The sequence below is a fragment of the Solanum lycopersicum genome, chromosome 8, assembly GCF_036512215.1.
Source record: "Solanum lycopersicum chromosome 8, SLM_r2.1".
Taxonomy (NCBI): domain Eukaryota; kingdom Viridiplantae; phylum Streptophyta; class Magnoliopsida; order Solanales; family Solanaceae; genus Solanum; species Solanum lycopersicum.
Window position 1 is genome coordinate 17,848,854 of NC_090807.1, and position 144,179 is coordinate 17,993,032.

The window sequence follows — 144,179 nt, forward strand, 5'->3', positions numbered from 1 at the left end:
ATTATTCTTGGAATAAAGGTGTTATAATATGCTTTCATGAGTATGATAACTCCTTTATTATTTAATATTTTACCATTAGGGCTAAGATAGTTTTATTAATCTATATTATATTCTATATATTATGGCTACTTTCCAGTAATATCATTAATATTCATATTTTAGTTTTATCTTTTAATGTTAAAGTATCAATTATGTTTGGATCCTTAATATTTATTGAATAATTAGGATAACAGTTAAAGTATACGGGGCCATTGTCAATACTTTCAACTACTGCTAATAAATAATCATCAAAATTTAATAACCAATTCTTTCTTAACAAAAAACTTATGGGTATATTCAATCTATATAATGAGTTTACTATTACGTGGACAAGTCAAATATGAAGAAATTTATATTTTGTCTTATAACTACTGAGTTTGTTAGGTGCTAGCAATTTAATAGCCTCAATGTTTTTATTAATAATAACAGTAGACTCAATAGTTTTAATATCATAATTTTCAATAAAATTACGGTATCTAGTAGGTGGTCTCATTTTAAGTTGATGGAGAATCTAGCCGAGCGAAGAACACTGTCCTTGGTCTTAAATGTCTACTTTAAACATTACTACCGGAATAATAATTTTTTTGTGTAGTAATTGTTCTTACATTTTTCACTAATTTTCTTTGATCTTATTCCTCTTGGTTTGGCAACGAAAACAACCTCCGAGTTCGGCTCTACGACACACGCAGTCTAAACTAATCCGTTGGAAAGTACGTGCTTTCCAACGTATAAATCGGGAACTGTCCGGATACCCCACTTAAAGGAATAAAACTAAGAACACAAGCGAAAGAAGTACAACAACTACCAAACTCCAAACTTACCACCCGACCACAACCTAAGTCCGTACGTTGTCCGCTTTGATTTTTACAGTCTTGCCCAGATATGTGACCCTTTCAACTTCATGAAAGTCAAAGGACCAACTAATAATATAAGATATCCTTTTGGAAGTAATGAACTTATACCGTTTAATGTTTTCTGGGAGTGTCGAGATATTTTGCTCTACCTGTAACTTTTCAAACTGAATCTTCAGAATATATTAATACAGTATCTACGTAAATTATAGATTTATGACTATACTGATTAAATATATTATTCATGATATTTTGAAACTCCGACAAAGCATTTAAGATTGCTGGACCCCGCTGGAATAAATCCAAAGCCACAAAGTGACAAAGTGGACCCCGCAGAAAACCTTTCTATACCACTAAGCCATTTATTTTAAAATGTTATTCTTTCTAATAAACAGTATATTTGTATATACCATTAATTTCCTTTTTAAAATATTCCATTAATTCGGCCTTCATTTGAATAGGTATTGCCTTAGTGGGTATGATCTTTTCATGGAATCCCTCTATATGAGGTAATTCAACAACATGTTTTTTCCTTTCGCGAAACGCATTAGGAAAATCTAAAAAAACTGGTCGTTCTGAATCTTGTAAGCTTTTAATTTTAGCTTCTACTTCTTGGTTTTTTTAAAAGAGGATTGAATTCGTTTTATCTTGATATCTTCTCGTCGATAATTAATTTATTGCGAGAGTAGATTTATTCTAAATACTTTTTTTATTTTTTATATGGTCACTTTCAGTTTTAGATATACTGTTTAGATATGGGAAAATATTTTTTTCCTACAATAGAGGTGTGAATTCAATCTAGGGTAGTCGTTTATGGTTTTAGTCGGGTTATAAAGGGAGTGCCTAATAATATTTCTTCATTTATGTCTTTAGTTATTACAAAATCATTTATGAAACAAATTCCATCGTCTAATATATGTCCCTTGTGGAGTTTATAATTTATTTTAATTCTTTTTCATGTTGTGGAGAATAAATGAGAAGTACTTTTTTCCAGATACTTAGTAGGGATAATCCCTTCAATGATGCAATTTTGATTTGCACCTGTGGATAGAGTAATTTTTATTTATAATTAAAGTTATCGGTATGTGATAACAATGCACTTTAACTACTTCAATTTTATAGAGTCTTGAATCTATTATTTGAGTTCTAACGGTTCTGATGAATTTTAATTTTGGGTGATGTTTCTTCAAAAGTGTTATGTTTTTGTTTGATTTTTAAAATTTCTTTCTGTACATGTATTAATTTTGTTTGAAAGATCTTGAAGTGTTTTTTCTATATTTTGTTCCTTATTTGTCATGCTAAAAGGTTTAATAATATGATTATTAATTTTAAGAATTATATCCTTTAAAGCCTTGAAATATTTTTTTCTTATAGTTTGGATCTTCGATATGTTCAATTATATCAAAGAAAACTTCTTTATTATTACTGCTAATAACATTGATGGAGTGTTTTGGTAGGTGCAAACTGCACCCCTACATCCATCATCAGCCGATTTATTATTTTCGGAACTATCTTTTAAATTAAATTGTCTGTAATAGACCTTCTTTTGGATCTAGTGTGATTTTTATCAAGAATTGGGTATAATTTATTTATAGCATTATCTTCTAGTTCTAACCTATTTATCTTATTCTTTTTATTAGGGGCCTGATTATCCTTTGCATGGTGTCTGGGTTTTCTACAGTTCCAACAGGAATTAGTGTCGTTATCATTTTTACTATGATGTTTTGCCTTTTTTAATTGATTTTTAAGTTTCATATTTATACTAGTTTGTAATCTAGTAATATTTATAAAACTTATCAGATCACGATATTTTAATTATATCTAATAAATATTTTATTTTATGTGTCGTAATGGCTATTCTATTTTATGAATTTTATTGATATTATCAATATCATTATCTTTAGATAAGTGATTAGTAATTTTGAGTTTTATGTTTTAAGAATTTAAAAGTTTTTTCTTTAATGCCTTCTTGTTCTTATTTTCTTTAATGATTTTGTTTAAGTGTTTCGCCTGTTCTTCCTCCTTCTATTACTATGCTCGATTTAGTTTAGGATTCCGTCCCAAATCTCCGTCAGTCCCCTCCATTGGTATCAGAGACATGTTTTTTGGGAAGGATATAAGTAGGAGCGACTAACTCCCTACGTTATCCTTGGGCGGGCGACTTCGAAACTTAGGTTGCGGTTGGGTGGTAAGTTCGGAGCTTGGTAGTTGTTGTTCGTCTTACACTTGTCCTCTTAGTTTTATTCCTTGAAGTGGGATAACTGAATAATTCCCGGTTTAGACGTTGGCAAGCCCGTACTTTCCATTGGATTAGCTTAGGATATGTGTGTTGTACGGCCGGACCCGGAGGGTGTTCCTATCGCTAAGCCTAGAGGAATAAGATCAAAGAAAATTAGTGAAAAAGATAACAATAATTACTACACAGAAAATTTGTTATTCCGGTAGTAATATTTAAAGTAGACATTTAAGCCCAAGAATAGTGTTCTTCTCCCCACTAGATTCTCCCTTGAATTAAAATGAATTTACATACACATCAAAATATTTTAAATAGTATTAACATCCCTGCCACCTCTAATAAAATTGCCAAAATTGAAAATTATCTACAAAATTAGAATATTCCTAAATATACTTTAAAAATGTTTATAAAACAAGACACTTTGATTTCATTAAAACTTATAATATTAAGACTTCTGAGTCTACCATTGCGTAATTAAAATATTAAAACTATTAGATTATTAGTAATCAATGATATTAATAGATATAAGAGGAATTATAAATTTCTTCACATAGAATTTGTCCAAGTAGTAGTCAAACCATTGTGTAGATTGGGTTAAGATGTACCCATATGTCATCTTTTATGAGAATATATTGTATTTTGCTAATTCATAATTTGCGGGACTACAAAGTTGTAACAACCTAAAAGTATACCCCAGAAGTTAAAGCATCCTTGTGTTCCACACAACAACTGAGACTTCAAGATGCCTCTTCTAAGCCATTAGTATCATTCATTGCATAATAAACATTCTAAAATGAATAAGAATTTAAAACTTTCTTCACACACAAAGAAATCTTTCATAAGCAATATGCAAGCAGAAGACTTTCATTTAAAATATTAAACCTTTACAGCAATATCATTGATCCATCTAAACTTTGGATTATACAACACTTGGGTCTAAGCCCATGCAAGACATAAAATAAAGACTAAGACATAAGGAACTTGTGGATATTGTCCTCGAATCAATAAGAACTCACCAATACTTCATCTTCAATCCTTAGAAACCTATCCTTCCTCCATGGCACATCAAGACTTCCATTCCCTACAGTTTAGTCAAAAAGGGAACAGAAGGGGTTAGCACAGTAGATGTTCTAAGTATGGAAGCCATAAAAAAACCATGAAAAAGGGACATTTATTATATCATGGTTTTCATGAATTTTGATTAAAACATCATACTATAAGCTCAAGAACAACATTTAACAACTTAGAAACATATAAGGAAACAATTAAGCAATCAGTCACATTTTAAGAAGACATTACAATGAGCTTACTTTACTGTACAATGAAGTTCTTCTTTGTTACAGTAAAGTTCCTTAGCTTCACTTTGCACAACTTTTAGCATATATTTCCCTCACTAAAAGCTATCCTAAGAATCACTTAAGTAAGACTAAGAGATACCTCCCATACACCTTCTCTAGGCACACCTAAATGATCCTTAAGACCACCCACAATGAGATAAACATACTTACAAATACATCAATCACATGAACATGAGATTCCCCTTACTAAAGGTGACTCTAAGGTTTACTTGAGTGAGTTGTGAAGCGAACGCCCATACAATCCCTTACACACACACTTAAGATATCCTATAGACTACCTAAGATAGAATAATTCTCACTCAATACATTAGCATACATAGAATATGATATTCTCCCCTACAGAGTTTATCAAAATACTTTCTCAAGTAAATGAAAAAGATAGCGTCCATAATTGACATCTTCAATATTACCTAAGTAATCCTTAAGAATACCAAAGTTTAAATCATATCTACATAATCAACCATGTTCCCTATCAAGAGTCATTCGTAAGACTTATCTAGGTAAGATGAGAAGTGACCATTCGTATGCCCCCTTAACACCTTAACTAGACAATCCTTAACCACTTCTGATAAGTACTCTTAACTTAAGTTATTACATTCATTAGTTAATTTAATAGACGTTTCATGACATAAAGGACATTCAGGTAATGGATTTGGAGAAGACCTAGGGACTCTAACTTACACCTTCAAAACCTATTGTGCAATGTCTAGATAGCGTCTCATACCACCACCTAAACCTCATAGAACTTCTCTAATGCAAGTAGGTATCCGACATGAATAGAATAGGCAACAACCGATATACACCATGGTAGCAAAGCATGGAATGCAGAGTTCTAACCTACTCTGATGAAGGTGTACTACTTGCCAATGGTAGAACTTTGACACATCCCATGTAGGGACATGGTTAGGAAATATGAAGAGCATGCTTTTTATTCTAGTCTCATCCTTTGAGTAGAACTACTTCCCTGACCATACTCACTCGGTGCTAGACTTTGTTCTCATAGAGTAATTTACACTTAAGCATCATACAATTGGGTTCCATATCTAGTTCATAACCCAATCACATTTACCCTACCAAAAAGGTGTCTAGGGCTACTTTACCATGGCAACAAGAAGCTCATGATGACTTTCCTAAGGTTTGATATGATGTCATTCTAGGCAATCAACCTTAAATCCATCATTCCATTACTTGAAGGATACCATTACAATTTTCGATTTCAACATTCATAACCTAACCACTAGGTTCAAGGTTTCACATAAATGACCTTCTTAGCATCATTCTAGGTCTCACATATAATTTATAAATTCAAGACTAAGATACTTTAGCATCCTATGTCAACACATCACATATTCACATTCATACATGCATCAAGTAAGGGACACAAGTCAACCAAGACAAGACACTACATATTCACCTTAAGGCATATTACATGTCATTCTAAAAGCACATAGGAATAACCATTATCATATTTAAGTCATCCTATACACTACCATATCATCATAAATATAATCATTATAGTCAATTAGAAACAATCATGTAACATGTTTAAGACTAGACACATAAAGACATAGTAATAGTCTAACATGATCACCTAGATAACATCAACAGAAGAACACATACTTTCACATTACTTCACATATAGGTAGATATTATCATACTTCACATAATCAACTACACAAATCATCATAATACTTCAAGTAGTGCCGGCAAGGCCATGATTATCATAATACATAAAGTAACGCCGACAAGGCCACATCATTTCACATAACGCCGCTACAATAAGTGGACTATACCAATCAACATTATAATACAAAAGGTATACACATTATTAAGAGGGTTAGGTCAGCCTACCACCCATTTACTCTCACCACTTCAATTCCAAGATAAATCATCCAATTCCATACCGTAAGGCCCTTACCATGGACATGAACATGAATTCAATACATAAATCATAATACTCAATGAAACTAGCTTAATTCAACATAGATTTATCAATCTAATACAACCTATACATCAATTGAATACAATTCTTACATCATTATATAACCCATACAAAACTACACAAAAATTCATAAGCATTAAGTCAATATCAATTCAATAAGCTTAACATTCAATAGATCTAAGAATATACATTTCTCAATTAATCAAATTGAAACAGTCTATAAGCCAATCAATCATAATTAATACATGAATCAAAAGCCCATAACAATCTACACATAAATTCGTTAATATCAAAGCATGATCACCTAACCCATATTTTTGTCAAATTGAGAGATTTGAGAAGGTCAAGGGTTCATGGAGAATTTCATTGGAAAACTTATCTTAATTTTTTAAAGCCCTTCATGCAAGAACCCAAGACTTAGAGTAGAAATTGGACTTGCTCTTCTTCTTAAAATCATTGAAAATCATGTTTGAAATTGAGTCTAAGGTGATAGCAAAACTTAGATGAAGAACTACCATACCTTATTAGAATAAACCAATGATAATTGAAGAAGAAACTTCATTGAAAAAACATCTTCGCCTTTAACTCTCATGGATGTTTTTTGAATAAACTTTGGGAGGGAATGGTTTTTATTTAGGTGTTAGGGTTTAAATGAGAGTTTAATGACTTATATACTCTTAAAATATCCATAAACACTTAAAACAACCGTCCAAAGTCTTATTTAGGTGTGGGGTGAATTTACCAATTCACCCCTTGAACTTATAGGGGCTTGCGCTTGGACAAACCCAAACGACGGATGGACCATCGATGGCCCGTTTCTTGACCAATGGGCCGATTGTTGATCCGTGATATGTGAAAGGGGCTTGTATTTGATCTATACTTTCCCATAAATAAGTCCCAAACGATGAGACACCATCAACGGGGCGTCGACTAACCCACTGGGTGTTGATTGCCATCCGTTGGTTGGGCTGTCTTGGACAGTATTGGGCACCAACTTGGGTCCTTCCTCAAGGACCCTTTGATGGTCTTTGAGGATGTTTTCCCTAGATGTTTCCGACCAAAACATGAAAGTATATTAGTTTAGGACCTCTCACATGAATTTCATAAAAAACGAACACGTAAAACTCGACGAAACATGCAAAGACACGCAAGGTCGTTTCAAGGCAAAGCTTTCCAACGTCATGGACATTCTTGAACATTTGACCTCCAAACATCACAAAACTTGAGACACTGCATATATACACCATAATAACTCATTTGAGGACCTTATAACCTCGTGAATCCACATAAAACATAAAACCACATATTAGGCACATAGGTGACTTAGTCGCCAAACGTCTTGGTCATCCCTTGACGTTTGGCTTCCAATGCACCTAAACTCTTAGAAACTACCTCTATACAAAATTATATATGATTTTAGTACCTTAGACCATCATTAAAACCATGTTAGGCTCTAGTTCACCAAAGTCATTTTCGGTGTCTTACAAAAGTAACCTCGCTAATGACCTGATATACTTTAATTTTTATCCTAATTATTCAATAGATATTAATGATAAAAATGTAATTTATACATTAACTTTAGATGTTAAAAATTAAAAATATGAATAGTAAAGCTAACACAAGAGAAATAATATATAGGGTATATTATAGATTAATGAAAACTACCTTAGCCCCTAAGGCTAAAATAATAAGTAATGAAAGTGTTATAATGCTCATGGAAGTAAATCATAACCATGATAACACCTTTCACAAACATTATAAAATTTCATAATGTATTAACAAAAGATGATTGACATTTTGACTCCATAACGGAGCAAAAATATAAAGAAGAGAATCCACATATTGACCAAGTAATTCAATTTCCAGATATATCCATCGATTTAAATTTGTAAGATCCCAATCTTATAATTAATCTTTTTTGCTTGATTGGTTTGTTTTTTCTCTTGTGGGTATTTTTTAATGTACAATTGGTCACATTTTTTTCCACATCATTACCAGTGTTACCTTTCTTTGCGTCTCCCTGACTTTAGCTTCCGTGTTCTATTTTCCCCAGTTTAATACATTATTAGCTGTGGCCATAGTTTCTATCTTTGTATATTTTTAGCATTTTTTGTTTGCCATCTCGTTGTTGTTTTTTCCTGCTAGTCTTGGCTCTAAGGTCAGGGTTTTGGTCAATATATTCCCTCTCATGCCCATCATGAGGTAGGTTCCCCCCTTTGGTCACCCCTTCCTGCAGATTAGTAGTGTTCTCCTGACATGCCCTATCCTTTCCTCATCCAGCTACACCAATCATAACTTCATTTAAATGCATTATATTTGAGTTGGGTTTTACAGGGATGATATCTGAATTATTGTTCCTGTCATCTTTTTGTTGAGTCATCTTTTGTTGGTTTGTCCTATTTCCTTGTTCCAACTTGTCTTGGCTTTCTTGAACTATGTTTTCCACCTGTATTGCTTCTTCCTAAATTGTAGTATCTTCTACGTGCGTAGTTAGCTTATTAAATATGTTGTTTTGATGATTATTACTCATACCTGCCTGTTAAATTTGTCCATGCTGGTTTTCTTTTGTTGCCTGATTGGTAGTAGCTATAGGCCTCCAAATTTTTTTTTGTCCCACCTCCTCTTGGAATTTTTTTTTTGCATTCATTGAATGTTCCATTCATCCTCCTTTTGCTGAATTGTTTTTTTTTTCTTAACTCCTTCTTTAGAGCTATGTCCAAGCTTGAATCCTCATGAGTATACCCTCAATGGTCATTTTCTGTTTTGTCCACACTGTTTTGTAATCCAGTTCATTTTGGAGGTCAATGAATATATGTCTAGCGTTATAGTGATCAATGTTGACCCCCATACTAAGCTGGGTTTATTGAATAAAACTTTTTCTGATCTACTAAACTTTAGGCATACATTCTAGAGTAAGAGTGTGCATAAAGTCATGCATATCAAATATCACCGCTGGTTGACCTTGTTTAGTGGTCTGTCTCGGTGTGGTTTTTAACACTTTATCTGGACTTTGAGCAGCATGGATTTTTCTCAATCTAGCAGACAATGTTTGGACCAATGTATACGGAGGTGGTTCCGAGAAGCTTTCCTGCATGTTTTGAGGAAGAACTTTAGGAGTGGTTGTTTCATTTGGTTTGGGAGTGGTAGCATTTTGGTTGTCTTTGTGGACTGTTAGGGTTCTTTTCTCAAAATTATTAAAGATCTTAGGGAATTCTCTATGATAGGTATTTTGGTCACCACTCTTTCCCATCTTTAATTGCTGCAATTTCCCCATTTTCCCAGCCACTCATGTTTGATTTTGTTTCCTTTGGATATAAATTTTTTTTTACACTATCCCCCTATATCTGTTCACTATTCATAACAGATAAATTTCCCATGGCATTATCATGCACATGGCCTACACTAGTATTATTAGTGATATGATTATGATTAGAATTAGGAGCAATGTTAGGATTCTTACCTGCTCGCTGTCCCTCACCAATTTAATCTGTCGACTTGTGTTGTTGATCCTGTCTTTTGTTCCTTACAACCTCCTCAATGTTATTTATCTGCATGCCTGTTTGAGATATTCCAACAATGTGCTGAAGTTTACCCATCACATTGACTCAAATGAGAACTGTGAAGACTTTCTAAATCTATTACTTCCAATGTAGCCTGTCCAATCTATTATCCAAACTTGCTTCCCTGGTTTCATCTTTCCCTATTCCTCCTTTTGAATCATTTTCATTGCATTTTGCTCACTATCTTTTGCTAAAATTTTTTATATAAATGGTTAGATACATTAGTAAGATGGATATCATAACCATTAAACTGAACTCCGTTAATCCATCCACTATCAGCTTTTCATTGACTTTCGTAGTGGTATCTGGAGTTCTTAGACTTGGTGATATGGCCTTCTATTCCACTTTATATTGTTGTAAGATGGACCTCATCACCTTGGGAGTAAACCCTAATGGTTAGTTCATCTTCATTCATCTACGAGGAGGTTCGATTTTGCAATTGACTATCTCGCAGCTCATCTACGACCGCCCTAATGTTCTCCTTCTTAGTTCTCTCAATTGCATGGGTGAAATTCTACGATTTTGAAGTATGCTTGATATGTTTTTCAGATAGAGTCAAAATCTATTCATCTATTCCAAACATATTACTATGGTTCCTTACTTCGACAGATACCTAATATCGAAATTTGATATTTTTAGATACTTTTCCAAACCTATTGCCAATACTGAGTAGCAGTCAAAAATTTGTAGCATAATCGTTTCCAGTAACTTGTTGTTCTTGATTAAACATAATTTAATCTAGGGAAATGATTTCATGATTTTCTTCAGCTTCACTCTATGATTTTGCACAGTTCATCGGTCCTTTAGATTGCAAATTCCAAGAGCTATACTTCATATTTAAGGGCGACTTATGGAAGAATGTGTTTTTCATGACCAGGCGCCCCTTTTGGGACTAGTTTGGCGGTCTAGAAGGTACCGGCGGCGGCACGAAGGAGCCTGTAGATTCTTTCAAGCTACAGGACCAGTCGAGAGCGATAGAGAATAAAAGGCTAGAAGTCGACTCAGATTTATTTCAATCACGCGCCTTGTCAACAAGGCTAAACTAGCAATTGGAGCGTGTTTCATTTGTTAGATTTAGGGAGCATTTATCTTAAAGAGATAAGTTAGAGAGAGAACTAATTGGTATTTTGGGCTTGGGGTTTATGGTTTAGGTTTAGTGTTAAGGTTAGGGTTAGAGTTATGGTTTATTTTTTGTTTTTGGGTTTAGGGTTTAGGATTTGAGGTTTAATATAAATGGTTTAGTGTTTAATATTTGGGTTTTGGTATTTTGGGCTTTGTCTTTTGAGTTTACGCAAGGGTTAAGGTTAGGTTTAAGATTAGGGTTAAGACTTACTTTTTTTTATTTTAGGGTTTGTGGTTTAGGATTTGAGTTGTAATATCTATGGTTTAGTGTTCAATGTTAGGGTTTTGGTATTTTGGGATTTCGGTTTAGGGTTAGGGTTAGGGATAAGGTTTGTGTTAGGGATAGTGTTAGGGTTAGGATTTAAGGATTATTTAGGTTTTCGATGTTGGGTTTTAGGAATTTTCGTTTAAAATCTATGGTCTAGTGTTTAATGTTAAGGTTTTTGTATTTTGAACTTGGGGAATGGGTTTATGGTTTAGGTCAGTGTTAGGGTTAAGGTTAAGATTAGGTTTAGGTTTAGGTCTAAGTTTTTTTTTGAGGTTTTTGGGTTTAGGATTTGAGGTTTAATGTGAAGGGTTTAGTGTTTAATGTTTGGGTTTGTGTATTTTGGTCTTGTGGTTTAGGGTTTATGGTAGGGATAGGGTTAGAGTTAATGTCAGTGTTAGGGTTAGGGTTTAGGTTGTTTTTAAGGTTTAGGGTTTTGGGTTAAGAATTTGAGTTGTAATATCTATGGTTAAGTGTTTAATTTTAGGGTTTTGGTATTTTTGGATCTGGGTTTAAGGTTTAGGGTTTGGGGTTAAGGTTACAGTTCGTGTTACGGATATGGTTACGGTTAGGGTTTAGATTTTTTTAGGTTTTAGGTTTTGGGTTTAGGACTTTTTGTTTAAAATCTATAGTTTAGTTTTTAATGTTTGTGTTTTTGTATTTGTTGCTTAAGGTTTCGAGTTAATGGTTAGGGTTAGGGTTAGGATTAAGGTTAGGATTAGCATTAGGTTTTGGGTTAGGGTTTAGTTTTTCTCAGTTTTATGTTTTGTAGTTTAGGATTTGAGGTTTAAAATCTACAATTTAGTGTTTAATGTCTAGATTTTTGTATTTTGTGCTTGGGGTTTAGGGTTTATAGTAGGTTAGACTTAGGGTTAGGATTAGTGTTAGGCTGTAGGTTTTTTTTGTTTTATGGTTCATGGTTTAGAATTTGAGGTTCAAAATCTATGGTTTAGTATTTCATCTTTGGGTTTTGGTATTTTGGGCTTACATTTTTGGGTTGATGGTTTAGGGTTAGGGTCAGGGTTAAGGTAGGGTTAGGGTTAGAGTTTTGGATTTTTTTAGTTTTTTGGGTTTATGATTTAGAATTTCAGGTTTAATATCAATGTTTTAGTGTGTTTAATGTTTGGGTTTTTTATTGTGGGCTTGGGTTTTAGGGTTTATGGTAGGGTTAGGGTTAGGGTTAATGTTTGGATTAGGTTAAGTTTAAGGTTGTTTTTAGGTTTTAGGGTTTGGGGTTAAGAATTCGAGTTGTAATATCTAAGGTTTAGTGTTTAATGTAGGGATTTGGTATTTTTGGCTTTGGGTTTAGGGTTTAGGATTTATGGTTAGGGTTAAGGATAAGGTTAGGGTTAGGGTTCGTGTTAGGGATATGGTTGGGGTTTAGGGGTTTTTTAGGTTTTAGATTTTGGGGTTTAAGATTTTTTCCATAAATATATGAATAATGTTTGAGTTATTGTATTTTAGGCTTGGGGTTTTGAGTTAGTGGTTTAGGGTTTGGGTTAGTGTTAGGGTTAGGGTAATGTTAGGATTAGGGTTAGGGTTGGGGTTAATGTTAAGATTAGGGTTAGGGTTAGGGTTAATGTTAGGATAAGGGTTAGGATTTAGGTTGTTTTAAACATTTTTGGGTTTGGGGTTGAGTTATAATATCTATGGTATAGTGTTTAATGTTAGGGTTTTGGTGTTTTGGGCTTCTGTTTCGGGCTTTACTGTTTAGGGTTAGGGCTAAGTATATGGTTAGAGCTAGGGTTCGTATTAGCGATAGAGTTAATGTTAGAGTTTATGGTTTTTTTTAGGTTTTAGGTTTTGGGGTTTAGGATTTTTGGTTAAAAGTCTATGCTTTAGTGATTAATGTTTGGATTTATGTATTTTGGCCTTAGGTTTTGGGTTAATAGTTTAGGGTTAGGGTTAAGATTAAGGTTACAGTTAGGGTTTCGGGTTTAGGGTTTTTTAGGATTCATTTTTTTTTATTTTATGTTTTAGGGTTTCTGATTAAGGATTTGAGGTTTAAAATATATGGTTTAGTGTTTAATGCCTAGGTGTTCGAATTTTGGACTTAGGGTTTAGTGTTTAGGTTTAGGGATAAAGTTATGATTAAGGTTAGGGTGTTAGTTTTTTTTAGGTTTTATGGTTCAGAGTTTAGCATTTGAGGTTTAAAATGTATGGATTAGTTTTTAATGTTTGGATATTGGTATTTTAGGATTACGGGTTTGGGTTTAGGAATCAAGTTTAAGGTTAGAGTTAAGGTTATTGTCAGGTTTAGGGTTAGTGTTTAGATTTTTTTATTAGATTTTAGGGTCTGTGCTTTAGGATTCAAGTTTAAGGTTAGACTTAGGGTTTCTTTTTGACATAGGGTTTAGGGTTAGGGTTAGGGATAAGGGATATGTTTTTTTAGGATTTATGGTTCAGGGTTTAGCATTTGACGTTTAAAATCTATGATTTAGTATTTAATGTTTGAGTGTTGGTATTTTGGGCATAGGGTTTGGGGTTAATGGTTTAGGGATTGGGTTAGGTTTAAGGTTAGGGTTAGAGTTAGGGTTAGGATTTTGGATTTTTCATGTTTTTGGGTTTAGGGTTTAGGATTTGAGGTTTAATATCAATGGTTTAGGCTTAAATGTTAGGGTTTGTGTATTTTTCTCTTAGAGTTTAGGGTTTATGGTGGGGTTAGGGTTAATGTTAGGGTTAGGGTTTAGGTTGTTTTTTATGTTTTCAGGTTTGGGGTAAAGTATTTGAGTTTTATTATCTATGATTTAGTGTTTAATGTTAGGGTTTTGGTAATTTGGTCTTTGGTTTTAGGATTTAATGTTATGCCTTGTATTTTTATACGTATTGCGCGTCATGAACGAGTAGATGTAAGTCCGGGGAATGAGATTTTATTTTGAGTTCCAAGTGATTAAAGAAATATTAGGCAAGGATGTTAATTCCAAATGTGTTAAGTATGATTTGGTTAATGTAAGTTCCATTAACTTTAAGTGAGGGATTAATTAGTGGCTGATTAGGATTAAATTAATCTAGTGGGCCCCACAACTCAAGGTAAATTAAAAAAGGATCAGATTAGGAGCTGGCCTTAGTGGGACACGTGTAGAGGGGGGCTGCCTCCACTTCATATTATAAATGAGGTGTGAAATGCATTGCAACATATCATCTTCTTCACCTCTTGTCTTAGGCAGCCATGGAAATGGAGAAAACCAACCATGCAACTCTTTGCTAGCAGCTGCAAAGAATTTGGTTAGTAATCTCTTTGCTTGGTGTGTTAATTCCTTAGAATGCCTTTGTTAATTAGCCATTAATGTTAAGAAGGGGGAATGAAGAGTAGCTTAGACAGTGTTTTTTAGTTATTGAATGTGCTAAGTATGAACGTAAACCATAATCGGATTATTAGTGGTGTCGTGTTGGTGCTTGGGCTGTTTTGATTAAAGCAAACTGTGGGAAAATTCTATTTTGACGTTATGTATATGTTAAATGTGATTATGGGTATATACTCCAAAGGATAAATATGATAAGCTAGATGTGTTGCGAATTATTAAACGAGTTACCGCTCGGTGTGTCGTTGCTTCGTTACAATGGTTGCCGAGACGGAACTGTTTTGGGCGAGGGGGCTGTTTAATATGATTCGTTGTGTTATATGTGTTATTGGTATTGTTGTGGATAATTTGGGTTGTTGTCGGATTTGGATGAAGTAAGGAAAATAGGGGAAGTGCTGCCGGATTTTCGTTAGATTATTAGCTAGCTTACAATAAGTAGTAAAGCGCGTCGTTTATCTAATTGTGGTACGATTGTTGCTTTTTATAGATTAATAGCTTGAGCAGTAAATATTGGACGAGTGGCTCGACTATACGGTATGTAACGCTACCCCTTCTTTCTTTGTTTGGCATGACTTTTAAAAATGTGCGAATAACGGACAGGTTTGATACTTACATCTAGAGCGTCTAGGTGACATATATTCATGCTTCCACAACTATTCCTCTATATATCGGCTATGTCTAAGTCGTAATGATTTCTCATATCTATGGTAGTACTTCTTAGAGTCATTGAGATTTTATGTTTCCATAGCGTATTAAAGGTTCATAATCTTGATAAAATGTTAATCTTTGCTAATACTCCTTGCTGGTTCACGTTGATTGTTCGATTGAGTTATAAAAAATGATTTTAATTGCATATGGTTGCTCATAATATTCTGCTCGTGCATAGAGTCATTTATCATTTCACCGAGTCCTGGGCCGAGTAATGTTCGTGCGGAGTTTCTTGCATATGTCACCGAGTTCCTCACTAGAGGGTCGGGTATGTATATTATATATATGATTGGTGATGAGGATGGTTATGATAATGATGATGACGGAGATGAAGTGATAATTATTTTGCCGAGCCCCTTACGAGGGAAGCTGGGCACCTTATATGTTAAAGTTATGCATGATTTTCAATTAAAAGGGTATATGTGTAGCGATATTTGTTTCGACTTGCCATATCGGTATCCTCCCGCCTAGGATATCTACTTATCTGATTGGGAGAGCTCCACTATTCCGGAGCCCATTCGTTTTGGTACATAACTTTTTGTGTAGTCTTTTACTTGTCTATGGGTATAGCGGGCCATGTCCCATCGAGTTTCACTACTATACTCTTAGAGGTCTGTAGTCATTATGTGGGTTGTATATATATATATATGTTTTTGATAATGGTCTTGACATGGTTTGTTTGGGATGTCCGCTTGTAGAGGGGCAGACTTGTCGGCTCGCGTATGTTGTTACGGTTGAATGGTTATGACTCCTTATGAGACAGGTCCTATATATATATATATATATATGGCGTTGGGGTTGTCTGTATTTTATTAAATTCCATATAGTCATAGTTTCAGTTGGTTATACTTAGCAGGTTTGTATGTGAGTGTCCAGAACGGGCACTAGTCGCGGCCCAACGGGTTAGGTCGCGACAAAGAGTGATATCGGAGTTGTTCTTCCTCAGAAGTGTTTATAGACCGTGTCTAGTAGAGTCTTGTTCATCGGTGTGTTGTGCACCACATCTATAAACAGGAAGCTACAGGACATTTAGGATGTCATCGTTTCTTCTTATTCTAGATCGTGCGATAGAGCTATATTAATAGGATAATCCCTCTCTAACAAATACCTGTGTTTTCAGCTATGCCTCCAAAGAAAGCGACAGCCTTCCAGAAGGGCAAATCGGTAGCAGAAGGTACTTGTCAGACCCAGAGGAGCTTAGAGCAGCAGCAGCTCCAGTTCGGGGGACACCACCAGCCCCCGAGGCCCCAACACCCGAACCTCCAGCTCCTCAGTCAGGGGCAGAGGATAGGGCCATGAGAGATGCAGTTCAGGGTCTGGCTAGATTAGTGGCAGGTCAGGCTCGCAAGCATGGACTAGGAGTTGATTATCCGGACAGATCTGATAGCTTAAGGTCTTGTTACTTCTTATGTTGTAATCCTCAAGAGTTCTTTGGGTCAATGCCCCAGGATGATCCGCAAGAGTTTATTCGTCAGATGCAGTGTACATTGAGGATAATCAAGGCTTCGGAGACCGAGTCTGTTGAGTTGGCTACATATCATTTGCGGGATGTAGCTATTAATTGGTATGAGACTTGGGAGTTATCTAGGGGTGAAGGTGCTCTTCCAGCTGTATGGGACGAATTTGTGGAGGCTTTCCACGGCCACTTCCTGCCTCCAGAGATGAAGTGTTCGAGGGCATAGTCTCGAGCTTGATTCATTGCCTGGGCATGCGCCTACTACTGTGGCTGATATGGCAGACAAGGTACATCATTATGTGATGGGATTGGATCGTTATCTTATTGACGGTTATTTTGTAGTGACTATTCAGCCAGGTATGGACATTTCTTGGGTTCAGGCATATGCACAGGGGGTAGAGGATCGGCACCGGGGACGTCAGCCAAATAGATATTATAATAGAGGCCAGCATAAGAGGGCTAGATCAGCAGGTTATCTTGACGAGATTTGAGGCAGGCAGTCTCAGCAACATGTTTGATTATCTTCCCAGCCAGCACAGAGTGCATCCCCACGGTGTATGGGTAGGTGGTTCAATCTTACGGGATATTCGGAAGCTGGTTAGAGCTCTATGGCGTCAGGGTCACAAATGGGCAGGGGATTGAGCCAGTCGAGGCCACCTTTGCCTCGGTGCTCTCGCTGTGGTAGCTCCAATTTTGGGGAATGTCGTTGGGCTATAGGTGCGTGTTTTTCTTGCGGACGTTAGGGTCATACTATGAGGGAGTGTCACCTTAGAGGTAGTGCAGGTGGTATGGCACAACCTACTTGGTCTATTGAAGGTTCATCTTCTTCTGTGGCTATGCACTCTACGGGACTGAGTATTCAGGCGCCTGCAGGCCGTGGTAGAGGACGTGGTGGATCTTCCAGTTCTAGCGGTCCCTCAAATCGTATATATGCTTTTACTAGTAGGCAGGATCTAGAGGCATCACCTAATGTGATCAGATGCATATTATCACTATTCTCCTGAAGTGTGTATGCATTGATAGACCTAGTTTCCACCTTATCATTTATATCTCCCTTTGTTGCTAGTAGGATCATAATAGAGTTGGAGTTGATAGAACCATTTGAGGTAGCTACTCCTGTAGGAGATTCTGTCATAGCTACGCGAGTATATAAGAATTGTTAAGTGGTTATATATAGTCGCCGTACCGTAGAAGATCTAATAGAGTTAAATATGATTGAGTTTGATATTATCATAGGCATGGATTGGTTGGCTGCTTGTTATGCTAATGTTGATTGGAAGAGGAAATATAGTTCGATTTAAATTTCTAGGGGAACCGATTATAGAGTGGAAGGGAAGTACAGTATCTCCGAAAGGTATGTTCATTTCATACCTTAAGGCTGGGAAGATGGTTAGAAAAGTCTATATTTATCATCTGGTTTGGGTGCATGGCATATAGGCAGAGGCACCGACTCTTCAATCAGTCCAAGTAGTTAATGAATTTTCGCGATGTATTCCCAGAGGAACTTCCAAGCCTTACTCCAGAACGAGGGATAGAGTTTACTATAGATTTACTACCAGATACCTAACCTATATATATACCTCCTTATAGAATGGAACCTGCTGAGTTGAAAGAATTGAAAGCGCAATTGAGGGTTTTGCTAGCAAAGGGCTTCATCAGGCCTAGTACGTCACCTTGATGAGCACCGGTACTGCTTGTGAGGAAGAAGGATGGGTCGCTGCGGATATGTATTGATTATAGGCTGCTGAACAAAGTAATAGTAAAGAACAAGTATCCCCTCCAATGGATTGACGATCTATTTAACTAGTTGAAGGGTGCTAAGTGTTTTATAAAGATAAACTTGCGGTCAGGTTATCATCAGGTGCGGGTAAGGGAGACAGATATTCCAAACACGACATTCCGGACTCGATACGGGCATTATGAGTTTAGAGTGCTGTCTTTTGGGCTGAATAATGCTCCAACGGTGTTTATGGATTTAATGAATCGAGTATTTAAACCATTCCTTGATATGTTTGTTATTGTATTTATAGATGATATTCTGGTCTATTCACGTTCAGAAGAGTAGCATGCAGACCATTTAAGAACGGTACTTAGGGTGCTTCAACACCTGAAGTTGTATGTTAAATTTTCTAAGTGCGAGTTCTGGTTGACTTCAGTGGCATTCTTGGGGCATATTATTGGAGCTGATGGTATTCGGGTAGATACGCAGAAGATTGAGGTGGTAAAGACTTGGCCCAGACCTGCTCCACCTACTGCGGTATGCAGCTTTCTAGGGTTAGCAGGATATTACAGGAGATTCGTAGAAAAGTTTGCCTCAATTTCAGCGCCTTTGACAAGGCTAACTCAAAAGGCAGCCAAGTTCCAGTGGATTGATGCTTGTGAGCGAAGCTTCAAGCTATTGAAAGACAAATTGACTACAGCTCCAGTCCTAACTCTTCCAGAGGGACCAGACAGCTATGTTATTTATTGTGATGCTTCGGGTGTTGGGCTAGGATGTAAATTGATGAAACATGGCAAAGTTATAGCCTATGCCTCCCGACAGGTTAGGAAGCATAAAAAGAATTATCCTACTCACGATGTTGAGTTAGCAGTCGTGGTTCATGCCTTGAAGATATGGAGGCATTATTTATATGGTGTCCATGTATACAGATCATAAGAGTCTCCAATATATCTTTAAACAGAAGGTTCTGAACTTACGACAGAGGCGGTGGTTAGAGTTACTAAAGGATTATGATGTTGATAATTTATATCATCGAGGGAAAGCGAATGTTGTAGCAGATACTCTTAGCTAGCTGTAAGTCCATGGGTAGCTTGACAAATGTACAACCAGAAAGGAGGGAGATGGTTTGGGAGATTCAGCGGCTATCCAGCCTTGGAGTCCGTCTAGCTTATTCAGAAGATAGTAGATTTCTATTCGAGAGGTTGCTGAGTCTTCAATCATAGATTATGTAAAGAGACACCAATACGAGGACCCTATTTTGGCACAGTATAGAGATGGATCTCTTCAAACGGAAAAGACTCCATTTAAGGTTACACCTTACGGAGTGTTACGATATGAAGGCAAATTATGTGTACCCGATATTGCGGAGCTATGACGGCAGGTTATTGGAGAGGCACACTCTGCCCGTTATTCTATTTACCTAGGGTCAATGAAAATTTATCATGACCTCAGATACTTATACTGGTGGGATGGCATGAAAAAGGATATAGCGGAGTTTGATGCTCAGTGCCCGAATTGTCAACTAGTCAAGATCAAACATCAAAAGTCTGGTGGATTATTACAGGAGATAGATATCCCTACTTGAAAATGCGAGATGATTTATATGGACTTCATTACAGGCTTACCTCGCACTCAATAGAAGTATGACTCTATATGGGTTATTGTAGATAGGCTGACGAAATCGGCCCATTTTCTTCAAGTCAGGACTACCTATTCGGCTGAAGATTATGCGAGGTTGTATGCCAGGGAGATAGTGAGACTTCATGGGGTTCACATGTCCATTATATCAGACAGAGGAGCTCAATTTATAGCCAACTTTTGGAGATCGTTTCAGAAGGGATTGGGGACACAAGTGAACCATAGCACAACATTTAACCCTCAGACTGATGAGCAGGCTGAGCGTACTCTTCAGATATTAGAAGATATGTTGCGGGCCTGTATTATTGACTTTAAAAGTAGCTGGGATAAACACTTGCCGCTCATTGAGTTTGCCTATAATAATAGCTACCATTCTAGTATCCAGATGGCACCGTACGAGGCCTTATATGGGAGGAAGTGCAGGTCACCTATTGGTTGGTTTGATGTTGGTGAGATTAATTTAATAGGCCCGGATATGCTTCAGCAAGCTGTTGACAAGGTGAAGCTTATTCAAGAAAGATAATTAGCAGCCCAGAGTCGACAGAAGTCATATGCATATAATCGGCTTTGAGATTTGGAGTTTCAGATTGGTGACTGGGTATTCCTGAAGGTATCACCCATGAGGGGTGTGATGAGATTTGGCAAGAAGGGGAAGCTTAGTCCGAGATACATTGGGCCTTATCAGATTGTTTGTAGGATAGGCAAGGTTGCGTATGAGTTTGATCTACTATCTTATTTGGAGAAGGTACATCCAGTCTTCCATGTATCGATACGATGTAAATGAATTGGTGATCCTTCTAGAGTATTCCTTGTAGATAATGTTCAGGTAACAGAGTAGTTGTCATATGAGGAGAAACCCGTAGTTATACTTGATCACAAGGTTAGAAGGTTACGTACTAAGGATGTGGCTTCCGTCAAAGTTTTGTGGCAAAATAATTATAGGGAGGAGAGGACTTGGGAAGTGGAAGAAGAAATGAAGAACAAGTATCATCACTTGTTCCCCGTACCTGCAGGTAATTCAATCCTAGCATGACTATATTGATTGATAAATGAGATTATGTAGTAAGTTGTAACTCTATGAGGCATCAGTGAGTTACGGAATGCAGGTTCATAGGTATAACTGTTAGAGAGACCCCGTTGGAACCTTTTTTCGTAAGATGCTAACTTAACATTCGAGGATGAATGTTCGTAAGGGGGGAAGTATGTTATGCCTCATATTTTTATACGTAGTGCGCGTCATGAACTAGTAGATGTATGTTCGGGGAATGAAATTTTAGTTTAAGTTCCAAGTGATTAAAGAAATATTAGGCAAGGATGTTAATTCCAAATGTGTTGTTAAGTATGATTTTGTTAATTTAAGTGACATTAACTTTAATTGAGGGATTAATTAGTGGCTGATTAGGATTAAATTAATCTAGTGCGACCCACCACTCAAGGCAAATAAAAAAGGGATCATATTGGGAGCTGGCCTTAATGGGATACGTGTAGAGGGGGGCTGCCTCCACTTCATATTATAAATGAGGTGTGAAATGCATTGCAACATATCATATTCTTCACCTCTTGGCTTAGGCAGCCATGGAAATGGAGAAAACCAACCATGCAATTCTTGGCCAGCAGCTGCAAAGAATTTGGTTAGTAATCTCTTTGCTTGGTTTGTTAATTCCTTAGAAGGCCTTTGTTCATTAGCCACTAATGATTTGAAGGGGGCGTAAATAGTAGCTTCGGAAGTTTTTTTTAGTTATTTAATGTGCTAAGTATGAACGGAAACCATAATCGGATTATTAGTGGTGTCGTGTTGGTGCTTGGGCTGTTTTGATTAAAGCAAACTGCGGGAAAATTTTGTTTTGGCGATATGTATAAGTTAAATGTGATTATGGGTATATACTCCAAAGGATGAATATGATAAGGTAGATGTGTTGCAAATTATTAAACGAGTTACCGATCGGTGTGTCGTTGCTTCGTTACTATGGTTGCCAAGACAGAACTATTTTGGGGGAGGGGGCTGTTTAATATGATTCGTTGGGTTATATGTGTTATTGGTATTGCTGTGGATAATTTGGGTTGTTGTCGGATTGGGACGAAGTAAGGAAAATAGGGGAAGTGCTGCCGGATTTTTGTTAGATTATTGGCTAGATTACAATAAGTAGTTAAGCGTGTCGTTTATCTAATTGCGGCACGATTGTTCCTTGTTATTGATTAATAGCTTGAGCAGTAAATATTTGACGTGCGGCTCGACTATACGATATGTAACGCTACCCCTTCTTTCTTTGTTTGGCATGACTTTTAAAAATGAGCGAATAACGGACAGGTTTTATACTTACTTCTAGAGCGACTATGTGACGTATATTCATGCTTCCACAGCTATTCCTCTATATATCGGCTATGTCTAAGTCTTAATGAATTCTCATATCTATTGTAGTACTTCTTAGAATCATTGAGATTTTATGTTTCCATAGCGTATTTAACGTTTATAATCTTGATAAAATGTTAATCATTGGTAATACTCCTTGCTGGTCACGTTGATTGTTCTATAGTGTTATATGAAATGATTTTAATTCCATATGATTGCTCATAATATTCTGCTCTTGCATAGAGTCATTTATCATTCACCGAGTCCGAGGCCGGGTAATGTTCGTGCGGAGTTTCTTGCATATGTCACTGAGTCCCCCACTAAAGGGACGGGTATGTATATTATATATATGATTGGTGATGAGGATTGTTATGATGATGATGATGACGAATATTATGTGATGATTATTTTGCCGAACCCCTTACTAGGGAAGCTGGGCACCTTATGTGTTAAAGATATGCATGATTTTCACTTAAAAGGGCACATGTGTAGCGATATTTTGTTTCGACTTACCATGTTGGTATCCTTTCATCTTTACCTTATGCTTTACATACTCAGTACATTGTCTGTACTGACCCCCCCCTTTCCTTGGGGGGATGAGTTTCATGCCCGAAGGTGTAGACACACGGTTCGGTGATCCTCCCGCCTAGGATATCTACTTAGATGAATTGGAGAGCTCCACTATTCCGGAGCCTAGTCGTTTTGGTACATAACTTTTTGTGTAGCCTTTTGCCTGTCTATGGGTATGGTGGGGCCCTGTCATGTCGAGTTTTACTACTATAGTCTTAGAGGTCTGTAATCATTATGTTGGTTGTATATATATATGTTTTGGATAATGGACTGGACATGGTTTTTTTGGGATGTCTACTCGTACAGGGGAAGCCTTGTCGACTGCGTACATCATTGTGTATTGTGTAGTGGCAGCCTTGTTGGCTTGTGTATGCTATTATGCATTAGATAGTGGCAGCCTTGCCAGCTCGCGTATGTTGTTACGGTTGAATTGTTATGACTCCTTATGAGACATGTCCTATATATATATATATATATATATATATATATATATATGGCGTTGGGGTTGTTAGGATTTGATTAAATTGCATATAGTGATAGTTTCAGTTGGTTATACTTAGCATGTTTGTATTTGAGTGTCAAAAACGGGCACTAGTCACGGCCCATCGGGTTGGGTCGCGACAATTAAGGGTTTAGGGTTAGGTTTAAGGATAGCATTAGAGTTAGAGTTCGTTTTGGGGATACAGTTACTGTTACTGTTTAGGGTTATTTTAGGTTTCTAGGTTTCAGATTTGAGGTTTAATATCAATGGCTTAGTGTTTAATGTTTGTGTTTTTGTATTTTGGGCTTTGGGTTTTGAATTTATGCTAGGGTTAGGGTTAAGATTAGGGGTAGGGCTTAGGTTTTGTTAGGTTTTAGGGCGTGTGGTTTAGGATTTAAGTTGTAATATCTATGGTTTAGTGTTTAACGTTAGGGTTTTTGTATTTTTGGATTTGTATTTAGGGTTTATGGCTTATGGTTAGGGTTAAGGTTAGGGTAAGGGTTAGGGATAGGGTTAGAGATATTATTTAGGGTTTTTTTAGGTTTTAGGCTTTGGGGTTTAGGATTTTTGGTTTAAAATCTACGATTTAGTGTTTAATGTTTGGGTTTTCGTATTTCGACTTAGTTTTTTTTTAGACATTTTTTTGGGACTTAGGTTTATGATTTAGGGTTTAGGATTATAGTTAAGGTTAGGATGCACGTTAGGGTGTAGGTTTTTTTTAGGTTTTATGGTTCAGTGTTAAGAATTTGAGGTTTAAAAGCTATGATTTAGTATTTAATGTTTGGGTTTTGGTATTCTGGGCGTTTTTTTAATTTTATTTTTATTACACTTGGGGGGGGGGGTAAAGGGCTGTGCAACACCCCCAGGCCTTAACATTAATAAGCAAACAAAATACAAGGAGGGTGGCTCAAACCTTACCTTCGGTCCTATGGTTGTTCATAGTATACTTTCCAAGGAAAGCAGTCTTATCCCCTAAAACAATGACCAACAATCTAAGCACCTAAAAGGGAGGACTCCTCTCGATACAAAGATTCTAGGAATTTAAACAAGGGATACTCTCCGTTTACCTTTTAAATCACACAAAATAACTATCTAACCTATTCAAAGAAGCTATAAATTTAAATCATAGATAAGTTGAAAAGGTGATACATAGTCTAGGGAGGTTCTTTGAACTTTTTGCTCTTCTTCCTTCTAAAACTTGGCATTCCCTGTATATCTAGCTGATAATAGGTGTTTTCTTCTTTAGGTAACTTTTGACTGTTGTTTTAGAGTTGTGGACTAGTGAGATTGTGTCTGTGTTTGGACAAGTAGTCAACAACCAAGTTTCCCTCCCTAAAGATATGTATGCATTTGAATTCCTTTGCCTGGAAGATAAGTATTTGCAACCTTTCCATCTGTATACAAATACGCCATTGTGGTGTTGATTTTTTCATAATCAGATTCACAATTAACAGTAAGTCCACTTTTAGAATGATTTTCCTATATCCTAGTTCCAATGCCCAAGTCATTCCAAAGATGGTTGCACCTATTTCCGTTTGATCGTTTGATCCTTCTCTAAGGGGAGATGTAAAAGCAATTAATAATTTTCCTGTATGATCTCCCAATATACCACCTGCCCCAATCTTGCCTGGGTTTCTTGATGCACTTCCATCAATGTTGATCTTGATCCATTGGTCAGGTGGTCTTGTCCATGCTACCATTTGTACCTTTATGACATGCTTACACCTTTTTGCTAGATGAATGATTCCTTTCCATGTAGAAGGACAATTATTCTTGAAATGAGCAGTTATGAGTCTATAATTGTCATTATATATTGCATACCTTACTCTTCTACTATTGGATGTTTTGCCTCTATATTACTACTAGAATATCTATTCTTCAAGAGGTTCCGGTAGATGAGAATATGGGTGACCTATAAAATGAGTTTATGAGCTTCAGTTTTGTGTTTCATTGTCCACTACTATAAAATTAATTGTTGAAGATAAATGTGATCAATTTTAACTCCAGCCATAGTTGCAAAGCTTCTCAAAACTTCTTCTACTAGTGCTTCAGTGCTAAAAATTTGATTGATTTTGTCTGTACCTGACCTATAACAAAAACAGAAGCAAATTTTTGGCTCAATGCCAAAAGTTGTTAGCCTTTAATTAGTAGGTATTTTGACTTTTAATTCTGTCCATAATAAAAAAGAATCTTTGAAAGGAATGTGTTTATTCCAAATGATGGAATTGATTTGAGAGTTAAATCTTTTTTCCTTGTTTTTATTCCATGCTGAAAAGAAACTAAACTGCATGTTGGAGTGGAGTTTCCAGTAAGCTTGGTCTGGGAATTGTTGATGTGGAGGAACTGTTGTGCGAGGATGTTTACCCATTGAAATGGAGGAGCCTGTTGAATTAATATATGATAGTTCCATTTCCCTTCCATCCAGAAGTCTGCCACTTTGCGAAAATCAAACCTTTGAATGTTAGTAGAGAATTGAGCAAGTCGTCCTTGCCCTAACAAGTTATCCCACCAAAAGGAACAGGTTCTAGAGTTTAGTTTCCATTGAATTGGTTGCTCAATTTGGTTTTTCTTGTGCAACATATGCTTCCAGCTCAAAGAATCACCATAATCCCATTTCTTACAAATGGCATTGGATCTTTGGCAACACTTGGATTTTAGAAATTCACCCTATAAGGTGTGTTTAGTCTTAAGATCCACCATTTCTTATATTCAAAGGATAAATATACATCTTTAAGGTTTCTCATTCCAACCCCTGCTTCCTCATTAGGTTAGCTTAAGTTCCTCCATGATGCCCAGTTATATTTTCTCTTTTCGCTCTTCCATCCCCAGAAAAAAATATGCCATAAGTATCTGAATCTCTTTAAGCACTATGAAAGGAGGAGTTATAGCTGAAAGTAAGTGAAGTGGGAAAGCTTGTAACACATGCTTAATAAAAACTGCCCTTCTTTAATATTCCTGAAAATGTACATGACTAGTGAAGAGCATAGTAAATTTTTTAATGAATGTGTATTGGGGTCAATAGGCATCTCAATGCCCAATAATGAGAAATATTTGGCATATTATAGAATATTGGCTTAAGGGTGTTAGCCAATTTGTATGTATACACAGGAATTTAAAATGTAATCCAAGCTTGTTTAAGAATTGTGCCAGCAATAATGACCATAAGCTAAAATTATTGATTCTCAACTTAACACATTATGTACTAGGCATCCAAGTGTCAAACTTAGGTACCATTGCACATGACCAATTAAAATGATCATGTAGATTAAGCGGTGCCCAAGGACAAACTGAGGATCCTTGGGACAAAAAGTAAATAGTCCAAATGAACCTTCAAGAATAGTTAGTTGGGAAAGTACACGAAACACATGTGAAACTGGCCAAGAGACAAGCTAATCGATTCGGTTAGAGCAGTTCGGGACAGGCGCGCGTCTGGGTCAGCCCATGTGGGGCCAATCTGCCTAACAGGTCCTAGACTCCAACTGACCTAGATAACTAACTAACCTAGGAAAAACCAAAAGAAACTAACTAAGGGACCCGAAAACCTAAGACCTAATCAGGTCAAATTAAGACAAGTAACCAACTAAGAAAAATCGTAGTACCTAACCTAGGATGATCCAAAAGAGTTTCTTATGGTCCTAATGACTTAGGTGTACTTTAGTTATTACCCTCGATCAGTTAATTAATTAAATTAGAAAATCAATCAATTAATTAAAAATCAAAATCTAGCCGAAACACTTCGAAAATTTCTAGATTTGGCGAAGTTCACTTAGAAAATTTCTAGATTTGGCTAAGTCAAATGTTCTCTTTTTTTAGTCAATTTATGAGGGGCATTTTGGTAATTAGCTAATTGATTTATTTAATTAACTCAATTAAGCTAAGTTTAATTAGTCAATATTTGTTCCTAAGACTTAGACTTATGTTCAATCACAAGAAAACTCACGACTCAAAACAGTAAGCAATCGTAAGTAAAATAGGAAATTCGCCTTAGGCGATTTCAAGGCTATTCTTCAAGGTTTTCGTGCAAAGTGCAAGGTGATCTTCGTAGATTACAATAAGGTATGAGTTTTCTCTTGGTTTCCTTTCCCCTATAGGCTTTTCAAATGTTTTGAATTCAAGAGATCTGAAACTAGGGTTGTTCCCAATGAAATTTTTGAATGTTCATCTCCCTAATTTACCCTATTTTTGACTTTCAGTATTATGTTTAATGAAAAATCTCGAGCATGTTGTTGGTATGTGGTGCTAACTAATCATTATGTGTAAGTTTTTATGATTTAATAATGTCGAATGATACCTATAGGTTAGATCCGTATGATTGATGCAAAATTGTGTTCGAAATGATTAAATTGTTATAAGTCATTTATAAAATTCAATTTACTGTTGAAAAGGGACGAAGGTTTCGAATTACTCTTTGTGTTTACAGCAGATATGTTTGTAAGTGGTTGGAATGCAATGTTTCCAAGTAGAAATAAGACGTGAATCAAAGCTAATTAATGGATCTTCAATGTCAAATCAACTTTATTGCTTGACCAAATTAAGTATTGAATTATTCCTTCGATTAAAAGTTTGTTTGCTTAAAATGATGAGATTAGTATAGTATATACATAATTTTAATTGGCTTGGCTAGTGATAATATCATAGTTTAATTTGTTCCAATAAATTGGCTTACAATGTTATTTCCAAAATATGATATAAAAAGTGTCTAATTACTACGTTATACCAAATTAAGCATGACCAATGTAACTCAATGAATTCATAACCAAGGGTATGCCAATCATTGGGAAAAGTCCCAACATACCCTATCCAAATGAACTATGAATATAGTAGTACATTTAATAAGTTTATAACTTTTGATAAAGATGATAAAAGTCTACCAAATGACATTGAGCAAGATAATGTGAGTAATTACATAACTAAAAGCTTATTAGTTATGAAATTGACAAGAATGGGGGTTAAAGGAAGTGGGACAAGTCTCACTTGCACCTAAACAATTATGTTAAAGATAATCACATAAGATGGTGTTAGAAATCGTGAGACAAGTCTCATTAACACCATGATGATAATGTAAGGTTTAAGTTCACATTCATCAAGTAAAGAAAGGCATGAAAAGTCATCCATTGAGTTAAGCTTACCTCATATTAGGAGCACGCTTCCATGATGTATAAGTCAACTCTAAAAGTTAAAAATTATAAGAAATTTGAGAAAAGCACCGATAGACTAGCAATGAGCTTGTGCAAGCACATCTAAGCCTCATGATATGAGAGGACCCCAAAGGTTTATAAGTATTCTCCGAAATCTCCTAGTCTTTGAACTATGATTCCGACATAGGAACTAACTCGTGGATTCCACCTAATAGAGATAGGTAGTATTCAGTTTCACTTTGGCTGGTGAACCACCGCTTTTTAGTGTGGGGCAGACACTGGATTTCATCTTTAGCTCACATTATCTATGTCGATTAATGCTCAAAGAAATTATTCGATTTCACATTAGCCGTTAACCACCTCTTTTAAGTATGGGGAAGACATTGGACTTTGTTTCACTTTAGCCGGTGAATCACCCCTTTTAGTTGTGGGGAATACACGTGATTTCAATTTAACTCACATGATCTAGGTTTACTTTGATTGGTGAACCACCCCTTTTCGGTGTGGGGCAGACACTGGATTTCATGTTAGCTCACATGATCTACCTCCGTTAATGCTAAAGAATTCTTTAAAGAAAGTAAGAAAGAAATAAAAGTAGCATCTTCACAGTGAATAATAGATCAAAGAAGTAGAAACATAAGTTCAAAGTGAGCTAAGTAAGCAAAAGCTTAAGAATGTCAATCACCAGCGTTTGACAAGAATAAAGTCTTAAAAAGTTATTGGTTATTGTAATATTGGAGTGTGGATATATGCCTCAACGATTCATTTATTAGGTTAACAACCAATTAATGGGCATAACCAATAAAGATTGGCTTATAAATACATTCAGGTCAAATTTAATAAGAATGGAAAATATACCTTGTAAGTAGGGTAGCCAAATCATTTCCTTAGTCTTTTGGATCACTTACTCGATTCATATTATGTATAGGACTACGATGAATCATTGCACTTATAAGTAAAATGTAAGATCAAAGGATATTATTGAACTACACAAATGAGAGAAGAAAAAGACTGAAAAATAAACTAAGTCTGGAGGGAAGAGCTCTCAGCCTAAGGGAGCAAATTTCTTAAGTTTTGTTCAAGTTGTTCTAAAATTATGTTCATGATTCCAAAGTCTTAACGATGTCGGTCTCATCTGGGGTCTACATTCCCGGTGTGAAATCTTCCTCATAGCTTAGTTGCTTTGTCTGCCACCCAGTAATCCTGCAAATCATCTTATTGACAAAGTCAGAAAAATAAATTATCCTAGGTCTACCAACAAAGAGATGGCACCCAAGATAAGTAAGAGGTCCCTGTTTCTTTTTGAAACCTGTGATTCATTTAATTCTGTCCTTTATACTGTTAAAGACATTCAGATGCGCCATCAATTGGTTTTTATCACTATTGATCAGCTGGTCAGATGTTTTCTCATAATTCTTGAGAGTTTGCACGACGAGTTGGAGAGTTTTGGCTCTTCTAGAATAGAACAGAATTGTGTCATCTACTACGCTCAAATGATTCACCTGGGGGCCTCTCACTTCCTTGAAGAAACCATGATATTCTGGATGATTATCCAACCTATTTAAAGAGCGGTAGAGCAGCTCTGCACCTAAAATAATTAGGGCAAAGAAAATGCGACCACCTTGTATAAGGCCTCTAGTAAATTCGAAAAATCCAATCTCCTCCCATTAATAAGGATGGAATACCAGTACTAGCCATAACTCTCTACAACATATCAATGAAGACCTCATTAAATCCCATCTTCCATAATAGCAGACAAATCTAGGCTCAAGAGACTGTGTCATAAGCCTTTTTCATATCTAGATTCATAATGCATTACTACCAATATTAGGCTTTTTGATTTTATGTATAATTTCCTGAGCCAGCATGATGTTTTTAGAGACACTTCTACCCTTCACAAACCCTATTTAATTGAGAGAAATAAAATTAGGAAGAATAGGACTCAATCTTTTGCTCAAGAGTTTGGAGATGATTTTACTAATGAAATTTCTAAGGCTAATAGGCGTGAACTCCTTCATTTTGTTGGGGTTAATCATCTTTGGTAGAAGCAAATGCAGGAATGTGAAAAATATTTAGGAATGACTTGGGTACTGAAGAAAACCCAAAATCACTCCCATAAGGTCATGATTGATGATGCGCCAACATTTCAAAAAGAAATACTCATTCATTCCATTCGACCCTGCTGCAGACATGGGGTTTATGGAGAAGACCACTTCTCTCAGTTCCTCCATGTTAGGAATGTTGATGAGTGTGTCATATTGTTCCGACCATTCTAGGGATACAGTCTAAAGAATCTTCATTGATAATTTTGTCTGCTCCTGTAAACATTTGTTGAAAGTATTCATAGGTAGCCTTACCAATACTATATTCTCCCTACAACCATTCCCCATTCTCATGAATTTTGTGAATATTTTCTCCTTCTTCCCCTTATCAGAGATTGGAAGAATTTAAAGTTTGTGTCTCCCTCCTTGAACATTGCAACTGAGATTTCTATTTCATAATTTAGTCTTCCGGATTGAGATATCGAATGTACTTAACACTAAGATCATCAAGTGCCTCCCCATTCTCTCTTAGACCATGAACTTAAGAGTATTAGATAATCTTTTCAGCTTTTGATGGAATCTCCATATTGTATTTCCTTCCATTTCCCTCTCCCAGCAAGTTTTCACAATCTACAGGAAGTGAGGGCTGTCTACTGAGCAGTTAAGAAATCTGAAATATTTAATGTGGACCTCCTCTTTGTTGACTATCTCCATTAATAATGGATAATAATCTAAGTCAGTAGAACATAAATAAGTAATGGTGATTTGGGGTATCAGGTAAACTCATATATCATTAATAAGGGCCCTGTCAAGGCTTTTCCATAATCTATGGTTGATAACACACTTGTTGGACAAAGTATATTTTTGACCACTAAATTTGATATTCATTAGCCCACAAGCCTCAATAATAACTATGAAATCCATGCTCTTTAAAATGTTGTAAGGTATCCCTCCCAACTTCTCATTTGTAGTTGTTATTACATTATAATCTATCAGTAAAATACTAAGCCTTGTCCACCCCCTCAGCCTATTAAAGTATTTTATCCATAAAGGATATTTCAGATGTTCTTTACATTTGGCATAGACAAAGGTAATGGTGAATTGATTTTAACTCATTATGATTAAAGTCACAAGTAATTTGTTGCTCTTCGTTATCCCTCACATTACAGCCAATATCACCATCCCAAAAAAGCAAATTTATACCACTACAGTTGCTCACATAATTATCCATGGCTAATTGAATTTTGAGGTTCATCACATTAACTCTGTCTCCAAAGGGCTCCAGAATAGCAATGATAGATAGTTGATGCATTTTCTTGAGCATTTTATGTATTTCCATATATCCCTGTTTAATGAACCCGCTCACATTCAGTATAATTGTATTAATCATTGAGATGCTCTAGAGGAGAATAGTTTGGAATCTGGTCTGCCAGCTATAATAGTTTTAACATCCTTATTCTAGAAATGAAACTTGTCATGTAGCAGCCTTCTTTGAGATAGACCTTTATTTTGAGTTACTTGTTGATCCTCCTCTTTAAGTGCCTGATCATTCTGAGGAATGAAAGCTCTTATTAAAGCTTCACTAATATCATTAACATCGTTAGCGTCCTGAACAAACTAATTATCTCTGTCAACCTCATCTTCAAAATTTTCCAGTTCATACTCATCTATAAGTGGTATAGTATTAACTTTACAATAGATTTGCTCTTTATCTGGAGGGGACCTTGGAGGTGGTTTCTTATTTTTAGTCTGTAAATAAGGGTTATCCATTCCCTGCTGATTACTTACCATCAAGAATTTTTTTCATGGTTCCTCCTTCCTTTCATGTTCTCTGAGCTGCATCTCTTTTTTGATTGCTTGACTTGTTTTTCTCTTGGGGGTATTTTCAGATTTTCTATTGGTTGAATTATTCCCCTTCTCCTTATCTTTGGTACCCTTGTTTTATTTTTCACTGTAACCATATTCCTTTTTCTATTTTTTCTTGTTTCCTGCATTAGTAACTTGCTTGTTTTCTTCCATCTTCTGTGTATTCGGTGCCATCTTCTATTTCCCAACTTGTTGTTTATTTTTTATGTTAACCTGGGCTCTAAGGTTAGGGTTTTGGTCTGTGTAAGCCCCCTCATGCACAACATGATGCAATTTCCCCACCTTTTGTCACCCCTTCCTGCATGTTAGTAGGGTTCTCCTGACTTTCCCCATCCTTCCCTCCTTTAGCTACACCAATCATAACCTCATTCAAATGCTTATTATTGGAGTTAAATTTTATAGCTATTATACCTAACTTGTTGTTCTTTTCTTCATTTTTTTGAAACTTTCGTTATTGATTTGGACTGCTTCCTTGTTCCAACCGGTTGTAAATTTCTTGAGTTGTGTTTACCTTTTGATTTGCTTCCTCTCCTGTTTCATTATTTTATGCCTGCATAGCTAGATTAGTAAATATGTTATTTTGAGGATTAATACTCATAACTGCTTGTTGTACATGCAACTTTGGTTTTCTCTTGCTGCCTGGCTGGTTGTTATTGTAGGTCCCCAGATTGTCTTTTTACCAACCTCCTCTTGATGTTTTTTATTTTTCTTTCTATGAGTGTTCCATTCATCCTCCTTTTGTTGAATAAATTGTTTTTGTTTAACACTTTCATTATATAGTGACCTTGGTGTCTGCAGTACTAACAGTAAGGAGGAATGTTTTCATATTCCACAGGTGTCCATGTACCTATGGTATAATCTTCATTATGTAACAGAATCCACACATGTCTAGGCCTAGGTTTGGTCAAATCAATTTGCATCATTACCTTATCCATCGCTTCTCTAGATCTTTTGATAGATGTTGTATCCAAGTATAAGACCTTGTCTACAGATTCCAATAACAGAGTGCGAAAAGGTTTTTTGAAACAATGATAGGGCAAGCCTGGCAATAAAATCCAAACAGGGACAATAGGTGTCTCCTCTTCCGGAGTAAAGATAGGTGTACAAGATTGATCCTCATAAGTTTACCCTCAATGGTCGTTCTTTATTGTATCAACATTGTGTTGTAATCTAGTTCATTTTGAAGGTCAATAAATAAATGTTTAGCATTATAATAAGCAATGTTGACCCCCCCTACACACACACTAAGTTAAGTCTGTCGAATGAAGCTTTTTCTAATGAGCTCAAATTTAGGTATTGTAGTACTAAACTTCCTTACCAATGTCTATTTACAGTCCACAGTAAGAGTGCATATAGTCATGCATATAAAATATCACCGCTGGTTGCCCTTGTTTAGTGGTTTGTCTGGGAGTGGTTTTTAACACAATATTTGGACTCTAAGCTGAATGGATGTGTCTCACTCAAGCAGCCAAAGTTTGGACCACTGTATAAGAAGGTGGTTTAGAGACATGTTCCTAAATTGTTTGTAGGAAGAACTTTAGGTGTGGTGGATTCAATTGGTGTAGGAGTGGGAGCATTTTGGTCTTTGGGTTTAGGGTTTATGGTAGGGTTAGGGTTAGGGTTAGGACTAGGGTTTAGGTTGTTTTTCAGGTTTTAGGGTTTGGGGTTTACAATTTGAGTTGTAATATCAATGGTTTAGTGTTTAATGTTTGGGTTTTCGTATTTTAAAGATTTGAGTTGTATAATCTTTGGTTTAGTGTTTAATGTTAGGGTTTTGGTATTTTGGGATTTGGGTTTAGGGTGTAGGGATTAGGGTTAGGGTTAAGTATAGGGTAAGGTTAGGGTTCATTTTAGGGATTGGGCTAGGGTTAGGGTTTAGGGTTTTTTTTAAGGCTTTAGGTTCTGGGGTTTAGGATTTTTTGTTTGAAATCAATTGTTTACGATTTTTGTTTGAAATCAATGGTTTAGGATTTCCAGCTTGATGTTTCCATTGGATGTGTTGCTCCACTTGTTGTTTGTTCATCAGCGTATAATTCCAAATTAAAGAGACTCCAGTATCCCAATTTTTGCTGACAAGGTCGGACCTTTGACAATATTTTACTCTCTAAAGTTCTCCCCACAAGGTTTGTTTGGTTCTAAAATCCACCATTGTTTGAATTGGAAGGCCTTTCAAATATCTTTTAGGTCTCTCATTCCCACTCCTCCCTCATCATAAGGGAAGCTTAGGTTTTTCCAAGAATCCCAATGGTACCTCTTCCTATTACTTTTCCATCCCCAGAAGAAGTCAGCCATAAGCATTTGAATTTGTTTAAGAACGGTTGGTGGAGGAGTTAATGCAAAAAGTAGGTGAATAGGGATGGCCTGTAACACATGTTTTGTAAGAATTGACTTTCTACCATAGCTGAGTTGTTTGGTTTGACAACCTGTAATCGTGCCAAAAACATTATTAACAAGGTCAGAAAAATATACATTCCCAGGCCTGCCAACAAATAAGGGGCAACCTAAGTAAGTAATAGTACCTTGCTTTTGTTTGAAACCTGTAAGCCTCTTTATTCTATCTCTTGGTCTATTAAAATAATTAGAGTGTAGCATAAAGTGACTTTTGTATCCATTGATAAGTTGTCCTTAAGTATTTTCATACTCCTTTAAGGTAGTCATTAAGATCTTCAATGTTTTGCATCTTCTGAGTTGAACAAAATTATGTCATCAGCAAAACTGAGATGGTTTACTTGTGGACCCCTCATTTATATGAATAAACCATCGTAGTCTTGTTGATTGTGTGTCCTGTTAAGAAATCTTGATAATACCTCTGCACCTAAAATAAATAGGGCCTGGGAAAGAGGATCACCTTGCTTGAGACCTCTAGTGGAATGAAATGAAACTGTATCTCTTAAAATTAACAATGATTGAGTACTAATTGTTTTCCATGATTCTCCACACCATTTCAATAAATACCTTAGCAAATCCCATTTTCCTTCAAACCAGGCAAATATATGACCAAGAAACCTGTCATAAGCTTTTACCATGTCTAGCTTAATGATGACATTGCTATCAATATTGAGTTTTTTATTTGGTGGATTATTTCCTAATCTAGCATGATCTTCTCAGAATTACTTCTACCTTTAAAAACTAGGATTTGTTAGGAGAGATTAATGTAGGGAGGATAGGACTAAGTCTGTTTCTCATTAGGTTAGATATGGTCTTGCTAGTGAAGTTGCTCAAACTTATAGTCCTATACTCAGTAATCTTGTTTGGATTATTAAATTTAGGGAGCAGCACAATACAAGAATGGGAGAAGTATTTAGAAATCATCTGTCCATTGAAAAAGGCATGTACAACCCTTATTAGATCATTTTTGATAATATGCCAAAACTTTTGAAAAAAGTACCTATTCATACCATCAAGGCCAACTACAGAATTAGGATTCATAGAAAAAACCACATCTTTAAGTTTATCCATACTAGGAATATTGGTAAGCAAAGTATTTTGGTCTTGACTAATCATCCTTGGAATGCATTCAAAAGTATGCTCATTGATAAGCTTTTCTTCACTGTTAAAGATTTCTTTGAAGTGTTCACAAGCTACCTGAGAAATGTTGTCATCACCTTGTATCCAATTTCAATTTTACTTGACAACTTTATGAACAAGTTATTTCCTTCTTCTTCCCCTTATCACATAATGGGAGTATTTAGAGTTAGTATTACCCTCTTTAAACCATTGAAGCTGGCTTTTTCGTTTCAAAATAGTTTCTTCAAACTTGAAATACTTGATGTACTTTGCATTAATTTCTTGAAGGATACTTCTATTTGAGTCACTTTGGTTAGAGGTGTAGTTTTCTTTAGCGTTGTGCACTTGTTCCTCATAATTCCTAACCTTTTGGAAAATATCACCAAATTCATTCTTAGACCAAACACTAAGAGTGTGTTACGTATGAAGGAAAACATTTTCTGGAAAATGTTTTTCAATTTTCTCATGTTTTGTTGGAGCAAAAGTTTTGGAAAATGTTTTCCAAATCAACTCATTTTCCTCAAAATTAGGAAAATGACTTCCCTTCAAAAATAAAGGAAAACATTTTCCAAAACTCTCCTCCAATATCAAATTACTTTTTTTTTTTAGGAAAACATCAATTTTAAAAAAATATTTTCAATTTCAAAATTATATTTTTTCACCCGATCTATGATCACCCCCCTGCTCCCCTCCCCCAACACCACCCCCTTCCCAAAAAATTAATTTTGATTTTTAAAGATATTTTCAACTTCAAAAATTTATTTTTAAGCTCCTACCCCCCTCCTCCCCCGGCCAGCCTCACTACCCACCCCTACCAGCCCCCTCACCCCAACCCCCACTCTCCCAAAAAATTAATTTTATTTTTTTAAAATACTATCAACTTTAAATTTTTATTTTATCACTCCTACCCCCTCCCTCTGCCCCCCCTACTACCCCACCCCCCATCACCACTACCCAAAAAAAATTATTTTTAAAAATTATTTTCAATTTCATAAAATATTTTGTATTCTGATAAAAATAAAAGATATTCCTCAAAAATATTTTTCATTTATAAATAAAACACAAAATCATTTTCGGAATATATTTTCTACTCACCAACCAAAAATGAGAAAACAAGTTCAAAATCTACTTGTTTTCCAAGAAAACATTTTCCATGGAAAACATTTTCCTTCATACCAAACACACCCTAAGAGTGTTTACCAACATTTTCATTTTTTGGTTAAATCTCCACATACCAGTACCAGCCACTTCCTTCTCCTAGCAGGTTATAACAGTTTTTATTAAATGAGGGTTTTCAACCCAACAATTGAGAAATCTGAAGTAGTTGATGCGATCTATTGTTGTGAAAACCATTTCAATAAGAAGAGGACAATGATCAAACCCAGTAGTTAACAAGTGAGTTATAGTTGTTTTAGGTATATTTTCCAACCATGAATCATTTACCATAGCCTATCAAGCCTCTTCCAAATTATGTGATTGATACCCCTCTTGTTGGACCAAGTGAATTAGGACCCCTAAAGCCAATGTCCAAGAGGACAAAAGCTTCAATAACAACTATAATATCCATACTTTTCCTCATGTTATAAGGCAACCCTCCATGTTTTTCCTCCATAGAAGTTATAACATTGAAATCACCTATAGTAGACCAAGGGTTGTCATTCGATGAGGCTTGCAGTAGTATTTTGTCCCAAAGAGGTCTCTTGAGGTGATCTTTACATTTAGCATAAACAAATGTACTTGTAAATTGGTATTGTAATTAATTGTGTTTGATGTTGCAAGTGATTTGTTGTTCATCTTCATCAAGATATTACAGTTAATATCAGTGCTCCAAAAAGCCCAAAATTTTACCATTACAATTACTAGTAGCATTTTCCATGTTTAATTTGACCTTAAAGCTTTAAACATGCACACTATAAGAGAAAGGTTCCAAAATAGTGATAACAGATAAATGGTGAAGCTTCCTGAGCATCTGGAGTCTCTCCAACACCCCTTGAGTGTTGATACCTCTCACATTCCATATGATTGTACTAATAATTGGGAAGATCTAGAGGAAAGGAGCCTAGTATTAGGTCTTCCAGCAGTGATAGTATTGACATCTTGTTTCTTAAAGTGATATTTATCAAGGTGGAAACCCCTTGGAGAAACACATTGACTTTGTGTAACTTTTTAGATCTCTTCCTCTAGGGCCTCTGATCATTATGAGGACTAAAGGCCTTAATAAGGGCATCACTAGTCTCATCATCCTCATCAAACTCTTCTAAGGAGTGAGTATCCCCATAAATTTCATCTTCAGAATTATCCACATTATATTCATCTATAGTAGGCACCTTATTCAGCTTACATGTTTGTTGTCTCTTGTCTAGGGGTTCAGATGATAGTGGAGTCATATATTGAGCCTGAAGAGGGAGGATATCCAATCCATGATTATCATAAATCATAATAAATTTGTTGCATGATTCCTTCCTCTTTTCCTGTCCCTGTTCACTGTCATTGATTTGTTGCTTGTTCTGTCTCCTTTTAGCAGCGTCCCTTTTCTGTTTGTTGGATTATTTTTGCTTTTTGGAGTGATTTCCGGAGTATAAGTATCAACCTGTCCCTTTATCTTTATTTTCCTCTTTTTTTCAGCATGTTGTTTTTTTCCTTATTATTTTTAGAATCTTGTGATCTGTTATCTCTGATCTGCATTTTCTGTTTGATCTGTTGTTTTTCCTTTTGTTGATGCCTATTCCTAGAATTATCCAGGGATCTAAAGTCTTTCCTATGGTCAATGAGGCAAACACCCCCCTTTGATAACCCGATCCTGCAGGTTATTGGTTTTCTCCTGATACCCCCCATCCATACCTTCAACAGCTTATTCAGTAAAACCATCATCCACATCAATAAAGTTGGGGGAATTGTGAGATTTGAGCATTGAGTCAATATCTGTGCTCTTCTTCTTAGTGACAGTACCATGTTATTGGTTTTATTCCAAGTGTGTGTTGAGGTTGTTCCTGACAATTGGGCTATTAGCAGTCCCTTTTTTTGATTGGTTTGACTAGTCTGCTGTCTTCCTGATTGTTCCAGCCCCTGTTAGGCCTGTCTCCTGTTGTTCCTGCATTTCAAGATTAGAATAGTAATTTTGAGTTCGAAAGTTAGGTATACATGTTGTTTCCTGTGTTTGTTGCTGGCTGCCATTGCTTCTTTGCTTTTGAGGTGAGACAGGACTCCAAACAGCTTTAGAGATGGTTTGTTCCAGATTTTTTTGTTGTCTTCTTTTTGTGTCTGCCACCATTCCTGTGATTCTGCTTGTTGGCCTTGTTCCTTTTGATTAAAGGTGTGCTTACCTTATTGTTGGTCTGTAATTTTATTCTTTGATTGATTTTGTGCTTCCTCCTTTCTAGCTTCTCCCTTTTGCTGATTGTTTAGTTAATTTTATTACTTTGTTGTAGCTTCATGCGTAATCTTTTCATTCTCATTGGGTTTTGTGTGATTTCCTTGTTCCTTAATGTTTTTTTTTCAATTTTTTCATCCTTCCTTTTCTTTAACTTCTCATCCCTTCTCTTGATTGTACAGTCATCTTCCATGTGTCCTTGGTGTTTGCGTTATATGCAATAGTTAGGAATACCTTTATATTTAAAGTTTAACCATCTCCTCTTTATGTGGTTTGAATTCTTAAATCCCAGCCAAATATAACTGGGTCTAGTTTTTGTTAGGTCCACTTGAACTTTTAACCTTAAACTTCTACCTCTAGTTCTTTGGGAGGATGTTGAATCTAGGAATAACACCTTTCAAATTTACTCCAAAATAGTCGTTAGTAGCACTTGGTTATAACAATTCAAGGTAATCTAGGGATAGCCACCCAAATTGAAGCAATGGGAGTTTCCTCATCAGGGGTAAAAGAAGGGGAAGTATGTATTCTCATCACTTGCCATTCAATATTCTTTCTAAGCTTCGTCAAAACTTTTTGGTAGTCAGAATCATTATCAAGGTCAATATAAACATGTCTTGCATTGTAATGTGTGATCTTCACACTTCCTGTGAATTGAATTTTGAGAATAAAGCTTTTTTCTCAATAGTTCCATTTATGGCATCGTATTAGTGAACGGTCCCACAAGTGTGTATTTACAAACCTCAGCCAATTTCACATAATTGTCATCCTCATCAAGTAGCACAGCCGGAAATCCATGTCTAGTCGTATGTATAGGATCCTTTAAGACAATAGGAATTTCATTTTTTGACTGATTGTATCTCAACCTTGCAGCAAAAGATGCACCACAATATTTGGTGTAGGTTCAGATTTTTTTCAGTTTTTGCATTGTTATTAGGATTATGAACATGTTTTTGGTTGGAAGGACTTCTATCAATAAACTGAACCACATTAGTGGCCTGCTTATTAGTTTTATCTGCTTTAGTATTAGGCTCATACTGGAGTAGTTGTTGGATATTTTGGGGAAGTTATTATGGTACTCCACACTTGCTTGATTGATTTGATTCCATAAGTTTACTCCTCTTTGATTGTAGGTGTGTTTGGATTGATCATTTTATTAGGCAACACTCCCTTGAACCTTCTTGGCAACAATTCCTTAGACGTGTTCTATGACATGCTTGCAGCTTCCAGCACTCCTTTGTTCATTTCCTCCCTGCTGCAACTCTTTGCCTTGTTGATCATGTTTTTGCCTCTAGTGTTCTTGCCTTTGCAGCTTTACATTCCATGTTCCTCACCTTTGTCATCCGGTGAGGTTTGATTTTCGAGTTACCTGTATTAAAAGAAGGATTTATATAGGATGAATTACTTTCTAAACCATAATAAAATTTCGATGATTGTGTGTCATTTGATGAGGTTGCTGGGTGCATCCTCATAGTGTTCCTGTTAGTGTCATGCTACGTAATCAAATTTTCCTCCTGTTGTGTTTTGTTTTCTTCTCCAATTGTTGTTGCTTCGATCGACTCAGAAAACTCAAGTTGGTGTTGTTAGGACTTTCGATCAGAAATAGAGGTCTGCCCTTCACTTTTATGCTTTTCTTTTTATAATATAGAATTAGGATCAATGTATGGTGTTGAAATATTATTGTTGTTGATTTCCCCTTTGGAGTGATTGTAATTATCTGTTAGATGGATGTTCTAGGCCTGAGAATTAGTCTCATTCAATAGTATTCCATGAGTTCTGATGATTCGAGTTCTCTCTTAACCGAATTTCTCGCTGGAGGCGATTCCTTTGTCCATTTCACCTGAGATTGAAGTGGATGTACCCCATTATTGGTGAAACAAACCCCAGTGGTCGAATCCTTACGAATTTGACTAGAAGTTGATCAAAAATGCATATTCGACTCAAGCGACTCCATTGGAGTTCCATCAAATTGCGCCTCTCGATTCTGACTCATTACAACGGTGAAATTGGCTGATTTTTGGATATGTGATGGATGTTGATGCAACGTATTCATTGCCATTATCATTTCTTCAAGATTCCACACAGAAATTCCTTGGTAAATATTTGCTTGATCTTTATCGAACTCCCCTTCCAAATTCGTAGTTTTCATCGCATCTTTTACTTGCAATTTTGAGGCATTCTAAGATTGATCTTGGAGCGTGTTCTGTTGGGGTTTGTATCCATCTCCAAGGTGCTTCTTTTGGCTTTGGTCCGGAAGCCATCTGACCCCCACCGGCAATGCATGCGCCGTTACGGTGGTGCACTTGCCTGACTGTTCTATATCCGTTGTGTGAGAGAGAAAGTGTCCGTTAGAGAGAGAATATACTAGAGAGATAAAAAAATCTAGAAAATGGGGCTCAATTCCATATTTTAGGCTTAGGTTATCGGGTTAATGGTTTAGGTTAGGCTTAGGGTTAAGGATAGGGAGAGGGTTTGGATTATGGTTTGGGTTAGGGTTTAGGTTAATTTTTAGTTTTTAGGATTTGTGGCTCAGTATTTGATGTTTTAAAATTAATGGTTTAGTGTTTAATGTTTGGGTTTTTTTATTTTGGACATAGGGTTTAGGGTTTAGAATTTAGGGTTAGGGTTAGGGTTACGATTAGGACTAGGGTTAGGGTTTGGGTGTAGGTTTTTTTTAGGTTGTATGATTTAGGGTTTAGCATTTCAGGTTTAAAATTTATGGTTTAGTCATTAATATTTCGGTTCTAGTATTTTTGACTTAGGGTTTCGAGTTTATTATTTATGGTTAGGTTTTGGGATTTTTTAGGTTTTAGGGTTTAGGATTTAGGATTTGAGGTTTATTATCAATGGTTTAATGTTTAATATTTGGGTTTTGGTATTTTCGTCTTTGGGTTAGGGTTAGGTTTTAGGTTGTTTTTAGGTTTTACGGTTTGGGGTTAAGGATTTGAGTTCTAATATATAAGGTTTAGTGTTTAATGTTAGGGTTTTAGTATTTCTGGTATTGTGTATATAGTTAAGGTTAGGGTTCATGTTAGTGATATTTTTGGATTAGGGTTTAGGTTTTGGTATTTAGGGCTTGGGGTTTTGGGTTAATGGGTTAGGGTTTTGGTTAGGGAATAGGTCTTATTAGTTTTTTGGGTTTGTTGTTTATGATTTGAGGTTTAAAATTTATGGTTTAGTGTTTAATGTTTGGATTTTTGTATTATGGACTTAGGGTTTAGGGTTTAGGATTTATAGTTAGGGTTAGGATAAGGGTTAGAGTGTAAACTTCTTTTTAGGTTTTATGGTTTTATATTTTAGCATTTGAGGTTTAAAATATATGGTTTAGCACTTAATGTTTGGCTTTTTGTATTTTGGGCTTAGGGTTCTGGTTTTATTGTTTAGGATTAGGTTAGGGTTAGGGTTTTGCTTTTTTTAGGTTTTTGGGTATAACATTTAGGATTGAGGTTTAGCATCTATGTTTTAGTGTTTGATGTTTGGTTTTTGGTATTTTGGTCTTGGGGTTTAGCGTTTATGGTAGGATTACAGTTAGGGTTAAGGTTTAGGTTTAGGGTTTGTGGTTAAGGATTTGAGTTGTAATATCTATGGTTTAGTGTTTAATGTTAGGGTTTTGGTATTTTAGACTTTTGGTATAGGCTTTGGATTAGGGTTTAGGGTTAGGGTTCGTGTTAGGGATAGGGTTTAGGGTTTTTTTAAGTTTTAGGTTTTGAGGTTTTGGATTTTGGTTTAAAATCTATGGTTTAATGTTTAATGTTTGGGTTTTGGTATTTTGGGCTTGGCGTTTTTGGTAATGGCTTAGGGTAAGGGTTTGGGTTTGTATTTAGATCTTTTTAATGTTTTAAGGTTTATGGTTTAGGATTTGAAGTTTAAAATCTATGGTTTATTGTTTAATGTTTGGGTCTTTGTATTTTGGGCTTAGTTTTTTTTACTTAGGGTTTAGGGTTTACGTATAGAGGTAGGGTTAGTATTAGTGTTAGGGTGTTGTTTTTTTTAGCTTTTATGGTTTACGGTTTAGCATTTTTGGTTTAAAATCTATGGTTTAGTATTAAATATTTTTATTTGGGTGTTTGGGCTTTTTTTAGAAAATAAATTACCCTTGAAGGGGTAGGGACTGAGCATCACCCGCAGGCCTTATCATTATTTTAAAAAAAAACAAAATACAAGGAGGGGGGGCATAACCTAACCTGCAACCTACGATAGTTTAAAGTCATCTTTCAAAAATAAAGTCAACTCCTCCCCTTACAGTAGAAGATGAAACCAAAATACTAAGAACCTAAGGTGAGGGCTCCTCTCATTACATAGTATCTAGGAAGCATAAATAAGAAAGACTCTCCCTTTACATAATCAAAGGAAGACTAAAACTAATCTATTCAAAGAAGCTATAATTCAAAATAATAGCTAAGTTGAAAAGATGAACTAATCTCAAGGAGGCTCAAAAATCTCCTTTGACTTCTTCCTTTTAAAGTTAGGCATCTCCAATAAGTCAAGCTGATAGTGAGACTTTGCTTATTTAGGTGGTTGATGATTGTTGAAATATACCTGAGGAGTGGCAGTTTTGTGGCTGTGTTTTGACTATGTATCTGCTACACAATTTGCTTCTCTAAGCATATGAATGCATTTGAAACTGTTGGCTTGAGTAATAAGATGTTGCAACCTTCCAATATAAGTGATGATACTCCGTTGTGGGGCTGCTATCTGTAAGATCCAATGGACCACCAATTGAGAATCATGTTCTAGTAAAATGTTCCTGTAGCCAAGCTCAAGTGCCCAAGCTAAACCAAATATGGCAGCTTCAATTTCAGCTCTATTGTTTGTTCCTTCTCCAAGAGGTGTTTAGAAGGCCATTACCAGCTTGCCTTCTTTGTCCCTAAGAATACCTCCAGCCCCAAGTTTGTCCGGGTTGGTGAGTGCACTTCCATCTGTATTCATCTTAATCCATTGATCTGGTTGTTTGTTCCATGTTACCATGCTCACTTTGGTGCTGTGAATGCACCTTTCACTCTTTTGTAGTAAATCAATCCACTTTGCAGGCCATTGGAGATGTGGAAATGTACTATTAAGAATTTTGAAGTTGTCTTTGTAGACTGCATACTTCACCCTGCTCATTTTAGTTGTTTTACCTCCATACTTGCATGAACACCAATTCATCCACATGTTCCAGGAAATGAAAATTGGAGCAGCTTGTGGGCCGCATTTTTCAACTTGACGGTCCACCATTGCTGTAGCAGCTGCTGCAGTGAAGAGTGGTGCAGCTGTAGGCCTGCACGGCCTGCAAAAAATTCCAAACCTTGGCTGCATTGTCCTAAATAGAATGTGTGTTCTATGTTGTCCATACCAGCCCTATCAAGACAACAAAAACAATGTGACAGCTCAATGCCAAAATTAGTCAATCTTTCATTAGTATGGAGTTTACCCCTTAGGGTTCTCCATAAAAGAAAAGAAGATTTAAAGGGAATGTTTTTATGCCATATCATTGAATTAAAATGATTCTTAGCTCTTTTGTTCCCGATTTCCTCCCATGCTGAAGAGAAACTAAAGCTGCCATGGTTAATGAGATTCCAGACAGCTTTGTCTGGAAGATGATGCTGTGGAGAGAACTCTATAGCCAAAATGTTGGAGAACTTACTAGCAGGGGCCTGTTCTACAGTTTGCTCCAACTCCACTTCCCATCTTCCCAGAATTCAACCAGTGTAGCATTGTTAAATATGTTGCTATTGGTGGTGTGATGAGCCAGTGGCCCACTGTCAAGCCAGTTATCCCACCAAAAGGAAGAATTTCCATCTTGAAGTTTCTAATGGATGTGCTTCTCAACATTCAGTCTATTCATTAGCATATGTTTCCAAGTAAATGACTCCCCAGTATCCCATTTTTTGTTTAGATGGTTTGATCTTTGACAATATGTTGCTCTCAAAAAATCTCCCCACCTAGTTTGTTTTGTTCTAAGGTCCACCACTGTTTGAATTGGAAGGATTTGCAGATATCTTGTCAGTTTCTCATTCCTATCCCCCCTTCATCGTAGGGGTAGCCTAGATTTTTCCATGAAGCCGAGTGATACTTCTTTTTATCACTCATCCATCCCCAGGAAAAGTTAGCTATAAGCCCTGGGATTTTCCTGAGTACTGTGGCTGGAGGTGTCACTACATATAGAAGGTCGATATGGACAGCCTGTAGAACATGTATTGTAAGGATTTCCTTGCCTCCATAGCTTAATTGTTTTGTTTGCCAACCTGTAATCCTGTAAATAAGCTTGTTAACAAGATCAGAGAAATATATATTCCTAGGCCTTCCAACAAATAGAAGGCTGCCTAGGTAATTAATAGGACCTTGCTTTTGTTTGAAACCTATCAGCCTCTTAATTCTATCTCTAGTGCTATTGAAAGCGTCAGATTGTAGCATAAAGAGGCTTTTGTCCCCATTGATGAGTTGACCTTGCACCTTCCAGATGTAAATAAAATTATGTCATCAACAAAACTCAAATGATTCACTTCAGCCCCTCTCACTTCCATGAAGAAACCATGATAAATCGGATGGTTGTGAAGCCTGTTTAGAGATTTTGAAAGTACAACTGCACCTAAAATAAATAGGGCAGGGGAAAGAGGATCATCTTGCTTGAGACATCTAGTTAGGTGAAAGAAACCATACCTCTTACCATTAACAATGATTGAGTACCACTTGTTAGCCATGATTCTTCACACTATACAAATAAAAACCTCATCAAACCCCATCTTTCATAGAACTAGGCAAATATAGGACCATGACACCCTGTCATAAGGTTCTGCCATGTCTAGTTTAATGATTACATTGCTACCAATATAGGGTTTTTTGATTGGGTGAATGGTTTCCTGAGCTATCATGATGTTCTCATAAATTCTTCTACCTTTAACAAACTCGGATCGGTTAGAAGAGATTAAGGTAGGGAGGATAGTACTACGTCTAATTCTCATTAGCTTAGATATGATCTTGCGAGTGAAGTTGCTCAAACTTATAGGCCTATACTTAGTCATCTTGTTTGGATTGTTCACTTTAGGGAGCAACAAAATGCAAGAATAGGAAAAGTATTTTTAAATCATCTGTCCATTGAAAAAAGCCTGTACAACCCCCATTAGATCATTCTTGATAATATGCCAACACTTATGAAAGAAATACCCATTCATAAAATCAGGGCTAGCTGCTGAATTAGGATTCCAAAAAAAGACCACCTCTAAGGTCAGTCGTATGGTCAACCAACCCCTCATGCGGAACATGAGGCAAACACCCCCTTTTGGTAACCCCATCCTGCAAGTTAGTGGTTTTCTCCTCACACCCCCCATCCATACCACCAACAACTTCTTCAATAAAACCATCATCAATAATAGTAATGTTGGGGGATTGGGACTTGGGAAGCATAGAGTCAATACCTCTGCTCTTGTTATTGTAATCTGCAGCAGTCTGCTGCTTTTGTTCTTTGTTTATGTTGCTTCTTTTTGTGCAAGCTGAGCTGTTATTAGCCCCCCTTTTTTTAATTCTGTTGTGTTACTTCTCCACTGTTGTGATCCTCCACATTATTGTCTGTCCTTTGTTGTTCCTATATTTCAAAGTTAGTGAAAATATTTTGAGTTGGGATATTAGTCTTACCTGTTGTTTTCTATTCTTGCTGATGGTTGTCCCTGATTTTTTGTGTTTGTGGTGAAACTGGTCTCCAAAAAGACTTGGAGTTAGTAGTTTCCTGATTTTTGTGCAATTTCATTCTTTAAGTATGCCATTGTTCATCCTGCAACTCTACCTACTGGTCTTGTTCATTCTGATTGAAGGTGGTTTTCCCATGTTGATGGTGCTTGTAAGTTGTTTCCTTGACTTATTCTGGTTTTCCTCCCTATTCTGCTGATTTTGTTTCTTTGCAGCTGCCTCATTTGTAATTTTTTTTCCTGTTCTTGAGCATGTTTGTTTCTAGTCTGCTCCTTATTCTTTTTTTCTAGATTCTAACTCCTTTCTTTTCTTGAACTTATCATCCCTCATCTTGATTGAAAATTCTTTTTCCATACGTCCTTGATGCTTATAGTGTAGACAATAATTAGGAATTTAACCATCTTTTTTTGTTGGTGTCTGAGTTTTTAAATCCTAGCCAAACATGAGAAGGTCTAGCTTTGGTAAGATACACTTGAACTTTAACTATAGTAGATCTACCTCTACTCCTTTGGGAGGTTGGTGAGTCAAGGAAAAGTACCTTCCTAATAGATTCCAAAATAGTAGTCAATAACACTTGTTGTAAAAGAGCTAAGGAAGTCGTGGAATAGCCACCTCGGTGTAAAATCTGGGGTCGAAGCCTGGATTCTCATCACTTTTCCCTTAATATTCATACTATGTTTTGTCCAAAAAGTTTGGTAATCAAACTCATTGTCCAAGTAAAAGTACACATGCCTAGAATTGAAGTGTGTGATCTTCACAATCCCCTTAAGTTGAGTTTTGAGGGTGAATATTTTCCTAACAAGCTCCATTTTCGGCATTGTATTCGTAAACTTTCCCATAAAAGTATAATTACAAACTTCCGCCAACTTCACATAATAATCATTTTCATCCATAGTACCACATGAAAACCTTGTCTAGTAGTATGTATTGTATTATTCACAACAATTGGGATTTCATTTTTTGCTTTGTTATATCTCAATCTAGCAACAAATGATTGTACAACTGTATAGGGCGCTGGTTCTAAATTTTTCTCATTTTTCAGATTGTTGGTATGTTGAAGCTTTTGTTGGCTATTAGAGTATCTAGCAGCTGCCTGAACCACATTAGTTTCCTGCTTATTACTTCTATCAGATTGAAGATTAGATTCATACCAATAGTAGTTCCTTCATAATTTTGGAAAGTTATTGTGATATTCCACATTTGTTCGATTGGTTTGGTTTAATGGAATGCTTTCTCCTTGCTTGTAGGTGTTCCTAGCCTGATCAGTTTGCTTTTATCCTTTCCTTGACCCTCATCTGAACTGTGCTTGCAGCACTCCCAGTCTGCTGCGTTTCCTTGCCTGAGTGCTCATGTTTTTGGCTTCATTGTTCTTGCCTTAGAATTTTTAACATCCCATGTTCTTTGCCTTTCTCCTATTGGTTGGTTATAGTCTGTGAATTACCTTCATTCAAATTGGGAGTTTGGTAAGAAGACTTACCTACAAAGACAAATGAAAAGTTAGATGATGACGTTTCATTTGATGATGATGTTGTATGCTTCCTCAATGTGTTCTTGGTATTGTCCCGCTGCTCAATCGAGTTTTCCCCATGTTGAATTTCTGTTCTTTATCCTTTTGAAGTTTTTTTGGATTGACTAGGAGACCTCAACAATGTTTTTTGTGCAGCACTTCAATCAAACATGGGGTTCTCCCCTTCGCTTCCTTGTTTTTCATATTGCGATTTCCACTTAGGATCAGTGGTGGATGTTCGATTGTTGTTGTTGTTTATTTCTCTCTTGAGTTTGTTTGAAATATCAGTAAGATGGATATTATTGGCCTGAGAGTCAGTCCCCTCTGATGAATCTGCATGATTTCCGACATTTGGAGCTCTATTTTCGCCGGAAATCACCCCCCGACGATTTCAATCCATTTCACTTGAAATTTTAGTGAGATGGACCTTATGTTCAGGAGAACAACCCCAATTTTTGAAACATTACAAATTTGACTAGAAGACGATCGATTCTTGGTGCGCATCTCAGTTAACGCACTCGCGATTTTTTTGAAAGTCGCCTTTCAATTCTCATTAATTGCAGAGATGGAATTCGTTAATTTTTTACTATGTTGTAGATATTGATGAGGGGAATCCGTTTCCATAACTCTTTCTCCCCAATTCAACTCAGAATTTCCTTGGGAAATGATTTCACGTTCTCTATCAAATGCCATTTCTAAAAGTGCAGTATTCATTTGCGAATTTGGGTAGATGTGAAATGGATCATGGTACGTGATGCACTGGGGTCTGTTTCTCTTTTAAGGGAGAACCTGATGGATTTGGTCCTGTGGCCGTCTGAGCTCTACCGGTGGCACACGAGCCATTGCAGCGATGCGCCTACGTGCCTGTTTAGTATCCATATTGAGAGATCGGTGGTAGGCCGACGTTGAACGTTTCAACTTGGCCACTGAAGAAGGCGAAGGCTGGGCGAGAGGCGTTTTAGAGGAGAGAGGAAAAAATTCGGAAAATGAGGTGACTTGGTATTTTGGGCTTAGAGTTTTGGTTTTATGGTTTAGGGTTAGGGTTATTGTTAGGATTAGGGTTTTGGGTTTTTATTAGGCATTTGGTTTTGGGGTTTAAGATTTTTTTCTTAAAGTCTGTGGCTTAGTGTTTAATGTTTGGTTTTCGTATTTTTGACTTAGTTTTTTTTTGGACATAGGGTTAGGGTTTACGGTTAGGTTTAGGGTCAGGATTAGGATTAGGGTGTAGTTTTTTTTATGTTTTATGATTCAAGGGTTAACATTTGAGGTTTAAAATCTATGGTTTAGTATTTAATGTTTAGGTTTTTTTTAGGCATAGGGTTTTGGGATTAAGGTTTAGGGTGAGGGTTAAGGTTAAGGATAGGGTTAGGGTTATGGTTTGGGTTTTTATAGATTTTTTTGTTTAGAATTTAGGATTAGACATTTAATAGCAATGGTTCACTATTTAATGTTTGGATTTTTTTATTTTGGACTTTGGGTTTAGGATTTTTGACAGGTTAGGGGTAGGGTTAATGTTAGGATTAGGGTTAGGGTTCAGGTTGTTTTAAAGGTTTTATGGTTCAGAGTTAAGGATTTAAGATGTAATATATGTGATTTAGTGTTTAATTTTAGTGTTTTCGTATTTTGGGCTTTGGGTTTACGATTTAGGGTTTGTGTTCAGGATAGGGTTAGGTTTAGGGTTCGTGTAAGGGATAGTTTTAGGGTAGGTTTAGGGTTCGTGTAAAGGATAGTGTTAGGATTAGGGTTTAGGGTTTTTTAGGTTTTAGACTTTGGGGTTTAATATTCATTTAAAAAATCTATGGTTTAGTGTTTGATATTTGGGTTTTCATATTTTGAGCATAGGATTTCTTTTATGCAGAGTTCAGGGTTTACGGTTTAGGTTATGTTAAGTTTAGGGTTGGGTTGTAGGTTTTTTATAGGGTTTATGGTTCAGGATTTAGCAATTTTGAGGTTTAAAATCTATGGTTTATTATTTAATGGTTGGGTTCTTATATTTTGGACTTAGGATTTCGGTTTTATTATTTATGGTTAGGTTTTTTTTTTTAGGTTTTTGTATTTAGGATTTAGGATTTGAGGTTTATTATCAACGGTTCGGTGTTTAATGTTTGGGTTTTACTATTTTGTTCTTTGGGTTTACGGTTAGGTTTTACATTGTTTTTTTGGTTTTACAGTTTGGGGTTAAGGATTTGAGTTCTATTATCAATGGTTTAGTGTTTAATGTTAGGGTTGTAGTATTTTCTGTATTCGGTTTAGGGTTAGGGAAGAGTTCATGTTAGTGATATTGTTAGGATTACGGTTTACGTTTTTCTTTAGGTTTTAGGTTTTCAGGTTTTGCCTTTTTATATTTAAAATCAATGGTTTATTGTTTAATGTTTGGATTTTTGTATTTTGAGCTTTTATTTTTTTGTAAGTTGAATTACCTTGGAGGGGTAGGGGCTGAGCATCCCTCCTAGGCCTTATCATTAATAACAAAAATAAAATACAAGGAGGGGGACATAATCCTAACCTCCAACCTAAGATGGTTTGGAGTCAACTTCTCAAAAGGAAATCAACTCCTCCCCTTACACGAAAGATGAAACCAAAATACTAAGCACCTAAGGAGAGGACTACTCTCAATACAAAGTATCTAGGATGCATAAACTAGGGAGACTCTCCCTTTACAAGAAAGCCTATAAACTAAAGTAACCTATTTAAAGTAGCTATAATTTTAATTATAGCTAAGTTGAAAAGATGTACAACCTCAAGGATGCTCAAAAATTCTCTTTGTCTTCCTTCTTCAAAAGTTCGGCATTCCCAATAATTGAAGTTGATAGTAGGCTTTTGCTTCATTTGGTAGATAGTGGCTGTTGAGAAATACCTGAGGTGTGGTAATGTTGTGACTATGTTTTTACAATGCATCTGCTACGCAATTTGCTTCTCTGAATACATGAATGCATTTGAAGATGTGTACTTGATTTATATGATGTTGCAGCCTTCCAAGTTGATTGATGATACTCCATTGCGGGACTTCCTTCTTTAGGACACATTGTACTATTAGTTGAGAATCAAGTTCCAAAATTATGTTCCTGTATGCAAGCTCAAGTTACCATGTTAAATGAAAGATGGTTGCCTCTATTTTAGCTTTGTTGTTTGTTCCTTCTCCAAGTGGTGTTGTGAAAGCCGTCACAACTTTGCCTTGTTTTACTCTCACGATTCTCCCAGCCCCCAGCCTACAAGGGTTCTTTAGTGCACTTCCATCAGTGTTCACTTTGAGCCATTGATCTGCAGGTTTAACCCACTTCTCCATGCTCTCTGTGATGTCATGGACACACTTTTCTTTCTTTTTGCGTTAAGTCTGTCCACTTGGCCGGCAAGTTAAGTTGAGGAAATGCAGTGTTCAAAATCTTGTAGTTGTCCTTGTAGATTGCATATATAACTGTGCTGATGTTTGTTGATTTACCTCCATACTTGCAGGCACACCTGTTCTTCCACAGATTCCTGTAAATGAATATTGGCGTAGCTTGTAGCAACAGTTTTTGGGCTGCATTTCTAGGCTTGGTTTTCCACCACTGTTGTAGCAGTTGCTGTTGTGAAGAGTGTTCTGGTTGTAGGCCTGCACTACCTACAAAAAAGTTCCATACCTTGTATTGCCTCCTCACTTTTCCTAAAAGTAAGGTCAAAGATAAGAGATTGATGTGAAGGAAAAATCCCTTACTCACTACTCTCTTATGGTGATCTAATAAGTTTAATCAACTTTGTAGCCATGGAGCTTTGCACTAATCTCAAGATAAAGGAACAGCTTAAGAAGGATAAAAAGTTTTTGGTTTTCGAGCATGGCAGCTTCTGTCAAGACTTTGGATTTCCAATTCTTAAACCACCTTCAGCAAGAATTGTTTCAAAACTGAAATTTAATTCTTCAAATGGTTTGAATGATCCGGCCTAATTGTTGAAACAAATTCATCACTTCAAGTTTTGATAAACAAGTGGCATACCAAAGATAAGGTTGCCGAAAGTATAACTCCTCCTCTAGAAGGTATTCACATTCCTTTCAAAAAAGAAGTTTAATAGCAAGTTAGATTAAACAAATATGGAGGCATTCAAAATCCTTTTTATATCTATCAATATCGGCAGCAACTAGCAGTTTGATAGTAACTAATGAATTATTAATAGCAGAAGTTGACTCACAAGTCTTGATATTGTAGTTCTTAAACAAGTTAAAATTACCTATTTGGTAAATCTTTTTAAAAGGTTCTTTGGAAATAGACCAATTTTGCAATCTTTTTTCTTCTTTAGATATAGAAGCGCTATTAACAATATGATTATTCATAATTTTACAATTCTTTTCTTTAGGCTTGAGAGAAGTCACTTATTACCATTAACAGATACTTATGTTAACAGAGCTTAACCTTATTATGTGAACATGAATATTGGTAAAACAAATTAATTGAATTGTAACAAGGATCATTAGATTCAACTAAGGATTAACAGTGATATAAAAAACTAAATTTGCCTTGGATATTACTCATTCTTTGGCAAGTCATGTTGCAGGACGGAACACCAAAAGATCTTTTTCCTGCCCTTAAGGCCTTACGGACTTACAACGATCTAATTTCAGGCTTACCAAGTCCTTAAGCCGGAGATTAATCGGCATACTAAGACTTATGAAGAGAAGAAACCTTAGCCTTTAACTTGTTTTAATCAGAGTTAATAACAAGATGAAAATAATAATCACTAAGTCAAAATTCTATAAATTGCTTTAACCAAGATTAAGAAACATCAGCAAGTATTGTAACTAAGTTAAAATTAAGTTATCTATTCCTAAAGAACCTTTTCAAAAGATTAACCAAATAGGTAATTTTAACTTGTTTAAGAATTACAATATGAAGACTTGTGAGTCAGCCTGTGCTATTAATAATTCTTTAGATACTATCAAACTATTAGTTGTTGCCGATATTGATAGATATAAGAAGGATTTTTAATTCCTTAATATTGGTTTAATCCAACTTGCTGTTAAACCTCTTTTCTGTAAATGTCTGAATATTCCTATATGTTTAATTCTTGTGATACTAGACTTCTCAATTTTGATGACTTTTTTGTTAGGTGTCCTTGAAACTAACCTATCTAATGGCCCAGTCTATTTTAATTGTTATCCAAATTTCTCGGTTGGCATCGACGACCCTAATCTCATAGATACCTTGACTCTTAATGTCAAAACCAAAAATATGAATAGCAAAATTGACACTAGAGAAATAGTTGTAATATACAGTGTATATTACAAGCTTATGAAGACTACAGTAGCCCCAAAGGTTATTAACTATAGTGCTAAAGGAATCACGATGCTCATGCATGCAATCCAAGAACACGGTACTACCTTTGTTCCTTGTTTTCTTAAATTGGATGAGATTCTTTCCAATAATGAGTGAAATTTGAATCTATTACTGAACCCCTTCCCATTCAACCTTCTAGGTCTTCGCTAGAATGTATTACCCAGTTTTGAGACGGATCTATTAACCTTAAGTTTTTAAGATCCAACTCTTTCAACCAACACTCTTAAAGTTGAAGAATGTCTTTGGTTAGAACGTCTTCTTCAAAACAAAGAAGATGATGAAATTTCTGATGTTTTTGAAGATTTAGAACAAAGTAAATTTCAAGGTGTGCATTTTACCAACACTATTCCTAAATTCTATTACGAATCAACTCAAAGAAATCCTTCTCTCAATGACATGAGACCTTCTTTCCATAGAAAAAAAGACTCAGTTGGTGTTATCAAATCTACAGAGAATTTTACTCCAGATATAAAGAAAATTAGCAAGTGGTGGAACAACCCAAAGCATGCTCTTAAAAAGGATTGGTATGTTGACACATATACAAAAGACCAGAGAATCTCATTCAGAGACAAATTGTTCAAAGACATGAAGAGATTCAAAACTGAAATTGAATTCTTCAAATGGTTTGAATGTTCCGGCCAAATTGATGAAATCAATTCATCACTTCAGATTTTGATAAAAAAAAGTGGCATACCAAAGATAAGGTTGTCAAAAGTATAACTCCTCCTCTTGAAGGTATTCACATTCCTTGCAGAAAAGAAGTCTTGAAAGCTGCTCCTTTCAAAAAGCCTACAGATAGGACAACGACCCTATAACTGTTGTAGATATCAACAAAATATTTGAACAAAATAATTATACTAACTAAGTTATTCATGTTTTTTCTAAACAGATAGGAGACTCCAGTTATAATTATAGCGGTACCAGTCAGCTTGGTAATAAACCCAGTTCTTCAAAAAATTGTTTTAATTTAGAAACCATTCCCATTTTTAAAATCCATGAGTTCTCTCCTGAAGCTTTTTCTAAACCTTCTAATAAATTCAATAACTCTCCCGAGATTCTTGAAGGATCAATGACCAGCTCTCAAAGCTCAAAATAACTCATGGCGGAAAAATCAACACTCTTAAAGATAGGCTCCCCTATTCCAAAAACCTTTATCCTAGAACCTCTTTTCCCGATGTTCAACTCGAAGAAAAACATATGGACCCTCAAGGAATTGCAGATGGAAAGGGAATTACAGAATGGAATATAGATGAAATGGTGGATGGCCAGATCCACAACAAACTTGATGAGATGGGCATGAATGTCACAACTTATAAATGGAAGATTTCCATGGACAAGTAAGCTGCTTACATGTTAGTAGTAGGTTTCGTAGGAACTCTTAGAAATATGTGGGACAATTATCTCACAAATCTAAATAGAGCTGACATTCTTGATTCTATAGCAAACAAATCAGTTGTCGAAATTGGAGGACCAACTTCTACATCTATAGAAGCAGTAGAAGATACTACGACTACTCTTGTCTATAGTATTGCTAAGCATTTTGTGGGAGAACCACACCTTTTCCTAGATAGAAGTTTAGAGATTCTAAACAATCTTTACTGCAAGAAATTAACTAATTTCAGGTTGTATAAAGATATGTTTATAACCAAAGTGATGATAAGGGAAGATTTCAACAACGACTATTGGAAAGAACGTTTCCTTAGTGGATTACCTCCCCACTTTTCCGAAAAAGTAAGGTCAAAGATAAGAGATCGATGTGAAGGTAAAATCCCTTACTCACATATCTCTTATGGTGATCCAATTTGTTTAATCAACTTTGTAGCCATGGAGCTTTGCACTGATCTAAAGCTAATAGAAAAACTCAAGAAGGATCAAAAGTTTTTGGTTTCCGAGAATGGAATATTCTATAAATACTTTGGGTTTCAAATTCATAAACCACCTTCAGCAAGAAAGGTTTCAAAAAAAGAGCGATCTGGAAAATCGCCAGATTGTAAAAAATCCCCTAGAAGGAAAAAACACTTAAAAAAGAGAAGTAAACATACTTCTCAAAAGGATAAGTGTTGGACTTGTTGAAAATAAATACATAACTCTCCTGATTGTCCCAAAAACAAAAGAAAAATGAAGAAGATCAACCTTCTTGAAGTAGAAGAAGAAACTAAAAAGCAGTTTCTCTCTGTCTTAGACGAATAAGAGTCAGAATCTGAACACTCTTCTGATAGTGAAACTAAAGACGAAGAGTTTCTTAATGTAGCTCAAAACACAGATGACAGTATTCCAGAGTGAAACTCTTAATGAGCCTTTTGCCTATGCGACAATCAGTCTGTAAGGGTTATCTCTGAAGATTCAGTTGAAATATTATTTGCAACAATTGAGCATATCAAAGAAGATGAGCTCGAAGAAGTTATTTATTGGAACTTCAAAAACTAGTTAGTAAACGAAAAGAAAAGGAGCTTACTACAAGTGTAATTCATTCAGTATGAAACACATTATGAATAGATTTGACAATAACACGGATGAACTTTCTATAGGTGAGCTGCGATCAGAAGTCAATCTTCTTAAACAAGAAATCAGAGAAGTCAAATCTAGAATTCATAAAATCTAAATTGATGCCCTAATAAAAGTAATCCTAAAAGAAGTAGAAGGTACATCTAAAGGAAAAGAACTGACTCATTCGGATAATGAGGAAAATGGTTTCGAAGAATTTTCATCCCCCGGAGATGAAACTGAGGTAGGTGTAAACATGATTACAAAAATTAGACCTCAAAGTTCTCACATCCTTAAAAAATTAATCATTAATAATAATTATGTTGTCAAAAGAATTTCTTTGTTAAGCAGTGGGGCAGATAGAAATTGCATTATTGAAGGTTTAATCCCTACTAAGTACCATCAATAGGGAACCACCAAGCTATATAGCGCAACTGGTGAGCGTATTCTTATTAATTATAAATTATCCAGTGCCCATATTTGCAACAATGGTATTTTTCTTTCTAATGATTTCGTTATCACTAAAAATATTAACGAAGAAATCATTTTAGGAATTGTTTTTATCACTCAGATAAAACCTTATATTTAAGATTTTGATTATATCAAAATAAAAATTTTGGGAAAAGAAATTTCATTTCCCTTTATAAAAACACTTTCTCTTGAAGAAAATTTTTTTTTACACAAACAATCTGCTTTCAAAATAAACCAGATTTGTTTTTATTAAAGAATATATCAAAATGAAGAAAATAGAGCAAATTTTAAGAATCCCGGGAATGATAGCTAAAATTGCTAATCTTCAACAAACTTTTGAAAGAGAAATTTTCTCTCTAAGTTTCCAAATGCTTTTTTGGCCAGAAAGATCCACATTATAGATTTACCATATATTGATTTTTTTATGAAAGTGTCATTTCGACGAAAGCTAGGCCTATTCAGATGAACCATGAACTAATGGAAATCTGTAAAAAGGAAATTAACTCTCTTTTGGCTAATAAAATTATTAGACCTTCTAAATCTCCTTGGAGTTGTTCAGCGTTTTATGTTAACAATGTAGCTGAGCAAGAACGAGGTTCTCCAAGACATGTTATAAATTACAAGCCTTTAAACTCAGGCTTGAAATGGATTCACTATCCAGTTCCAAACAAAAGAGATCTTTTAAAAAGAACTTTCAAGGCCAATATTTATAGCAAATTTGATTTAAAATCTAGTTTTTGGCAAATTCAAATTTCTGAGAAGGACAAATATAAAACTGCTTTCAATGTCCTTTTTAGACAATTTGAATGGAACGTCATGCCTTTTGGGCTTGAGAATGCCCCTTCTAAATTTTAAAATATAATGAATTCCTTTTTTAATCACATTAGCGATATATCGATTGTATATATTGATGATGTATTACTATTCTTCGAGGACATTGATTCTCATTTCAAACAACTTAATTTTTTCTTCAAAATAATTAAGTACAATGGTTTTGTCATTAGTGCTAAGAATATAAAATTATTTCAAACACAAATTAGATTTTTAGGTCATGATTTGTATCAAGGTACCTATAAACCTATTTGCAGGGCCATTGCGTTTTCTAAAAAATTCCCTGATATTGTCCTTGATAAAACTCAGTGCAAAGGTTCTTATGAAGACTTAATTATATTGCCGACTTTATCCCTAGAGTAAGACAAATCTGTAAACCACTCTTTGACAGGTTAAACAAGGATCCATCTTTCTGGACTAACGAACATACTAAATTAGATGTTCTTCTTAAATCTATGGTTAAAAACCTTCCTTGCCTAGGGATTTCTAACCAAGACTATTTTATGATTGTAGAGAATTTTATGATTGTAGAGACGGATGCATCTGATATAGGATTTGGTGGTATCCTCACACAGAGGAGAACCCCAGATTCATCAGAACAATTAGTTCATTATACTTAAGGAATCTAGAATTCAACTCAAAAGAATTATAGTACTGTTAAGAAATAACTTCTTTATATAGTTATCTGAATCACTAAATTCCAAGATGATCTTATTAATAAAGAATTCTTACTTAGAGTAGATTGCAAATCTTCTAAAGAAATTCTACAGAAAGATGTTAAAAATCTTGTCTCTAAACAAATTTTTGCTAGGTGGCAAGCCTCATTATCCAACTTCGAATTTCAAATCAAATTTATTAAAGGAAAATATAATCTTTGCTTGACTTTTTAACACGAGAATTCTTGCAGGGAAAATCATCATGAGGCCCTCTTCAAGAGCCATAACAGGGAGCCCCTTCAAGAATAAAGGAAAGAGTCCTGAAGGAAAACCTTCAGCAAAACTATTTGCTATCAGGCCATTATCGAATGACCCAAACAAATACTCCGCTTTAGCTATCTTACAACCCATAGACTTAGAATTTTCAATAACTCCTTTTCCTTCTCTGCCTCCGACCTCTAATAAACCCTTTAAACAAATTGTAGAACCTTGCTCACACTCGCCATCAGGATTACCCAGATACTCTTTCCCCCAAACAATAGATTCTTACACCATGAAAGCTCCTAAGAGCTTCAAAGAAGCAGTTGCACCAAGTACTGCTTCAACTACAGATAAAACTCCAAAGGTAAAAGAAACCTTTGAAATTATGAAAATTTTGAGGTAAAACATCTTGTTAAACCTCTATTTTCTAACAGAAATTATGTTGATACTGATAATCCATTAAAAACAAGAAAATACTTCGAGTTCATTCTTGTTGATACTTGTCCAATTGAAGTTGAACACAAACTTAATGAAAACTTTGATGTGACCAAGAGGGTCATCCCAAGATGGTTTTACGAATGGTGGAACTGTTTTGGCAGTAATAAACAAGTTCTGCCAAAAAACATTGCTGAGAAATTAAATTAGTTTCACATAGATCAAGACATATCTTCTCTCCTAGAGAATATAAAATTATGTAAATATTTTATTCCAAAAAGTATTTTTTATATTAATAGTTGGACTTTCTGTATTGCAGAATTGTACAGGATAAAGTATTTGTCAAGAGAAGTCCTGATTAAAGGATGGTCTCCAGCTCCAAAAGAAGCTGCAAATCATCAACCAATCGATCTCTAGAAGATCTCCCCAGAAGACTTTATCTGAGAAAGAACTGAAGATAAGATAACAAAGGCCTTGTCAGACTTAGACTCTGAAGATAATGAACAGTCTATAATGAAGCTCCTTGAAGAAGCTTCATCCTCTCATAGTGACAATAATGGAGAAAAACCTAAAGTTTTGGCACAGTCTTATTTCGATCCATTTTATGATTAATCACTAGTTGAGGGTATTAAAATCTGAAATAACTAGTGTTTCAGATAGAGACCCAGAATAACTAGTGTTTCAGATAGAGGCCAATAGAGCTAGAATTATCTAGAAAGAAAAGGAAGAGTCCCAAAGAGATGGAATTTCCTTTTGATAAAATTATTAAGTAGAATTTTTCAGGACCCACAAAGCATGATCAACAAAGCATTATCAACAATTATGGCCGACAAAAGTGGCTGACGTAACCTTATCAAAAGATAAAGGTGAACATACTTTTCAAAAGAAAATGAAATACTTTTTTTATCAAAAGCAACGGACGGAAATCAACAACCAATCAGAAGAAGAGCTTTTAGATTTCCCTTATCCTTTCAAGATTATTTAAGACTTCATCCTTAAAGAAGAAATCGAAGACCGAAAAACCAACAAGGCACTTTGTAATTTTTCATCAATGTTTTTACTTCTCTCTATATGTAAATTCTGAAGCTTCCACAATATATATAGAAAAGTAAGTTTTTATTTATCTCTATAACTTATCTTTATGATCCTGAAAGTTAAATGATGACATTGCTACCAATATTGGGTTTTTGGATTTGGTGAATGAGAGATCAAGTCAGGGAGGATAGGACTAAGTCTATTGCTCATTAGCTTAGATATGATATTTTTAGTGAAGTTGCTCAAACTTATAGGCCTATACACAATCACCTTGTTTGGAATGTTCACTTTAGGGAGCAGCACAATGAAAGAATGGGAGAAATATTTAGGAATCATTTCTCCATTGAAAAAGGTCTGTACAACCCCCATTAGATCATTCTTGATAATATGCTAACACTTATGAAAGAAATACCTATTCATACAATCAGGGCTAGCTGCAGAATTAGGATTCAGAAAAAAGACCACCTCTCTAAGATCATCCTTACTAGGAATATTTGTAAGCTGAATATTTTTGTCTTGAATAATCATCCTTGGAATACATCAAAAGTATGCTCATTCATAAGCTTTTCTTCACCAGTAAAGATTTCTTTGAAGTGTTCACAAGCTACTTGAGCAATGTTGTCATCACCTTGTATCAAGTTTCTATTTTCATTGACAACTTTATGAATAAATAATTTCCTTCTTCCTCCCCTCATCATATAATGGAAGTATTTAGAGTTAGTATCACCCTCCTTAAACCATTGAATCTGTGTTTTTTGTTTCAAAATAGTGTCTTCAAACTTGAGAAACTTGATGTACTTTGCATTAATTTCATGGAGGATACTTTTATTTGAGTCACTTTGGTTAGTGATGTAGTTTTCTTCAGCATTGTGTACTTGTTCCTCATACATGCTACCCTTTTGGAAAATATCACAAAATTCATTCTTAGACCAACCACTAAGCGTGTTTGTCAACCTTTTCATTTTTTGGTTAAATCTCCACATACCTGTACCTGCCACTTCCTTTTCCCAGCAGGTTTTTACTGTTTCCATGTATTTAGGTTTTTTCATCCAACAGTTGATAAATCTGAAATAATTGATGTGATCAGTAGATGTGGAAATCATTTCCATAAGAAGAGGACATTGATAAGACCCAGTAGATGACAAATGAGTTATAGTGGTTTGAGGCAAGTTTTCCAACCATGAATCATTTACCATAGCCCTATCAAGCCTCTTCCAGATTCTGTGGTTAATCCCTCTCTTGTTGCATAAATTGAATTTGTGACCACTATAACCAATGTCCAAAAGGCCACAGGCTTCAATGAAAGCAATAAAATCCTAATTTTCCTCATGTTATAAGGCAGCCCTCCAAGTTTTTCCTACAGAAGTTATAACATTGAAATCACCAACAGTACACCAAGGGTTATTATTCAAAGTAGCTTCCTGAATCATTTTTCCGAAAGAGGTCTTGTGAGGTGATCTTTGTGCTTCGTATTGAAATTCCTCCTCTAGGTACGGAAAATTATAAAAACTAAAGGCCTTAATAAGATCCTCGCTAGTCATATTATCCTCATCAGGTTCATCTAGAGAATGGTTGTCCCTATCCAGCTCATCCTCAGAATTATCCACTACATACTCATAAAAAAAGGTACTGTATTTATCTTACACTGCCTCTTGTCTGGTGGTTCAGCTGATGGTGGAGTCATATATTGAGTGTGGAGAGAGAGTGATATACCGTGGTTACACGGTATAATTAATACTTTTTCCTTAAGTTTAGTGTGTCCGAAAGTCTTTTTGTGCTAGTTTTTATATGAGTTTCTCTTTGTTTTGCAGGAAATCTGTCCAAAGTTGAATGCGGAGATTTTGAGCGAAGAAATGCAGAAGAAACCACCTACGGAGCTGATGACGGTCCGTCGTGCTTGCGACTGTCCGTAGGTTGCAGTGTAGAGAAGCTGCTGAAGGAAGATGGGGAAGTCTGACCAAGTGTGGGGTTACGTATCTTGTGACGGTCCGTCGTGGCTATGACGGTCCGTCCTGCAGGTTCGTCATGAAGTTCAGAGAAGTGATCCCAGTACCCAGAATCCAAGAGTTAAAGTGTTTTGAAAAGAAGACTCTCGACGGACCGTTGTGCCTATGACGGTCTGTTATACTTGCCGTCGAGGGGAATGAAGAGAGTAACATAAGAAATTGCTAAGTATGGGACGACGGAGTCCATGATTGTCAGTCATGACTACGACGGTCCGTTGCGTGTTTCGTCGATCCAGTAGCGTTTTGGCAGATTTCAAGCAAAAAGAGTCCTTGTTTAATTAGATTTTTATTTTTTATAAATAGTTTGAAAAACCTTGTTTTTGAGGTTAGACTCCATATTATTAGACTTTTGGATTATTGGAACTTGTGATTGTTGATTAGTGTTAGATTTTTAGATTCTTACAAGTGATTATTGGTGATTAATCAAGCAAACTTTCGGACTTTATTCTTTCTCATTGAAGTAACTACATGAATTCTTATTTAATAAATTTGAATATTCTGTTTATGGCTATAAGTAACTAAACTCCATAACTAGGGTTGTGGGACCATAGGAAAATAATGAGATAAACCGTAATTAAAAGAACAATTCTAGAATAGTGTCTTGCATGAATAAATAATTTTTTTGTTTAGAAGTCTTTTTAACGGATGGCCAATGTTAGAACTCGCCTTAATGCTACTTGCGGGACCAAGGAGGTAGATAATAGGAAAAGAATTATTAACATAGATTTAGTGTATACTATCTAATAGGCTAGTATTGATTTGTACGAAGTAATAACTTAGTCAAATATTGAATACGATGCTTAATATGAGGTAATGATAATGGTTCGGATAGCAACACACGTAGCCGGACCATAGTGCGGAGTGATATTTTCTAGATGCCGGACCAAGGATTTAGAAATACATAATTTATCACTTTGCATGCAAGATACTAGGAAAGAATTGTTATAGTTAGAGTTATCAAGTTATGAACCTGTGGGGAACACGTAAATCCTAGTTACTTTGATTAATTTATTAAAACCCAACATTAAAAGCTTTTAAGTGTCTCTTTCAAGTTTGTTGTTTATTTTCACTTATTTAGAGATAGAACCCCCCCTTTTTATATTTTTAGTTTCCAAGGAAGTTATTGACCAAACGATAGTAATAATAGGTTGAAGTTAAGTCTAAGCTATTTTCCTCGTGGGAACGATCCCAAACTCACTAGTTGGGTTATTTACTTGACACGACCACTTTACTTCTTATTTGAGAAGTATGTTTGACCGTATTAAATTTTGGCGCCACTGCCGGGGAATGTAGCTTTTAGATTAACTTGAACTTATTACTATAGTTTAGTTGATATATTCTTGATTTTAATTTGTTTTATTGTTTTTGATTTCCTTTAAGAACTATCCTCCTTGTATGCAAAATACAGAGAGGGAGAGAACCCTTGTTTCCCTACGATCACGAGCTAGAGCGTACACTGCGCAATATGAATCAAAACTGGGGAATAAATGATGAGGATCCAAACCAGAACATCCCAGATCCAGTGGATGTTCATGGTCAGATGTTACGCGATGCTACGGGTGAACATAAATAAAGGGGACAAAATCCCGTTCCACGGCCTCAAGCATACTACAGAGGGTATGATAACATAAATGACTCGGATGGGCCACTTGTCTTGCCACCTCTACTCACAGGCCACACTTTTGTGGTAACTAGTAGCCTGATGCAAATGCTCACTGCCAGAGGTTTGTTTTCAGGGCTACCTTGTGAGGATCCACATGCCCAAATAGCTAAGGTAAGGGCAGTGTGTAAAAGTTATGTGGGGAGGCCTGATTTGGATCTAGATGTAATAGGTCTCAGAGTGTTTCCTCTCTCACTGACGGGAGAGACTGCTATGTGGTTCACTGAGCTCCCATACAACTCCATCTTCACTTGGAACCAACTAAGGGATGTCTTCTTAGCATGCTACTATCCGGTCTCCAAGAAATTAAACCACAAAGACAGGGTGAACAACTTTGTGGCACTACAAGGAGAGTCAGTTAGTAGTTCTTGGGATAGATTCACCTCATTCTTGAGAAGTGTTCCAAATCACCGTATAGATGATGAGTCACTGAAGGAATACTTTTATCGGGGACATGATGATAACAATAAAGCGGTGTTGGACACTATAGTAGGTGGATCTTATGGAGAATGCCCTTATGCTGAGATTGCAGAAAAACAAAAGAAAATCTCCCAAAATAACAAAGCTTGGAGTACTAGGAAGTCCGATACAGGGAGAAATACCTTCGCAGTGCAATCCACTCACAACCCACCCACAGATGAGATTCGTGATGAAATGGCTCAGATGAGAACTGAGCTTGTGTTGGTACTAAATCATGTCACAGGGTGCCAAAAAGATAACTGCAGTCAACTACTTGGCTAAACCACCACCTCCTAATGATGAGTGCTATTATGCGGAGGACACTTATGCATTGAATGAGCAGAGGGGGGGTTTCCGACAAAGCGCCCAAGGCTCAAATAAGGATAACTAGCGCCAAGGTCAAGGAAATCCAGGTCGGAACTATGGTAACTACAACCGTGAGGGTCATTATGTCCTTGATAAATACTACAACCGCAACAACAACTTTAACAAGAGTAACTATGCTAATAGAAATGACAGGAATGGGCCCTGTGTCCCTTCTCAAAATCGTGAAGTTACTCCTAGGGATGGTGGAGATAGCATGGCGCGAGTTGAGGATATGTTGCACAAAATGATGAGGAGGTTCGACACTAGTGATGAACACATTAAAGAGTTGAGGTGTGATTTAGCTAGTATTGGGCAAAAAGTTGATACACATGCAATTTCGATTAAACAGATTGAATTGCAAGTGGCCCAATTATCTACGACTGTGAACACACGGCAACCAGGCACTCTTCCTAGCAACACTGTCCAAAATACAAAGAATGATGCGCACTATATGCCAATCACTACTCGGGGTGGTAGGCAAACCATTGACCCACCTATGCCATATACTGAGGAAAATGTGAGAAAGGATATTGATAATGTGGTAAGGGGTAGTGGTGAAGTAGAGGGAAGTAATGGAAAAGATTCAGAAGTACCTATCAAGGTAATTCCCATGCCTAGGCCACCACCACCCTTCCCTCAGAGATTAATGAAAAAGACCGAGGATGGTAAATACCGGCGCTTCATAACAATGTTGAAGCAGCTCTCTATCAATGTCCCTTTTGTAAAAGCTCTAGAACAAATGCCCGGTTATGCCAAATTCATGAAAGATCTGGTCACAAAGAAAAGATCGGTCAATTTTGAGGATGATGATAGATTGCAGCATTGTAGTTCTATTGCTACAAGATCCCTAGTACAAAAGAAAGAAGATCCGGGTGGGGTTCACTATTCCTTGTATAGTAGGGTCATTACATTTTGCGAAAGCATTATGTGATCTGGGGGCAAGCATAAATCTCATGCCCCTCTCAATTTACAAGAAGTTGGGTTTGGGGGATCGAAAACCCACTGCGATGCGGCTACTAACGGCCGATCGGACAGTGAAAAGGCCCATAGGGATACTCCATGATGTGCTAGTAAACGTGGAGTCATTCATCTTTCCAGCTGATTTTGTTATTCTTGAATGTGAGGTCGATTTTAAGTGCCTATTATTCTTGGGAGACCATTCCTTGCTACAGGTAGAGCCTTAGTTGATATGGAGAAGGGACAGATGACATTTCGGTTGAATAATGAAGAAGCCACCTTCAGCATTTGTAGGACCATGAGGCAGAGTGGTGAGCTCCAATCGGTATCTGCCATATCTCACAAAGAAAAGATGAAGAAGGAGACTGAACAGAAAAATGCAAAACAAGAGTTCATGGTTGGGGATTATGTGCTTGTAGACAGTTCTAGGGTGCCTTGTCTTCCGGGCAAGCTCAAGTCCAAATGGACAGGCCCTTACTTGACTACCCAAGTATTCCCTCATGGGGAAGTTGAGTTAAAAGCCAAGGAGGGAGTGCATTTTAAGAGGAATAAAGATAGAATAAAACTCTATTTTGGGCATAAAGCATCGGGGAATGAAGCGATAGAGGCATACCATCTTGATGAAGTCTGAGTAATCAAGTGTCCCCAGTCGTGCCGCGACATTAAATCAGGTGCTTGTTGGGAGGCAACGCAGTACTTATCGTCTTTTTAGTAATGGTAGCATTTTTCTACAAATGGGTTTTAAATTTGTAGGCAAATCACCAGGAAATTCTGCAGAAAATTACTCTGCAGCAGTCACTGATGGACACATCGACGAATTGTTGCGCCTGCGACGGACCGCCGTATGCATCCGTTGTACCAGGTACGTTTTTGTGTCATTATGAAATTAGGTCACACACGACGGAACCAACGACGGGTCGTCACAACTTTGATGGACCGTCGTCGGGGAACCGTCGCGTGATTAATGAGGTACACTTGACCCCACCCGGCTAGACCCTTTTCCAAAATAAGACCGTTTAAACTCCCCACCCCTTCATATTTCACCACATTACTTCATTATTTCTCCCATTACTCTCTCTTTTCAACATTCCACATTCCCTCCCTCCGATAATTGCCCCCATCACAATTCTCCCAAGCCCTAAAGTGTTAATCTACTAGTGAAAACTGCTGCTGTGGGTGTCTACCTTGCCACCGAGTACTTGTGCATTTGTTTTTCTCCTTTTCTAAGGTCTGTGTCTCTAATTTATACTCATTTATCTTGCATTTGTGTTTACTAATTAGTATTAAGCTTAGTTCCTCATTGTATTTTGTTTACTTTAGATGACTCTGCCTAACCTAGGTTACAAACGTTCGAAATTGCCATGTTTACAACCTTAGACATAGGTACTTTTTCATTGCTAGTTTCCTAGTTAGTTGGGTTAGACACATATAGGTCAAAAACACTACAAGGTTAATGTGGGTTCATCGGGGATGCTTAGGGTACCCTTAGTTCTGTCTATGTCATGCAGAACGAGACCCTGATGACGGACCGTCGTACCCACGACGGACCGTCATAAGGTCCGTTGCAAAAACCCTAGCACACTGCATATGTCACTGACCGTCGTCTTCACAACGGTCCGTCTTGCACAACCGTTCTGGTTCTCAGAGACCCTGCTACTACGGGTCTCTCATTCTTTTCCCAAGTGTTACCCAACAGACACATGTGGCGGACCGTCGTATTCACAACGGTCCGTCCTGCACAACCGTTCAGGTTGTTAGAGACCCTGTTTCTACGGGTCTCTCATTTTTTTTCTATGTGTCCTTCAACGGACACATGTGACGGACCGTCGTACCCCCGACGATCCGTCCTGCATGACCGTCAGAGACCCCTCTCCTAAGGGTCTCCATATTTTTTCTCAAGTGTCCTATGATGGAAATTTATGACGGACCGTCGTGCGTGTGACGGTCCGTCCTGCACACACTGTCATGCTAGTCAGAGAGTCTCCTTCAGGGTTCTCTATATATACATAGTCCAAGTAAAACACGACGGACCTCACGACGGTCCATCATAGTCACGACGAGCCGTCACCAGTCCTGTCGTGTGTTACTGTTTCTACAGCAATTACATACTATTTTCACTGTTTTATTTTGTATGGTTTCGCTTGTCTTGTGTGCCACTACTCGTCTTAACAGTGATCCTTTGCAGGTACTATCTACTATGGCACCCAAGCAAGACCGAACCTACGCATGCGGGCGATCCAAGTCTGTCGCCCTGTCTGCACGTATGATCATCGGCTCTGATAATGAGCGGGACCCTGAGTATGTGCCCCCAAGCACTTCCACACCTTCTCGTGCTGCACGAGCTCCCAGAGCCACACCTAAAAAGGTGGCGTCCGGCGTAGTCACTGCCTCCCACTCTGATGAGGAGCGCACATTGACCGGCACACCTTCTGGGTCGGCCACAAATGAAGAAGGAGCGACTGGATCCTTAGGAATATCATGGTCCGAGGAAGCCTCTGGCACTGCTGAGGTTCCTGCACCCGCCACTGCTGCAGCGTCGGCCTCGTCTGATGAGGCTGACACTTCAGATTCCACATCCCGTACACCAGCTTAGGTCCCCACCCCACCCTAATAAGCCGAACCGTTGGTGTGTCGACGGCCAGTTCCAAGTCTACTCCGACGCCATGTTCCTGACTGATAAAGGAGTGATGACTGGAACACTCACTTTGGAGCGGCCGGTACTTATTGGGAGTCTCCCAACGATGCCCGAGATCCACAACCTCTTCACCAGGCATCACTTGGAGTGGACAGCACGTCCGTTGGGACGCTACAGCGAGGAAATGGTCCGAGATTCTACGCATCCTATGTAGAAACTCTCCGATCACAGATTGATAGGTGGGCTGCCCCGCTAAACAGGCCCCACTGGAGTAGGTCCGAGTCTGGGGCGTGCAGGTTGACATTTCCCTGCCAGCCATCTGCCGGTTTCTATACGGCGAGTGTTTTGATGCCACTTGGACTCCCCCACTGCCGAGTTTGACTACCGCTGGCAGATAGTGAAGGATGGCCAGTTCTTGCGCGAGCCAGCACTGAGAGAGACCACCAAGAGGTGGATGGCCCTGAACCAATCAGTCGATGAAGAGGGTGCCGATTGGGTGACTGAGCCGAAGTGGGCCATCAAGAAGGCCAACCTCACGTTCACAGCAAAATTCATGTGGCTGCTTGTCCGTCACTGCCTGTCCCCCAGAGCTGCTGATAACATCGTTACTTGGGATCGAGCAGTGTTGATGGCGTCAATGATAGCCGGATTCGAGCTGGATTTCGCATGGCTTCTCCAGGCAGTCATGCACGAGAGGGAATTCAAGGTCACTACTACCTACCCTTTCCCGTGCATGATGTTTGCCCTTTGCAGGTCCGCAAGTGTGCCTATATGGCATGTAGATCAGCTGAAGACCCCGCAGGGCACTGTTGACATCGGCCTCATCAGAGATGAGGCCAATGAGTTGGATCCACGCATAGGGCCTCGTCCAGAGCTGCCCCCACTTGCTGATGATCTTGCTGATACGGTAGCCCAGGCCTGCACAGCCACACAGGCGTCCACTGACACTACCCCGGTCGAGTCTATCCCGGGTAGTAGTACAGCCCGGAGATCCTCGCGCACAGCCCCTCTACCGGTACTGGTCCCGCTTGCTAAGGTCAAAACACTAGAGGCACAAATGGCCACTCTTATGCATCATATCCGGCCGTGGATGCAGAAGTCGATTACTGAGTCTGAAGCGCCTCGAGAGAGGATGATGCAGCAGTTTACAGAGCGGAAGATTGTTAAGGTCAACCAGCGCCTGGACGCCTTTGAATTGAGAGTGTTAGCCCGACCAGCCCTCCGGTGGATGTGTCGACTCTTCAAGCTGCAGTCGATAGTCTTCGTGCAGACATCGACACGATCCTAGAGGTGAGGGTGCCGAAGTCTGAGGCCCCATTCTGTCGAGCCTGCTGAGGACACTGTGTTGTCGGCCTTGTTTACTACTTCAGAAATTCCATTACCTCCCCCTCGATACAGTGCCAAGAGGCGTAGGGGTCGAGTAGAGGATGAGGCGTGAGCAATGAAGAAGGAGCGCCGAGAGATGGAGGTTGAGAGGAGAGCCTCACTTGCTGAGGAGGAGGCACACCAGATTAGAGCATCACAGTTAGTGGCTGGGGCGTATAGCTCCTGCACTGTAGAGATAGCAGGAGGCACTACTGATGGTGCGGTTGTTGCTGAGGACACCACTGAGGGTGTCCAGATTGCAGAGGACGTGGGTTCCGGGGAATCGCACCCACAAGCTTGCTGATCGACGGCGCTTTGCGCCACAGGTTTGCTTCACCTACCACTCTAATATTTAGATTTTTTTATGCATTGGGGACAATTGCATGCTTTTTTGTTGGGGGTGGGGTAAATGGAAAGTGAGTGTTAGGGTGAAGTCTGAGTATCCCAACTCACTATCCTCTTTTGGGGTTTTCTTGCCTGTGTTCTTTTTCTCCAAAAGACTGATTACTTTTCTGTTGAACCGGCATGTTTATATCTTTTGTACATAGTTTAACTCTGAAGCATGATGGCTAAAATGATATCCTGATAAAACTGGAAAATGTTGCATGACTAGGCATAGTAACTGATAATTGTGTGGCTCTAAGCATTAAATAGAATTACACCATTGCATTACCCTAAGTCTTCAATTCGAACTAGGTGTCTAATAATCTGGTATAGTGATGAGATGTCAAGTGAGTGTGAGGAAATTTGATTAGTCCACTATTGGTACTGAGCTAGAACTTGCCTGGTTAGTCCTGCTAAAAATAAGCTGTAACAGACAATTAGGAAAGGATCATAGGCCCTTATTCAAGATAGCCCATTTATAGCCTAAATAAAAGAAACCAAATGAAAGTTATCCTTATTTGATCCAAATAATCTGAGCTTAAAATTAGTCCTTTCTTTTTCACCCTAACTAATCTTTTCTGGGAACAATATGTTGGCCCTGGTCCCTCCTTGGACATGTGCACCTCAGCTTAAAAGCATAAGTTTAGGGTGGCTAATGCATAAACAACCTTTGTTATGGCCCTGACCCAACTTTGGGTATTGTGTACCTTGACTCATGGCAAAGCCATGAGTCGAGGGTGGCTATTTTGAGGAATGCTATGGAAAGTAGGGTTGAAAACACAAACAGAGAGAAAGAACAAAAGTAAAGTGACTCAAGAATTCGTTGAAAGAAAAGTAAAGAAAAAAAAACAAAAAAAATGAAAAGATTCACTTACACAAATAAAGAAAGAAGGGAAAATAGAAAGGTGAAAGAATAGGAGAAACTGGGCGAGATAAAGTGATAGAAAGTGGAAGGTTTAGCCGATATGTCTAGGAGGGCAAAAAGTCACCAAAGTATACTTAAATAAACTCTACATTACTATGAAACTATGTTACAAGCTAAGAAAGTCCTATCGTGATCATAAGGGTTGTATACCGAACATAAGGCAGTGAAAATAAGGGCAAGATTATGGCAATAGGTATGAATGTGTGTGACTTTGTTCTGAGAGCGAGTGTTGAAAAGCAATCCTTATACTAAGACTGAAATCATTGTGTGAAAATAAGAATTTCGTTTTGAAGTGAGGACACTAGTTGCAATACCGGAGTTGTTAGCACCTCGGTGAGAAATTGAAGAGGATAGGTGTTAGTGCATGGTGAGTCTGTGTCATGTTCTAATCCCACAAAATTCAAGCCTAACAGTGATAGCATGCATAGATTTGATGAGATTAATCGGGATTGATAGCCAAATGATTGCAAAGGATAAAACATGGATACTATTGTACAAAGATTATGTAGTGAATCATAGTGCGTCGCTTGAGGACAAACAACGAATTTAAGTTGAGGGTGTTGATATATCGTGGTTTCACGGTATAATTAATACTTTTTCCTTAAGATTAGTGTGTCCGAAAGTCTTTTTGTGCTAGTTTTTATATGAGTTTCTCTTTGTTTTGCAGGAAATCTGTCAAAAGTTGAATGCGGAGATTTTGAGCAAAGAAATGCAGAAGAGACCACCTAAGGAGCTGATGACGGTCCGTCGTGCTTGTGACGGTCCGTAGGTGGCAGCGTAGAGAAGCTGCTGAAGGAAGATGGGGAAGTCTTACCAAGTGTGGTGTTACGTAGCTTGTGACGGTCCGTCCTGGCTATGACGGTCCGTCCAGCAGGTTCGTCATGAAGTTTAGATAAGTGATCCCAGTACCCAGATTCTAAGAGTTGAAGTGTTTTGAAACGAAGACTCTCGACGGACTGTTGTGCCTATGACGGTCCGTTATACTTGCCGTCGAGGGGAATGAAGAGAGCAGGAGAAGAAATTGCAAAGTATGGGACGACAGAGTCCATGACGATCCGTCGTGACTACGACGGTCCGTCGCGTGTTCCGTCGATCCAGCCGCGTTTTGGCTGATTTCCAGCAAATAGAGTCCTTGGATAATTAGGTTTTTATTTTTTATAAATAGTTCGAAAAACCTCGTTTTTGAGGTTACACTCCGTATTGTTAGGCTCCAAAGTATTAGATTTTTGGATTGTTGGATTATTGGAACTTGTGATTGTTGATTAGTGTTAGATTTTGACATTCATAGAAGTGATTTTTGGTGATTAATCAAGCAAACTTTAGGACTCTATTCTTTCTCATTGAAGTAAGTACATGAAGTCTTATTTAATATATTTGAATATTGTGTTTATGGCTATGAGTAACTAAACTCCATAACTAGGGTTGTGGGAACCATAGGCAAATAATGAGATAAACCCTAATTAAATGAACAATTCTAGAATATTGTCTTGCATGTATTAATAATTCTTTCGTTTAGAAGTCTTTTTAACGGATGGCCAACGTTAGAACTCGCCTTAATGCTACTTGCCGGACCAAGGAGGTAGATAATAGGAAAAGAATTATTAACATAGATTTACTGTATACTATCTAATAGGCTAGTATTGATTGGTACGAGGTAATAACTTAGTCAAATATCGAATACGATGCTTAATATGAGGTAAGGATAAGGGTTAGGATAGCAACACACGTAGCCGGACCAAGGTGCAAAGTGAGATTTTCTAGATGCCGGACCAAGGATTTAGAAATACATAACTTATCACTTTGCAGGCAAGATACTAGGAAAGAATTGTTATTGTTAGAATTATCAAGATATGAACCAGTGGGGAACACGTAAACCCTAGTTACTTTGATTAATTGATTAAAACCCAACATTAAAAGCTGTTAAGTGTCTCTTTCAAGTTCGTTGTTTATTTTCACTTATTTTGAGATAGAACCCCCTTATTATATTTTTACTTTCCAAGGAAGTTATTGACCAAACGATAGTAATAATAGGTTGAAGTTAAGCCTAAACTATTTTCATTGTGGGAACGATCCCAATCACACTAGTTGGGTTATTTACTTGGCACGACCGCTTTACTTCTTATTTGAGAAGTAAGTTTGAGAATATCAGGGAGGATATCCAATCCCTGATTATCATCCATCATAACAAACGTGTTGCATGATTCCTCCCTCTTTTCCTGTCCCTAATCACTGGCAATAGTTTGTAGCTTATTCTGTCTCCTTTTAGCAGCATCCCTTTTCTTTTTACTTGTCTTCTTTTTGCTCTTAGGGTTCTTACTGGAGTAGAAGTATCCACTTGTTTCCCTTTATCACTATTTTCCTCCTTCTTTAGACTATTATTTTTCCTTATTATTTTCTGAATCTTGTTTTGTGTTATCTCTATTCTGACTTTGCTGCTGTTGTTTCTCCCTTTGTTACTACCTGTTTTTTGGACTTACAGAGGCTCTAAGGTCAGTCCTATTGTCAACCAACCCCTCATGAAGAACATGAGGCAAACACACCCTATGGTAACCATATCCTGCAAGTTAGTGGTTTTCTCCTAACACCCCTCATCCATACCTCCAACATCTTCACTAAAACCATCATGAATAGTAGTAATGTTGGGGGAATGGGAGTTGGGAGCATTGGGTCAATACCTGTGCTCTTGTGATTGTAATTTGCAGTAGCCTGCTGCTTTTGTTTCTTCTTTATGTTATTTCTTTTTGTGCAAGCTGGGCTGTTATTAGCCCCCTTTTTTTCTGATTCTGTTGTGTTACTTCTCAACTTGTGTGCTCGTCCACAGTATTTTATGTCCTTTGTTATTCCTATATTTCAAGGTTAGAGAAAATATTTTGAGTTGGGATATTAGTCATACTTGTTATTTCCTGTTCCTCCTGATGGTTGTCTTTGATTTTTTGTGTTTGTGGTGAAACTAGTCTCCAAACAGACTTGGAGTTAGTAATTTCCTGATTTTTATGCTGTTTCTTTCTTTGAGCATGCCACTATTCTTCCTGCAACTCTACCTGCTGGTCTTGTTCATTCTGATTGAAGGTGGTTTTCCCATGTTGATGGCTTGTAAGTTGTTTTCCCTGACTGATTCTAGTTTTCCTCCCTGTTCAGCTGATTTTGTGTCTTTGCAACTGCCTCATTTGTAATTTTTGTCTGTTCTTGAGCATGTTTATTTCCAGTCTGCTCCTTATTCTTTTTTCAAGATTCTAACTCCTTTATTTTTTTGAACACATCCTCCCTCCTCTTAACTGTACATTCCTCTTTCATATGGCCTTGATTCTTACAGTACGAATAGTAATTAGGAATCCCCGCATATTCCACCTTCAACCATCTTTCTTTGTTGGGGTTTGAGCTTTTAAATCCCTTCTAAACATGAGAAGGTCTAGCTTTGGTAAGATCCACTTGAACTTTAACTCTAGTAGTGCTACCTCAAGTCCTTTGGGAGGTTGGTGAGTCAAGGAAAAGTACCTTCCCAATAGATTCTAAAATAGTAGTTAATAACACGTTGTTGTAACAGTGCTAAGGAAGTCAAGGAATATCCACCCATATGGGAACAATGGGGGTTTCCTCCTCCGGTGTAAAATCTGGGGTCCAAGCTTTAATTCTCATCACTTGTCCCTCAATATTCATCCTATGTTTTTTCCAAACACTTTGGTAATCAAACTCATTGTCTAAGTCAATGAATACATGCCTACAATTAAAGTGTGTGACCTTCACACTCGCGTATTCGTAAACTTGCTCACAAAAGTATATTTACAAACTTCCGCCAACTTCATATAATAATCATTTTCATCCACAGTACAAAAGGAAACCCTTGTCTAGTAGTATGTATTGGATCATTTTAAAAAATTGGGATTTCTTTTTTAGCTTGGTTATATCTCAATCTAGCAGCAACTGATTTCACAACTGCATAGGGTGCTGGTTCTGAATTTTTCCCATTTTTCAGATTGTTGGTATTTTGACGGTGCAGTTGGCTATTAGAGTTTCTAGCAGCTGCCTGAACCACATTAGTCTCCTGCTTATTACTTCTATCAGATTGAGGATTAGATTCATACCTGGAGTAGTTACTTGATAATTTTGGGAAGTTGTTGCGATATTCCACATTTGTTCGATTGGTTTGCTTTAATGGGATGCTTTCTCCTTTATTATAGGTGTTCCTACCCTGATCCGTTTTTTTCCCATCCTTTCCTTGACCCTAATCTGAGCTATGCTTGCCTCCCTCAGCAGTCCTTTTCTGCTGCGATTCCTTGCCCGAGTGCTCTTGCCTTCGCATTTTCAAGTATTTGTCTTGAGTGTTCTTGCCTTAGCATTTTTAAATTCCCATACTCTTTTCCATTCTCATCTTGTTTGTTTATGGTATGTGAATTACGTTCATTCAACTTGGAAGATTGGTAAGAAGAATTTCCTACAATGCTAAATGAAAAGTTAGATGATGTTGTTTCATTTGATATTACTGCTGTATGCTTCCTCAACGTGTTCTTGGTATTGTCCTGCTACTCAATCGAGTTTTCCCCATGTCGAATTTCTGTTCTTTCTCCTTTTGATGTTGTTTCGATTGAATGGGAGACTTCAATAATGTTGTTTTGTGTAGCACTTCGATGAAGCATGGGGTTTTCCCCCTTCACTTCCTTGATTTCATAATGCGATTTGCACTTAGGATCAGTAGCGGATGTTCGATTGTTGTTGTTGTTGATTTCACCCTTATGTTTGTTGGAAATATCAGTTAGATGGATGCTCTTGGCCTTAGAAACAGTCCCCTCCGACGAATCTCCAAGATTTCTGACATTTGGAGCTCTATTTTTGCCGAAAATCTCCTTGCCGGCGATTTGACTGTCCATTTCACTTGAAATTTGATTGAGATGGACCTTATCTTTAGGACATAAAACCCCAATGGTTGAAAAATTATGAATTTGACAGGAAGACGATCGAATCAGGCTGCACAACTCAGGCGATGCACTCGAGATTCTTTCGAATGTCGCCTTTCGATTCTAATAAATTGCAGCGATGGAATTCGCTGATTTTTTACTATCTTGTAGATCTTGATGAGGTGAATCCATTTCCATAACTCTTTCAGCTCGATTCAAATTAGAATATTCTAGGGGAATGATTACATGTTCTCTATCAAATTCCATTTCAGAAAATGTAGTATTCATTTGAGAATTCGGGGAGAGAAAATTTAAAGAGACAAAAAAATCTGGAAAACGAGGTGACTTGGTATTTTGGGCATAGAGTGTTGGTTTTATTGTTTAGGGTTAGGGTTAGAATTAAGGTTAGGGTTATTGTTAGGGTTAGGGTTTAGGGTTTTTATTAGGTTTTAGCTTTTGGGGTTAAAAGATTTTTTGCTTAGTGTTTTATGTTTGGTTATCTTATTTTGGACTTAGATTTTTTTTGGACATAGGGTTTAGGATTTGCGGTTAAGTTTAGGGTTAGGGTGTAGGTTTTTTTAGGTTTTATGGTTCAGGGGTTAGCATTTGAGGTTTAAAATCTATGGTTTTGTATTCAATGTTTGGGTTTTTTTGGGGTGGGGGGCTTTCTAAGTAGCCTCTCATTCCAGTTACCATCTATAAGAAAATCATCTATAATACTGTTATTCAGGCTAGATACATGATCACAATGCAGAGCTAATGGTTTATCTAACCAACAATCCCACCAAAAACTGCAAGTACCAGACTTAATATGCCATTTAATAAGAGATTCCACATTTTGTCTATTTCTAGTTAGGTATCTCCATACAATAGAATCCCCAGTATCATATTTTTTAGCCACTGGATTGGCTCTTTGATTATATTTGGCTTTCAAGAATTGGCTCCACAAAGAATTCTTGGTTCGAAATGCCCACCACTGCTTATATTGGAAGGCAGTACAGACATCTTCAATCAACCTCAAACCAATGCCTCCTTCATTAGTTGGATAAGCCATATTACAATCTATGCCTATTCATACTCTTGCTGCAATATCTCCTCCAAAGACTACTTTCAACAGTATTAAAAAAGTTATTGCTGATTTCTTTTGGGGTATAGAGAAGGATGGTAAGAAGTACCATTGGTCTTTTGGTTTTAGGGTTTAGGGTAAGGGTTAAGGTTAAGGATAGGGTTAGGGTTACGGTTTTGGGTTTTTATAGATTTTTGGGTTTAGGATTTAGGATTAGAGGTTTAATAGCAACGGTTCACTGTTTAATGTTAGGATTTTGGTTTTATGACTTTGGGTATAGAGTTTATGACAAGTTAGGGTTAGGTTTAATGTTAGGGTTAGGGTTAGGGTTCAGGTTGTTTTCATGGTTTTACGGTTCAGGGTTAAAAATTTGAGTTGTAATATCTATGATTTAGTGTTTAATGTTAGTGTTTTCGTATTTTAGGCTTTGGTTTTACGATTTAGGGTTAGAGTTAAGGATATGGTTAGGTTTAGGGTTCGTGTAAGGGATAGGTTTAGGGTTCATGCAAGGGATATTGTTAGTGTTAGGGTTTAGGGGTTTTAAGGTTTTAGGCTTTAAGGTTTAGGATTTTTTTTAAAAATCTACGGTTTAGTGTTTGATATTTGGGTTTTCATATTTTGAGCTTAGGGTATCGGGTTAATGGTTTAGCGTTAGTGTTAGGTTTAAGGTTAGGGTTAGGGGTTAGATTAGGGTTAGGGTTAGGGTAAAGGTTATTTTTTAGGTTTTAAGGTTTGTGGTTTCGGATTTGATTTTTAAAATCAATGGTTTAGTGTTTAATGTTTGGGTTTTCTTAAGTTTGACTTAGGGTTTTCTTACGGTGTAGTGTTAGGGTTAGGCTTAAAGTTAGGATTAGGGTTAGGGTATAGGTTTTTTTTTTGATTTTATGGTTTAGGGTTTAGCATTTGTGGTTTAAAATCTATGGTTTAGTCTTTAATGTTTGTGTTTTCATACAATGGACTTAGGGTTTTTTTACGCAAGGTTTAGGGTTTAGGGTTAGGTTTTAGGCTTTAGGATTTAGGATTTGAGGTTTATTATCAATGGTTTAGTGTTTATTGTTTGGGTTTTTGTATATTGTTCTTTGGGTTTAGGGTTAGGTTTTAGGTTGTTTTTTTGGTTTTACGGTTTGGGGTTAAGGATTTGAGTTCTAATATATAAGGTTTAGTGTTTAATGTTAGGGTTGAAGTATTTTCGGTATTGGATTTAAGGTTTAGGATTTAGGGTTTATTGTTAGGGTTAGGATTCATGTTAGTGATATTGTTAGGATTACGATTTAGGTTTTTCTTTAGGTTTTAGGTTTTGAGGTTTTGCATTTTTATGTTTAAAATCTATGGTTTAGTGTTTAATGTTTGGGTTTTGGTATTTTGAGCTTTATTTTTTTTAGTTCAATTACCATAGGAGGGGTAGGGCCTGAGCAACCCTCCTAGGCCTTATCATTATTAACAAAAACAAAATAGAAGGAGGGGGACATAAACCTAACCTCCAACCTAAGATTTTTTAGAGTCAACTTATATAAAGGAAATCAACTCCAACCCTTAACCAAAAGATGAAACCAAAATACTAAGCACCTAAGGAGATGACTCCTCTCAATAACACAGTATCTAGGAAGCATAATAAACTAGGGTGACTCTCCCTTTACAAGAAAGCCTATAAACTAAACTAACCTATTCAAAGTAGCTATAATTTTAATTATAGCTCAGTTGAAAAGATATAAAACCTCAAGGAGACTAAAAATTTCTCTTTGTCTTCCTTCTTCTATAGTTAGGCTTCTCCAATAATTCAAGTTGATTGTAGGCTTTTGCTTCTTTCGGTAGTTGGTGGCTGTTGAGATATACCTGAGTAGTGGCAATGATGTGACTTTGTTTTTACAATGCATCTGCTACGCAATTTACTTCTCTGAATACATGAATGCATTTGAAGTTGTGTACTTGATTGATAAGATGTTGCAGCCTTCCAAGTTGAGTGATAATACTCCATTGAGGGACTGCCTTCTTTAGGACCCATTGCACTACTAGTTGAGAATCAAATTCAAAAATTATGTTCCTGTATCAAAGCTCAAGTTCCCAAGTTAAATGAAAGATGGCTCCCGCTATTTTTGAGCTTTGTTGTTTGTTCCTTCTCCAAGTGGTGTTGCGAAAGCCATCACCACTTTGCCTTGTTTTTCTCTAAGGGTTTCCCCAGCCTGCCAGGGTTCATGAGTGCACTTCCACCAGTGTTCACTTTGAGCCACTGATCTGCAGGTTTAAGCCACTTCACCATGCTCACTTTGATGTCATGCACACACTTTTCACTCTTTAGCATTAAGTCTGTCCACATAGACGGCCAGTTAAGTTGAGGAAATGCAGTGTTCAACATCTTGTAGTTGTCCTTGTAGATTGCATATTTAACTCTGCTGATGTTTGTTGCTTTACATCCATACTTGCAGGCACACCTATTCTTCCACAGATTTAGCAGATGAATATTGGCGTAGCTTGTGGCAGCAGTTTGTGGGCTGCATTTCCAGGCTTTGCTCTCCACCATTATTGTAGGAGTTGCTGTAGTGAAGAGTGGTATGGCTGTAGGCCTGCACTACCTGTAAAAAAGTTCCATACCTTGGCTGCAAATTTCCCTGAATTGAATGTATGTTCTATGATGTCCATACCTGCTCTATCAAGACAACAAAAACAATGTGATGGCTCAACGCCAAAGTTAGTCAATCTTTCATTTGTATGGAGTTTACCCCTTAGGTTTATCCATAAAAGAAAAGAAGATTTAAAGGGAATGTTTTTATGCCATAGCATTGAGTTAAATTGATTCTTGGCTCTTTTGTTTCTGATTCCTTCCCAAGATGAACAACAACTAAAACTGCCATAGTTATTGACATTCCACACTGGTTGATCAGGTAGCTGCTGTTGTGGACAGATTTGTGTTGCCAGGATGTAGGAGAATTGACTAGGAGGAGCCTGGTGTAACAGTTTGCTCCAACTCTACTTCCCCTCTTCCAAAAATTCATCCACAGTAGAATTATTAATTCTGTTGCTATTGGTGGTAAACGGAGCTAGTGGTTCACTGCCCAGCCAATTATCCCACCAAAATGAATAGTTCACAGCTTGAAGCTTCCAATGGATGTATTGCTCGACATGTCGTCTGTTCCTAAGCATCTGTTTCCAGGTCAGTGAATCTCTAGTATCCCCTTTTTTCCTTATTGTATTTGATATTTGACACTATTTTGCTCTCAAAAATTCTCCCCACAGTGTTTGTTTTGTTCTTAAGATCCACCATTGTTTGAATTGAAAGGATTTGCAAATATCTTGCAAGTTTCTCATTCCCACCCACCTTCATCATCAGGGTAACTTAGATTTTTCCATGAAGCCTAGGATACATATTTCTATCATTTTTCCATCCCCAGAAAAAATCAGCTATAAGCCCTTGGATTTGCGTGAGTACTGTATCAGGAGGTGTAACTGCAGATAGAAGGTGGATAAAAAGAGCCTGAAGAACATGTTTTGTAAGAATTACCTTGCCTCCATAGCTTAATTGTTTGGTCTACCAACGTGTAATCCTGCAAAAAACCTTGTTAACAAGATCAGAGAAATAGATATTCCTAGTCCTACCAACAAATAAAGGGCAGCCTAGTTAATAAATAGTTCCATGCTTTTGTTTGAAACCTGTCAGCTTCTTTATTCTATTTCTAGTGCTATTTAAAGCATTAGAGTGTAGCATAAAGTGGCATTTGTCTCCATTAATGAGTTCCCAGAAGTATCTTTATACTCCTTTAAAGTTGCCATAAGGATTTCTAGAGTCTTGCATCTTACAAATGTGAATAGAATAATGTCATCAGCAAAACTCAATTTATTCACTTGAGTCCCTCTCATTTCCCTGAAGAAACCATAATAATTCGAATGGTTATATAGCCTGGTTAGAGATCTTGATAGTACCTCAGCACCAAAAATAAATCGGGTGTGAGAAAGTGGATCACCTTGCTTGAGACCTCTTGAGGAGTGAAAGAAACCATATCTTTTACCATTGACAATGATTGATTACCAATAATTAGCAAGTATTTTCCACATCATATGAATAAATACCTCAGCAAATCCCATTTTCCTTAGCACCAGACAAAAATAATATAAAGAGACTCTATAATAAGGTTTTGCCATGTCTTGTTTAATGATGACATTGCTAACAATATTGGCTTTTTTATTTGGTGAATAATTTCCTGAGCAAGCAATGTTCTCAGAAATACTTCTACCTTTAATAAACCCATATTGGTTAGTAGAGATTTAAGTAGGGAGGATAGGGCTAAGTCTGTTGCTCATTAGCTTAGAACTGATCTTTCTAGTGAAGTTACTCAAACTTATAGGCCTATGCTCAATCATTTTGTTAGGATTATTCACTTTAGGGAGCAGCAGAATACAAGAATAGGAGAAGTATTTTGGAATCATCTGTCCACTGAAAAAGGCCTATGCAATTCCCATTAGATCATTCTTGATAATATGCCAACATTTTTTAAAGAAGTACCCATTCATACAATCAAGACCAGCTGCTGAATTAGGATTTATAGAGAAAACAACCTCTTTAAGTTCATCCATACTTGGAACACAGGTAAGCTGGGTATTTTGGTCTTGATTAATCATTCTTGGAATGCATTCCAAGGTATGCTCATTGATAAGCTTTTCTTCACAGTTAAAGATTTCTTTGAAGTGCTCACAAGCTACCTGAGCAATGTTGTCATCACCTTGTAGCTAGTCTCCATCCGCCATTCCATCTATATTACATTTTGTAATTCCCGTTCCATCTTCCATTCCTTAAGGGTGCATATATGGTTTTTTTCGAATTGAACATTGGGAAAAGAGGGTCTATGATACTAGTTTTGGGAATAGTGGAGCCTATCCTTCACAGCGCAGATTTTTCCACCCCGAGTTATTTTGAGTTTCGAGAGCTTGTCATTTAATCCTTTCATGGATCTTGGGAGAGTTATTGAATTCATTAGAAGGTTTAGAAAAAGCTACAGCTGAGAATTCATGGATTTTGAAAATGGGACTGGTTTCTAAGTTAAAACCATTTTTGAAGAACTGAGTTTATTACTAACCTGAATGGTACAGCTGTAATTATAACTGGAGTCTTCTATCTCTTTAAAAGCAAATGAAGAACTTGGTTAGTATAATTATTTTCTTTTAATACTTTGTTCATATCTGCAACAATTATAGGGTTGTTGTCCCTTTCTGAATGCTTTTTGAAAAGAACACCTTTCAAGACTTCATTTGTGTAAGGAATATGAATATCTTCAAGAGGAGGAGTTATACTTTTGACAACTTTATCTTTGGTATGTCACTTGTTTATCAAAACTTGAAGTGATGAATTTGTTTCATCAATTTGGCCAGAACATTCAAACCATTTGAAGAATTCAATTTCAGTTTTGAATCTCTTCATGTCTTTGAATCATTTACCTTTGAATGAGATTCTCTGATCTTATGTATATGTGTCAACATACCAAGCCTTCTTAAGAGCATGCATGGGGTTGTTCCACCACTTACTAATTTCCTTTTATCTGGAGTAAAATTCCCCGTAGATTTGATAACACCAACTGAGTCCTTTTTCCTATGAAAAGAAGGTCTCATGTCACTGGGAGAAGGACTTCCTTGAGTTGATTCATAATAAACTTTAGGAATAGTGTTGGTAAAATCAAAACCCTGAAATTTACTCTGTTCTAAAGCTTCAAAAACTTCATCATCTTCTTGGTTTTTTGAAGAAGACGGTCTAATCGAAGACATTCTTCGACTTAAAGAGACATGGTTTAAAGAGTTGGATCTTAAAAACATAAGGTTAATAGATCCATCTGAAAACTGGGCAATACTTTTTAGCGATGACCTAGAAGGTTGAATGGAAAGGAGTTCAATAATAGATTAAAATTTCTATTCATTATTGGAAAGAATCTCATCCCATTTAAGCAAACGAGGAACAAAGGTAGTACCGTGCTCTTGGTTTGCTTCCATGAGCATGGTGACTCCTTTAGCACTAGAGTTAAGAGCCTTTGGGGCTATTGTAGTCTTCATTAGCTATATACCCTGATATTACAACTATTTCTCTAGTGTAAATTTTGCTATTTATATTATTCGTTTTAACGTTAAGCGTCAAGGTATCTATGAGATTAGGGTCGTCGATGTCAACTAAGAAATTTGGATAAAAATTAAAATAAACTAGTCCATTAGCTAGATTACTTTCAATGCTACCTATCAAAGAGTCATCAATATTGAGAAGTCTAGCATCACGAAGAATTAAACAAATAAAAATATTCAGACATTTACGGAAGAGAGGTTTTACAGCAACTTGGATTAAACCAATATGGAGGAATTCAAAATCCTTCTTATATTTATCAATATTGGTAGCAACTAGCAGTTTGATAGTATTTAAATAATTATTTATAACAGAGGTTGACTCACAAGTCTTGAATAGTATTTCTTAAACAAATTAGAATAACCTATTTGGTAAATCTTTTAAAAAGGTTCTTTGGGAATAGACCAATTTTGCAATCTTTTTTTTTCTTTAAAGATAGAAATATTAACGTTATTTACAATATGATTATTCATAATTATACAAATATTGTCATTAGGCTAGAGACAAGTCACTGATTACCATCAAGAGAAGATAATATTAACAGAGATTAATATGATTATGTGAACATGAATATTGGTAAAAGAAATTAATTGAACTGTAGCAAGGATCATCAGATTCATCTAAGAATTAAATGTGATGTAAACAAATAAATTGGCTTTGGATATTACTCATTCTGTGGCAAGTCATGTTGCAGGATGGAACACCAAAAGATATTTTGCGTACCCTTTAGTTCTTACGGACTTACAAGATCTAGTTTCAGGCTTACCTAGTCCTTAAACTGGAGATTATTCGGTATACTCAGAATTATGCAGAGAAGAAACCTTAGCCTTTAACTTGTTTTAATCAGAGTTAATAACAAGATGAAAAATAATAATCACTAAGTCAAAATTTTATAATTTGTTTTAACCAACATTAATAGAAACATAATCAGTATAGTAACTAAGTTAACATTATTTTATCTAGATACAATCATATGGCTTCTAAATGCCCAGACAACAACACAATTAGCTATGCTAATGGCGTTAATCTTTAGTACCTTAGCACCTAAAATAAATATGGCCAGAGAAAGTGGATTACCTTGCTTGAGACCTCTGGAGGAGCGAAAGAAACCATATCTCTTACCATTGACAATGATTGAGTACCACCAACTATTAGCCATTATTTTCCACACCATATCAATAATACCTCAACAAATACCATTTTCCTCACCACCCGGCATTTAATATATGACCAAAAGACCCTATCATAAGCTTTTGTCATGTCTAGTTTAATGATGACATTGCTACCAATATTGGATTTGTTGATTTGGTAAAGGATTTACTGAGCAAGCAAGATGTTCTTAGAAATACTTCTACTTTTGAAAAACCCGGATTGGTTAGCAGAGAGTTAAAGCAGGGAGGATAGGGCTAAGTATGTTGCACATTAATTTAGAAATTATCTTGCTAGTGATGTTACTCCGACTTATAAGCCTATACTCCGTCATCTTGTTAGGATTATTCCCTTTAGGGAGCAGCACAATACAAGAATGGGAGAAGTATTTAGTAATCATCTGTCCACTGAAAAAGGCCTGTACAACTCCCATTAGATCATTCATGATAATATGCCAACATTTTTGAAAGACGAACCCATTCATTCCATCAGGACCTACTGCATAATTAGGATTCATAGAGAAAACCACTTGTTTAAGTTCATCCATACTAGGATCACTGGTAAGCTAATTCTGGTCTTTATTAATAATCCTTGGAATGCATTCCAAGGTATGCTCATTGTTAAGCTTTTCTTCACCAGTAAAAATTTCTTTGAAGTGCTCAGAAGCTACCTGAGCAATGTTGTCATCACCTTGTATCCAGTCTCAATTTTCATTGAGAACTTTATAAATAAATAAGTTCCATCTACTTCCCCTTATCACAGAATGGAAGTATTTAGAGTTAGTATCACCCTCCTTAATCCATTGAAGATGTGTTTTTTTTACAATTTGTGTTCCATCTTTAGAAACTTGATGTACTTTGCATTATTTTCATGGAGGATGCTTTTATTTAAGTAACTTTGGTTAGTGATGTAGTTTTTTTCTGCAATGTGCACTTGTTCCTCATACATCCTAACCTTTTGTAAAATATGACCAAATTCTTTCTTAGACCAACCACTAAGAGTTTTTGACAGCCTTTTCATTTTTTGGTGAAATCTCCACATACCTGTACCTGCTACTTCCCTCTCCTAGCAGGTTTTTACTATTTCCATGAATTGAGGATTTTCCACCCAACAGTTGAGATATCTGAAATACTTGATGTGATCAGTAGATGTGGAAACCATTTCCATAAGAAGAGGTCAGTGATCAAACCCAATAGATGACTAGTGAGTTATAGTGGTTTGAGGCATCTTTGTCAACCAAGAATCATTTACCATAGCCCTGTCAAGCTTCTTCCAGATTCTGTGATTAATACCTCTCTTGTTGGACAAAGTGAATTTTTTACCACTAAAACCAATGTCCAAAAAGCCACAGGCTTCAATGACAGCAATAAAATCCATACTTTTCCTTATGTTATAAGGCACCTCTCCGTGTTTTTCCTCCACAGAGGTTATACATTGAAATAACCAACAACACACCAAGGTTTATCATTCAAAGTAGCTTGCTAAATTATTTTGTCCCAAAGAGTTCTTCAGAGGTGATATTTGCATTTAGCATAGACAAAGGTACTAGTGAATTGATATTGTAATTCATTGTGTTTCATGTTGCAAGTGATTTGTTGTTCATCTTCATCAAGAATATTACAGTCAATGTCACTGCTCCAGAAAACCCGAATCTTACCATTACAATTACTAGTAGCATATTCCATGCTTAATTGAACCTTAAAGCTTTGAACGTGCACATTATCAGAGAAAGGTTCCAAAATAGTGATAATAGATAAATGGTGCAGCTTCCTGAGCATCTTGAGTCTCTCTAATACTATTTGAGTGTTGATCCCTCTAACATTCCATATGTTTGTACTAATCATTGGGAAGATCTAGAGTAAAAGAATCTAGTATTAGGTATTCCAGCAGTGACACTATTAACATCTTGTTTTTTGAAGTGGAATTTGTCATGTTGAAAACCCCTTGGAGATAGCCCCTGACTTTGAGTTACTTGTTGGGTTTCATTCTCTACTATCTGATTATTATGAGGAATATAAGCCTTAATAAGGGCCTCACTAGTCTCATCATCATCATCAGGCTCTTCTAGAAATTGATTATCCCCATCAAGTTCATCTTCAAAATTATCCACAACATATTCATCCCATGTAGGCATTGTATTAAATTTACACTTTTGTTGTCTCAGATCATGAGTATATGCTCTTGGAGGAATCATATACTGAGCCTGTAAGGGAAGAATATCCACCCCATGGTTAGCATTCACCATGATAAGTATGTTACATAATTTTTCCCTTCTTTCCTGTTCCTGTCCACTGTCCCTGTCTTGCTACCTGTTCTGCCTCCTTTTTGCAGCACCTCTTTTTTTTTGCTAAGCTTATTCTTACTCTTAGTTGTGCTGCCAGGAGTATGTGTATCACTTTTTCCCCTTTATATTTATCATTCCTTTTTTCAGATTGTTGTTCTCTTTATTTTCCTTGGCAGTCTATTTGTTGGTGTCTCTATTCTGCACTGCTGCTGAATTTGTTGTTGTTCCCCTTGTTGTTGTCTGTTCTTAGTTCTATTATAGGCTCTATGGTATGTTATAGGTTGAAAATCCAACCCCTCATGCATAACATGAGGCAAATTCCCCCCTTTGGTAGCCCTATCCTGCAAATTGTGGCTATCTCCTGATACCCCCCATCCATACCTCCAAAAACTTCTTCAGTATAACAAGCATCATTATTAATAATATTGGGGGTTTCGGGACTTGGGAGGATTTAGTTAATACATGTGCTCTTGTACTTGTTGGCTGTAGTAGCTTGTTGGTTTTGTACGTTATGAATGCTAAGGTTGTTCCTTACAGATGAGCCCTTAGTAGTCCCATTTTTTGGTTGGTGTGCCTGCTCTGCTTCTTGCCTGGACTTTCCTTCTCCTGTTTGATTTACCTCCTGCTGTTCTGCATATCAAGGTTAGCAAAAATATTTTGAGTCTGAAATTTAGTTATACCTGTTGTTTCCTGCTGCTGTTGGTGGCTGCTACTGCTTCTTTGTTTTGGAGGTGAGACAGGTCTCCAAACTACCTTGGAGGTGATTTGATCTTGATTTTTTTGTTGCCTCTTTTTTTGTGTACGCCATTGTTCCTCTTGTTGATTCCTTGATTGATTGTGAATAGCAGCCTGCTTGAGTTCTTCCTTTTGACTTATATTATGTTGATTTTGAGTTCTTGCAATGAACTTAGAGTTACTTGTGTCATGTCCTTCAATCTTGAACTAACCCCCCTATTCTTGATATTCCTTGGATTTTCTTTCAGTTTCCTGTTCCTTCTTTTTCTTGATTTCTTCATCCCTCCTCTTAATTGTACACTCCTCTTCCATATGCCCCTGGTGCTTGCAGTACATGCAGTTCAACTTTTAACCACCTTCCTTTATTGGGGTTAGAGGTTTTGCAACCCAACCAAACAAAGGAAGGTCTAGTTTTGGTAAGATCCACTTGAACTTTGACTCTAAGTGTGCTACCTCCAGTTCTTTGAGAGGATGGTGAGTCTAAGAATAACACCTTCACAATTGAACTAAGAATAGTTGTTAACAACACTTTCTTATAGCAATGCCAAGGCAAACCAGGGATAGCAACCCAAATTGGGACAATGGAAGTCTCTTCTTAAGGGGTGAAATCAGGAGTCCATGTCTGTATCCTCATTACTTGGCCTTCAATGTTCATCCTAAGATTTGTCCAAACAAATCAAACTCATTGTCAAGGTCAATGTAAACATTCCTAGAGTGTGTGTTTTTCAAACCCCTCTATGAGTTGAGTTTGGAGTATGAAACTTTTCCTAACTAACTCCATTTTAGGCATTGTATTAGTAAATTTGCCCACCAGTGTGTACTTACACACCTCAACCAACTTTACATAGTAATCATCCTCCTCAAGAAGCACAGTCGGGAATCATTACCTATGTGTATGTATAGGATCATTCAAAACTATAGGCATTTCATTCATAGCTTGGTTATACCTTAATCTTGCAGCAAATGATTGCACAAAAGTAAAAAAGATGACTCAAAGATTTTATAAAGCTTAGAGATATTGCTAGAATATTTACTATGCAGCTGATTATTTATACGAGCGTTGACCTTCATTATTTCCTTGCTTAGTAATTTTGTCAATTTGAGTGACAGGCTTATACATTGTGTAGTTATTGGATATCTTGGGGAACTTGCTTTGGTAATCCATTTGAGCTTGATTGGTTGGATTTGATGGATTAGTTCCACCTTGCACCTTAGCCTGTTCTTTTTGCCTTCCCTCTTTTCCTTGACTCTTTTCAGTGGCCTTTTTGGCTCCTTCAAACATATTTTGCGCATTCTTCCCAATCTGCACTTCCATGTCTTATTGTTTAAGTTTTTGACTTGAAGGCTCCTGGCATTGTAGTTCATTATTAGCAGTTTCCCCACCTTCGTCATTTTTGTTTGTTGTACCTTGTAAATTACCTTTCGAACTCTATTTTGATCATGGGGTTTTGGGTTAATGGGTTAGGGTTAATTTTAGGGTTAGGGTTAAGGAATAAGTCTTATTAGGTTTTTGGGTTTGTGGTTAAGGATTTGAGGTTTAAAATCTATTGTTTAGTGTTTAATGTTTGGATTTTCGTAATATGGACTTAGGGTTTAGGGTTAAAGATTTACGATTAGGGTTAGAGTTAGGATTAAGGTTAGAGTGTAATTTTTTTTAGGTTTTATGGTTCTTGTTTTAGCAATTAAGGTTTAAAACATAAATTTTAGTACATGATGTTTGGGTTTTCGTATTTTGGGCTTATGGATTTGGGTTTAATTGCTTAGGATTAGGGTGAGGGTTAGGGTTTTTTTTGGTTTTTGGGTATAGGGTTTATTATTGAGGTTTAACGTCAATGGTTTAGTGTTTGATGTTTTCGTTTTTGTATTTTGGTCTTGGGTTTTAGGGTTTATGGTAGGATTAAGTTTAGGGTTAGTGTTTAGGTTTTTTTTAGGTATTAGGGTTTGGGGTTAAGGATTTGAGTTGTAATATCTATGGTTTAGTGTTAAATGTTAGGGTTTTGGTATTTTGGACTTTTGGTTTAGGGTTTAGGGTTTAGGGATTTGGGTTAGGGTTCGTGTTAGGGATAGGGTTTATGGGTTCTTGAGGTTTTAGGTTTTGAGGTTTAGGATTTTTTGTTTCAAATCTATGGTTTAGTGTTTAATGTTCAGATTTTTGTATTTTGGGCTTGGGGTTTTGGGTTAATGGCTTAGGGTTAGGGTGTGGGTGTGGGTTCGCTTTTAAATCTTTTTAAGGTTTTAGGGTTTATGGTTTAGGATAAGAAGTTGAAAAATATATTGTTTATTGTTTAATTTTTGGGTTTTTGTATTTTTGACTTAGTTTTTTTTAACATAGGTTTAGGGTTCACGTATACAGTTAGGGTTAGGATTAAGGATAGGGTGTTGGTTTTTTTAGATTTTATGGTTCAGGGTTTAGCATTTTGAGGTTTAAAATCAATGGTTAATATTTAATATTTGGGTTTTGTTATTTTGGGTTTTTTTTTTGGGATTAGGGTTTTAGTTTTATGGTTTAGGGTTAGGGTTAGCATTAAGGTTAGGGTTATTGTTTAGGGTTAGGGTTATCATTAAGGTTAGTGTTATTGTTAGGGTTAATGTTTTGGGATTTTTTACGTTTTTGGTTTAAGGGTGTAGGATTTGAGGTTTAATATCAATGGTTTAGTCTTTAATGTTTGGATTTTGGTATTGTGAACTTGGGGTTTAGGATTTATGTTAGGGTTAGGGTTAAGGTTAGGGTAAGGGTTTAGGTTGTTTTTTAGGTTTTTAGGTTTGGGTTTAAGGATTTGAGTTGTAATATTTATTGTTTAGTGTTTAATGTTAGGGTTTTGGTATTTGGGCTTTGGGTTTAGGGTTTCAGATTTAGGGTTAGGCTTAAGGATAAAACTAGGTTAGGGTTTGTGTTAGGGATAGGTTAATGTTATGCCTCGTATTTTTTTTATATACGTAGTGCGCATCGTGATCTAGAAGACGTAAAGAAATATTAGGCAAGGATGTTATTTCCAAATGTGATATTAAGTATGAGTTGGCTAATGTAAGTGCAATTAAATTTAAGTGAGGGATTAATTAGTGGCTAATTTGGACTGATTTAATTCAATGGGCCCCACCACTCGAGGCAAAAAAATTAAAAAGGGATCAGATTGTGGGCTGGCCTTAGTGGACAGGTGTAGAGGGGGCTGCCTCCACTTCATACTATTAAATGAGGTGGAGAAATCCACTCCATGCTATATAAAGTGCTGAAATGCATTGCTGCATATTATCTTCTTCTTCACCACTTGTCTTAAGCAGCCATGGAAATGGAGAAACCAACCCTGCAACTCTTGGCCAGCAGCTGCAAATAATTTGGTTAGTAATCTCCTTGTTTGGTGTGTTAATTCTTTAGAATACCCTTGTTAATTATCCATTAATTTTAAGAAGGGGGCGTGACCAGTAGCTTAGGAAGTTTGTTTTAGTTATTGAATGTACTAAGTATGAATGGAAACCATAATCGGATTATTAGTGGTGTCGTGTTGGTGCTTGGGCTGTTTTGATTAAAGCAAACTGCAGGAAAATTCTGTTTTGGCATTATGTATATGTTGAATGTGATTATGAGTATATACTCCAAAGGATGAATATGATAAGGTAGATGTGTTACGAATTATAAAACGAGTTATCACTCGGTGTGTCGTTGCTTCGCTGATATAGTTGCCGACATGGAACTGTTTTGGGGAGGAGGCTGTTTAATATGATTCTTTGGGTTATATGTGTTATTGGTATTGCTGTGGATAATTTGGATTGTTGTCGGATTGGGACGAAGTAAGGAAAATAGGGGAGGTGCTGCCGAATTTTCGTTAGATTATTAGCTAGCTTACAAGAAAGTAAAGCACGATGTTTATATAATTGCGGCACGATTGTTGCTTGTTATAGATTAATAGCTTGAGCAGTAAATATTGGACGTGCGGCTCGATTATACGGTATGTAACGTTGTCCCTTCTTTCTTTGCTTGGCATGACTTTTAAAAATAAGCGAATAACGGACAGATTTGACACTTACCTCTAAAGCGTCTAGGTGATGTATATTCTTGCTTCCACAATTATTCCTCTATATATCGGTTATATCTAAGGCTATGATGATCTCTAATATCTATGGTAATGCTTCTTAGAGTCATTGAAATTTTACGTTTTCATATCGTATTAAAGGTTCATAATCTTTATAAAACATTAATCTTTGGTAATACTCCTTGCTGGTTCACGTTGATTGTTCTATTGAGTTATAAGAAATGATTTTAATTGCATATGGTTGCTCATAATATTCTGCTCGTGCATAGAGTCATTTATCATTTCACCGAGTCCCGGGCCGGGTAATGTTCATGCGGAGTTTCTTGCATGTCACCGAGTTCATCACTAGAGGGCCGGGTATGTATATTATATATATGATTGGTGATGAGGATGGTTTTGATGATGATGATGACGGAGATGACGTGATGATTATTTTGCCGAGCCCCTTACTAGGGAAGTTGGGCACCTTAAATGTTAAATATATGCATGATTTTCACTTAAAAAGTATATGTGTAGTGATATTTTGTTTCGAGTTGCCACATTGGTATCCTGTCATCTTTACCTTATGCTTTACATACTCAGTACATTGTCCGTACTGACCCCCCTTTCCTCGGGGGGCTGCGTTTCATGCCCGCAGGTGTAGACGCACAGTTCGGTGATCCTCTCGCCTAGGATATCTACTCTGCTGATTGGGAGAGCTCCACTGTTCCGGAGCCCAGTCGTTTTGGTACATAACTTTTGTGTAGTCTTTTGCTCATCTATGGGTATGGCGGGGCCCTGTCCCGTCGAGTTTCACTAATGTACTCTTAGAGGTCTGTGGACATTATGTGGGTTTTATATATATGTTTTGGATAATGGTCTGGACATGGTTTGTTTGGGATGTCCGCTTGTACAGGGGCAGCCTTGTCGGCTGCGTACATCATTATGCTTTGAATAGTGGCGGCCTTGTCGGCTCGCGTATGCTGTTATGGTTGAATGGTTATGACTCCTTATGAGACAGGTCCTCTTATATATATTTATGACGTTGGGGTTGGCTTGATTTGATTAAATTCCATATTGTCTTAGTTCCAGTTGGTCATACTTAGCAGGTTTGTATGTGGGTGTCCAAAACGGGCACTAATCACGACCTATCGGGTTGGGTCGTGACAAAGACTGGTATCAGAGCGGTTCTTCGTCGGAAGTGTCTACAGACCGTGTCTAGTAGAGTCTTGTTTATCGGTGTGTTGTGCACCACATCTATAAACAGGAAGCTACAGGACATTTAGGATGTCATTCTTTCTTCTTATTCTAGATCGTGCGATAGAGCTATATTAACAGGATAATCCCTCTCTAACAAATCCGTGTGTTTTCAGCTATGCCTCCAAAGAAAACGACAGCCGCCCAGAAGGGAAAATCGGTAGCAGAAGGTACTAGTCAGACCCGGAGAGTTACTAGGGCCCGTGCCCAGTCTATGCCTGGTATTATGCTCCAGTCGGAGAGCTCTGCTACACCCCCACCGCCAGAAGAGCTTAGAGCAGCAGCAGCTCCAGTTCGGGGGACACCACCAGCCCCCGAGGCCCCAACATCTGAACCTCCAGCTCCTCAGTCAGGGGCGGAGGATAGGGCCATGAGAGATGTGGTTCAATTGCTGACTAGATTAGTGGAAGATCAAGCTCGCAGGCATGGACTAGGAGTTGATCATGCGGACAGATCTGATAGCTTAAGGGCTCGTTACTTCTTAAGTTGTAATCCTCCAGAGTTCTTTGGGTCAAGGCCACAGGATGATCCGCAAGAGTTTATTCGTCAGATACAGCGTACATTGAGGATAATCAAGGCTTCGGAGACCGAGTCTGTAGAGTTGGCTACGTATCATTTGCGGGATGTAGCTATTAATTGGTATGAGTCTTGGGAGTTATCTAGGGGTGAGGGTGCCCCTCCAGCGGTATGGGATGAATTTGTGGAGGCTTTCCAGGGCCACTTCCTGCCTCCAGAAATGAAGCGAGCTAGAGTCGATATATTCTTGCGTTTGAAGCAAAATGGCAGGAGCGTTCGAGAGTATAGCCTCGAGTTTGATTCATTGGCTAGGCATGCGCCTACTATTGTGGCTGATATGGCAGACAGGGTACATCGTTATGTGATGGGATTGGATCGTTATCTGATTGACGGTTGTATGGCAGTGACTCTTCAGCCAGGTATGGACATTGCTCGGGTGCAGGCATATGCACAGGGGGTAGAGGATCGGCACCGGGGACGTCAGCCAGATAGAGATTATAATAGAGGCCAGCATAAGAGGGCTAGATCAGCAGGTTATCCTGACGAGTTTCAAAGCGGGCAGTCTCAGCAGCATGTTAGATTTTCTTCCCAGCCAGCACAGAGTGCACCCCCACGTTTCATGGGTAGGGGGTTCGATCGTATGGGATATTCGGAACCTGGTCAGAGCTCTAGGGCGTCAGGGTCACAAATGGGCAGGGGTTTGAGCCAGTCGAGGCCACCTTTGCCTCGGTGTTCTCGTTGTGGTAAGTCCCATCCTGGAGAATGTCATTGGGCTACAGGTGCGTGTTTTTCTTGCGGCCGTCAGGGCCATACTATGAGGGAGTGTCACCTTAGAGGTAGTGCAGGTGGTATGGCACAGCCTACAGGGTCCGTTGCTGGTTCATCTTCTTCTGTGGCTATGCGCCCTACGGGGCAGGGTATTCAGGCACCAGCAGGCCGTGGTAGAGGACGTGGTGGAGCTTCCAGTTCTAGCGGTCCCTCAAACCGTATATATGCTTTGACTAATAGGCAAGATCAAGAGACGTCACCTAATGTGATCACAGGTATATTATCACTATTCTCCCGAAGTGTGTATGCATTGATAGACCCAGGTTCCACCTTATCATATATATCTCCCTTTGTTGCTAGTAGGATCGGAATAGAGTCTGAGTTGATAGAACCATTTGAGGTAGCTACACCTGTAGGAGATTTTGTCATAGCTACGCGAGTATATAGGAATTGTTCAGTAGCTATATATAGTCGTCATACCGTAGCAGATCTAATAGAGTTAAATATGATTGAGTTTGATATTATCATGGGCATGGATTGGTTGGCTGCTTGTTATGCTAATGTTGATTGCAGAGGAAAGATAGTTCAATTTCAATTTCCAGGGGAACCGATTATAGAGTGGAAGGGAAGTACAGTATCGCCGAAAGGTAAGTTCATTTCGTACCTCAAGGCCGGGAAGATGGTTAGAAAAGGCTATATTTACCATCTGATTCGGGTGCATGACATAAAGGCAGAGGCACCGACTCTTCAATCAATCCCGGTAGTTAATGAATTTCTTGATGTATTCCCCGAGGAACTTCTAGGACTTCCTCCAGAACGGGAGGTAAAGTTTACTATAGATGTGCTGCCAGATACCCAGCCTATATCTATACCTCCTTATAGAATGGCACCTGCTGAGTTGAAAGAATTGAAAGAGCAATTAAGGGATTTGCTAGAAAAGGGCTTCATCAGGCCTATTACGTCACCTTGGGGAGCACCAGTACTGTTTGTGAGGAAGAAGGATGGGTCGCTGCGGATGTGCATTAATTATAGGCAGTTGAACAAAGTTACAATAAAGAACAGGTATCCCCTCCCAAGGATTGACGATCTGTTTGACCAGTTGCAGGGTGCAAAGTGTTTTTCAAAGATAGACTTGCGGTCAGGTTATCATCAGGTGCGGGTAAGGGAGGCAGATATTCCAAAGACAGCATTCCGGACCCGATATGGGCATTATGAGTTTAGAGTGCTGTCTTTTGGGCTGACTAATGCTCCAGCGGTGTTCATGGATTTAATGAATCGAGTATTTAAACCATTCCTTGATATGTTTGTTATTGTATTTATAGACGATATTCTGGTCTATTCACGTTCAGAAGAGGAGCATGCAGATCATTTAAGGACGGTACTTAGGGTGCTTCAGCACCAGAAGTTGTATGCTAAATTTTCTAAGTGCGAGTTCTGGTTGACTTCAGTGGCATTCTTGGGGCATATTATTGGAGCTGATGGTATTCGGGTAGATACGCAGAAGATTGAGGCAGTAAAAACATGGCCCAGACCTACGACACCTACTGAGGTACGAAGTTTTTTGGGGTTAGAAGGATATTACAGGAGATTCGTAGAATAGTTTGCCTCAATTTCAGTGCCTTTGACAAGGCTAACTCAAAATGCAGCCAAGTTCCAGTGGACAGATGCTTGTGAGCGAAGCTTCCAGCTATTGAAAGACAAATTGACTACAGCTCCAGTCCTAACTCTTCAGAGGGACCAGACGGCTATGTTATTTATTGTGATGCTTCGGGTGTTGGGCTAGGATGTGTATTGATGCAGCATGGCAAAGTTATAGCCTATGCCTCCCGACAACTTAGGAAGCATGAAAAGAACTATCCTACTCACGATCTGGAGTTAGCGGTCGTGGTTCATGCCTTGAAGATATGGAGACATTATTTATATGGTGTCCATGTGGACATCTATACAGATCATAAGAGTCTCCAATATATCTTTAAACAGAAGGAGCTGAACTTACGACAGAGGCGGTGGTTAGAGTTGCTAAAGGATTATGATGTTGATATTTTATATCATTCAGGGAAAGCGAATGTTGTAGCAGATACTCTTAGCCGTAAGTCCATGGGTAGCTTGACAGATGTACAACCAGAAAGGAGGGATATGGTTCGGGAGATTCAGCGGCTATCCAGCCTTGGAGTCGGTCTAGCTAATTTGGAAGATTGTGGAGTTTCTATTCGAGAGGTTGCTGAGTCCTCAATCATAGATGAGGTAAAGAGACACCAATACAAGGACCCTATTCTGGCACAGTATAGAGATGCAGCTCTTCAAAAGGAAAAGACCCCATTTAAGGTTACACCTGATGGAGTGTTACGATATGAAGGCAGATTGTGTGTACCCGATACTGCGGGGCTACGACGGCAAGTTATGGGAGAGGCACACTCTGCCCGTTATTCTATTCACCCAGGGTCAACAAAAATGTATCATGACCTCAGATGCATATATTGGTGGGATGGCATGAAAAAGGACATAGCAGAGTTTGTTGCTCAGTGCCCAAATTGTCAACAAGTCAAGATCGAACATCAAAAGCCTGGTGGATTATTACAGGAGATAGAGATCCCGACTTGAAAATGGGAGATGATTAATATGGACTTCATTACAGGCTTACCTCGCACTCAACGGAAGTATGACTCTATATGGGTTATTGTAGATAGGCTGACGAAATCGGCCCATTTTCTTCCAGTCAGGACTACTTATTCGGCTGAAGATTATGCGAGGTTATATGTCAGGGAGATAGTGAGACTTCATGGGGTTCCCACGTCCATTATATCAGACAGAGGAGCTCAATTTGCAGCCAACTTTTGGAGATCGTTTCAGAAGGGATTGGGGACACAGGTGAACCTTAGCACAGCATTTCACCCTCAGACTGATGGGCAGGCTGAGCGTACTATTCAGACACTAGAAGATATGTTGCGGGCCTATATTATTTACTTCAAAGGTAGCTGGGATGACCACTTGCAGCTCATTGAGTTTGCCTATAATAATAGCTACCATTCTAGTATCCAAATGACACCGTACGAGGCCTTATATGGGAGGAAGTGCAGATCACCTATTGGTTGGTTTGATGTTGGCGAGACTAAGTTAATAGGCCCGGATGTGATTCAGCAAGCTGTTGACAAGGTGAAGCTTATTCAAGAAAGATTATTAGCAGCCCAGAGTCGACAGAAGTCATGTGCAGATAATCGGCATCGAGATTTGGAGTTTCAGATTGGTGACTGGGTATTCCTGAAGGTATCACCCATGAGGGGTGTGATGAGATTCTGCAGGAAGGGGAAGCTCAGTCCGAGATACATTGGGCCTTATCAGATTGTTCGTAGGATAGGCAAGGTTGCCTATGAGTTGGATCTACCATCTGATTTGGAGGCGGTACATCCAGTCTTCCATGTATCGATGCTACGTAAATGTATTGGTGATCCTTCTAGAGTATTCCCTGTAGATGATATTCAGGTAACAGAGGAGTTGTCATATGAGGAGAAACCCGTGGCTATACTTGATCGTCAGGTTAGAAGGTTACGTACTAAGGATGTGGCTTCCGTCAAAGTGTTGTGGCAAAATAACAATAGGGAGGAGATGACTTGGGAAGCAGAAGACGAAATGAAGAATAAGTATCCTTACTTGTTCCCCGTACCTGCAGGTAATTCAATTCCTAGCTTGACTATATTGATAGATAATGAGATTATGTAGCTGTGAGGCATCTGTAAGTTACGGAATGCAGGTTGATAGGTATAACTTTTAGAGAGACCTCGCTGGAATTTGTTTTTGCAAGACGCTAACTTAACATTCGAGGACGAATGTTCCTAAGGGGGGAAGGATGTTATGCCTCGTATTTTTTTTATATACGTAGTGCGCATCGTGATCTAGAAGACGTAAAGAAATATTAGGCAAGGATGTTATTTCCAAATGTGATATTAAGTATGAGTTGACTAATGTAAGTGCCATTAAATTTAAGTGAGGGATTAATTAGTGGCTAATTTGGACTGATTTAATTCAATGGGCCCCACCACTCAAGGCAAAAAAATTAAAAAGGGATCAGATTGTGGGCTGGCCTTAGTGGACAGGTGTAGAGGGGGGCTGCCTCCACTTCATACTATTAAATGAGGTGGAGAAATCCACTCCATGCTATATAAAGTGGTGAAATGCATTGCTGCATATCATCTTCTTCTTCACCACTTGTCTTAGGCAGCCATGGAAATGGAGAAACCAACCCTGCAACTCTTGGCCAGCAGCTGCAAATAATTTGGTTAGTAATCTCCTTGTTTGGTGTGTTAATTCTTTAGAATACCCTTGTTAATTATCCATTAATTTTAAGAAGGGGGCGTGACCAGTAGCTTAGGAAGTTTGTTTTAGTTATTGAATGTACTAAGTATGAATGGAAACCATAATCGGATTATTAGTGGTGTCGTGTTGATGCTTGGGCTGTTTTGATTAAAGCAAACTGCAGGAAAATTCTGTTTTGGCATTATGTATATGTTGAATGTGATTATGAGTATATACTCCAAAGGATGAATACGATAAGGTAGATGTGTTACGAATTATAAAACGAGTTATCACTCGGTGTGTCGTTGCTTCGCTGATATAGTTGCCGAGATGGAACTGTTTTGGGGAGGGGGTTGTTTAATATGATTCTTTGGGTTATATGTTTTATTGGTATTGCTGTGGATAATTTGGATTGTTGTCGGATTGGGACGAAGTAAGGAAAATAGGGGAGGTGCTGCCGAATTTTCGTTAGATTATTAGCTAGCTTACAAGAAAGTAAAGCACGATGTTTATCTAATTGCGGCACGATTGTTGCTTGTTATAGATTAATAGCTTGAGCAGTAAATATTGGACGTGCGGCTCGATTATACGATATGTAACGCTGTCCCTTCTTTCTTTGCTTGGCATGACTTTTAAAAATAAGCGAATACCGGACAGATTTGACACTTACCTCTAAAGCGTCTAGGTGATGTATATTCTTGCTTCCACAATTATTCCTCTATATATCGGTTATGTCTAAGGCTATGATGATCTCTAATATCTATGGTATGGTAATGCTTCTTAGAGTCATTAAAATTTTACGTTTTCATATCGTATTAAAGGTTCATAATCTTGATAAAACATTAATCTTTGGTAATACTCCTTGCTGGTTCACGCTGATTGTTCTATTGAGTTATAAGAAATGATTTTAATTGCATATGGTTGCTCATAATATTCTGCTCGTGCATAGAGTCATTTATCATTTCACCGAGTCCCGGGCCGGGTAATGTTCGTGCGGAGTTTCTTGCATATGTCACCGAGTTCCTCACTAGAGGGCCGGGTATGTATATTATATATATGATTGGTGATGAGGATGGTTATGATGATGATGATGACGGAGATGACGTGATGATTATTTTGCCGAGCCCCTTACTAGGGAAGCTGGGCACCTTAAATGTTAAATATATGCATGATTTTCACTTAAAAAGTATATGTGTAGCGATATTTTGTTTCGAGTTGCCATATTGGTATCTTGTCATCTTTACCTTATGCTTTACATACTTAGTACATTGTCCGTACTGACCCCCCTTTCCTCAGGGGGCTGCGTTTCATGCCCGCAGGTGTAGACGCACAGTTCGCTGATCCTCTCGCCTAGGATATCTACTCCGCTGATTGGGAGAGCTCCACTGTTCCGGAGCCCAGTCGTTTTGGTACATAACTTTTGTGCAGTCTTTTGCTCGTCTATGGGTATGGCGGGGCCCTGTCCCGTCGAGTTTCAGTAATGTACTCTTAGAGGTCTATGGACATTATGTGGGTTGTATATATATGTTTTGGATAATGGTCTGGACATGGTTTGTTTGGGATGTCTGCTTGTACAGGGGCAGCCTTGTCGGCTGCGTACATCATTATGCTTTGAATAGTGGCAGCCTTGTCGGCTCGCGTATGCTGTTATGGTTGAATGGTTATGACTCCTTATTAGACAAGTCCTCTTATATATATATATGACGTTGGGGTTGGCTTGATTTGATTAAATTCCATATTGTCTTAGTTCCAGTTGGTCATACTTAGCAGGTTTGTATATGGGTGTCCAAAACGGGCACTAATCACGGCCTATCGGGTTGGGTCGTGACAGTTTAGGTTTAGGGTTTAGGGTTCTTTTAGAATTTTTTGATTTGGAATTTAGGATTTTTGGAATAAATTCTACCGCATAGTTTTTAATGTTTAGTGTTGGTATTTTGGGCTTGGAATTTTGGGTTACTAGTTTATGGTTACGGTTAGGGTTAAGATTAGGGTTAGTGTTTAGATAAGGTTAGGGTTGAGGCTTTTTATGTTTTAGGATTTGAGGTTTAAAATTGATTTTTTAGTGTTTAATGTTTGGGTTTTTGTATTTTTGACATAGAGTTTTTTTTGGACTTGGGAATTAGAGTTCGGGTTAGGATAAGGGTTAGGGTGTTGCTTTTTTTTTTTAATGTTTTGTGTTTCAGGGCTTAGTATTTGAGATTTAAAATTTTTGGTTAAGTCTTTAATGTTTGGGTTTTCATATAATAGACTTACGTTTTATTTGCCTTTTTTTAAATTTTTTTTTTTTTTGTAAACGACCCTTGTAGTGGGTCAGGGGCTTAGCAACACCCCTTGGCCTTATCATTTTTTTTATTTAGGTTTTAGGGTTTACGGGTTAGGGGTTAGGTTAGGGTTAGGGTTAGGATTAGGGTTAGGGTTAGGGTGTAGTTTTTTTTAGGAGTTATGGTTCAGGGTTTATCATTTGAGATTTAAAATCTATGGTTTAGTATTTAATGTTTGAGTTTTGGTATTTTGGTCTTAAGGTTTCGGGATTATGGTATAGGGTTAGGGTTAGGGTTAGGGTTAGAGTTTTTGGTTTTCATACGTTTTTGGGTTTAGTGTTTAATGTTTTGGTTTTTGCACATTAGGTTGTATGTTTAGTGTTTATGGTAAGGTTAGGGTTAGGGTTAATGTTGGGGTTATGGTTAGCGTTTAGGATGTATTTTATGTTTTAGGGTTTGGGATTAAGGATTTGAGTTGTAACATATATGGTTAGTGTTTAATGTTAGTGTTTTGGTACTTTGGGCTTTGTGTTAAGGGCTTAGTGTTAGGTTTAAGGATAGGGTTAGGTTTAAGGTACATGTTAGGAATAAGGGTTAGGGTTAGGGTTATGATTTTGGGTTTTTCTGGGTTTTAGGTTTTGGGTACTAGATTTTTGGGTTTAAAATCCATGGTTTAGTTTTTAATGTTTGGGTTGGGTATTCGGGACTTAGGGTTTAGAATTTAGGGTTTGAAGTTAGGGTTAGGGTTAGGATAAGGGTTAGTGTGTAGGTTGTTTTTCGGTTTATGATTGAGCGTTTAGCATTTGAGGTTTAAAACGTATGGTTTAGTATTTAATGTTTGAGCTTTTATATTTTGGGATTAGGGTTTTAGGTTTATTGTTTATGGTTAGGATTAGGGTTTTTTTTGTTAAAAGAACAACCTTTGTGGTGTGTCAGGGGCTGAGTAACACCCCAAGGGTTATCATTTATTAACATCAAAAGTACATAGAGGGGGGCATAGACCTTACCTGTGATCCTAAGGTGGGTTAAGAGTTAATCCACCTACTAAGGTTATTCAACTCAACCCTATTAAACCATGTTATTTCAAAAAGAAACTAAGCACCTATGGAGGATTCCTCCTTCATACATAGATTACTAGAATACATAGTCATTCAAAATAGTATGTTTCTAAAAGAGACTTACTCTTATACAACCTATAAACATAAGAATAAATTTAATTTTAACAGAACAACATGATTAAAGACCTCTACTTCTAGCTCTATTAAGAGGCCTTCCAATATTCCCAGAACTTGTATTACGTCTTGTCGTCCTCCTTCCTCTTGGTGACAACCCTTGTTAATCTCAAACATCTTGAATATATTCTTCATATTAAATGTGGGAAGTGGATTTAACTTCATCTTCATCTTCATTACTATCAAAGGATCTAATATCTTCATCATACTCATCCTCAACAGCTATATGACTATATTCATCCTCTTCTTCACCTCTTTATTGTAGTCCCTGCTGTTCCTCCCCTTGTCATTTTGTTAGAGCAATTATTCTTTTTTTACTCACCCTATTAATGGATTTGTTGCAACAGTCCTGAGGTGAATTTCCTTCCTTTTCATGTTGATTTTTCTTATGATACTTCTGACGGAGACTGTGCTGGAGCATTCTCCTCGTCATATTGCTGGGCTGGAGCTTAACTGCTACTACTATCCTTCTTGCGAAATCAACCCTTTTTTTAATTTCCTTCCCTTGCAAATTAGATTCTATGTTCTCCTCTATTTCCATATTTTCACTTCTTTCCACGTCTACACAAATTCTATTAATCTCACATAAAAGAGAAGTGTGTTGTGATAGGTGTGATTATGAAATCATACCTTGTTGCATGACCTACATGGTCTGTTTGTTAAAGAAGAACAGTTGCGTAATCCTCATCGTTTATCTCTGTTTAAGCTATTGTTTTTATTTCTTGGTTATCTAATTCAATAAAATTGTTTAATGTAGGACCATTAATTTGCATACTTCTTTGTACTGGTTGTTGTACATCTTGCATAGTATTCTGTTGTAGATTTTTAACCTTCCAAACAGTCTTTGAAAGGACATGCTCTTACTGTGTAGTTAGTTTTGTTTTTTGCTTCTGCCATTTATCGTCTTGATCAACAAATTCTGGAACCTGTTGCATTTGTTTTGTGTTATCTGCAGGGTGTTTACCCAGCAATATTTAACCTACTGCATGATCCTTGTCATTATGTTATGCACTGGCTTTCCTTTATTTCCCTTCTTCCAATTCTTTCCTTTAATAGAATTCCTCATCTCTTGCTTTAATTGTTTAGTCCTTAAGCTTGTGGCCTTGATTTTTACAATATGGACAATAGTCAGGTAAGTTCTCTTACTCAATACTTTTCCACATACCTTTGTTCAAATCTTCTTCATCAGATTAAAGCCACACATGCAGGTCTTTCTTTTGTAAGATCAAGTCCGATTCTAAATCTTGCCATGTTTCCCCTTTTGTTATTAACAGTAGCATTATCTAAGTATAAAACCTTACCAATAGGAGATAACATAGCAGTAAGTATATCCTTATAATAGATATGACATGGGAGTTAAGGAGTACCTATCCAAGTTACTTATAATTGAAATGCCATGGTAGTTCCAAAGGACCTATCCGAACTAGAACAATAGGTGTTTCGTCTATAGGTTTAAAGGTAGGTGTCCAAGTTTGAATACGCATAGGTTGTCCCTCAATAACCATTCTTTGTTTAGTCAACCTTTTACAAAGCTAATTCATTATCCAAATCAATGTAGACATGTTTCGCATTGAAATGGGCAATTTTTACTCTACTTGATAGCTGCGTTTGGTTGATAAAAATCTGTCTAATTAGTTTAACTTTAGGCATTGCATAACTAAACTTAACAACTAGAGTATACTAACACATATCAGAACATTTAACCAAGAAATCTACATCACTAAATATAATAGCTGGTCTACCTTGCTTCGTAGTAATCTTAGATGTCTCAAACATTATCAGAGTAGCAGTTTTAGCCAGATTATATTTAAGTCTAGTTGCATACTTTCTTATAATAGTATAGAGAGTTGGTTCTCGATCTTCTCCTTTTCTGTGTAAGTGTTGACTACTTTGATTATTGGACATTCTAACAGGAACTAGATTATGGAATCCTTCTTATTCTGAGTATTTTGCCCAGTAAAATTGTTTGAAATTTGAGGGAATTCAACAAGATTCTTATGCTAATTACCACCCCCATTCCCACCTTGTACTTGGCATGTTCGTGCCTTATTCCCTATTCTTTCAGTTTATCAACAACAACAGCAGGCTTAGAAGCAGCACACATATTAACATTATCAATAGCAACTAGACAAACATTCTCTTTATCTATACAATGAACACTAGTAACAAAGGAGCCCTCCTAGTTAAAACAATCTTACCTGTGTGTACTCATTCATCATTAGTACTTGCAGCTACATTTTTATAGCATTGTAGGATCAATTAATCACCTTGTATCATTGCACCAGTCCCTTGAACTTGCCCAGCATCTTCAATAAGGTTCTTTGGACATTTTTGTGAACTTGCTTCTTGAATTTGAAAGTTAATAAAAGTATGTTGTGGTAGATTAGGATTTCAAAATATTACCTCAGATTTAACACCTACAACTCTCAGATTCGCTTCTTGAGATTCCTCCTCTTCGATTTTGATCGGAGTTCCTCCTTTACCACCAATTGATCTTTATAGCCGGGCGATTACGACTCCTATTTGCTGTAAATTTTCAATATGTCGATTGCCTTGAAAAGGAGAATAATCCCCAATATTTGGGTCCACATTTACACAACCATACATCGTTGTAAAAATGGATCGCTCATCTAGCGAATTGCGATCTCCAATCTTTAGACCACCTAAAAACTTAATTGATTTTTCGACCTGTTTCTTGATAGTATTCTTTCTTCCATATATTTAATAACAAGCAAACTAGAATTCTCCGTTTCCATGACTCATCTTTCCCATTCTAATTCCTCTAAGGAAATTGCTATATGAATCGTTTCTTCATGCCACAACTTCGAATTTGTGGAATCTTCTTTTGTTTGTGGATAAATATTAGGATGATGAACTTTTTCCTTATCTTGTGGCCGATTCTGTTCCACCGGTAGCGTTAAGGCCATTTGATTGACCTCCGATTACCTGCCGCTGTGAGAACTAGAGATAGAATTTTTTTAGTCTTTATTTTGAGCTTCTTGTAGAGTTAGGTTTTTTTTCCTGGTGAATTACCCTTAGAGGGGTAGGGGCCGAGAAACACCCCCAGGCCATATCATTAATAAATAAAAAAACAAAATATAAGGAGGGGGCATAAACCTAACCTCAAACTTAAGATGGTTTGGAATCAATTTCCCAAAGGAAGTAAACTACTCCCCTTACACAAAAGATGAAACAAAAATACTAAGCACCTATGGAGAGGACTCCTTTCAATACAAAGTACTTAGAAAACATAAACTAGGGAAACTGTCCCTTTACATGAAAGCCTATAAACTGACCTTACCTATTAAAAATAGCTATAATTAAAATTATAGCTAAGTTTAAAGGATATACAACCTTAAGGATGTTCAAGAAATCTCTTTTTCTTCTTTGTTCTAAAATTAGGCATCTCCAATAGGTCAAGTTGATAGTAGACCTTTGCTTTTTTAGGTAATTGATGGTTGTTGAAATCTACATGAGGATTGGCGATGTTGTGACTATGTTTTGACAATGCATCTGCTATGCAATTTGCTTCTCTAAATACATTACTGCATTTGAAGTTGTGAACTTGAGTAATAAGTTGTTGCAGCCTTCCAAGTTGAGTGATGATGATCCATTGAGGGACTGCCTTCTTTAGGACCCATTGCACTACTAGTTGAGAGTCAAGTTCCAAATTATGCTCCTGTATCCAAGCTCAAGTGCCCAAGTTAAGCCAAAGATGGTTTCCTCTATTTTAGCTTTGTTGTTTGTTCATTCTTCAAGTGGTGTTGTGATAGCCATCACCAATTTTCCAAGTTTGTTTGTCAAGATTCCACCTGCCCCCAGCATGCCAGGGTACATGAGTGCACTACCGTCAGTTTTCATTTTGAACCACTGATCTGCAGGTTTAAGGCATTTCACCATGTTCACCTTAATGTAATGCACACACTTTTCACTCTTTTTTATTAGATCAGTTCACTTTGCAGGCCATTGGAGATGTGGAAATGCACTGTTAAGCATTTTGAAGTTGTCTTTGTAGACTGCATACTTCACCCTGCTGATGTTTATCGCTTTACATCCATACCTGCAGGCACACCCGTTCTTCCACAAATTCCAGCTGATTAACACTGGAGTAGCTTGTAGCAGCAGTTTGTGGGCTGCATTTGTGGACTTTGCTGTCCACGATTGTTGTAACAGCAACTGCAATGAGGAATGGTCTGGCTGTAGGCCTGCACTTCCTGAAAAATAACTCCATACATTGACATGAAATTTCCCTGAATTTAATGTATGTTCTATGTTGTCCATACCTACTCCATCAAGACACCAAAAACAAAGTGATGGCTCAATGCCAAAGTTAATCAATCTTTAATTAGTAGGAAGTTTACCCCTAAGGGTTCTCCATAATAAAAAAAAGATTTAAAAGGAATTTTCTTATGCCATAGGAAGGAATTGAATGGGTTCTTGACTCTTTAATCCCTGATTTCCTCCCAAGCTGAAGAACAGGTGAAGCTCCCATGACTGTTGAGTTTCCACACTGCTCTGTATGGAATGTGCTGATGTGGAGATAATCTCTGTTTCCAATATGTTGGAGAACTGGTTGGCTGGTAACTGCCATATCAGCTTGCTCCAACTACACTTCCATTCCTCCCAAAGTTCAGCAACTTTACATTTGTTGAATTTGTAACTATTGGTGGTGAATTGTGCTAATGGTCCAGTACCAAGCCAATTATCCCACCAAAAGGAACAATTTCCAGCTAGAAGTTTCCATTTGATGTGATGCTCCACTTGTTATGTGTTCATCAGCATGTATTTCTAAGTTAAACAATCTCCATTATTCCATTTATTATTGACAGGGTCGGACCTTTGGCAGTATTTTGCTCACTAAAAATCTCCTCACAAGGTTTGTTTGGTCCTAAAAATCCACCATTTTTTGAATTGGAAGGCCTTGCAAATGTGTTTTAGATTCCTCATGCCCAGTCCTTCCTCATCATAAGGGAAACTTAGGTTTTTCAAATAAGCCCAATGGTACTTCTTCCTATAACTTTTCCATCCCCAGAAGAAGTTAGCCATAAGCATTTGTATTTGGTTAAGAACGGTAGCTGGAGGAGTTACTGTTGAAAGTAGGTGAATAGGGAGGGCTTGTAGCACATGTTTTGTAAGAACTACCTTTCCAGCATAGCTATGTTGTTTGGTTTGCCAACCTATAATCCTTCCAACAACTTTATTCACAAGGTCAGAAAAATATACGTCTGTCACTCGTTAGCCTAGATATTGTCACGACCCAACCCGATAGGCCGTGATTAGTGCCCGTTTTGGACACCCACATACAAACCTGCTAAGTATGACCAACTGAAACTAAGACAATATGGAATTTAATCAAATCAAGCCAACCCCAACGTCATATATATATATAAGAGGACCTGTCTCATAAGGAGTCATAACCATTCAACCATAACAGCATACGCGAGCCGACAAGGCCGCCACTATTCAAAGCATAATGATGTACGCAGCCGACAAGGCTGCCCCTGTACAAGCGGACATCCCAAAAAAACCATGTCCAGACCATTATCCAAAACATATATATACAACCCACATAATGTCCACAGACCTCTAAGAGTACATTAGTGAAACTCGACGGGACAGGGCCCCACCATACCCATAGACGAGCAAAAGACTACACAAAAGTTATGTACCAAAACGATTGGGCTCCGGAACAGTGGAGCTCTCCCAATCAGCAGAGTAGATATCCTAGGCGGGAGGATCACCGAACTGCGCGTCTACACCTGCGGGCATGAAACGCAGCCCCCCGAGGAAAGGGGGGTCAGTACGGACAATGTACTGAGTATGTAAAGAATAAGGTAAAGATGACAGGATACCAATGTGGCAAGTCGAAACAAAATATCGCTACACATATACTTTTTAAGTGAAAATCATGCATATATTTAACATTTAAGGTGCCCAGCTTCCCTAGTAAGGGGCTCGGCAAAATAATCATCACGTCATCTCCGTCATCATCATCATTATAACCATCCTCATCACCAATCATATATATAATATACATACCCGGCCCTCTAGTGAGGAACTCGGTGACATATGCAAGAAACTCCGCACGAACATTACCCGGCCCGGGACTCGGTGAAATGATAAATGACTCTATGCACGAGCAGAATATTATCAGCAACCATATGCAATTAAAATCATTTCTTATAACTCAATAGAACAATCAACGTGAACCAGCAAGGAGTATTACCAAAGATTAATGTTTTATCAAGATTATGAACCTTTAATACGATATGAAAACGTAAAATTTCAATGACTCTAAGAAGCATTACCATAGATATTAGAGATCATCATAGCCTTAGACATAACCGATATATAGAGGAATAATTGTGGAAGCAAGAATATACATCACCTAGACGCTTTAGAGGTAAGTATCAAATCTGTCCGTTATTCGCTTATTTTTAAAAGTCATGCCAAGCAAAGAAAGAAGGGACAGCGTTACATACCGTATAATTGAGCCGCACGTCCAATATTTACTGCTCAAGCTATTAATCTATAACAAGCAACAATCGTGCCGCAATTAGATAAACATCGTGCTTTACTTTCTTGTAAGCTAGCTAATAATCTAACGAAAATTCGGCAGCACCTCTCCTATTTTCCTTACTTCGTCCCAATCCGACAACAATCCAAATTATCCACAGCAATACCAATAACACATATAACCCAAAGAATCATATAAACAGCCCAAGCACCAACATGACACCACTAATAATCCGATTATGGTTTCCATTCATACTTAGCACATTCAATAACTAAAACAAACTTCCTAAGCTACTGGTCGCGCCCCTTTCTTAAAATTAATGGATAATTAACAAGGGTATTCTAAAGAATTAACACACCAAACAAGGAGATTACTAACCAAATTATTTGCAGCTGCTGGCCAAGAGTTGCAGGGTTGGTTTCTCCATTTCCATGGCTGCCTAAGACAAGTGGTGAAGAAGAAGATGATATGCAGCAATGCATTTCACCACTTTATATAGCATGGAGTGGATTTCTCCATCACATTTAATAGTATGAAGTGGAGGCAGCCCCCCTCTACACCTGTCCACCAAGGCCAGCCCACAATCTGATCCCTTTTTAATTTTTGCCTTGAGTGGTGGGCCCATTGGATTAAATCAATCCAAATTAGCCACTAATTAATCCCTCACTTAAAGTTAATGGCACTTACATTAACCAACTCATACTTAATATCACATTTGGAAATAACATCCTTGCCTAATATTTCTTTACGTCTTCTAGATCACGATGCGCACTACGTATAAAAAAATACGAGGCATAACATCCTTCCCCCCTTAGAAACATTCGTCCTCGAATGTTAAGTTAGCGTCTTGCAAAAACAAATTCCAGCGAGGTCTCTCTAAAAGTTATACCTATCAACCTGCATTACGTAACTTACAGATGCCTCACAGCTACATAATCTCATTATCTATCAATATAGTCAAGCTAGGAATTGAATTACCTGCAGGTACGGGGAACAAGTAAGGATACTTATTTTTCATTTCGTCTTCCGCTTCCCAAGTCATCTCCTCCCTATTGTTATTTTGCCACAACACTTTGACGGAAGCCACATCCTTAGTACGTAACCTTCTAACCTGACGATCAAGTATAGCCACGGGTTTCTCCTCATATGATAACTCCTCTGTTACCTGAATATCATCTACAGGGAATACTCTAGAAGGATCACCAATACATTTACGTAGCATCGATACATGGAAGACTGGATGTACCGCCTCCAAATCAGATGGTAGATCCAACTCATAGGCAACCTTGCCTATCCTACGAACAATCTGATAAGGACCAATGTATCTCGGACTGAGCTTCCCCTTCCTGCCGAATCTCATCACACCCCTCATGGGTGATACCTTCAGGAATACCCAGTCACCAATCTGAAACTCCAAATCTCGACGCCGATTATCTGCATATGACTTCTGTCGACTCTGGGCTGCTAATAATCTTTCTTGAATAAGCTTCACCTTGTCAACAGCTTGCTGAATCACATCCGGGCTTATTAACTTAGTCTCGCCAACATCAAACCAACCAATAGGTGATCTGCACTTCCTCCCATATAAGGCCTCGTACGGTGCCATCAGGATACTAGAATGGTAGCTATTATTATAGGCAAACTCAATGAGCGGCAAGTGGTCATCCCAGCTGCCTTTGAAGTCAATAATACAGGCCCGCAACATATCTTCTAGTGTCTGAATAGTACGCTCAGCCTGCCCATCAGTCTGAGGGTGAAATGCTGTGCTAAGGTTCACCTGTGTCCCCAATCCCTTCTGAAACGATCTCCAAAAGTTGGCTGTAAATTGAGCTCCTCTGTCTGATATAATGGACGTGGGAACCCCATGAAGTCTCACTATCTCCCTGACATATAACCTTGCATAATCTTCAGCCGAATAAGTAGTCCTGACTGGAAGAAAATGGGCCGATTTCGTCAGCCTATCTACAATAACCCATATAGAGTCATACTTCCGTTGAGTGCAAGGTAAGCCTGTAATGAAGTCCATGTTAATCATCTCCCATTTCCAAGTCGGGATCTCTATCTCCTGTAATAATCCACCAGGCTTTTGATGTTCGATCTTGACTTGTTGACAATTTGGGCAATGAGCAACAAACTCTGCTATGTACTTTTTCATGCCATCCCACCAATATAAGCATCTGAGGTCATGATACATTTTTGTTGACCCTGGGTGAATAGAATAACGGGTAGAGTGTGCCTCTCCCATAACTTGCCGTCGTAGCCCCGCAGTATCGGGTACACACAATTTGCCTTCATATTGTAACACTCCATCAGGTGTAACCTTAAATGGGGTCTTTTCCTTTTGAAGAGCTGCATCTCTATACTGTGCCAGAATAGGGTCCTTGTATTGGTGTCTCTTTACCTCATCTATGATTGAGGACTCAGCAACCTCTCGAATAGAAACTCCACTATCTTCCGAATTAGCTAGACGGACTCCAAGGCTTGATAGCTGCTGAATCTCCCGAACCATATCCCTCCTTTCTGGTTGTACATCTATCAAGCTACCCATGGACTTACGGCTAAGAGCATCTGCTACAACATTCGCTTTCCCTGGACTATATAAAATATCAACATCATAATCCTTTAGCAACTCTAACCACCGCCTCTGTCGTAAGTTCAGCTCCTTCTGTTTAAAGATATATTGGAGACTCTTATGATCTGTATAGATGTCCACATGGACACCATATAAATAATGTCTCCATATCTTCAAGGCATGAACCACGACCGCTAACTCCAGATCGTGAGTAGGATAGTTCTTTTCATGCTTCCTAAGTTGTCGGGAGGCATAGGATATAACTTTGCCATGCTGCATCAATACACATCCTAGCCCAACACCCGAAGCATCACAATAAATAACATAGCCGTCTGGTCCCTCTGGAAGAGTTAGGACTGGAGCTGTAGTCAATTTGTCTTTCAATAGCTGGAAGCTTCGCTCACAAGCATCTGTCCACTGGAACTTGGCTGCCTTTTGAGTTAGCCTTGTCAAAGGCACTGAAATTGAGGCAAACTTTTCTACGAATCTCCTGTAATATCCTGCTAACCCCAAAAAGTTGCGTACCTCAGTAGGTGTCGTAGGTCTGGGCCAAGTCTTTACTGCCTCAATCTTCTGCGTATCTACCCGAATAACATCAGCTCCAATAATATGCCCCAAGAATGCCACTGAAGTCAACCAGAACTCGCACTTAGAAAATTTAGCATACAACTTCTGGTGCTGAAGCACCCTAAGTACTGTCCTTAAATGATCTGCATGCTATTCTTCTGAACGTGAATAGACCAGAATATCGTCTATAAATACAATAACAAACATATCAAGGAATGGTTTAAATACTCGATTCATTAAATCCATGAATACCGCTGGAGCATTAGTCAGCCCAAAAGACAGCACTCTAAACTCATAATGCCTATATCGGGTCCGGAATGCTGTCTTTGGAATATCTGCCTCCCTTACCCGCACCTGATGATAACCTGACCGCAAGTCTATCTTTGAAAAACACTTTGCACCCTGCAACTGGTCAAATAGATCGTCAATCCTTGGGAGGGGATACCTGTTCTTTATTGTTACTTTGTTCAACTGCCTATAATCAATGCACATCCAGCGACCCATCCTTCTTCCTCACAAACAGTACTGGTGCTCCCCAAGGTGACGTACTAGGCCTGATGAAGCCCTTTTCTAGCAAATCCCTCAATTGCTCTTTCAATTCTTTCAACTCAGCAGGTGCCATTCTATAAGGAGGTATAGATTTAGGCTGGGTATCTGGCAGTACATCTATAGTAAACTCTATCTCCCGTTCTGGAGGAAGGCCTGGAAGTTCCTCGGGGAATACATCAGGAAATTCATTAACTACCGGGACTGATTGAAGAGTCGGTGCCTCTGCCTTTATGTCATACACCCGAATCAGATGGTAAATATAGCCTTTTCTAACCATCTTCCCGGCCTTGAGGTATGAAATGAACTTACCTTTCGGCGATACTGTACTTCCCTTCCACTCTATAATCGGTTCCCCTGGAAATTGAAATCGAACTATCTTTTCTCTGCAATCAACATTAGCATAACAAGCAGCCAACCAATCCATGCCCATGATAATATCAAACTCAATCATATTTAACTCTATTAGATCTGCTACGGTATGACGACTATATATAGCTACTGAACAATTCCTATATACTCGCGTAGCTATGATAAAATCTCCTACAGGTGTAGCTACCTCAAATGGTTCTATCAACTCAGACTCTATTCCGATCCTACTAGCAACAAAGGGAGATATATATGATAAGGTGGAACCTGGGTCTATCAATGCATACACACTTCGGGAGAATAGTGATAATATACCTGTGATCACATTAGGTGACGCCTCTTGATCTTGCCTATTAGTCAAAGCATATATACGGTTTGAGGGACCGCTAGAACTAGAAGCTCCACCACGTCCTCTACCACGGCCTGCTGGTGCCTGAATACCCTGCCCCGTAGGGCGCATAGCCACAGAAGAAGATGAACCAGCAACGGACCCTGTAGGCTGTGCCATACCACCTGCACTACCTCTAAGGTGACACTCCCTCATAGTATGGCCCTGACGGCCGCAAGAAAAACACGCACCTGTAGCCCAACGACATTCCCCAGGATGGGACTTACCACAACGAGAACACCGAGGCAAAGGTGGCCTCGACTGGCTCAAACCCCTGCCCATCTGTGACCCTGACGCCCTAGAGCTCTGACCAGGTTCCGAATATCCCATACGATCGAACCCCCTACCCATATAACGTGGGGATACACTCTGTGCTGGCTGGGAAGAAAATCTAACATGCTGCTGAGACTGCCCGCTTTGAAACTCGTCAGGATAACTTGCTGATCTAGCCCTCTTATGCTGGCCACTATTATAATCTCTATCTGGCTGACGTCCCCGGTGCCGATCCTCTACCCCCTGTGCATATGCCTGCACCCGAGCAATGTCCATACCTGGCTGAAGAGTCACTGCCATACAACCATCAATCAGATAACGATCCAATCCCATCACATAACGATGTACCCTGTCTGCCACATCAGCCACAATAGTAGGCGCATGTCTAGCCAGTGAATCAAACTCGAGGCTATACTCTCGAACGCTCTTGCCATTTTGTTTCGAACGCAAGAATTTATCGACTCTAGCTCGCTTCATCTCTGGAGGCAGGAAGTGGCCCTGCAAACCCTCCACAAATTCATCCCATACCGCTGGAGGGGCACCCTCACCCCTAGATAACTCCCAAGACTCATACCAATTAATAGCTACATCCCGCAAACGATACGTAGCCAACTCAACAGACTCGGTCTCCGAAGCCTTGATTATCCTCAATGTACGCTGCATCTGACGAATAAACTCTTGCGGATCATCCTGTGGCCTTGACCCAAAGAACTCTGGAGGATTACATCTTAAGAAGTCACGAGCCCTTAAGCTATCAGATCTGTCCGCATGATCAACTCCTAGTCCATGCCTGCGAGCCTGATCTGCCACTAATCTAGTCAGCAATTGAACCGCATCTCTCATGGCCCTATCCTCCGCCCCTGACTGAGGAGCTGGAGGTTCAGATGTTGGGGCCTCGGGGGCTGGTGGTGTCTCCCGAACTGGAGCTGCTGCTGCTCTAAGCTCTTCTGGCGGTGGGGGTGTAGCAGAGCTCTCCGACTGGAGCATAATACTAGGCATAGACTGGGCACGGGCCCTAGTAACTCTTCGGGTCTGACCAGTACCTTCTGCTACCGATTTTCCCTTCTGGGCAGCTGTCGCTTTCTTTGGAGGCATAGCTGAAAACACATGGATTCGTTAGAGCGGAATAATACTGTTAATATAGCTCTATCGCACGATCTAGAATAAGAAGAAAGAATGACATCCTAAATGTCCTGTAGCTTCCTGTTTATAGATGTGGTGCACAACACACCGATAAACAAGACTCTACTAGACACGGTTTGTAGGCACTTTCGAGGAAGAACCGCTCCGATACCACTCTTTGTCACGACCCAACCCGATAGGCCGTGATTAGTGCCCGTTTTGGACACCCACATACAAACCTGCTAAGTATGACCAACTGAAACTAAGACAATATGGAATTTAATCAAATCAAGCCAACCCCAACGTCATATATATATATAAGAGGACCTGTCTCATAAGGAGTCATAACCATTCAACCATAACAGCATACGCGAGCCGACAAGGCCGCCACTATTCAAAGCATAATGATGTACGCAGCCGACTAGGCTGCCCCTGTACAAGCGGACATCCCAAACAAACCATGTCCAGACCATTATCCAAAACATATATATACAACCCACATAATGTCCACAGACCTCTAAGAGTACATTAGTGAAACTCAACGGGACAGGGCCCCGCCATACCCATAGACGAGCTAAAGACTACACAAAAGTTATGTACCAAAACGATTGGGCTCCGGAACAGTGGAGCTCTCCCAATCAGCAGAGTAGATATCCTAGGCGGGAGGATCACCGAACTGCGCGTCTACACCTGCGGACATGAAACGCAGCCCCCCGAGGAAAGGGGGGTCAGTACAGACAATGTACTGAGTATGTAAAGCATAAGGTAAAGATGACAGGATACCCATGTGGCAAGTTGAAACAAAATATCGCTACACATATACTTTTTAAGTGAAAATCATGCATATATTTAACATTTAAGGTGCCCAGCTTCCCTAGTAAGGGGCTCGGCAAAATAATCATCACGTCATCTCCGTCATCATCATCATCATAACCATCCTCATCACCAATCATATATATAATATACATACCCGGCCCTCTAGTGAGGAACTCGGTGACATATGCAAGAAACTCCGCACGAACATTACCCGGCCCGGGACTCGGTGAAATGATAAATGACTCTATGCACGAGCAGAATATTATGAGCAACCATATGCAATTAAAATCATTTCTTATAACTCAATAGAACAATCAACGTGAACCAGCAAGGAGTATTACCAAAGATTAATGTTTTATCAAGATTATGAACCTTTAATACGATATGAAAACGTAAAATTTCAATGACTCTAAGAAGCATTACCATAGATATTAGAGATCATCATAGCCTTAGACATAACCGATATATAGAGGAATAATTGAGCAAGAATATACATTACCTAGACGCTTTAGAGGTAAGTATCAAATCTGTCCGTTATTCGCTTATTTTTAAAAGTCATGCCAAGCAAAGAAAGAAGGGAAAGCGTTACATACCGTATAATTGAGCCGCACGTCCAATATTTACTGCTCAAGCTATTAATCTATAACAAGAAACAATCGTGCCGCAATTAGATAAACATCGTGCTTTACTTTCTTGTAAGCTAGCTAATAATCTAACGAAAATTCGGCAGCACCTCCCCTATTTTCCTTACTTCGTCCCAATCCGACAACAATCCAAATTATCCACAGCAATACCAATAACACATATAACCCAAAGAATCATATAAACAGCCCAAGCACCAACATGACACCACTAATAATCCGATTATGGTTTCCATTCATACCTAGCACATTCAATAACTAAAACAAACTTCCTAAGCTACTGGTCACGCCCCCTTCTTAAAATTACTGGATAATTAACAAGGGTATTCTAAAGAATTAACACACCAAACAAGGAGATTACTAACCAAATTATTTGCAGCTGCTGGCCAAGAGTTGCAGGGTTGGTTTCTCCATTTCCATGGCTGCCTAAGACAAGTGGTGAAGAAGAAGATGATATGCAGCAATGCATTTCACCACTTTATATAGCATGGAGTGGATTTCTCAACCTCATTTAATAGTATGAAGTGGAGGCAGCCCCCCTCTACACCTGTCCACTAAGGCCAGCCCACAATCTGATCCCTTTTTAATTTTTTCCTTGAGTGGTGGGGCCCATTGGATTAAATCAATCCAAATTAGCCACTAATTAATCCCTCACTTAAAGTTAATGGCACTTACATTAACCAACTCATACTTAATATCACATTTGGAAATAACATCCTTGCCTAATATTTCTTTACGTCTTCTAGATCACGATGCGCACTACGTATAAAAAAAATACGAGGCATAACAGTGGGTCATCAAGATCAAGGACATACGATCCAATCAAGGCCTCCTCGATAGACTTCTAAACAGTGTGGGAGGAATCATTTAGGTGCATGCAAGTTTGGGACAGATGTTTGTTTTTTGTTTGGCACACGAGGGCATATGATGAGAAACATCCCTCATAGAGGCGTGGGCGGAGTTGCACAGCCAACTACATGAGTTGTTGCATCAAACTCATCAACACCTTCGTTGGATAGGGGATACGGATGCCTACATGTCCTGGTAGAGAAGCGCGGGAGCTGCTAGTTTAGTGGAGGTCAAAATTGCACATATGCATTAGGGGATTACCAAAATTCAGAAGCCTCGCTGGATGTGGTTACATGTACATTGTCCATCTTTTCACATATTGTATATGTATAAACATCCGGGGTCTACACTACCATATGTTACACCATTTATTGCTTGAAAGTTCAACGAACATCAGAATTATAAATGAAGTCATTTGAAGTGTCTACAACGATTGGTGAGTCTATTATAGCTAACAGAGTTTATCGTAATTGTATTGTCACTGTTTGTGATCCCGATACATTGTCTTACCTTGTTTAGCAAGACATGGTAGATTTTTATGTTATAATGTCTATCAATTGATTAACTTCTTGTTATGCTACAGTAGATTGCCAATCTAAGGTAGTGCATTTCTAGTTTCCAAAAGAGGCGGTCCTCGAATGGAAAGGTAAGATTGGGGCGCCAAGAGGTAAATTTATTTCTTATCTTTAGGAAAAGAAGATGATTTCCAAAAGGATACATGTGTCACCTAAGTGAAAAATATTGATGCAGAGCCACCAATCCTTCAATCCGTTCCAGTGGTAAATGAATTTCTTAATGTGTTTCCTGAGGATCTTCAAGGGTTGCCTCTAGAACAAGAAGTACAGTTTGGTATTGATGTGCTTCAAAATAAAAAACCTATCTAAAATCCTCCGTATAGAATGGCTCCGACAAATCTACGAAAGTTGAAGGACCAATTAAAATACTTATTAGAAAAAAGGATTCATAAGTCCTAGTATGTCCTCATGGGGAGCACCAGTTTTATTTGTAAGCAAAAAAAATGGCTTGTTAAGAATGTCTATAGACTACAGGCAGTTGAATAAGGTGACAATTAAGAAAAAAATATCCCCTTCCTAGAATTCATAATTTGTTTGATCAATTACAAGGTGCTAGGTATTTTTCAAAGATCTACCTAAGTTCATCTTATCACCAAGTGAGGGTCAAGGACAAAGATATAACCAAGAGAACTTTACGAACATGGTATGCTCATTTTGAGTTCTTAGTCATGTAATACGGGTTAAAAAATTCACCATCATCTTTTATGGATTTATTGAATAAGGTGTTCAAGCCAGTTTTATACGTGTTCGTGATAGTATTCAAAGAAGAAATTTTGGTGTATTCAAGATCGGAAGAGGATCATGCTAATCACTTGTGGCAGGTTGTACAAATTCTCCGTGATCGTAATCTGTATGCAAAGTTCTATAAATGTGAGTTCTACTTGATATCCGTGGCATTCCTAGGTCATTTTGTATCCGAGGAAGAAATAAGGGTTGATAACTAGAAAATAGCAACCTTGAAAAATTGGCCATGACCTGCAACACCTATGGAGATTCGTATTTTTCATTAATTGGAAGGTTCTTACAGTAGGTTCTTTGAAGGATTATATACCATTTCTGCACCCTTAACTAAGCTAACACACAAAGAAACCAAGTTTCAGTAGAGTGATAAGTGTGAAAGAAGCACAAGAGTTTAAAAGTAAATTAACTTCTACACCTGTGTTGGTACTTCTAGAAGGCACAAAAGACTATGCAATGTATTGTGATGCTTTGGGAGTGGGCTTAGGTTGTGTATTGATTCACCATGGTAAAGTTATAGTTATGGCACAACGCAGCTGTGGCCACATGAGAAAAATGATCCAACCCATGATCTAGAGCTAGCAACAATTGTTTTTGCTTTGAAGATATGGCGCCACTACTTGTATGGAGTTTATGTTGCCATTTACAGATTATGACATATATATATTTACGCAAAAGCACATAAATTTGAGGCAGCGAAGGTGGCTGGTCCTATTAAAAGATTATCACATTGATATCTTGTATCATCCCGGTAAGGCAAATGTAATAGCTAATGCTTTAAGCCATAAAATACTAGCAAGTACTTATGGGAAGTCTGTGGAACGACAAGGAATAACTAAGGCTCTATGCCAATTAGCTAGCTTGGTGGCTCGCCTTCTTAAATATCAAGACAAAGGTGTTATTCTGCAAATGCGGCAAAATCCTCATTAGTATTGGAAGTGAAAGAGAAGCATTACACTTATCTTATTCTTTTACAATTTAAGGAGAATGTACAACATGGTATAACAAAGGCATTTGACCTTTCGCTAGAGGAAATACTTCGATGTCAAAATAGATTGTGTGTACCTAATGTTGATGAACTAAGAAAGTGGATCATGATGGAAGCATATCATTCAATTGTGTCATTGAGCTCTTAAGATAATGTGTTGATGTTACATAGCTCCTTATGTAATTTTTATTTAATTGAAGTATTATATTTATGTCTTCTATTACTGGTCCATACTTACATATCTCTAAAATGATTATGACCACCAATATAATATCTCAAAAGAGTTTCGATTATCCAAAGAACAATCCCAAAAGAGTTATGAACTAATAAAGAAAATCTCAAAGAATAAAGAATCTAAGTGAAGAAATCTATATAATTATGGGTGGAAGCCCAGGGGCAAAAGCATGCATGGGTCGATCCCAACTAGTATTTAAGTGTGGCAGCTCAGGAGTGAAAGCCTAGCATGGGCCGATCCCTATTGATATAGAAGGGTGGTAGCTCAAGAAAGAAATCCTAGCATTGGTAGATGCCAAATTGCGTAATTATGAGGACCACATTCCAAGGGTTAATATGCCTAGCATGGGTAATCCTCTTATAGCACTGATCAGCTCGTCACTTGTATCACATGCCCTACAAAGAATATAAAGTACAGAAAAGTAAAGAAAACAATGTAACTTACATGATCCCAAAAGAATAAGGAAAGGTGGTCTTCTCTCCTGATCTATGCACTTATATGTTGATACTTGATTTCATCTTAGCCTCGTATTACATATGATATATTGCCTTACATATTCAATACATTTTTTCATACTTACTTCCCTTGCTGGTGACGCTGCATTTTATGCTGCATGAACATGTACTCCAGCTAGTAGACCTCTTCAGTACGAGCATATGACACTGAGAAACTTTTGGTGAGATCCAGGTTGACTCGGAGCTTTACTGAGTCCTTGCTAAATTCATTTTGGTATTGCATCGTAGTTATGGGTAAGGCGGGGTCTGTCCTGACCTACTCTAGTATTCTATCTTTTAAAGGATTTGTAGACGTACGTACGTAGTTCAGTTGGGTCTTATGGATTTGTGGCCTCAACGGCAAAAGTCTTGTATATAACTTTTGTATTTTCTTATGATGGCTTGTATTTTTGCATCCTAGTTGAACTTTTCACAATTGTTATAGTTATATGCACAGTAAGAATAGGTTACAGTTTTGTTCCTCAGGCCTATATGGCATCAGGTGCTTGTCCGTCTTAGTGGGTTTTGAGGCGTGACAAATGCCTACTATGCAGGAATTGAAAGGAGTTGTTTTGGGAATGAATACTAATTCAAATTTTGGACCAGATGGTATAGGTGGTAAATTCTATATGTGTTTTTTTATATTATTAAAGATGACTTGTTTGTTGAAGTTCAATCTTTTATCCTTGGCCAAATCATGCCTAAACATATGACTCATGCTTGTCTTATACTTCTTCCCAAATGAAATGATCCTCATAAACTTAATTAGTTTAGGCCTATTAGCCTTAGAAATTTTTCTGATAAAATCATATCTAAGATTATTAATAACAAATTAGCTCCTAGATTGCCACATCTTATTTGAGAAAACCAATCTGGTTTTTAAATGGAAGAAATATATCTAAAAACATTATGTTAGATATAGATATTATTCATGGTGTTTAATTTCCTAATGAAGGTGATAATCTGGTAATTAAGCTTGATATGGCTAAAGCGTATGATAGGGTATCGTGGGCTTATACATGTTCAGTATTAAGGTGAATGGGATTTTGAGAAATATTTATAAATAGAGTTTGGAGATTTATTATTAATAATTGGTATCCTATTGTAATTAATGGCGAAAGACATGATTTATTCATTCTACTACAGGTCTTAAGCAAGGGGATCCCTTGTCACCAACCCTATTTATTTTTGGGGCTGAAGTTTTTTTAGACAACTCAATATGTAAGATGATGATAATTTTTACAGATGATTCCACAAGGAAAGTACAGGCCCTCATATTAAGCATATGAGTTTTGCGGAAGATATCATTATCTTTACTTCTACTACAAGATATTTATTGAAGCTTATTATGAAAAGTAAAACAAATTATGAAGCAGTTTTGGATAGGCTTTTAAAAAAATATACAAGTATGTTCATGGTAACTACTAATTCGGTTGTTGATAGTATTGAGATCATTAAGGAAGAAATTGTTTTTAATAAAAAGGAAAGACCTATTACTTATTTAGGTTGTCCATTATACATTTGGAGGCAAAATCTGATATACTATTATGATCTTGTAGACAAAGTCATAAAAAGAACCCTAACCCTAACCCAAAACCATAAACCTTAAAAAAAAGCTCAAAATGCCAAAACCCTGGTATTAAACACTAAACCATAGATATTACAACTTAAATCCTTAACCCCAAACCCTAAAACGTACAAATCAACCAAAACCCTAACCCTAACACTAACCCTAACATTAACCCTAACCTTAACTGTACAATAAACCCTAAACCACAAGCCCAAAATACCAAAACACAAAAAATAAATACAAAACGATTGATTAAAAAAACCTCCAATCCTAAACCCTAAACCTAAAAATCTATCTCTAATTCTTAGCCTAACCTTAACGGTAACATAAAACCATAAACATTAAGCCCAAAATACAAAAACCTAAACATTAAATACTAAACCATAGATTTTAAACCTCCAATGCTAAACCCTCAACGATAATATTTTTGAAAAAAACTACACCCTAACCCTAATCCTAATCCTAACAGTAACCCTAAACTCTACACCATAAACCCTATGTCCAAAAAAAAAATCTAACTCCAAAATACGAAAACCCAAACCTTAAACACTAAACAATAGATTTTCCACCTCAAATACAAACCACAAACTCTAAAACCTTAAAAACCTAAACCCTAACAATAAACATAACCCTAACCCTAACCATAAACCATTAACCCGAAACTGCAAGCCCAAAATACCAAAACCCAAACATTAACAACCATAGATTTGAAATCAAAAATCCTAAACTCCAAAACCTAAAACCGAAAAACACCTAAACCCTAACACGAACCCTAACCCTAAGCCAAAAATACAAAAACTGTAACATTAAACACTAAAACATCATTATTTTTAACTCAAATCCTTAATCCCAAACTCTAAAACCCAAAAAACAACCTAAACCTTAACCCCAACTCTAACCCTAACCTTAATCCTACCATAAACCCTAAACCCAAAAACAAAAATACCTAAACCAAACGTAAAAAACTAAACCATTGATATTAAACCTCAAACCCTAAATCCTAAACCCAAACACCTAAAAAAACAAAATCCTAACCGACCCTAAACAATAAACCTGAAACCTATGCCTAATATACCAAAACACAAACATTAAATACTAAACATAGATTTTAAACATCAAATGTTAAACCTTCAACCATAAAACCATAAAAACGTACACCCTAACCCTAACCCTATTATTAACCCTAACCCTATTATTAACCCTAACCCTAAACTCTAAACCATAAACCCTATGTCCAAAAAAACCTTAAGTACAAAACACGATAACCCAAACATTAAACACTAAACAATTGTTTTGAAACCTCAAATCCTAAGCCACAAATTCTAAAACCTAGAAAAAAAATAAACCCTTATCCTATGCATAACCCTAACCCTGACCTTAAACCATTAACCAGAAATGCCAAGCCCAAAATACCAAAATCCAAATATTAATCACTAAACCATATATTTAAAACAAAACATCCTAAACCCCAAAACCTAAAGCCTAAAAAAAACTAAACCCTTACCCTAACCTCGTCCCTAACACGAACCATAACCGTAACCCTAAAACTAAAGCCCAAAATACAAAAATCGTAACTTAAACACAAAATCATAGTTATTAAAACTCAAATCCTTAACCCCAAACCCTAAAACCTTAAAAACAACCTAAACATTAACACATACCCTAACGCTAACCTACCAAAAACCCTAAATCCCAAGCCCTAAATACAAAAACTAAATATTATTAACCAAACCATTGATACTAAACCTCAAATCCTAAACCCTAAATCCAAAAACCTAAAAAAAAAACAAAACTGTAACCCATACCTTAACCCTAACCGTAAACCTAAACCATAAATTGAAAAGTCTATGCCCAAAATGCCAAAACCCAAACATTAAATAATAATCCATAGATTTTAAACCTCAGATGTAGAACCCTGAAACATAAAACCTAAAAGAAAAACTACACCCTATTCTTAATCCTTACACTATTCATAACCCTAAACCACACACTCTAAGTCCAAAAAAAAATCCAAAAAAAATCTATGTCCAAATATGATAACCCAAAAATTAAGCACTAAACCATAGATTTTAAACCTCAAATTCTATAAAAAAAAAAAACCTTACCCCTATGAAAAAACCTAAACGCTAACCCCTAACCCTAACCCTAACTTTAACCCTAAACCTAAGCCATAAACCAGAAACTCCAAGCCAAAAATACAAAAACCCAAACATTAACCAATAAACCATCGATTTCCAAAAATTCTGAACTCCAAAGCCTAAAACCTAAAAAAAAAATAAACCCTAACCCTAATCCTATCCCTAACACGAATGCTAACCCTAACCCTATACTTAACCCCAATACCTAACCCAAAACCCTAAATCTAAAGCCCCAAATAACAAAAGCTTAACATTAGCCGCTAAACAATATATATTACAACTCAAATCCTTAACCCCAAACCCTAAAACCTAAAAAACAACCTAAACCCTAACACTAACCTTGCCTTAAACCCTAAACTCCATGCCCAAAATACAAAAACCCAAACATTAAACTCTAAACCATTGATATTAAACCTCAAATCGTAAGCCTTAAAACCTAAGATAAACAAAAACCCTAACCCCTAACCCCACCCTAACCCAAACTTCAATCTTAACCCTAATCCTAAACAATAAAACTAAAACCCTAAGAAAAAAAATACAAATCGTCGCTTCCCCATTGCTCAATTTCGTCTCTCTCTGATTTCTCTCTCTAACACACGCTCTCTAGGAAAAAGAGCGCAAATCACTCTAACAGCTAGTTAAGCCGGATGGAGAAGGCGCGTGAGCCGCCGGAGGCCATCTGCAAACCACCAGACAAGCGCCAACAGGGGTACGTGAACCAAGAACCACCCTCTAATTCATCTCACCACTCTGGGAATTTGGCATTGATTGAAGCGATGAAAAGTGAGAGTTCCGAGAGTGAAATGGCAGGGAATCGCTAAATTATTTCCCCTGAATCTATAAGGTTAATTCAAGATGATAGGAATATTGGGAATATTTCTTCTAATCAATGGTAACAACATACTTTGCTATTTGAGAGAATCGAGTTTTCAATTTCAGGGGAAGTCGCGAAGGACCTTCATGAAACTCGAGCTCAAAATCGACTAACTTCCAAGTTGAATCGTGGTGATTTACCTACTATGGTGTATTACCATGGAGAAGGCATACCTCTCACTACAATCTCAATCCCAAATAAAGATCAGGTTGTCCGCGACAAGAATGTCGGTGACTCAAAGGCTAGTCGAATGAAAGCTGTTAATGGGGGAAGGAAATGAAATCGATTCTAACAATCAACAGGTTAATGCCACAAACATATCAAATATAATATATCAAGATTACCATCCTATGGGAAACCATGGGTAATACAATTCGGATATGCAACGCAGGGGTGAGTTATGAAAAGGCGAAGCTAGGAAGGATGTTGTAAGCTCGAAAACTCAACAAATTACAGCAGTATCTCAACCAAGAGAAGTTATAGATGTAGAGAGTTCTTCATACTTCTCTTTTGGAGTGGAACCAATCGACAACACATCCCTCAAATAGAATCAATCGAAGAAAGGTATGCGGACTGAATAAACCGATCGAAATAAAGTAGTCAACATAAAGGCACAAAAACAAAACTACAATGAGCAAAATGGGAAGGAACAACACACAGGTATGCAAGCTGATTATAATGTTTGAAATGGGGGAGCTAACATACTGTAACAACAACAAAAATACTCTGGGAAAAGGGAGAAGGAACAACACTCTGGTAAGTATCATCAACTTAATCTTATACAAAACCAAAATTATAATTATAAAAGTGTTGGCCATGTGCATGAAAATGCCATGGGAAATTTAGGTGATGGTTCTTGTAATTCTGTTCAAAAGTTTATAGTCAATAGGATTGGGAATGAAAAAGAGCACGATCAAAGAAAAGGGGATGATGATCAGGGGAAAGCTAAACAAAGGATGTGGGGGAGATTAAGGACCAAAACAAGTACCATAGAGACTTTCCTAAAATCTTTAGCAATTTCGATAAACAAAATCCTTTACCACGAAAAATTCCCAATCTATTCACAACCAAAAACTACCTAAACATACAATACTAAAATCCACCACAACAACCAGCAAGAAAAAACCCCTGAACCTTCCCCTTACATTGTTGTTCAGACATTGGCTGCAAGATGAAGGCACATTCATGCAGCTAAAAACCCCACCATTGTTCTCAAAACTCCCCTAGGAAGACCACTAAACAAGGGCAGCCTGCAGTCATATATGATATGCATGACTTTTTACATATTTTAACTGTTGATTGTAAATATACTTTGGTGGGGAAATTTAGTACAACCATGCCTAAAATGGAGCTCATCTGGAAGAGCTTTATTCAACAAACCCAACTAAGTGTGGGCGGGGGAGGGGGGGTTAGTATAGCTCACTATAAAATGTATTTATTTATATTGAAAATAATCTAGAATATAACACTATTTGGACTCAACAAAGGATGACTATTGAGGGCAAACTTGTGAGAATACAAGCTTGGACACCATTCTTTACTCAGGAAGAAGAAGCTCCCATTGTACCTGTTTTGATTCTGATACCAGGACTACCCTGGCATTGATTCAAAAAGCCCTTTCTTATTCCCCTTTTAGAATCTGTAGGCAAGGTGTTATATTTGGACACTGCTTCCATTAAAAGAACTACAGAAAGAATGGCCAAGGGTAGGATGCAAATTAACTTGACTAAACCTAGCCAAGGACATGTGTGGGTTGGTTTTGACAATGATGTTGATACTATAGGCAATTGTTAACTTGTGGAGTATGAAAACATTGCATCCTACTATGAATACTGCAGACACCAAGTCCATGAGATAGAGTAATGCAAATCAAAGATGAGGGATGAGGAGTAAAGACAAAGAATGGAAAAAGAAAAGGAAAACAATGATAATAACATGGAACAACAAAATCACAAAGGAAATGAGAATTTTCATGCACTGACCAAGAAGAATGAAGAGAAAAGAAAGCAGAATAATAATGATAAAGGGAAACAAAAAAAATTGAGCAGCTAATGGAAGAGGAATGGCACACACAAAGGAAGAAGAACAACAAAACTCAAGAAGAAAAAACCACCAAGCCAACATGGAAACCAGTCCCTGCACCAAACAAGCCAGCAAGTGAACAATTTAAGGAACTAACTCAGCAAACAGGTATTCCCAATATTTTTCATCATACTTCTTTTACTGACTTCTCTATGTAGGAAAAAAAAAGGAAACCAAGAGGAGAATCAACACATGAACAAGACCAGCTCACAGGGAAAGAGAAACAGAAATACCACTATCACAGGATCAAGTGATCAAAAAAAAACTTCAAAGATTAAGGTATCATAGATATGCAACCTAACTCTTTTGATGTGCGGAATAAGATTGATGAAGTTGTGGAAGGTATGGATAGGGGCTGTCAGGAGAAACCAACTAACTTGCAGGAAGGGGTTACCATAAGAAGGAGTTTGCCTTATGTTTTGCATGAGGGGTTGAACACAGACTACAGTCCAGACTTTAGTGCCTGTAATAACTCTAGGAAAGAGCAACAACAGGAAGAACAACATCAGATTCAACAACAGGTGCAGGCTGGAAATAGCAAACAACAAAAATATGCACAAAATAAGGAAAAACAGCAAGACAGGAATGAAGATAATGAGAAAGATGACAAGGTTGACAAGAAAAAAGATAAAGGGAAGCAGTTTGATATTAGTAAAACTGAAAGCACTTTCAAGAGCAAAAATAAACCCAGTAAACAAAAAAGGGATGCCGCTAAAAGGAGGCAGAGTATGCAACAAAATAGTGGTGATGAGAAGGGATAGGGACAGAGGAATGAACCATGCCAACTTAATCATAAAATTAACCAAAACCATAACCCTTAACTGAATCCTAACTCTAACACTTAACCATAAATAAGAAACCTATGCCCAAAATACAAAAACCCAAACATTAAATGCTAAATCGTAGATTTTAAACCTCCAATGCTAATCCCTGAACCATAAAACAAAAAAAAAACCTTAATCCTAATATTAAACCTAACCCTCTCCCTAAACCCTAAACCCTAAATCCTATGTCCAAAAAAACCTAACTCCAAAATACGAAATCCTAAACATTCAACACTGAACTATTATATTTAAACCTAAAATCCTAAACCATAAATCCGAAAACCTAAAAAAATTATAAACATTAACCCTAATCCTAACCCAAATGCAAACCCTAACCTTAACCCTAACTTTAAATGTAAACCATCAACCAAATACACAAAGCCCAAAATACCAAAACCCAAATATTAGACACTAAAACTTAGATTTGAAACCTCAAATCCTAAATCAAAAACCCTAAAACCAAAAAAAAACCTAACCCTAACCCCAACTCAAATACTAACCTTATCCCTAACCCTAACCCTAAACCATTAACCCAAAACCCCAAGCCAAAAATGAAAAAACCCACACATGAAACACTAAAAAGTAGATTTTTAAAAAAATCCATAAACCTAACAGCCAAAAAAAACCTAAACCCTAACCGTTACCCTATCCCTAACACGAACCCTAACCCTAACTCTATCATTAACCCTAACCCTAAACTTATAGCCCAAAATACCTAAAACCTAGCATTAAACAGTAAAACATAGATATTACAAGTCAAATCCTTAACGCCAAACCCTAAAACATATAAAACAACCTAACCCTATCATAGACATCAAACCCAAAGCCCAAAATATCAAAACCCAAACATTAAAGACTAAGACATTGATATTAAACCTCAAATCCTAAACACAAAACCCAAAAGTCTAAAAAACTATGTGGTAACCCTAATCCTAACCCTAACTCTAAACCTAAAGCTAAAATATGAACTCGAAACTCCATGCTTAAAATGCCAAAAACACTAAAATTTTCTCTCTCTCATAGACGCGCTCTCCTCTATGTACAACGTTAGCAAACAGTCATACATGCTTACAACTGCATCGGCGTGTGCACCACCGATGGCTGGTCAAACACCGCCGAACCAAAGCCATCCGAAACACCTTGACAAGGCAAAAATCCCATGGTAATACGCTCCAAGATCAACGTCTGAACTCTTCGAAATTTCAGTTGAAAGTTGCGGTGAACACTCTGCTGGAAGAGGAGTTTGATAGAGAACGAGAAAATATTTCCCAAGGATTTTCTAAGGGGAATTGAGAAGAAAGGATGATGGATATGAATACTCCGCATCAAGATCCACCATACATTCAAAAATCAGATAATTCTACCGTTGTAATCAGTAAAAATTGAGATGCGGCTCTTGAAGAATCTGCGAGTGCGTCAGTTGAGTCGCACACTCAAATTCGATCGCCCTCAAGCCAACTTCATAAGGATACGATCAATGGGGTTTGTTACACCAGTGATGGCGCCCATCTTATTGGTTTTTCAGGCGAAAGGGAAGGTAGATTCACCGCCGAGTATAATTTCGGCATAAATTGAACTGAAAACATCGAAATCCATGAAAGCTTGTCGAAAAACACTGTTTGTTAGGCTAACGACACTCGTCTAACAAAATTCTCTGATAATTTCAAAGGATGAATCAACATCAATAACACTTCTACAGCTTCCATTGATTCTACAGTCAAACCTCTGAAGGAAAAATATGATAGTAATGAAGAACACTTTGTTTTAGATCGTAATGTTGTACAAGGAATCCCTCTAGTCGATTCTCAAGCAAATGTGGTAACAATAATGGGGGAAGGGAGCAATTTCAAATACGGGGAGAAGTCGGTGGCCCAACAGGGTACTAACATGAATAGTAGGAGCCAACACATAACAACCTCATCAAATGACACACAACCTTCAAGTTTTTCCTTTGGTTTTGTAGGTAACTCATCGAATCTAACTCCTATTCTTGTTGCAGGTTATTCAGAAGACATAGAGAGCATAGATAACAAAGGTGAGGAACCTTGCAAGGGACAACTACAAAACCAACAACAGTCAAGTCAACAAGTTAAGCAAGCAAGCATCGAAATGCAGAATTGGAAGAATGGACAACACAATATCAAAGGAGACAAGCAGGCTATTGAACAGGTTCAAGGAGGAGAAGGAAGGCAAAAAGAGCAGCGTAAGAACAACTACATTTAGGCTGGTCATAATCCAGTAAATCCAACCAACAAATCACATACGAACTACCGAGGCAATTTCCCCAATATATCCAACAACTTCACAAGGTATTTTCCTAATTCTAGGACTGACAAAATTACTAAGAAAGGCAATAATGATGGTCAAGGAACTGCTAGAAATAATTAGTTGCAAGGTCAAAATTCTAGCAATAATTCTAAGCTTGATAAAATCTCTGAGCCGACTCGTTATACAATTATGCAATCATTTGCTGCAAGATTAAGATATAATCAAGCTAAGAATGAAATCCCTATAGTTTCGAATGATCCTATACATACAACTAGGAAAGGATTTCTTGCTATGCTTCTTGATGAGGATGATTATTATGTGAAGTTGGCTGAGGTGTGTACGTACACACTTGTGAGAAAATTCACTTATACAATGCCTAAATAGGAGTTAGTTAGGAAAAGCTTCGTCCTCCAAACTCAACTCATAGAGAGTGTGAAAATCACACACATCAATGCTATGCATGTTTATATCGACCTTGACAATGAGTTTGATTACCAAACTGTTTGGACAAAGCTTAGGATGAACATTGAAGGCCAAATGATGAGATACATACATGGACTCCAGACTTCACCCCTGGAGAGGAGACTCCCATTGTCCTAATTTGGCTGGCTTTCCCTGATTTGCCTTGGAATTGCTATCACAAAGTGTTTTTAACAACTATTTTTTGTTCAATTGGTAAGGTGTTATTCTTAGACTCACATTCCTCTAAAAGAACTAGGGGCATCACTCTTAGAGTCAAAGTTCAGGTGGATCTTACCAAAACTTGACCTTTCTATGTTTGGTTGGGTAAAAAATATTCTAACCCCAAAAAGAAAGATGGTTGAACGTTAAATATGAGGGCATCCCCAACTACTGCATGTACTGCAAGCATTAGGTGCATATGGAAGATGAGTACACAATTAAAATGAGGGATGAAGAAATCAGGAAAATGAAGGAATGGGAAAATGGAAGAAAATCAAAGGAGGATCATGAACAGGGGTCCAGTCCAAGACTCAAGGATAGGACAAAGGTAACTCTAAGTTAAGTGCAAGAACTCAGAATCAACAAAACACAAGTCATAAAGAAGAGCGCAAACAGGCTGCTATACACAGTTACTCAAAGAATCAGCAGGTAAACCAACAACAAAGAAGCGATATTCCTAATTGAAAAGACCATGATCACCAAGAAGAAATTAAGGAGGAACAGTGACATACACTTAAAAACAGGCAACAAAAAAATAAAGATCAAACCACCACCTCCAAGGCAGTTTTGAGACATGTCTCACCTCCAAAGTAAAAAAGAAATAACGGCCACCAACAAAAGTAGGATAGAACAGGTCTAACTAAATTTTGGACTCAAAATATTTTTTCTAACCTTGAAATGGAGGAACAGAAAGAGAGAAACCAAACACGATAAGGAAACAGCTAGCAAGCTGTTGATCAGGCAAACCAACCAAAAAATGGGACTGCTAAGGACCCAACAGTAAGGAACAACCTCACAACTCATAACATAAAAAATAAACAAGCTGATACAACCAAAATAAACAAAAGCACAGGCATTGAACTAATGCTCCCAAGTCCCAATTCCCCCAATTTTATTAATGTTGATGATGGTTTTACTGAAGAGTGCTTGGAGGCATGGATGGGTGGTGTCAGGAGTAAACCTCTAACCTGCACGATTGGTTTACCAAAGAGGGAGCTTACCACATGTTCTACATGAGGGGCTAGTTGACCTTAGGTTTGACTTTATAGCCTCTAAAATTTCTAAGAACAGGAAGCAACCACGAGAAAAAAGCAGGTCAAATAGCATTCTCCAAATAATAAAGAAAAACAGCAAACTAAAAAAGAGGAAAACAAAGTTAAAGGGAAACATGCTGCTTCTTGTACTCCGTAAAGCACTCCCAAGATAAAAAAAAGCCCAGCAAACAAAAAAAGGATGCAGCTAAAAGGAGACAGAATAAGCTTCAGACCAATGATAGTGATCAAGGACAGGAAAAAGAGGGAGAAATCATGCAACAAATTTGTTTTGGTTGATGATAATCATGGATTAGATATCCTCCCTCTTTAGGCTCAATATATGAATCATCCTCCTTCTGAACCACCAGATAAGAGACAACAAATATGTACGATGAATATAGTGTGTAATTTTGATGAATTTGTAGGGGATAATTCGGAGGATGAAATAGATCGGGGTAATCACTCCGTAGAAGAGGTTGATAAGGATAATTAGACTATTGAGGCTCTTATTAAGTTCTTTAGTCCTCATAATGATCAAGACCTAGAGATGGAGATTCAACAGGTAGCACAAAGTCAATGCTTATCCTTAAGAGGGTTCCAACTTGACAAATTCCATTTTAAGAAACAAGATGTTAAGATTGCCACTTCTGACATACCTAAAGCCATACTCTTTTATTCTAGATCTTCCCAATGATTAGTACTGTTTGTAATTTCAATGTTATAAATTCTGTGGAGGAAAAACATTGAGGGGTGCCTTATAACATGAGGAAAAGTATGAATTTTTTTTTTGTCATTGATGCCTGTGGATTTTTGTACATTGCCTTTAGTGGTCAGAAATTCACTTGGTCCAACAAGAGAGGTATTAACCATAGAATTTGGAAGAGGCTTGACATGACTATGGTAAATGATTCTTGGTTGGAAAAGATGCCTCAAACCACAATAACTCACTTGTCATCTATTGGGTCTAATCAATGTCCTCTTCTTATGGAAATGGTTTCCACATCTACTGATCACATCAAGTACATCAACTTTCTCAAGATGAAAGACAATATTTTGAAACAAAAAACAAAGCTTCAATGGTTTATGGCAGGTGATACCAACTCTAAATACTTCCATTCTGTGATAAGGGGAAGAAGAAGAAGGAAGTTATTTATTCATAAAATTGTCAATGAAAATGGAGACGGGATACAAGGTGATGACAACATTGCTCAGGTATCTTGTGAATAGTTCAAAGAAATCTTTACCGGTGAAGAAAAGCTTATCAATGAGCATTCCTTGGAATGAATTCCAAGAATGATTAATCAAAACCAAAATGTCAAGATTACCATTTTTCCTTGTATGGATGAACTTAAAGAGGTTGTTTTCTCTATAAATCCTAATTCTGCAACTGGTTGTGACGGTATGAATTGGTACTTCTTTCAAAGATGTTGGCATATTATCAAGAATGATCTAATGGGGGGTTTACAGGACTTTTTAAGTTGATAGATGATTCCTAAATACTTCTCCCATTCTTCTATTGTTCTACTCCCTAAAGTGAATAATCCAAACAAGATGACTGAGTATAGGACTATAAGTGTGAGTAACTTCACTAGCAAGATCATTTCAAAGCTAATGGGCAATAGACTTAGTCCTATCCTCCCTACCTTAATCTATACTAACCAATATAGGTTTGTTAAAGGTAGAAGAATTTTTGAGAACATCATGCTTGCTCACGAAATCATTCACTAGATAAAAAAACCTAATATTGATAGCAATGTCATCATTAAACTAGAGATGTCAAAAGCTTATGACAAGGTCTCTTGGTATTTATTAATATGGTGTGGAGAATCATGGCAAACAATTGGTACTCAATCATTATCAATGGTAAGAGATATGGTTTTTTTCACTCATCTAGAGGTCTCAAGCAAGGCGATCCACTTTCTCAGGCCCTATTTATTTTAGGTGTTGAGGTACTATCGAGATCTCTCAACATGCTTCACAATCATCTAGACTATCATGGTTTTTTCATGGAAATGTGAGGGCCACAAGTAAAACATTTGAGTTTTGCTGATGACATAATTATTTTCACTTGAGGAAAATGCAAAACTTTGAAACTATTAGTGAATACCTTAAAGGAGTATGAGAACACTTCAGGGCAACTCATCAATGGAGACAAAAAAATATTATATGCTATACTCTAATGCTATCAATAGCTACTGTTCTTAAGCAAATTCAAATGCTTATGACTGACTTTTTCTTGGGATGGAATAGTGATAGGAAGAGGTACCACTGAGTTTCTTTGAAAAACCTAAGCTTCCCTTATGATGAGAAAGGAGTAGGCATGAGAAATGTAAAAAATATTTGAAAGGCCTTTCAATTCAAAAAATGATGAAATTTTAGAACAAAACAAACCTTGTGGGGAAATTTTGTGAGGGAAAAATACTGTCAAAGGTCAAACCCGGCCAGCAGAAAATAGGATACTAGAGATTCTTTAACTTGGAAATACATGTTGATGAATAAACAACAATTTGAGCAACACATCTAATGGAAACTTCAAGTTGGAAATTGTTCATTTTTGTGGGATAATTGACTTGGCAATGGACAATTAGCACAATTCACCACCAATAGACACAGATTTAATAACAACAGTTGAAGATTTTTGGGAGGATGGAAAGTGGAGCTGGAGCAAACGGGAATTGCTTCCATCACTAACCAGTTCAGCTCGGCTAGTGGGCTTTTGTGGTCGAACCTCGAATCCGGACCTGTTCGACAAGACCAGATCCATCAACAAACCTAGGTCCAATATTTGCGTCTACGAGCTAGCCATCAACAGACGGACATCCTTTTACCGCAGTCTTCCCCTATTGGGCATAGACTTTTCTCCGTTAGGCTCCTGTAAGGGCGCGCGCAATCCGTTTAGATCTATTTCAGTTGCCAATGAAATGGAATACGGGGGACTCTCCGTCTAAGTGGTTAATCCGACGAGTCAATTCTCAATGCGATGCATCCGTGAAATGGGACGGAGATCTGCCCGAACTTAGTCCAGTCCTATTAAAGATGGGGGCGAATCAAGCAACTCTTATAGATAGATGGGATAGGAAGGAAGAACCACTGATAGCATTTGCAGCTGCTTCTTTCCGATCGTCCAGAAAAAAACCACTCTCTCCCGGGAGTGCTTTCGAGAACACATGCACCGCATATTGCATCAACATCTTCTACAGATAGTTTACCAACAAAGGTTGGAGCAGGCACCTGCTAGTCAACTCTCCAACATTCTAGCTACAGATATCTCTCCTCACCAGTAGTTGTCGGATCAAGCTGGTTGGACTCTCAACACTCATGGAGGCTCTAGTTGCTCATCAGCCTGGTAGGATATTAGGGAAAAAAGAGTTAAAAATCACTTCTTCTCTCTTTTATGGCATAAGAACATCCCTTTTAAATCTTTTTTATTATTATGGAGAACCCTTAGGGGTAAACTCCCTACTAATGATAAGCTTACTAACTTTGGCATTGAGCCATCAAATTGTGTTTGATGTCTTCAAAGGTAGAAATTGACTGCATAGAACATATTTTCAGCACAGAAAAGTTTGCAGCCGATGTTTGGATCAGCTTTGCAGGCAGTGCAGGCATGCTGCCAGACCACTCCTCTCCGCAGGTTCTTATCCAACAATGGTGGACTGCAAGGCCAAAAAATGCAACCCACAAAATGCTCATGCAAGCCACCCCAATATTCATTTGTTGGAATTAATGGAAGTACAGGTTTGCAGCAAAATACGGAGGCAAAACAACCAACATCAATAGTGTTAAATATGCGATATACAAGGACAACTAAAAGATGCTCATCACTACCTTCCCCCAAAATTCAGTGGCCAGCCAAGTGGACAGAATTAATTCAAAAGAGTGAAAGACAGTGCATGACATCAAGGTCAACATGGTGACATGGCTTATGCCTACAGATCAGTGGCTCAAAGTTAAAATTGATGGCAGTGAACTCACTAATTCGGGCAAGATGGGGCCTGGTGGAATTTATTGATATGGTGTGGAGAATCGTGGCAAACAATTGGTACTCAATCATTATCAATGTTCTCAAGAAAGGCTATTCACTTTCTCAGGCCCTATTTATTTTAGGTGTTCAGGTACTATCAAGATCTCTGAACATGCTTCACAATCATCAAGACAATCATGGTTTTTTCATGGAAATGAGAGGGCCACAAGTAAACCATTTGAGTTTTGGTGATGACATAATTCTTTTCCCTTGAGGAAGATGCAAAACTTTGAAACTATTATTGAATACCTTAAAGGAGTATGAGAACACTTCAGGGAAACTCATCAATGGAGACAAAAAAATGTTATATGCTCACTAATCCAACCATATTCATTCTAGGTGCAGTGGTATTATTAAGATCTCTCAACTGACTTCACAATCACCCAGACTACCATGGTTTCTTCATGGAAACAAGGGGACGGGATGTATAATATATGTGATGGACAAAGAATGAGGGTGTGGTTATACACATTATGTTAAGGGCTGTATGTTCTCATTATCTGTCAAAGTTAACTACTGTTTTACGAGGCTCATAGTGTGATAGCTTCTAATTTTAGTTTACCATGACTTAAATTGTAGATGAATACCAAAAAAGGGAGGCTGAATCGTGATAGTATATTGGTCAGAGGATAAGAATGTAAGGCTATTCGATTCTATATCACTTTGTCGTGAAATCTGATACTTGCAAAATACCAATGAAGTGAATCTCATAAGTTCTATTCCTAGAAAAGGAAACATAGTGCAAGCATACTATCTCCAAATAACTAACAAAAATTTCCCCCTCTCCTTACAACATGGAATTACTTCATTATATGTTTACTATGTTATACTTGTGTATTTATTCCCCCATGTTCTGGTGTAGAAGTTGTATTTGCAAAAGCAAGTTTGGTGAATCCTCATATAACGCCCTAAAATGAACTAAGGTGAACTAGAGCTTGGCGAATGGTTCTTGAGTCAATTTGAAGTTAAAAATTGAGTTACTTTAGTGGTCTTAGGAAGAGTAGAGAGTTTGGTTAAGTTTGGAGGTCAAACGTCCAAGAATGTCAAATGACGTTCGGAAGGTGTGCCTTAGATAGCGCTTGTTTGTCATGATGTGTTTGAATGAGTTTTACGTGTTCATTTTAATCAAAATTGATGACGAATGTTCCTAAGACATATACAACTATGTTTAGGAGTCTAACGTTTTAGTACGAGTCCATCTAGGACCCACAAGGGGCCCTAGAAGAAGACCACGCCTCTTAGCAACAAGCTGCCAAAAAAGTTACCAAACGACGACCCAGTGGATTTTCTATTGGTCAACCAACGGTCCGTCCTTTGATAAACTGTCCGTTGGTGAGACTGCCCAAAAGATTAGGGGCTGCAAGTTCTTGGGGTGTTTGGTAAATTCACCCCAAGTCTTGTATGAACCTAGGAATTTATTTTTAGGGTTATTTTGGTATATTAAATTATTTCAAATCCTACTACCTCATTTTATACTCCTCTTCCTAAAACCCAAAACCCTTCTCCCTTAGAAGACTCTCTCAAGTCACTATGGAATCTAGAAGTCAAGAAGGAACTAGGAGGGTGTTGGTGGTCGTTTCTTCTTAAAAAATCATTGGTATTTCTTCTATGTGTGGTATGGTATCGATACTTCAAATCTCTTCCATTCAAGGAGCCCCTTTCTAAAAGATTTCGAAAAGAGTTTTCAACCCTAGTTTCTTCTATCTTCAACTCTAAAAGATTTCTAATGCTATTTGATGATTTTAAGGTTAAAAATTCAATGAAATCATGTTAAAACTTTTCATCAAACTTTTGCTTAAGAAATGGGTCAAATGAGCATGAATAGGTAGTCTTTGAGCTTTTGTTTCTTATGGTTGATATTGTTATTTAGCTACTTCCCAAAGGGTTTTATGATGAAGGAATATTGAGTGAAATATTGTAGGTGATGAAAGCTTGGATTAAAGGGTAAGTTGGTTATGTTGTTTAGTTTTAATTTCGAAATGTTCTTGAGTGTTAGATTTTGGTTACGAGGAGTAAAAGTACTAGTAAGCAAGTAGATGTGCCTGACCAAGAAGGAAGCAGCCAACCACTACCAAGTCAAGAATTTCAATGTTGGGCTCAAGATAAGTCTCTACCGTAGACTTCCCTTCACCTCCATCTCATGAAGAACTAAGGAGGGAAGATCAACCATAGGAACCTCCTATTAATGCTACCGATCTATATTTGAGGAATGCAGTCCAATTATTGACTCATATAGTTACCTGACCATGGCCAAAGGCAAGAAGGTCCAGTTGCAGGTACTAGTGGTGTAGATAGATCGGCTGGAACAGGGATACATGATTTTCATGACTTGGACCTTCCATTATTAACCGGATCAGATCCTAATGAAGATCCGCAAGACTTTATAGATCAGATCAAACACTCTTTGGATATTATGTATGTAAGAGGTAAATAGCACTTGAAATAGCCAAATATAGATTAAGCGATGTAGCTATATTGTGGTATGAATCTTGGAAGCAATCTAGGGGAACGGATGCACCTCCAGCAACGTGGAAAGGGTTCAAAGATGCATTCCTTGACCATTATCTTCCATTGGAGATCCGAGAGGCCCGTGCGGATCAGTTCATAAATGTCCACCAAAGAGGTATGAGCTTGAGAGAGTACATTCTTAAATTCAATTCCTTGGCCATATATGATCGCAATGTAGAAGCTACCATGGAGGATAGAATTCATCTATATGTGGATCGATTAGAATTATATTTTATTAGAGACTTTATGATTGATTCATTGAATAAAGATATTTATATAGCAAAGATGCATGTCTTTGCGCAAAATATGGAGGATCAAAGGTAAAGAAGAAGGACACAGGAGTCGGAAACAAGGCATTCTAAGAGGGGATGTTAACACCATCCAAAGGTTAGGTTAGGCCTTGGTTCTCTAAAAGGACACCTAGGCCATAATCTTTCTACTCTACTGCTAGTGCTCCACCTTTGTTTCAAGGGTTTAGGGGCAATCAGTTTGGGAAAAAAAGTGAAAGACAAGGCTCACAAACAGTGGGTCATCAAGAGCAACGAAGTACGATCCAAACAAGACCTCCTCGACAGCCTCGTAAACAGTGTGGGAGGAATCATTTAGGTTCATGCAGGTTTGGGACATATGTTTGTTTTTTGTGTGGCACACCAGGCATATTATGAGAAACTCCCTCATAGGGGCGTGGGTGGAGTTGCACAGCCAACTATATTAGTTGTTGCATCAAACTCATCAGCATGTTCTTTGGATAAGGGGATAGAGATGCCTACAGGTTGTGCTAGAAAAGCGAGGGGAGCTGCTAGTTCTAGTGGAGGTCAAAATTGAACATATGCACTAGGGGATTGACAAAATTCTGAAGCCTCGCTGGATGTAGTTACGGTACATTGTCCATCTTTTCACATTTTGTATATGTATAATTGGTCCGGGGTCTACACTACCATATATTACACCATTGATTGCTTGAAAGTTCAAAAGAACACCAAAATTATTAATGAAGTCACTTGAAGAGTCCACCGATTGGTTAATCTATTATAGCTAGAAGAGTTTATCATAATTGCATTGCAACTATTTGTGATCCCGATACATTGGCTAACCTTGTTGATCTATACATGGTAGATTTTTATGCTATAATAGGTATCGATTGATTAGCTTCTTTTTATCCCATGGTAGATAGCCGATCTAAGATAGTGCCTTTCCAATTTCCAAAAGAGACAGTCCTCGAATTAAAAGGTAATACTGGGGCGCCAAGAGGTAAATTTATTTCTTATCTTTAGGCAAAAAAGATGATTTCCAAAGGATACAAGTGTCACCTGAGTGAAAATCTAAATGCATAGCCACAAACCCTTCAATCTGTTCCAGTGGTTAATGAATTTTAGAATGTGTTTCCTGAGGATCTTCAAGGGTTGCCTCTAGAACGAGAAGTAGAGTTTGGTATTGATGTGCTTCCAAATACTCAACCTTTCTCAACTCTTATAGAGTTGCTCCGGAAAAACTGCTGGAGTTGAAAGATCAATTAAAAGACTTATTAGAAAAAAGGATTCATAAGGCCTAGTATGTCCCCATGGGGAGCACCAGTTTTATTTGTACGCAAAAAACATGGCTCATTAAGAATGTCTATCGACTAAAGGCAGCTCAATATGGTGACGATTAAGAAAAAATATCCCCTCCGTAGAATTGATGATTTGTTTCATCAATTAGAAGGTGCTAGGTGTTTTTAAAAGATCGACCTGAGGTCATCTTATCACCAAGTGAGGGTCAAGGACAAAGATATAACCAAGAGAACTTTCTGAACACGGTATGGTCATTTTGAGTTCTTATTCATGTCATTCGGGATAACAAGTTCGCCATCAACTTTTATGGATTTGATGAATAAGGTGTTCAAGCCAGTTTTTGATGTGTTCGTGATAGTGTTCAAAGAAGAAATTTTGGTGTATTCAAGATCGGAAGAGGATCATGCAGGTTGTACAAATTCTCCGTGATCGTAAACCGTATGCAAAGTTCTCTAAATGTGAGTTCTACTTGAAATCCGTGGCATTCCTAGGTCATTTTGTATCCGAAAAAGGAATAAGGGTTGATAACCAGAAAATAGCAACGGTGAAAAATTTGCCAAGACTTGCAAAACCTACGGAGATTCGTATTTTTTTGGAATGGCAGGTTCTTACAGCAGGTTCCTTGAAGTATTATCTTCCATTTTGGCACCCTTAACAAAGCTAACAAACTAAGTAACCAAGTTTTAGTAGAGTGATAAGTGTGAAAGAAGCTTCTAAGAGTTGAAAAGTAAATTAACTTCTACACCTGTGTGGGTACTTCCAGAAGGCACAGAAGACTATACAGCAGGAGTGGTCTTAGGTTGTGTATTGATTCACCATGGTAAAGTTATAGTTATTGCTCAACGCAGCTGCGTCCACATGAGAAATATTATCCAACCCATGATCTAGAGCTAGCAATAGTTGTGTTTGCTTTGAAGATATGGCGCCACTACTTGTATGGAGTTTATGTTGACATATACATTGATTACAACACTTTGCAATATATATTTAAGAAAAAGCACTTAAATCTGAGGCAGCAAAGGTGGCTGGAGCTATTAAAAGATTATGACATTGATATCTTGTATCATCCTGGTAAAGCAAATGTAGTAGCTGATGCTTAAAGCCATAAAATACTAGAAATTACTTATACGCAGTCTGTGGAACGACAAGGAATAGCTAAGACTCTATGCCAATTATCTAGATTCGGGGTTCACCTTGTTTAATATCAAGACAAAGGTGTTATTGTGCAAAATGAGGTATAATCCTCATTAGTAGTGGGAGTGAAAAAGAAGCAGTACACTGATCCTATTCTTTTACAACTTAAGGAGAATGTACAACATGGTATGACAAAGGCCTTTCACCTTTCTCAAGAGGAAATACTTCGATGTCAAAACATATTTTGTGTACCTAATGTAAATAAACTAAGAAAGAGGATCATGATGGAAGCATATCAGTCAGTTTTATCATTAAGCTCTTAAGGTAATGTATTGATGTTACATAGCTCCTTATGTCATTTTTATTGCATTGAAGTATTATTTTTATGTCTTCTATTACTGATCCATACTTCCATATCTCCAAAATGATTATGACCACCAATACAACATCTCAAAATAGTTACGATTATCCAATGAACAATCCCAAAAGAGTTATGAACTTATAAACAACAATCTAAAAGACTAAAGAATCTAAGTGAAGAAATCTATATAATTACGGGTTGCAGCCCAGGGGCCAAAGCATGCATGGATGGATCCCAACTGTTACATAAATGTGGCAGCTCAGGGGTGAAAGCCTAGCATGGGTCGATCCCTATTAGTATAGAAGGGTGGCAGCTCAGGAATGAAAGCCTTTCATGGGCCGATCCCAAATTGCATAATTATGAGGACCACATTCCAAGGGTTAATATGCCTAGCATGGGTAATCCTCTTCTATAACTGATAAGATCGCCACTTGTATCACATGCCCTACAAAGAATATAACGTACAAAAAAGTGAAGAAAACAATGTAAGTTACATGATCCCACAAAAATAATGAAAGGTGGTCTTCTCTCCTGATCTATGCACTCATATGTTGATACTTGATTTCAACTTAGCCCTCATATTACTTATGCTATATTGCCTTACATATTCAATACATTTTTTCATACTTACGCCCCTCGTTGGGGACACTTCATTTCATGCTGCAGGCACATGAATTCCAACTAGTATACCTCTTCAGTAGGAGCATACGACACTCATATACTTTTGGTGAGATCCAGGTTGATTTGGAGCTTTACTGAGTACTTGGTAAATTCATTTTTGTATTTTATCGTAGATAAGGGTAAGGCGAGGTCTGTCCCGACCTACTTTAGTATTCTATCTTTTATAGGCTTTGTAGACATATGTACGTAGTTCATTTGGGTCTTAAGGATTTGTGGCCTCAACAGCCAAGTCTTGTATATAACTTTTGTATTTTCTTATGATTGTCTGTATTGTTGCGTCCTGGTTGAACTTGTCACAATTCGTATAGTTATATGCACTATAAGAATAGGTTACAATTTTGTTCTCTCAGGCCTTTAGGGCATAAGGTGCTTGTCCGTCTTAGTGTGTTTTGAGGTGTGAGAACTGCCTACTATGCAGTAATTGAAAGGAGTAGTTTTGGGAATGAATCCTAATCAGCTGCTGGACCAGATGGTATAGGTGGTAAATTCTATCAATGGTTTTTTGGATATTATTAAAGATGACTTATGGGCTGCAGTTCAATCTTTTATCCTTCGTCAAATCATGCCTAAACATATGACTCATGCTTGTCTTATTCTTTTTCCCAAATTAAATGATCCTAATAAACTTACTGAGTTTAGACCTATTAGCCTTGGAAATTTTTCCAATAAAATCATATCTAAGATTATTAATAACAAATTGGGTCCTATATTGCCACATCTTTATTCAGACAACCAATCTGGTTTTGTAAAAGGAAGAAATATATCTAAAAATATTATGTTAGCTCAAGATATTATTCAAGGTATTAAATTTCTTTATGAAGGAGATAATGTGGTAATTATGCTTGACATGGCTATAGCGTACGATAGAGTATCATGGGCTTATACATGTTAATTATTAAAGAGAATTATGAGTAATAATTTGTATTCTATTGTGATTAATTGCGAAAGACATGATTTTTTACATTCTACTAGAGGTCTTAAGCAAGGGGATCCCTTTTCACCGGCCCTATTTATTTTAGGGACTAAAGTTTTATCTAGACAACTGAATATGTAACAAGATGATAATCTTAATAAAGGATTCCAATATGAAAGTAGAGGCCCTCATATTAATCATTTTAGTTTTGCGGAAGATATCATTATCTTTACTTCTGTTACAATATATTCATTGAAGCTTATTATGAAAACTATAGCAAATTATGAAGCAGTTTTGGATAAGCTTTTAAAAAAAATTAAAAGTATGTTCATGGTAACTGCTAATACGATTGTTGATATTATTGAGATCAATAGGAAGAAATTGGTTTTATTTAATGGAAAAAAATATTACTTATTTAGGTTGTCCATTATACATTGGGAGGAAAAATGTGATATACTCTTCTGATCTTGTAGAAAAAGTCATAAAAAGAATCACAGACTGGCAATCTAAAATACTAAATTTTGGGGGTAAAGTCACTCTATTGAAGCATCTGTTACAATCTATCCCTATACGTACTGTGTCATCCATATATCCTCCTACAACTACTCTTAAATACATAAAAAGTATCACAATTGACTTCTTTTGAAGTAGAGATAAAGAGAAAAAAGTACAATTGGGCTAATGGGAAACATTAGGATACCCTACTGATGAAGGAAGAATTAGGTGAGGTTATTAGAAGACATTTGCACTGCTTTCCATTACAAAAAAGTGGCTGAAGATTTGAACAAAAAACTCTCTTTGTGGTCAATTTTGAAAAGCCAAGTATTGTTTACGATGAAACATAGTTGCCAAAAATGGGACACATGGAAGTCTTTTATGTGGAGATACCTTACCAAGAATAGACTAGAAGGAGAAACACATATTATTTGGACTATACAATCAGGGAAATGTAATTTCTGGTGGGACAATTGGCTTGGTGATGGATCCTTACCTAAATATTGTGATCATATGTCTAGCCTAAATAATATCCAAGTATCTCATTTTATAGAAGATGGTAAATGGAAGGAGAGGGAAGTAAGACAGCATGCACACTCTTGGCTGGTTCCTATTATTATTAATACTCCCAATCAACATAAGGTAGGAGTTCGGATGTAGAAAATTGAGTTCCAGCTGAAAATGGAAACTTTATTGTATCTAGTTCCTGGGAAATTATTAGGAAAAAACAAGATAAAGATCTTATTAACAAGTTTTATTTTCCATAAGAATTTAGCTTACAAAGTATCCTTTTTTATTTGGAGAGCTTTGAGGGGCAAATTACCCACCAATGAAAAGCTTATCACGTTTGTGAAAGAAGCCAGTGACGATTACTATTGTTATAGACCAAGGAAAGACAAAATTGAACATATACTCGCAATTGGAAATTTTGCAAAAACATGTTTACAAAATTCATGCAGGTTTGATGGGAATAACTCATAACAACACAACCTTGATGAGTCTGTCAATGCATTGGCGATGTATACCATAGCATAATGAGGTACAAAAATGTAATTCAAATTTTACCTAATCTTATTTATTGGAATTTGTGGAAAAATAGGTGTGCGGTGAAATATGGTGGTAGAACTTTCAGTTTAACACGAGTTCAACATTCTATTTTTAAAGAAATACTTCATACGCTCATCACAACATTACCTAATGTTCAATGACCTTATGATTGGAAAAACTTGATTAAGATGATTAATCAATGTATACAGCAGTATGAATGTCAGTGGTGCAATGGAAAAACCTCCAACAGGCATCTACAAATTTAAAACTGAAAGAAGTGCAATACAGAACCCAAGTAAGATCGGGGTTGGCCAAATTAAAAGGAATTATTTAGGTAAGATGATATATGCTATGCTATTCCACTTGGTTTTGGTACTTATGATAATGCAGAGATTAAGGCGGAATTACATGGACAAGACTGGTGTGAAAAATATGGTTTCAAAAGCACTCTTTTGAAAGTCGAGTAAGAGCTATTGAGCAAATGGATTGATCAAACAAGTATCATACCATGCCAAAACAGGCGAGATATTCAAGTTATGAGAGACATTATCAGTAAGTTAGAAATGTTCTCGTGTAGACTTATATATAGAGAGAGGACAATTGTACGGCTGATTTTCTATAAAAATGGATTCATACGAAAGATATAATTGAACATTTTTACACAGATCATCAACTAATTTGAACGATCAAAGGAAGCTATCTGTTGGAGAAGATTGGAGTGCAAAGTTTTAGAAGGAAACGATCAAAAGGATCAAACGTCCACTTTGAGCCTCATATCATTGTCTAGTTGTACTTACACATTCTTACAAGTTTATTGTATCTTTTATTTTG

General features: G+C 37.5%; 2 protein-coding genes and 1 long non-coding RNA gene across 8 annotated transcripts; all 3 read left to right on the plus strand.

Annotated features, from left to right (window-relative positions):
* Positions 1–14,503: 14,503 nt before the first annotated feature.
* LOC138337666 (uncharacterized) lies at positions 14,504–99,633 on the plus strand. 6 transcript variants are annotated; one of them, XM_069287895.1, is made up of 5 exons: positions 21,722–21,828; positions 91,041–91,087; positions 91,809–91,898; positions 92,524–93,966; positions 99,301–99,633. In XM_069287895.1, exons 4-5 carry the CDS (start codon positions 92,526–92,528, stop codon positions 99,333–99,335), a joined length of 1,476 nt encoding a protein of 491 aa, XP_069143996.1. In that variant the 5' UTR covers positions 21,722–21,828; positions 91,041–91,087; positions 91,809–91,898; positions 92,524–92,525; the 3' UTR covers positions 99,336–99,633. The 6 variants fall into 6 exon arrangements, 4 of the variants coding, with proteins under 4 accessions (XP_069143994.1, XP_069143992.1, XP_069143993.1 ...); XM_069287893.1 differs by lacking the exons at positions 21,722–21,828; positions 91,041–91,087 and adding an exon at positions 14,504–14,598 and having other exon boundaries at positions 99,301–99,573; XM_069287891.1 differs by lacking the exons at positions 21,722–21,828; positions 91,041–91,087; positions 99,301–99,633 and adding an exon at positions 14,518–14,598 and having other exon boundaries at positions 92,524–95,426.
* Positions 60,108–62,620, plus strand: LOC112942039 (uncharacterized). The gene is made up of 2 exons (XR_003247881.2): positions 60,108–60,242; positions 61,981–62,620. It is a non-coding gene; the product is annotated as an uncharacterized lncRNA (long non-coding RNA).
* Positions 99,634–126,118: 26,485 nt separating the features above from the next.
* LOC104648783 (uncharacterized) lies at positions 126,119–126,589 on the plus strand. The gene has a single exon (XM_010326646.2). The coding sequence runs from the start codon at positions 126,119–126,121 to the stop codon at positions 126,587–126,589; it is 471 nt and encodes a 156-aa protein (XP_010324948.1).
* Positions 126,590–144,179: the final 17,590 nt, after the last annotated feature.

What these genes read in the sequence shown, in the direction of transcription:
- LOC104648783 (XM_010326646.2), top strand. Translation starts at nt 126,119, where the DNA reads ATGCAACCTAACTCTTTTGATGTGCGGAATAAGATTGATGAAGTTGTG.
- LOC138337666 (XM_069287891.1), top strand. Translation starts at nt 92,526, where the DNA reads ATGCCTCCAAAGAAAACGACAGCCGCCCAGAAGGGAAAATCGGTAGCA.